Source organism: Peromyscus leucopus, chromosome 3 (assembly GCF_004664715.2).
Source record: "Peromyscus leucopus breed LL Stock chromosome 3, UCI_PerLeu_2.1, whole genome shotgun sequence".
Taxonomy (NCBI): Eukaryota; Metazoa; Chordata; class Mammalia; order Rodentia; family Cricetidae; genus Peromyscus; species Peromyscus leucopus.
In genome coordinates this window covers 66051782-66195960 of record NC_051065.1, presented here as the reverse complement: position 1 = coordinate 66195960, position 144179 = coordinate 66051782, and the positions used below count along the sequence as shown (strand labels likewise).

Below are 144179 nucleotides of genomic sequence, written 5' to 3'. Positions count from 1 at the left end.
TGGTCTATAGAGCGAGATCCAGGAAAGGCGCAAAGCTACACAGAGAAACCCTGTCTCGAAAAAAAACAAAAACAAACAAACAAACAAACAAAAAGACAAGGTTTCTCTGTGTAGCCCTGGCTGTCCTGGAACTCACCCTGTACACCAGGCTGGTCTTGAACTAGGAGATCTGCCTGCCTTTGCCTCCCCAGTGCTGGGATTAAAGGCATGGGCCACCATGCCAGGCAGCCCTGCATCCTTAATTTTTTTCTCAGCTGGGCAGTGGTGGAGCAGGCCTTTAATCCCAGCACTTGGGAGGCAGAGATAAGTGGATCTTTGTGAGTTCAAGGCCAGCCTGGTCTACAGAGCAAATACCAGGACAGGCTCCAAAGCTACAGAGGAACCCTGTCTCAGGGGGGAATAAAAGTTTCTTCTCCTAGAGGAGGTTCCCTGGAAGATTTCTGAGCTGGACTGAGGGTCAGTCAGGACCGGTGCTTATGTGAAGAGGTATCACACACAGCTGTGAAACATGAGCTACAGACAGAGTGCTAGGCAAGAAGGGAACTTGTTTTCCTTTGCTCAGCAGCCCCTCCCCCACCCCCCACAACCCACTTGGCCTTGATGTAGTGCACTTAGAATATGGTATGTGTGTGCATGCATGCACGCACGTACGTATGCGTGCGTGTTGGGGGCAGACAAACGGTTGATCAGAGCTAGCAGGCTCGAGGACCTACAATCTCTGAGAAAAGAGCCAACCTCGAGGCCCTGGGCCTTCCTGGAAGAAGTGAGCCACTCTTTATGGTCATCTTGGCTGATGTCAGTCTAGGCAAATACCCCGAGGCACCTCAGTCAGCCTGGGATGGCTTTGTGGGCTGGGGCTGGGAATCCCCATGGGCAGCCACACCCTGCCTGCCTGTGAAGGCTGAGTCAGAGCAGAAGCCTGCACAGCCTCCAGCCTGCACCAGCCCTGCACCAGACAAGGCAACTTCCTGAACTCTCACAGCCCCAGAGAGCTACAGGCTCTGTCCCCAGCAGCCATCCTAGGCTTTAAGCACTTCCTCATGACCTTGCTGTCTCTGCTGTCACAGACCCTTTTCTGAGGACACCTGGAAAGACAGGTGATTGACCTAAACCAGGACTTGTGAACCTCCTGCCCCTCTGAGACCTGCAAATGGCTTTCCCAAGTGTGGACTGGTCAGCTGTGCTGTAGAGAGCCCTGTGGACCTACAGCAGGACATACATGTGCATACTCATTTTACTGTCATGCCTGTGTGCACACGTATGCACGCGCGCGCGCGCGCGCACACACACACACACACACTGTACACACTCATGTCTCCACACTCATGCTTATACACACCCACCCACTGACATGCTCACATATAAGAAATCCCAAATACGAGTCTTTTCTATCAAAAACTATAAAACCTGTGTTTAAGACAAGGAATCAAATCTTTAAAATCTCCTCCACCTACTAAGACTTTGGTGCAAACATTTACATCCCCCTCCCTAGTAAACCCTTTGTTTACCCAGGGGCCCCAGCTATAGCTCAGGAATTTGTGGGCCTGGAGCCGTGGGCCCTTCCCCTTCCGCCGCTGTCATTTCCTGTGCTCACATTCTTTTCAAACTAGCCAGGTGGTTCTCTGAGTTCAAGGCCAGCCTGGTCTACAAAGTAAGCCAGGACAGCCAGGGCTACACGGAGAAACCTTGTCTAGGATAAACAAAAAAAATTGAAATTAAAATTGAAAACAACAACAAAAAAAGCATGTCCTTCAAGCTGGCTCAGTGGATAGAGGCAGTTGACACCAAGCCTGAGCCGGTTTGATCCCTGGAACCCAAATGGGAGGGAAGAACTCCTATAAGTTGTCCTCTGACCTACACACACGCCACGCACGGGCGGGCGGGCACACACACACACACACACGCACGCACGCACGCACGCACGCACGCACGCACGCACGCACTGGCATGAGCATAAACCCACATAAAATGTTTCAAATTTTTACTGTAGGGACTGGAGAGATGGCTCAGAGGTGAAGAGCACTGCTTGTTCTTCCAGAGGTCCTGAGTTCAATTCCCAGCAACCACGTGGTGGCTCACAACCTCTGTAATGAGATCTGGTGCCCTCTTCTGGCGTGAAGACATACATGCAGGCAGAACACTGTATACATAAATAAATCTTAAAAAAAGGAAAACGATTCTATTAATTTTTTTATTGTAACTAAACATGTCCTGAGGTTTTAGGGTATAGAATAGTAACAGATTTCTCCCCCCAAAACCAGGCTATCCTCAAACTCACAGAGATCCTCCTGCCTCTGCCTCCTAATTGCTGGGATTAAAGGGCCACCACCTGCTGGCTGTCAGATCTTTTTCTTAATGTGTATGAAACCCTGGTAGAGTCTAACATGCAATCCTGAAAAACACACCAAATGGAGACAACACCACTCCTAAGGGACGAGGGTGAGAACCAGAAGGGATCTCCAGGCTGGAGGTTGGCACACTTGGCAAATGAGGAGAGGAGAGGAGGGCCAGGGTTCTGACACAGGGGAGCACACCCGTGCAGCCCGTGCTCAGGAACAAATGGAGCCCTTGGGACTAGTGCTCAGCCTGTTCTGTACAAACAGGTGGAATGCAGCCCGTGCTCAAAGGGGCACATTTGATCCAAAGCCACTCAACTAAGCCACAGTTCTGTCTCCAGAGTCCATTCCCGTCACTTTGCCCACCACGTCTACCCTGGCACTGGGACACAAGCCCCGTGTTCTGGGGGTAGCTGTGAGGGAAGACTGGGCCCTGTCAACATCTACTTCAGGCAGAACAAGTGGAGGGACCATCACCTTCCGCACGGGAAGCAGACAGGTGTCACGTGAAATGGCTGCATTAGTCTGGCATGCTCCATGAAAAGATCCATTTGTGTGTGCGTGCGTGCATGCGTGTGTATGTGTGTGTGCACCTGTGCGTGTGTGTGTGTGTGTGTGTGTGTGTTGGGGGGTGCTTCTGACAGATGAGGCATGGGCAGCAGCTGCCCTAGGGAAGGACAGCTTCTTTAGCTTGTTGAGCTCGTACTGTGGGCTTGTTATTGGCCCAATCAGAAAACTTTTTAAGATAGTCTCAGGGTGTAGCCCTGCCTGGCCTGGAACTCACAGAGCTCCTCCTTCCTCTGCCTCCTGCCCGGCCCCATCAGCCCTCTTCTCCGTCCTCTGGTGGAGTGCGGTGGGTGCTCAGGGAGGACTCCAGCACGGGAGCAGTGTTGTGAATGTGTACACGGGCGCATGTACACACACAGGCATATGTGTCTGCGTGTGTCCGGGAGAAAGAAGTCCAGGCCCCAAAGAAAGAGAGCACCACTCCAGCTGGAGGTCTGGACGAGGAAAGAGGGCGTGCTTAGGAGAGAACAGCACCGGAAAGTGCATTTGGTTTTAACTCAGGTGGTAACGTCTCTTTTCCTACAGTCTCACTCACCTGTGCAGCCCAGGCTGTCCTCAAATTCTTCTTGCTTTCACTTCCTAGGCTTAGGTCTCATACTTAAGACAAACGGCTGCCTGAGGTACCTATTTAACACATCAAAGTGGATTCTGGCCACTAGCTCTCAGTACCTGTTACAAAGTCATCCTGCTTGGCATATGCCAGCCCTTATCCTAAACTCTCCAGTCCAGGGATTGGGCTGGATCTCTTTCCCCAGCTTCTCTCTCTCTCTCTCTCTCTCTCTCTCTCTCTCTCTCTCTCTCTCTATATATATATATATATATATATATATATATACATATACATATACATATACATATACATATATATACATATACATATACATATATACACACACACATATAATTATATATAATATATACATATATATTCCCTATATAACCCAGCCATTTTGGCTACACTGCTCTCTTGGTCTCCTGGCCTCTTGGCTCCTGGTCCCCTCTCCTGCCCTCTGTCCTGTCCTGTGGTCCTCACCCCCACCCCCACCCCACCCCCCTCCTAACCAGCTTCATGGCATGCCTCTGGTGGTTCTTTCCCTCATATCTACAATCAACCTTTCTCCTCAACCATACCCTGGGGCGGTCATGGCCTCATTTTTTTCATTTATCTGGTGACAAAACCACGGGAATAGCATGAATGAGTTCACTTCCCAGACACTGGCTGCTCCAACCCAAGCTGCTGAGTTGACTCTCCTAATGTATGGACGGATCATTTGTTTCTGGTGGCTTTTGCCACCCCCGACCCCCCCAATTAGACTCCAAATCCTAGAGTCTGCCTCCTCAGCTACTTCTCCACTCCATCTGCCCTAACCACTCCTCTCCCCGTCCACTAAGCGTATCTTTAGCTCCCAGCGCCTTGTAAGCCCTCAGGGTACCTGCCTGGGTGATCATCTGGCATCTTTTTGTTCTGGCCTGCTACACCCATCTGGGTATCTCTCATCACCCACATGGGCACATCTTTCTACTAAAGATTACTAAAGACACTTACTGTCTCCCTTTTCCCAGAAGCCTCAGCTGCTCCCTCCTCTCTCTCTACTGGGTAAGTGTCACCCGGAAGAGACTAGTATTATAGGCATGAGATACCATAACTGGCAATAAAATTATGGTCTTAACTTTTCCCCAAGCTCCTCTAGGACCTGTCCTCTCTTTCTGACTCACTGCACTGTCGTCCTGCGGGGTCCTCCAGACCTATCTGTGTGTAAACTGACGACATGACGGCTCATGTAGTTAAGGGGAAGGTTTTTATTGTAGATGTGAGAGAGAACAGCCAGAGGCATCTGGAAGAGTCCAGAGCAGAGAGAGAAATTAGTACATTGAACATGGCCGGGACTATCTGTGAGAAAGGGGAGCATAACAGGGCAGAGAGAATAGGGAAGATAATCCAGGAGAAAATATAGTGAAAGAAGAGGCAGAGAGAGGGAGGGAGGGAGGGAGGGAGGGAGGGAGGAAGGAAGAGAGAGAGCATAGTGAGAATAGCAGGGTGACGAGGAGAATGAGTAGCTGAGGGGAGGGAAGCCTGTGAGCTGGAGGGAGTTTAGGGTAGGGGTGGAGGTGAGAAGGGCTGGGAAGCTAGCATTGATTTTGAAATGTGTAACAGGTACATGTGGTACTGAAGGAACCTGGAGGCCAGCACGAGCTTTGACATGCTAATAGGCACCACAGGCACGTCTCCCTTCAGCCAGAGGTAAGGGAAATGACTCTTTTTGGTTATGAGGAACCATCTTCATAATTCCTGAGGAATTCTGGCTTTTATCCAACTGCCAGAAATCTTCCTATGGTCCAAGGTGAGCCCATTTCTGGATATTTGGACTGTCTTTGGGGATTTAGGGAACTGGAGTTTCCTTTGGACTTGACACACTGCAGACAGCCTGCTCAGAATGTTGTTCCTCAGCAAGGCTAGGTGACCGGGAAGTCTGTTTCCATTCTGTTCTCCCCAGCCATTTTTCTGGGATGTCACCTCTGGGCTGTGAGGGAGAAGGAACTGACCAACCCTATGATGAAGTCATGTACCCGCCACCAAGAGGGCTGTCCTGAGGGTTGTGAAATGCTTACTAACTACTCACTTCATAGCATCCTTGGCTCAGAGCAGTAGGTCAAGGTCCTTGCTGTTGGCTCCCAGGGGCCACGATGGTCGCATCCTCTCTCTCCCCCTGTTTGCCTTGCTCTGCCCCCGCTGTAGCGGGTGGTATGTCCTCTTTCTCCACCCTCCTGCTTCTGGTGGTGGCCTCTCTGCAGGCCTTCTCTGGTCATAGGCGTTTCCGATGAGCCACATGGCCTGTGCACCCCCCTGGAAGGGGACACTTTCTCCTTTGATGCGGAATGTAGTGTGCTGTGTGGATATTTTCAGACACTGGCTGACAGATGAGGGACTGGCTAGGACAGAAGCCCTTTCTGGCAGGTAGTAAGGTTTGGCCTCCAAGGCTATTCAACCACCTGTTCCTGGGGCCTGCCTCCCAGCACAGCCAGGCCGACCTGACCTGTCTGCTCTACCCACCTGTGACTCATTCCCACCCACACTCCTCCACCTCCAGACTTACATTGCTGGAGAGCCCCTAATTCCTCCCATCCACTCCTCTGGGACAAGCCGGGACTGGGCAGCAGCCTCCGCCCTGTGCCACCCTTAAGAAACATTCCCCGAATAACCCTGAGAAAGTCCTCCTGCTGCTCCTGATGATCGTGGGCTTCTTGGGTCCTCCTCTGCTCTGGGCAGCCTAGTCATTCAGTCAATTTGCATGATAGCCAGAACAAGCTGACCCTGCCATCTCACAGACAGAGGGCCTTTCAGGGGAGAAGTAAGTTCATGCTTCAGAGAGGATCTGGGTGTTTCCAGGAAAGCAGGTCTGGGCAGGGCACCCAGACCGGAGCCCTGAGGTTTTCCAGGGCAATGCCTGGAGGTGCTGCTGTCCCCAGGTACACAACCTTCCACAGGAAGCCCCAAACCCCCAGACTGACTCAGTCCTGCCTGGGAACTGCTCTTTTCAGGGTTTGGACCAGTCAGCAGGGACATTTTGTTTTTTTGGTTTTTTTGTTTGTTTGTTTGTTTTGTTTTGTTTTTTGGAGACAGGGTTTCTCTGCGTAGCTTTGGAGCCTGTCCTGGATCTCACTCTGTAGACCAGGCTGGCCTTGAACTCCCAGAGATCTGCCTGGCTCTGCCTCCTGAGTGCTGGGATTAAAGGCATGCGCCACCACCGCCCCGCGACATTTTGTTTCTTATTCCAAGGCTGTTAGGTGGCAGCTTGCGGGCAGGTAGGGCCATTTGTCGCTTTGCTGAGTCCTCCTTCCTGCATCCTCTGTCTTGCATCTCGTGTTCTGTGTTCTTCATCTTCCATCCAACCTCCTGTGTCCTTCATCCTGGGCTCTTCATCCTCCATCTTGAAGCTTCCCCGTGTCCTGTATCCTGCATCCTGTTCCATCTACTCTGCATCTTGCCTCTTGTATCCTGCATCCCCCTTTTTCCACCCTGTGTCTTGTGCCCTGTATCCTCCATCGTGGATCCTGTATCCCTCATCCTCCACGCTGCAGTCTCCATTCCCCATCCCGTGTCCCGTAGCAGAAGTGCTTGGGGCGCATCCTTTCAGCCATGCTGTGGGCCTTGAAGCTGGCAGATCCTCGTCTTGAGCCGTTGCCAACCACCTGGCTTCCGCTTACCAGATGCCCCAGTGTACACCCTTACCCAGCTGTCTCCAGACATGGCCAGTAGCCCCTGGAGAGAGAAGAGTGGGCAGTGGGTTGATTATAGTGCCTAGGAAGGGAAACACAAAAAGTCATTCCCCTGGGTTGGGAGCTCTACCTCAGAGGGAAGGACCTTCGCTGCTTACAGCTCCTGGGTCCTCCCTGTATGAGAACATTGACTGACGGGGCTGCGCCATGTCATTTGGCCTGGGTGGGGCTGGCAGCTGAGCTAACCCTGAGCGGCGGTGTGGAAACAGTTCCCATCCTTGGGTGCTTTGAATTCCTTGAAGGTAGGAGTAGCCTGGCCAGCTGCTCCGCTCTGCTCATCTGTCCACACTGAACCGAGTAGTCCCTGCCTCGCGGGGCTGGGCTGCCTGAGTCACTCCTGTTACACCCAGAGCTTGGCCTCGGACCGCCATGCCCTGGGGGTGGGGTGGGGGGTGGACCTCCTGTTGTCACTCGACACCTCTCCCCTCTTCCAGCCTGCACTGTAAACGCACACCTCATCACCTCATCGAGGAAGCTCGACCCCTCTCCCAGCCCGTCAGTAGCTCTCAGGCCTCCCTGAAGAATTCCCAGAAGTGGCCCCAGCTGGTCCATAGGCAGTGGCAGCATTAGGAGGTGTGGTCTTGTTGGCGTGGATAGGGCTTTGTTGGAGGAAGTGCGTCACTAGGGGGCGGGCTTTGAGGCCTGAGTAAATGTGGCCCCAGCTGGTCCATATGCAGTGGCAGCATTAGGAGGTGTAGTCTTGTTGGCGTGGATAGGGCTTTGTTGGAGGAAGTGCGTCACTAGGGGGGGCGGGCTTTGAGGCCTGAGAAGCCCAAGCCAGGCCTGGTGGCACTTCCACTTCTTGCTGTCTATGGATCCAGATGTAGAACTCTCAACTACCTCTCCAGTACCATGTCTGCCTGCATGCCACCATGCTTCCAGCCATGACAATAATGGATGGACTAAACCTCTGACTATAAGCCAGCCCCAGTTAAATGTTTTCCTTAAAGCCAGGTGGTGGTGTATGCTTTTTTTTTTTTTGTTTTTTGTTTTTTTGAGACAGGGTTTCTCTATGTAGCTTTGCGCCATCGCTTTGGAGACCAGGCTGGCCTTGAACTCACAGAGATCCACCTGCCTCTGCCTCCCAAGTGCTGGGATTAAAGGTGTGTGCCACCACTGCCCGGCGGTGCATGCTTTTAATCCCAGCACTTGGGAAGCAGAGGCTAACCTGGTCTGTAGAGTTAGTTCCTAGACAGCCAGAGCTGCTATACAGAGAAACTCTGTCTTGAAAAACCAGACCAGGGCTGGAGAGATGAATCAGACCTCTTCCAGAGGTCCTGAGTTCAATTCCCAGCACCACATGGTGGCTCACAACCATCTATAGTGGGATCTGATGCCCTCTTCTGGTATAAAGTCAATAGAACACACACACACACACACACACACACACACACACACACACATATATATATATATAAAATAAATAAATAAATCTTAAAAAAAAACAAAACCAGACACCCCCCCCCAAAAAAAAACCCCAAAACCCAAAACCAAAAAACAAACAGGATTCACCAGCCAGATGCAGAGGAAATCGGACATATGCTATTGAGGAGAGACTAGGTCTTGCCATATACATGCTGACCTTGAACTTGGGATCTTCCTGTATCAGCTAGGACCACAGCTTTTAGGCTTTTGAGCAGCAGTTCAGCTGAGATCCATTCAGATGAGGACATAGAGGCTTCTGGTTTGAGGAAACAGGATCAGCTGAGGAATTGGTGTGGTGAGGAAGTCCTCCTATCTGCTTTGACTGGGCCCCAAGAAAAGAGCTAGGTCTGCAAGAAACCTGAAGCTGGGGACACTTCACCAAACCCCACAAGCCACACCTCCTCATCCTATGGTGATATTTTCTTTGTGCTGAAATGTGATTTTATTTGTATGTTAATAAAGTTGCTTGGGGGTCAGAGCTAATAGCAAGCCATAGCAGAAGTCTGGCAGTGGTAGTACACGCCCTTAATTCCAGTCACATGACAGGCAGATCTCGTGTGTTCAAGGACACCACCAGCATGGAGACACACGCCTTTACTCAATACCAACCATAGAAGACCTGGAGGTCTGTATAGATGGGCAGTGATGAAGAGGTCATGTGGTTGGGTTTACAACCAATGAGACAGCAGAACTGAAAGTCAATAAAAAACCAGACACACAGGAAGTAGGTCTCTTGCAGTAAGTCTCTTGTGTGAGCAAAACGGGACCTGTTAACACAAGAGAAGGAGCTGTCCAGCCACCAGATCACCAGAATCATAAGCCCACCCTACACCGACTGGGAACAGGGAAGGCCCCGTCTCCGGACTGGCAGACCGGCTCTCTAGCCTCTAGGCCCCAGCCGTCGGAGCCCCAGAGACCAGGCAGCTACCTTCCCCTGCTCCCTCAAAAAAAAAAAACAGCCCCTGTGAATCTGTGAACCCAACAACCACTGGAGCCATAAGCCCACCCTTCACCAACTGGGAACAACTGCTCCCTGAGACGGAACCCACTAACATTGATTGGACTAAACTGCACCCAGAGAAACAGAGCCCAACAGCACCGATTTGACCAAGAACTCCTAGCGGACCAAGACTATCAATCAGAACAAGAGAGGCACCCTCAGACACAGACACCGCCTGCACAGAGCAGAGGAAGAGATGAGTAGACGCCAGTGCAAAAATACAGGCAACGACATAAAGACCTACATGACAACATCAGAACCTAGCGATTCTACACCTGCAAGACCTGAACATACCAAGGCAGAAGAAGCAGAAGAAATCATTCCTAAAAATGAGTTTAAGAAGATGATAGAGGCCCTTAAAGAGGAAATGAAAAACTCCATTAAGGAGGAAATGAAAAACTCCATTAAAGAGGAAATGAAAAACTCCCTTAAAGAGGAAATAAAAAATTCCCTTAAAGAAATGAGAGAAAAAACAAACAAAAAATTGGAAGAAATCAAAGAAAGCCAAGTAAAAGTAATTAAGCAGATGAAGGAAACAATTCAAGATTTGAAGATTGAAATCGACACAATAAAAAAGACACAAACTGAGGGAATGATGGAAATAGAAACTCTGACTAAACGAACAGGAACTACAGATGCAAGCATAACCGAATGCAAGAGATGGAACAGAGAAAAAACAACAACAACAAAAAAAAAGACAAAAAAGAGTTGCCATGGTCATGGTGTCTCTTCACAGCAATAAAACTCTGAGTCGGCCACCTTTACCTGGGCTTTCCTCTTCTTTCACGTGGCTAAGCCTATGCTCGCCAGTCTCCTCCCTTTGGGTGCTCACTAAATGAGGTAGAGCTGCACTTGACTTCCCTTATGGAATCCTGAGCTTGTGAAGAGGCTCAGCATTAGAATATGTCCTCTTGGTTTTTCGAGACAGGGCTTCTCTGTGTAGCTTTGTGCCTTTCCAGGAACTCGCTTTGGAGACCAGGCTGGCCTCGAACTCACAGAGATCCGCCTGCCTCTGCCTCCCGAGTGCTGGGATTAAAGGTGTGCGCCACCACCGCCCAGCAGAATATGTCCTCTTATAGGACTCAGGTTTAGTAAATATCTGCTGGATGACACACAAATGTGGAAATAACATCAAACCATCATGCAGGTCAAGGCTCAGACACAGATGGCCAGTGTAAACAGCTGGTGCATAGCATATACCAACTATATGTCTGTAGGGTCTGTGGTCATTGACCCTGTCAGGATCTGGAAGCCAAGCAATAGCCTTGTGAGTTTCAGAGCAAGTCGCAGGCCTGATGGGAACCGGGAGCTGATGAGGAAGCTTACTCTTAAAGGGAAAGCAGACCCTGGGAGGCTGCCAGGGTCACCCTACATTCAAGGGATCAAGGAACAGGTAGTCTGTTCAAAGCCACATGGGGTGTGTTTTATTCTTTGGAGTCCTCCCTGTCTGTCTGAAGTTTCGGCCTGGGCAGGAGCCCAAATTCCCAGTGTTACCTGTGGTGGCCTCCGGGAACATGGGAGCAGCAAGGCTGATTGTGATAATAAGCTGTGAGGACCATGGGCTGGGATTGTGGAGTCTTGCCCCCTCCTGTCTCATCAACTCGAGCAGAGAGGAGAGGTAAGGAGCCTCAGAAAGGAAGTGTGAGGGCTCCAATACAGAGACACGAGGGAGGCCAACAGGGCCAGCCCCACATTTTCTGAGGAGACTCGGTATGAAGAGGCACAAAGCAGAACAAGATGAACAGGTCTGGAGGCAGGGGCAGCTCGGCACTATTGAATGGCTTCCAGGCAACCTAGTTCCTTTTCCTCGGAACCCTGCCGTGTGGCAGGGCCCTGGATACCAAGACTGCCAGGAACTTTGCCAGAAGCTCTGCCCGGACACAGCTTTCTTGTTCTCCTTGCCTGGAACCAGGTGAAGAAATGCAAGGTGGGGCTGCTGCTGGCCTTCCCCTTTCCCTCTGGCCTCTCTCTATTTCCTCTTACCTCTGGGGCAAGCATGGCTAATTCTTCTCTTTTGAGACAGAGTCTCTCTGTGTAGCCTTAGCTGCCCACTAACTCCCTAGAGAGATCCGCCTGCCTCTACCTCAGCAGCACTGGGGTTAAAAAGGTGTGTATCGCCGGGCAGCCGTGGTGGCGCACGCCTTTAATCCCAGCACTCGGGAGGCAGAGTCAGACGGATCTCTGTGAGTTCGAGGCCAGCCTGGGCTACCAAGTGAGCTCAACAAAACAAAACAAAAAAGGTGTGTGTCATTGTGGCTGTCTTATCTTTTAATTCTTTTGTTTTCTCTTTTTTGTTTGTATGTTTTTGTTTTTCTAGACAGGGTTTCTCTGTGTAGCCTTGATTGACCTGGAACTCACTCTGTAGACCAGGCTGGTATTAAACTCACAGAGATCTACCTGCCTCTGCCTTCAAGGATTAAAGGTGTGCACCACCACCACCACCACCACCACCACCACCACCACTGGATTTTGGCTTTATCACTGGTTTTTTATTTTTTGTTTTTCGAGACGGTTTCTCTGCATAGCTTTTGTGCTTTTCCTGATCTCATTCTGTAGCCCAGGCTGGCCTCGAACTCATAGAGATCCACCTGGCTCTGCCTCCCGAGTGCTGGGATTAAAGGCGTGTACTAGCTGATCTTACAGAAGACCCAGGTTCAGTTCCCAGCACCCATATAGTAGCTCACAGCCATCTGTTGTGAGCTCATCTCTGGTTCTTGAGAGGCCTGTGTAGTTGTCTCCTGACCCTGGCTCTGCTGAGGCCCCGCCCAGCATGGACCACAGCCTCAACCCCTCGTCCACCATCACTCTCTTTCATCTTTTAAAATTTCAGCTGTTCTTAAATTTACGAAGAGTATTGTGGGCAGACAAGGTGACTGAGGGAGAAAACACACCTGTTGCCAAGACTGATGTCCTGAGTTTGATCTTCGGAACCTGTATAAACCAATAAAATGACCACTCCATGGTGTGGTTAAGGGGAAGTTGTCGGGTTTTTTTTTTTTTTTTTTTTTGAGTGTGTGTGTGTGTGTGTGTGTGTGTGTGTGTGTGTGTGTGTGTGCTACGTGCATGCAAAAGCCCACGGAGGTCAGAAGAGGGCATCACATACCTGGAACTGGTGGAGAAACAGATGGCTGTGAGCTACTATATGGGTGCTGGGAACTGAACCTGGGTCCTCTGTAAGATCAGCTAGTGCTCTCAACCGCTGAGCTATACCTTCAGCCCTAAGGGGAAGGGTTTTATTGTAGATATGAGAGAGAGAACAGTCAGAGGCATCTATCTGGAAGAGTCCAGAGCACAGAGAGAAAGAAGCAGGCTGAACACAGCCAGCAGACAATCTGGCCAGGGTCTGTGAGAGGGGAGAAGAGCAGAGACTAGAGAAAGCAGAGAAGCAGAGCAGAGAGAACACAGCTAGATGAGCAGGGCTATAAGGAGAATGAGTCGCTGGCGGAGGGAGACCTGTGAGCTGGAGGGAGTTTAAGGAAGGGGAGGAGGTGAGAAGAACCAGGATGCTAGCTCTTGGACTTTTTTTTTTTTTTTTTTTTAAGATTTATTTATTTATTATATATACAGTGTTCTGTGTGCATGTACACCCGCAGACCAGAAGAGGGCAACAGATCTCATTACAGATGGTTGTGAGCCACCATGTGGTTGCTGGGAATTGAACTCAGGACCTCTGGAAGAACAAGCAGTGCTCTTAACCTCCAGCCCTCTTCACAGACTTTGAAATGTGTAACAGGCACTTGTAATACTAGAATGTACTTTGATGTGTTGATAGGTGCCATAGGTAGCAAGTCGTATGTTCCTTCTGCCAGAGGTAAGGGAAATGACTACTTTTGGCGGAGGGAAACTAGTTTTCCAACATCCTGACTGCTGGCTTTTATCTAACCACCAGAAATCCTCCTGTACTCCAGGCTGAGCTCATTTCTGGATATTTGGACTGCCTTTTGGGGTTTGAGGAATTGGAGTTGCCTTTGGGTCTGACAGAACCCACATGGTAGAAGGAAAGAACTGACTCTGAAAGTTGTCCTCTGACCTCCATACATGTACAATGTGTAAGAATGATAAGCGGCGCTAGTTACCATGTGGAAAGGTCATGGTCACGACAAAACCCAGTATCAGTATCAGAGCTTTATTAGGAGGAAGAGGAGTAGTGGGGAACAAGAGAACCAGGCTTGGGGAAGGAGCATGTGCAGAGGGAGAGAGGAAGATGGTGGGGGGAAGAGAGAACAGGACAGAGAAGGTGGGGGTCTGTGTCTGGCTCTTTAAGGCACAGGTAGGCTTATGGAGCTACGCCACGAATGCGCAGATTGTGTGACCATGCTGTGTGTATGTGACGTAAGATGAAAGACCCCTTGTCTAGCTCCTAAACTGTGCATATGCAGTCATGCAGCTGGAGCGCTGCAGAATCCCAACACAATGTGCACACACACATTATATATTTAAGTAATTACATGGCTGGAGTGAGCGGCCTCCCCATTTCCGGTGTGACAGCCTTCACAACCCTACATGGCAACCCTCTACTCTTGCCCAGCTCTGAGCCTAAGCCTCAGAGAACCCCAGCCCACTGAGGGGGTGAGGGAAGTGCTGATGTCCTCTCCTGAGTCTGCTGAGAAGGCAGAGCTGGGTTCTTGGGATCTTATTCCTGCCACTCAGGATACATGAACAAGTGAGGTCTGGCTGGCCACCCATCATCATCCCTCTCAGCCTCACTGATAAGGGCTACCTTCTCTGACCATCGACCTAGGCTGTGGCCTTAGGGAAGTGCCCGTGAGTCCTGAGACTGGACAGAAGGGTAGGGAAAAACTTGGCGACATTAGAAGAGAAGCCCTTCACCAGAAGCTGAGCAAGAATTCCAGCACAATTGATGATTGTTCTAGGCCCTTCTTTCTTCTAGCTGCAAACCTGCAAGTTTCTAGGGCTGTCGCCAGAAACCTAGTGGCTTCTGTTAACAGATTATAATTCCATCTGAAGCATGTTGGGGAAGGGAAAAGGAAAGGAAGGGGGGTAAAAAGGAGGAAGAGGAGGAGGAGGAGAGAAGAAATTCCTTAGCAACCTCCTGAGATGTAACCTGAGAGTCATCATCAGAAGGGTGGGTGTGTGACTGATGCATAAGACAATCCGCAGCTTGCTGTGTTCAGGAGTCCAGGCCTACACCTGGGTACACTTATCCCTCTAAAATCTCTTGGAAAGCACTTGATGCTACCACGGGGCATCTTACTTTCCCCTGTGTGCCTGCTTGTGTTAGTTAGTCCTCATGTTTGAGACTACATTAAAATACCTCTAACAAAACTTAGCTTGGCACCACTGACTAGCTAGTGTAGGGGGATTTGCCATCAATGCTGGTTGGTCCTGCGTCGAAATTCCTAAAAGCTTGGTTCCTACTGCTCTTGGTTAGATGTGTATGATGTGGACACCCCTGCCCTCACCCCTGACAAGATCTAATTATGTCTTTACCCCAAGTACCTTTGTATCTGTTTTATCATATGTCAGGGTCTGATGTAGCCTGGGCTGGCCTGAAACATACTATGTAGCTCAGGATGACCTTGAGCTCTGCTGATCCTCCCTTCCTCTGTTTTCCAAGCACGGATGGGTGTGCACCACCGTGATGACATTTGAGACATCTTTTAAAAACCATAGACATGGACTGAAGAGATGGCTCAGGGGTTAAGAGCCCTGGTTGCTCTTCCACAGGTCCAGAGTTCAATTCCCAGCAACCACATGGTGGCTTACAGCCATCTGTAATGAGATCTGGTGCCCTCTTCTGACCTGCAGGGATACATGCAGGCAGAACACTGAGTACATAATAAATAAATAAATCTTAAAAAAAAAAAAAAGACAAAAAAAAAAAAGACATAAACATGGTGGTGCATGCCTTTGTTTGTTTTTGTTTTTTTGAGACAAGATTTCTCTGTGTAGACCTGGCTGTCCTGAAACTCACAAGGATCTGCCTACCTCTGCTTCCAGAGTGCTGGTATTAAAGGCGTGCACCACCACCACCACCACTACCACCACCACCACCACCACCGCCTGGCTAATCCAAAAAAAAAAAAAATAATAATAATAATAATTAAAGGGCTGCCAAGTATGTATATGGATACTTTGTTTGCATATACGTCCATATACCAGAAGATGGCACCCAACAGTTGTGAGCTGCCATGTGGGTGTTGGGAACTGAATTCAGGACCTTCCAAAGAGCCATGAATACTCTTAACTACTGAGCCATCACTCCAGTCCTAAGACCCTGTCTTTTTTTTTTTTTTTTTTAAGATTTATTTATTTATTATGTACACAGAAGAGGGCACCAGATCTCATTAAAGATGGTTGTCGTGAGCCACCATGTGGTTGCTGGGAATTGAACTCAGGACCTCTGGAAGAGCAGTCAGTGCTCTTAACCTCTGAGCCATCTCTGCAGCCCTAAGACCCTGTCTTAAAACAAAACAAAATTTAAGGATGAGATGGTGAGATGGCTCACTGCTGAAGGTGCTGGCCACAGGGACTGGCGGCCGGGGTTGGGTCCCTGGAGCCCACATGGTGGAAGGAGAGCGCTGTCTCCATAAGTCGTCCTTTGACCTCCACAGGTACAACACCTTCCCTTGTCCCCACAAGTCAACATAAATCAGTTCAAAATAAAAAGTCAATAATTTTTGCGTTTGGTATGTTTACACGATTGCACAAACAGCATCACTACCCAATTGCAGTCACTTCCTGACATGTTGTCACTCCTGGTCACTCTCCCCCAGCCCTGAAACCTCCTAGCCACATCAAGCCCCCTACCTTCATCATCTCCATGTGTCTGCCACCCTGCACATCTCACTGAAGGATTTGTTGGCTGGCACTATTGCTTTCTACTCGGTGCTATCCTCATGGCTCACCTGGGTGCAACCCTTGGCTAATGTGACGAAGGCTGAGGATACCGGTGTGCTATCATGTGTGGACACAGGTTCCCACATCTTGCCTAAGTGGAACTGCTGGCCAGGAAAGCTGCTCTGGCAGTACTTTTAGGCACCAGAAAAGGAGGGCTTGCATTCCTACCATCTGGTGGTCACCTCGTGATGGAGAGATACAAGGGGGACAAGTCTGCTCAGCCTGTAACTAGATTAAAATGCCATGACTTGTCAGCTGCTGCCAGCAGTAGCTGGTAGGGGGCTGCAGGGACCTCTTGTTTTGTTTTGTTTTTTTCCAAGACAGAGTTTCTCTGTGTAACACTTCTGGAACTTTCTTTATAGACCAGACTGGCCTCAAACTCACAGAGATCCATCTGCTTCCCAAATGCTGGGATTAAATGTGTGAACCACCACGGCCCAGCAGCCGGGACCTCTTTTGGAGAGTGGGTATTGTGCCTTTCCGGCTGCAGACTTTCATTGGCCACTAGGTGGCGCACGCTCCTTGTTGAGGCTGAGCCTGAATGACCTTGGCCACTAGGTGGTACCATCTCCCTGTTTAGACAGCCCTTGCAAGTGGCAGTTGGTTTAGGAAGGACCCCTGTGGCATGCAACCACTTCCTGCATTCATCAGTGCAGGCCAGCACCAGAGGCACGCTCTTGGGGCTGGGTAGAAAACAGCACCATCAGTGAGAATAAGAACACATGTAGGTCTTAACTTGAAATGAGCTCAACAAAGCCTTTCCTTAAACCTAGTGTGTAGTTGTGTATGTGCAGGTGTGCGTGTGCCATGATTAGCACATGGAGGTCAGAGAACATTCTCAGAAGTTGATTCTCTTCTGCCACCTTGTGGGATCCAGGAATCCAACTCAGGTGGGAAGATCTGCACACAGACAGCACCTGAGCCATTTAGAAGGCCCAGCAAAGCCTTTCTTCTTTGAGCAGATCCATCACTCACCAAATATTTCTGAGCACCTACAGTGCACTAGGTATTACTCCAGGTGCTGAGAACTTGGCAATATATTAAACAGATACAGTAATGGAACAACATTTGTGGGCCCAGTTTATGTAGTGAGTTCTAGAATAGCTAGGACTAGGTATTGAGACCTTGTCTCACACATGTACACCTCAGTTCTGGATGAGACAGAAGACATCAAGAGGACTTCTCAAGCCGACTGGTGATGGCACTCACCTTTAGTCCCAGCACTTGGGAAGCAAAGGCAGGTGAATAGCCTGGTCTACTGAGCAAGTTCCAGGACAGCCAAAGCTACACAGAGAAATCCTGTCTCACGGGGAGAGGACTTCCCAGGGTAGATGGGGGCAAAGGCAGGGCACAGAACCCTTTGCCTCTTGCAGTCCTAGGTTAGGAGACAGGAGATGGCAGGGAACAGGGCCCTCAAGGTGGTTAAAGCATAGTAACATAATGATCTGGAACTGAAGAATGTGATGGTGAAGACTGGAGTGTGACTCTGGATTAGTGGAGTACAACTTTGTTTGTGAGGATGTTTCAGGAGCCAGTTAGATGCAGGGCTCTGACCCGTGAATGGATTAATACTTGGATGGACTCCTAACATTATTGAGAATGGGGAAAATGAGGTGGGGTCCAGTTCAAGGAAGCAGTCATTGGGAGCATGTCCTTGGGGGCAATCCTGTCCTGGCCCCTTGCTGCCATTCCTGGGATGAGTTCTTCATGGCTGTATATTCTACAATGATGGTCTGCTCACATGCATGGGGCAAGTGATCATAAACTGAACTCTTCAAAAACAGGAGCCAAACCAAATCCTTCTTCCCTTTGATTCTGGCAGGGATTTGGTCACAGCAATGAGAAAGGGAACTTAGATGGAAGGCAAAGATGGCCCAAGGATGAGCAGCTGCCTCGAAAACCAGGAGGGCTGGGCAGGCATCCGTGTTTGCTGGCAGGGTGCAGCTCAGGCCACGACGTGAGAGCCTGCACCCTGCTAACCTCCAGGACCCTGGAGGGTATCTGAGCTGGGAGGTGACTGACAACAACCTATTCTAGTCCTTCAGTTTGGGACACTTTGCAGCTCTACCTTAGAATGTTGTAGCAGTGACTTTTTTTTTTTTCTTTCTTTTTAAGATGTAGTCTTGCCATGTTGCCCAGGTTGGGTTCAAACTTCTAGACACAAATAGTTCTGCTTCAGTCTCCCCAGAAGCTGGGATAATAGGTATGTACCATCACACCCAGCTTAGAAAGAAATATGTTTTCCAGAAATTACCTGGGTAGGGTTATCGAGGACACTGGAAACTATGAGCTGGGAAACTCTCCCTTGGACTCACCTTTTCTTTTTGGCTCCTTTGCTTTGCTCCAGGCCAAATGGACAATTCCAAGCTTGGGACCAAACTTTCAGATCCCAGGTGCCACTTGCTTTGATTTTCAGATGAAGTTTAAGGCCACCTCATACCATAGCAGGAAATACTTGGGGGCCTGAATGGTGTCCACCTATGGGACCCCACATCTTAAGCCCAATAAAGGAGGCTTTGTTTGGTGGAAGGATCTTTGTATATGTAACTGAAGACCTTGAGATGAGATAATTCTGGATTATAATTTTGTGGGAGGGCTAATTCTAGTAGATGCCTATTTTCTTAAGAGAGGCCAGGCATGGAGGTGCATGTTTATGGGAAGAAAAGGCAGGTGAAGGAGGAGGTCACACACACACACACACACACACACACACACACACACCCCACACTGACAGAGGCCGTGGAGGCAGGTATTGGGGTGACGTGGCCTCAAGTCAAGGGATACAGTACCTACTAGAAGCTAACAAAATGTGGACTCTTTCCAGCGTCACAGAGGGAGTGTAGCCCACAGACACCTAAGCCTCACATTTGTCTCTAAAAGCATGAGAGAATAGCTTTTTTTGCTTTCTTTCTTTTGAGACAGACTCTCATATAGCTTAGGCTAACTTTGAACTCACTCTGTGGCTGAGCATGGCCTAGTGACTTCTGGTGTGTTGGCCTCTAGCACCAGGTCTACTTGGTGCATTATACTATGGTCTTCTGTTTGCCCAGCCTGGCGGGTTGGTATGGATCAGGCAGGTGGGGCAGGAGCTCTTTTCTGAGGAGGCTCACACCATTATTAGATTTAAACTTCCTGGATGATGGACATTTGTCAGTCACTGATCAGCTGAGGATTATCAATTCTATAGGCCCTGCCACCCATGACATCTGGAAGTAGTCAGGTGATGTATGTCCAGACCTGGGGAGTCATCTATGAACCACAATGTGTATTACCCTTTTAAGAATGAATGAATGATCCAAGCGTCCCTGCATAAGCCCTAGGTTTCAAACAGCTAACTCATGCAATGAGCACAGGACCTGGTACCACTGCCTAGATGCCTCCCAAACAGATCAAGCCAATCGACTGTCTCACCTATTCAGAGGGCCTGATCCAGTTGGGGGCCCCTCAGTCTTTGGTTCATAGTTCATGTGTTTCCATCCGTTTGGCTATTTGTCCCTGTGCTTTATCCAACCTTGGTTTCAACAATTCTCGCTCATATAAACCCTCCTCTTTCTCGCTAATTAGACTCCCAGAGCTCCACTCAGGGCCTAGCCGTGGATCTCTGCATCCAGATTCCTCAGTCCTTGGATGGGGTTTCTGGCACGACTATTAGGGTGTTTGGTCATCCCATCACCAGAGTATGTCAGTTCCGGCTGTCTCTCAACCATTGCCAGCAGTCTATTGTGGGGGTATCTTTGTGGATTTCTGTGGGCTTGGCTCAGTCTGGGAGGAGGGGACTGGACCTGCCTGGACTGAATCTACCAGGTTGATCTCAGTCCTCGGGGGAGGCTTTGCCCTGGAGGAGGTGGGGAAGGGGGGGGGGTGGGCTCGGGGGAAAGGGAGGGGGCAGGAGGGGGAGAACAAGGGAATCCGTGGCTGATATGTAGAACTGAATGGTATTGTAAAACAAAATAAAAGGAAAAAAAAGAATGAATGAATGAATAAATAAATAAACAAATGGGGGCTGGAAGGATGGCTCAGTGGTTAAAGAGCACTGGCTGATCCTCTAAAGGTCCTGAGTTCAATTCCCAGCAACCACATGGTGGCTCACAACCATCTATAATTGTTGCGGGCCGCAGGAATATATCATAAGAACTCAGCTGGTTATGGCAAAGTCACTACCTGGAGGAATCAGGGAAATCCTCCAGAGGAAGCCAAATCCCAAGGAGTTTTTGGTGTTACTTGGCTTGTTATATATCAGCTGTATTCTGTTATGAAAATCATGTGTGCCTTCACAGCTTTCCCAATTGACTTTTCCCTAAAAAGGGCTAACAGTATAGACTGATCACTCTCTGGACATACACATTCCAGGTATTTGGAGAACAGCCTCAGGAAAGGCTTTCTCTGGAATCAGATTATCTCCCTTGGCCACTTTCAAGGACTACAGGAAACACCACCCAGGTGGGCGCCCATTGTTAGTCCTAGGTGGACTAACAATGATAACAGCCCACATGCAAGTCTCCTGACTTACGGTAAATTCCACAAGGAGACACCGCCTAGGAGAGGTGGACGTTAAGTAATAGCTTTACACAATTTAGCTCGGACCCTCCCTTTATATACCGGGACTTCCAGGGCACAAAAAAAGAGAAGAGAAAAGAGAATGGAAGAACTAGATGGGTAAGAACTTGAGAGGAACGAACTGAGATGGGGAAGAACTAGATTGAAGAGCTAAAAGAGAGGACTAGAGGAACGAGATGGAAGATGAGGAAGAGCCAGATGGGGAAGAACAAGATGAGGAAGAGCCAGATGAGAGAGAAGGAGACGGGAGAGGAGCTGATAGGGGAAAGAACTAGATAGATGAGAACCTAGAAGGGACAGAACTAGATGAAGGAATTAAGATAGAACTTAGAGGGGATCACAGACAAGTGTAGAGAGAAATCAGGCTAAAGATGACCTAAATATGAGAGCAGAATATAAGCTTATAACTGTCACAGAATAATAAAGTATATGGACTAAGGAGTTTCGTGTACATAGATTCATTTCATTTCATCAAAGATTAATTATCAGCTGGTTGATAGATCTTTCCGCGGACCCTGGAAAGGAGACTATTAGGGGCTGGACCCCAATAGTCCCCAACATATAATGAGATCTGGTGCCCTCTTCTGGCCTGCAGGTAGACCACCTTAAATAATTAAACCTTAAAAAATTTTTGAAAAACAAACAAATAAAAAAACAAAAACAGGTGCTGGGAGGTGGTGGTGCATGCCTTTAATCCAAGCACATGGAAATTTCAAGGTCAGCCTGGTCTACAGAATGAGTTCCAGGATAGCCAGAACTGCTGTTACACAGAATAATCCTGTCTCAAAACAAAACAAAACAACAAAAAACAGAACAAAAACAGGCAAGATGGCTTAGTGGGTAAATACACTTGCTGCCAAGCCTGACAACCTAAATTCAATCTCTGGGACCTCCATAGTAGAGGACTGATTTCTGCAAGTTGTCCTCTGACCTCCACACATGGTTGTGGCACATGTGCTCACACACTTATACAGAAAATAAATGAGCAGAATGACAAAAATACTCAGGCATGGTAGTTACACGTATATACACAGCTCATGAGATGCTAAGGTAGGAGGATTGTGAGTCTGGGGCCAGCCGGGCTACACAGTGGAACTTTCAAATTAGAAAGGGCTGGAGGTATAGATAGCTCAACGGTAGAATTTGGGGCAACCTAAATCTGTGTCCCCAGGCTATGGTCACTCAAAATGGCTCCAGAATAAAGCATCTCCATATTTCCTTTAGGATAAGATCTGTTTTGTTTGTACCAACAATCTCATTCCTAAGGCCTTAGACATTCCTCTGGCCAGGATGTGGCTGGTGTGGTCTACCCTGCTCAGACTTTCTCTTCATCAAGGCCCTGCTGTCTTCTCTTTGCACATGTCAGAGCAGCAGATCAGCCCTTCAGGAGCTTTCCTCCAGTTGCAGCTCGGCTAATGCACAGGAGGCCTTGCTTTCAGCCTGAGTTTTCTTTTTTCTTTGAGACATGGTTTGGGTAGGTAGCCCTAGCTAGCCTGATACTACACCATCTATACTAGTCTTGGACTTGTAGCATTTTGCTCTCAGTACCCCAGTACTGAGATGATAGGTGTGTAAAACCACACTTGACCCTCACTGTAATGTTTAACATATCTTCACTAAGTCTTCACATTTCTTGTGTTTGCTGTTTTTAAGTCGCTGAGGTACAAATACAGGTTCTCACTCATGTGAGACAGTGCTCTTCCGCTGTGGCATATCCCTGTCTCTCTGGTGAAAGCAGCATGCAGCTCTTCCTTTTACTTTATATGCAAAGGCTACTGTAGACTTACTAACTGGACTGACATCGACATGGTTGTATTTGTGGGAACAGAGACACTTAATGAGGGACATGGAGATGACTGTTAGTAGCCAGAATGATATTTATACATAAAGTTTACTATCTTATCTGGGTTCAGCCTGTGATGTTACAGTTTTCTTTTTTTAAGATTTTTTTTTATTATGGATACAGAGGAGGGAGCCAGATCTCATTACAGATGGTTGTGAGCCACCATGTGGTTGCTGGGAATTGAACTCAGGACCTCTGGAAGAGCATTCAGTGCTCTTAACCTCTGAGCTATCTCTCCAGCCCATAGTTTTCTTTTTTTTCCTTTTTCCAAGACAGGATCTGTGTAGCTCTGGTTGTCCTGGAACTTGTTCTGTAGACCAGGATGGCCTTGAACTCACAGAGATCCAACTACTTATGCCTCCAGAGTGCTGGGATTAATGGTGCTCACCATAACTGCTTGCCTCCTCTTTCTTCTTCTTCTTCTTCTTCTTCTTCTTCTTCTTCTTCTTCTTCTTCTTCTTCTTCTTCTTCTTCTTCTTCTTCTTTTCTTCTTCTCCTCCTCTTCCTCCTCCTCCTCCCTTCTTTCTTCTTCTTCCTTTTCTTCTTCTCCCTCCCCCCCCTCATCTCCCCGACAGGGTTTCTCTGTGAAGTCCTGGCAGTCCAGGGTGCTGTAGACCAGGCTGACCTCAAACTGGGATTAAAGTAATGCATCACCACCGGCCCAAAGCAAAAGTTTCTTACAGGAGTAACAAAACTGTTGATCACAGACAATCATTACAGAGTAACAATGGTACAGTAAGTTTGAAATGTTACAGCTGTTAAACCTGCAACACAGACATCCAGAGCCCACATTCACGGACTTGCTATGGAGAGCCTGCAGGAAGTGTGGCACCTATGAAGTGCGCTCAGTAGAAGTATGCTGGAACCCGGAGTCACCCAACCCTTTCTTTCTGGAACAGAGGCTTCCATGTGTTCAGTGATCTTTTGCACTGGACTTCTGGGCCCCCAGTCTGTTTAGGTCACTATCCAACACCAAAACTTGAGGCCAGCCAGGCCTGCTCAATTGCAGTGATGTTTGTGGTACCACGGGGGTCTTCTTTCTGGAGGCCTGCGGCCCTTGGGGTGGGTGGGTGATAAGCATGCCCTGGAGGTACTGACACTAGTGTACAATAGACAGTTTGTTTCCTGTAGCACATCTGGATAGATGTGAGTGAAAGAGCAGTAGGCTTTGCCCCCCACCCCAGACAGGGTTTCTTTGTGTAACAGCTCTGGTTGTTTTAAAACTCGGCTTTGTACACCAAGTTGGCCTCGAATTAACAGAGATCCGCCTGTCTCTGCCTTCTGAGTGCTGGGATTAAAGGTGTGCACCACTGCCACCCGGCTTTCTTAATTTCCATTTGAGTAATTATCAAGTTTTAAGCTTATGAACTTTTGCAAGGATTAACTCTACAACAAGCACTCTCGAGCATGCACAAACACCAGCATCTCAGTGCACTACAGCTCACGCTAGGTGATTCCACCTACCTGTGCCCACTTAGTGACAGCACACACCTGGCGCTTATGATTTGATGGGAGAACACTTATGTGGTGAGTCCACCCACAGACACCAAAGCAAAGTTCTCTGAGCATGTAAGAGCCTGTGAGAAACACCTATAATAACCAACTACCAGCCCAATGTTTAAATCTCAGAAAAAAGTCACCCCAAGTAAGCAAAATAGGACCAAACACAAAGGCATCTAACAGGTTGGGGATTTAGCTCAGTGGTAGAGCACTTGCCTAGCAAGTGCAAGGCCAGCTGGGGGAGGGGACGAGGGACAAAGGCACCTACAACAATGAGGACATGAGAATCTTCCTTTAGGGAGATTTTTTTTTCCTCAGCAATTTAATATAAGACCCATTGAGAACGGGTACCTGGTACTCCTAATGGATATTCCAGGGCTGATGCTGGCCCCAAATGGCTGAATGCAAGGGATCACAGGCTTCATGGCTTTCTATATTGCACACATATGTGACCTGTCTACTGCAGCAGAACACAACTGACCAGTGACCTGGGGTAGCACTCCAACACAATCTTGGGGGAAAAGATTTAATGTAAATATTTACCCATTAGGATGTACAAATAAATAAATAGGCTCAGAAGAGCCGACAGAAAAAAAAAAACACAAATATGTTAACTGCCAATTTATCTCCAATCTCAGATACTTCACTTCTAAAATACTAATACACAAATTAACTAATAAAAAGATAATAGGACATTCAACATAAACATCCCCAAACAAAAAATAAAATCAAGGATAAATGCTATTTCTTCCTATGTATCAAGACTACAAATAGCATTTAAACACTTTATTATTCAAATTAAGAAATTATACATTTTGTCTGATAATGGTCATTGTCTTAAAAGTGTCATTCAGTTTTCCCACATTTCAAAGTATATTGCTAATTCTGGTCACCTAACCCAACAGCACAAAGAGCCTCCAGGCGCAAAGATGCTGGACTTGGCAGAGACGCGGGGTCTGGAGTCCTCAACCAGCTCCATGTTGGTCCTTGCATGCTGGCCTCCTAGATGCTCCCCTGCTTCCTGTTTGCAGAGGCTGTGGTCACCTGGCAACAAGTTGGACCCTGAAAAAAGTGCCTAAGTGAGAATCACCTGGCCTGATGTTCTTCCCTGACACACACTCCAGGGACGCTGTCTTCTTATCAAAGCACCAGCAGGAAGCAGAGGTGCTAAGGCCTGGCAAGTCCCCCTGAAGATGCCTAAGATGATGGGCAGTACTGCCGGGCCAGGAGGGCGCGTGGATCACGGAGAGACGCAGCCCGCCACTTTGGTTCAAATGACTTTAATAAAAGCTGCAGTGCTCACATCCCCCAGTCGCCAACTCACTGTAGGTGACACAGTACCTCAGGAAGTGCAGGGACCCTCCTCCTCCGCCTCCCCGGAAAGCTCTCCAGGTACAGAGCAGAGACAGGAAAAGAGCAATGAAGGCAGCAGCCACCTCACACCCACACAGCCATGTCCAAACCTCATGATGCAGGTCAGTAGGAGTCTGAAGACAAGCATGCGAGTCCCACCTGGGGGACATGGCTTACAAAGCACAAATAAAATAATACTAGCGTTATCCATTTTCCAAACCTAATCACTTTGGGAAAAGGCAGCAGGAAAAATGCCTTCAGTTTTTACAATTAGGCTTGTAAACAATCAACCACATGAGAAGCAGTGGCTCAGGGCTCTGCGTATCAGCCCCAGATTCCGTCTGCAGATATGGTGCCTGACCCAGAGGGGATATGAACTAGGTCAGCAAGGCCAAAGCTTCATCTTTGGTTAATTTCACTGAGTTACCACTAGTCTAAAACCTGTGCTCTTCTTGGCAAAAATTACTAAACCAGCCACACGGCACATAACAGTGGTTAAGTTATGTGAAAAGCAATGTCCATCTATGTAAGTGACTGTGTCACAATAAAATTATCTTAAAAAAATCAGAAAGGGAGGAATGCCAGAAAGAAGGCCTGAGGAGAGCCGCGGGTCCCGCCTGAGTGCTCTCGGGGGGTTTGGCAGGTGCTGGCTGCCTTTGGGTCAGATCAAGTTCCCTGGGCTCAACTCAGCTCAGCTCAAAGCCAGCAGCACACTCGATGGCATAAAGCAGTTTGCTTCGCAGCAGGGCTTCATCATAAAATTCTGGGAGCTTCAGCAGATTCATGCAGGTGCTGGCTGTAGGTAGCCGCTCAAGGTCCGAGCCTCCATTGTGAATGCAAAACGCAGGGTACAGCTCCTGGAAGACAGGGCACAGGACATGGTTAGAGGCCTCAGGCATAGCCTGAGCTTGCTCTGCCAGAGAGGTACTGTTGCTCTAGCATCTGCCTTTCTCAAAAGTAGTTATTCTTTCTTTTAAAAAAGGTTTAATTTTAAATTATGTATGTGCATGTACTTGTGTCTGTGCATGCTAAGTGCAGGCACCCAGAAGCCAGAGGTGTTGGCAATACTCTTGAAGCTCAGTTACGGGTGGTTGGAAACTGTTTGCCATGGGTGTTGAGAACTTAACTTGGGTCCTCTACAAGAGCAGCATGGGCTCTTAACCAACAAGCTACTTCTCTAAACCCTTGCCTTTCTTTATGATACTTTTTGTTTTTGTGTTTCAAGACAGGGTTTCTCTGTGCAACAGTCCTGACTGTCCTGGAACTTGCTCCGTAGACCAGGCTGACCTCAAACTCAGAGATCTGCCTGCTCCTGCCTCCTGAGTGCTGGGATTAAAGACGTGTGCCAGCAGCCTGGCTACCCACCCCCCTTAAAAAAGATTTAAAAAAAAATCCATTTATTTTTGTTTTATGTGTATGAGCATTTTGCCTGCATGTATGTATGTGAACCATATGTGTACCTGAGGCCTAAAGAGGTCAGAAGGGGGCATCAGATCACCAGAACTATAGTTATAGACAGTTGTAAGGTACCACGTGGGTATTCTTTAAGAACACTCATTGCTAACAACAACAACAACAACAACAAAAGGTATGGTGGCACACACCTTTAATCTCAGCACTTAGGCGGATCTCTGTGAGTTCGAGGCCAGCCTGGTCTACAGAGCGAGATCCAGGACAGGCACCAAAACCACATGTAGAAACCCTGCCTTGGAAACAAACAAACAAACAAACAAACAAGCAAATAAAAACACTCACTGATCTTAACCAGTGAGTCATTTCTACAGGCCCTGGTCCACATCTATCAAATACGGAGGAAACTAAAGCAGGACTAGGACTGGATTATGAGCTGATGTCAGGTCATGCTACAGAGAAGAAGGGAAGGGGGGGGGCAGAGAACGTGCATACTGAAGAGGGAGAAAACTTACAGGAGAGGGCAGGGGTCAGGTGGACACTTCAAATGAGCTGCGGTATACACACTGAATTTAGAAGCCATGCAGATGTGTCAACAACACACATCAACAGGAAACATGATAGAAATGGGAGCAAAGTGCAATGTCTACACAGACAGCAAGTAACTATTCACTGGAGGTGAGCCACATAGCCAGCATGATTTCAAGTCATTAAAAAAACTGAAATTGAGCTGAGCAGTGGTGGTAGCACATGCTTCTAATACCAGCACTTGGGAGGCAGAGCCAGGAGGATCTCTGTGAACTCAAGGCCAGCCTGGTCTACACACAGTGAGTTCCAGGACAGCCAAGGCTACAAAGAGAAACTCTGTCTTGAAGAAAAATAAAAAACAACAAAAATTACACTGAATTAATGTGTGTGCACATGCAAACACACCATGACATGCATATGAAGGTCAGAAGACAACTTGCAGGAATTAGTTCCTGCTTTCAATTATGTGGGATCTAGGAATCAAACTCAGGTCATCAGGCTTGGTGGCAGGTACCTGCTTGAGCCATCTCACCAGCCCCACAAATTTTTTATTTTGCTTTGAACTGGCAAGACCAATCTGCACGTGTGTGATGAAGGACAAGAGTGGATGGCTTCCAGGTATTAATGACCAATACATGGTCCCTTCAGAGATGGTACTCAATGAAAGGGATAGCTCTGAGAACTTGAGCTTTTTTCGTACAAATCATTTCTGGGTGTAACCTAACAGCTGACCAGAAAAGTTCTTTCTAGAAACTTTCAGTTGGTGATAAAATGATATATACTTAAAAAAAAAATTATTTATTATGCATACAATGTTCTGCCTGCATGCCAGAATAGGGCGCTAGATCTCATTATAAATGGTTGTAAGCCATCATGTAGTTGCTGGGAATTGAACTCAGGACCTCTGGAAGAGCAGCCAGTGCTCTTAACCACTGAGCCATCTCTCAGCCCAAGATATGTACTTTGAACATGGTCATAGTCACAGGTGGCTACTAGCATCAGTTAGAGGTGACTCAAGTGCTAGACCCAGCACAGGGACGAGTCTCCCACCTTGCCTACAAACAGATCTGAGGAAATGGTTACATCTGTGCAGTGCTGCTGCCGAAAAGGGAAAATTCAAACCTAAAAACTGAGCAAATCTGTTGTTTCTAATGTCTCCCATTTTATCATGTTACAGACAGGAACATAAAGATGAGCCAAGAGCATGCAGCTTGTTTATAGCAGTATTAAGTACATGCTAACAGGTATATGGACAGGATGGTGCCAATGAATGCTATTTAAAGACGTGACTGTGCATGCTGGTTATTATTATTTTTAAAGATTCATTTATTTTTATCTTAAATGCATGAATGTTTGCCTGCCTGCATGTATATGTACCAAATGCATATGTGGTACCCACAGAGGCCAAAGGGAGTCGGATCCTCTGGAACTGGAGTTAAACGATGGCTGTGAGGTATTACGTGAGTGTTGGGAACAGAAACCAGGTCCTTTGAGTCATCTTTCCAGCTCCATGTTGGTTATTTATTTATTTATTTACTTATTGATTGATTGATTGATTGACTTTTTTGAGACAGGGTTTCTCTGTGTAGCTTTGCGCCTTTCCTGGATCTTGCTCTGTAGACCAGGCTGGCCTTGAACTCACATATATCCGCCTGGCTCTGCCTCCCAAGTGCTGGGATTAAAGGCGTGCACCACCACCGCTGGCAGTTATTTTACTATTATTATTACTTTGGTTTTTCCAGACAGGGTTTTTCTGTGTAGTCCTGGCTGTCCTGGAACTCACTCTGTAAATCAGGTTGGCCTCTAGCTCAAAGAGATCCGCCTGCCTCTGCCTCCTGAGTCTTGGGATTAAAGGCGTGGCCACCATTGCCAGGTGGTTATTTTTAATGTACAACACAGAAGCCCTCATTTGTATGTGCAGGTACCCAGACTCTTTAGGTGTGTCCACAGACATTTAATACAAAGAAGAAAGTATGTTTTCTTCTCTCATTCTGTATCAGCACGTCATAGCCACTACTCTGTGCCTTTTTTTTTTTTTTTTTTGTTACCATGTCTTACACTGAGTAGCACAGTGTTCCCACTGCATAGGAGCACACAAACTGCTGAGAGGCACACATGCAGTTTCAACACTGCATAAATAACAAGACCGTGAAAACTACTTGTTTGCTTGAGACTCATTTGTATATTCTGGGCTGACCCTGAACTATGTAGTAAAGGATGACTTAATTCCTGCTTCTCCTGCCTCTACCACCCAGGAGCTAGGATGGATGACAGGTGTATCTCTACATTTAGCAAGAATTGTGTGATTAAGTTCACAATTATACTTGTCTGTAGGCTAAATATATCTGTCAGATGCTGATGGTAACTGCAGACCAGTACATGAGATCTAAAGAAAGAAAGTGAAGATAGTACAAGTAACTAACAGCGACACCTCATTTTTACCCATGAGCACCATCAGGTACCATCTCATACCTGAGATGTGACTGTGCTCTTCTCCAACACAGAACAAAGTAGAGACTGCCCTGAACTGGCTTACTCTCTCAACTAACTGGTACAGATTTCAGATGCCTACCTAGCTCACCCGTCATGGCAATTGTCAACAAGATGAGGCCCTGGGGAGCAAAATGGTACCTGTACATATGGCTGGTGACTGGGTTTTGGAGGTCTACTTTTCAGGTGCTGTGTCTGGAATGAAGGCAAATTATTTAAGGTCACATGATGGGACACTATGATGTTCACTGAAAGTATTTCAAGCTGTGCCTGTCATCCTGTCATCCCAGTACTTGAAAAGCCTTAGCCTTCTGTGCTAAGTTTTATGTCAACTGACACAAAGCTAGAGTCAGCAGAGAGGAGGGAGCCTCGGTTGAGGAAAAAGTCTCCATAAAATCAGATTGTTCTTAATCTGTGGGTTACGACCCATTCACAGGGGTCACCTAAGAACACTGGAAACATATTTACATTATGGTTCATAAAGTAGTGTTGCATGAATCCTAAATGGTCTTATAGCCAAAAGGCTCTCTTGAGTTCCTGTCTTCTGAGGCCTCATATGCCTTTCTCCGTCTAGCCATTTCACTTCCTATCTCATCCTTCTTAGTGCTAGGATTAATGGTGTGTGTGCTTTTCAAATACTGGGGTTAAGGATGTGTGCCACCACTTTCTGGCTCTGTTTCTCTCCTAGACTGGATCAATCTCATGTAGCCCAGCGTGGCCTTGAACTCAGAGAGATTCAGATGGAATCTCTGCCTCCAGAGTGCTAGGATTAAAGGTGTGTGACACCATTGCCTGACCTCTATGTTTAACTCTGTGGCTCTGATCTTCAGGCAAACTTTATTTCTTAGATAATTCTGTCCAAAAGTCACAATTATATGCCATTCGGATGGTATTAATGAATTTTACGAAAACTCTTAACATAAGTTACTGACTCTTAGTATGCAGAAAGAGTTGTTTTACACACTGAAACTGCTTAATTTATCCCTGATGAGTTAGAATTAACTTTATTTATTCAGTTACAAGAAATAATCAGGAATAGGAATCATTCCTTATATATAACACACAACTGATCCCATATGGGTCTGCCAGGCTCTCTAGCGCAAGGTAATGACGAGATTGATCAACTATTGATAGGAGATGTGTTGGAGGCCTCAGAATTTCATAAAAAACATCATGTCAATAGTAAGGGTTTGAAAAAGAATTTGTCCATAACCTGGCAACAAGTCAAGGAAATTCTAAGTAAATGTCCTACTTGCTCTTTTCTTTTTAATTTTTTTATGTTTTATTTTTTTCCTCCGAGACAGGATTTCCCTGTGTAGTTTTGGTGCCTGTCCTGGATCTTGCTCTGTAGACCAGGCTGGCCTCGAACTCAGAGATCTGCCTGGCTCTGCCTCCCAAGTGCGGAAATTAAAGGTGTACACCACCACTGCATGGCCTACTTGCTCTTTATACAATCAAACTCCACTACCTGCAGGAAGTAACCCAAAGAGTACTCAAAGGAATGAAATATGACAGATGGATGTGTTTTATTTTGTAGAATTTGGAAAATTAAAATATGACACCATACTACTGATACCCATTCAGGATTTCAATGGGCAACTGCTCTGAGTTCTGAAAAGGCTGATTCTGTAATCACGCATTTGCTGGAAGTTATGGCCATCATGGGTATACCTGTACAAATTAAGACTGACAATGCTCCAAGCATATGTCTCTGGTAAAATGAAACAGTTTTATTGCTTATTACAATATAAAGCACATTACAGGTATACCACACAATCCTACAGGCCAAAGATCAAACAGAACTCTAAAGGATATGATAAATAAACAGTAAGGAGTAACAAAACCCCCTAGAAATAGATTTTATAATGCTTTATTAACTTTGAATTTTTTTCAATGCTAATGAGAAAGGAACAACAGCTGTGAGAGACATTGGATGATAGAAAAAACTACAGAATTAAAACAGCCTATATACTTTAAGGATGTGTTGACCTCAGAATGGAAACCAGGATATGTGTTACTTTGGGGACGAGGTTTTGCTTTTGTTTTTACAGGAGAAGAAAAGTTATGGATACTATCAAATTTGATAAAGGTTTGATTTGAACAAGAGAGATCTCTTAATTAGAAGAGGTGAAAGTTCATCAACCAGTGTGACCATTCAATTTAAATTAACTTATATGACTAACAAATGCTTTTCATTTGATCAGATATAACTTGCCAAAAGGGAACCTCCTCAAAGTTAGGGTTGGGGAAGGGTTTTGTTTTTGTCTTTCAGGACAATGAAGGCTAAGGAATCTGAAGAACACTGGACAAATCATCCAGAAAAAACGTTGCATGAAAAAAATTTTCTGCAGTGAACCATGACCATGCCTTACAGCGACCTTTGAAGTCTCCAAAAGGATGATGGGGCCCAACAATGACGATTCTATCAGGATAATAATGCCATTAAGCTAACAAACACCACCCAGAGATCAGTTTTGGACTACAAACTACTTAGGACAATTTCAAGACGGCTAGCTGAGATAATCCAATCTCACAGACTATTCTATCCAGGAATTGAGACAAACCCTGCATTTTCCCATTATGCAGAGACTGGATATCAAATAATACAGCTACCTCTCCCAGGACTTAACAATTAACCCAAAATTTTTCTTTTCAGGATCCCCTAAAGGTGCCTTTGCCCCCCAGACAGCAGAAAGTAATTTTAAGAACACATCGCCCATATTCCCAAGAGATGTGGTGGGTGGTTTTTGGTCATTCAATGAATTGTGGATATTTGTCATTGTTTTGGTGGATATTTGTCATTACAAGTTGTCATTGGTAATGGTCAGGAAAAAAGCTGAACAAAGGAAATTAGATTCAGGTCGGTCTCTCTCTCTCTCTCTCTCTCTCTCTCTCTCTCTCTCTCTCTCTCTCTCTCTCTCTCTCTCTAAGACAGGGTTTCTCTGTAGTTTTGGAGCTTGTCCTGGAACTTGCTCTGTAGATCAGGCTGGTCTCAAACTCACAGAGATCTGTCTGGCTCTGCCTTCTGAGTGCTGGAATTAAAGACATATACCACCACCACCACCACCACCCTGGCTTAGATTCAGGGTTCTTGTTTAGAAAAAAAAAAAGAAAAAGAAAAAGAAAAAAAGAGGATATAGATATGATAAGCTAAATGGTAGATTATTGAACCTACTCTGGAAAAAAAAAAGAGATATATAGAATGATAGGATAAAAAGGATAAATTACTGAATCTACTCTGAAAAGAAAAAAGGGGCCAGGTGGTGGTGGTGGGGCACACCTTTAATCCTAGCACTCGGGAGTCAGAGCCAGGCGGATCTCTGTGAGTTTGAGGCCAGCCTGGTCTCCAAAGTGAGTTCCAGGAAAGGCGCAAAGCTACACAGAGAAACCCTGTCTCTCGAAAAACAAAAACAAAAACAAAAACAAAGGGCGAATATGAATATAAGATAAAAAAAAGGTAGATTATTGAATCTACTTTTAAAAAGCAACTACTAGCTTTGAATATTTTACATTGGATTGGATTTTTGTATATCGTATACAAATTGTGTATAGATACAAAGTTGATATTTTTTTTGTTGGAACATACTGTACATATATTTCTACTCTTGTTCAAGGTATTGCACCTACACAGCTCACTTAACAATGTAATACAATTTGCTAGTCCTTGAAAGTTATTATTACAAACTAATTAGGATATAAACAAATGCAGGGTTGGGGGATTTTGCTCAGTGGTAGAGAGCTTGCCTAGCCCTGGGTTTAGTTCTCAGCTCCAGAAAAAAACCAAAACCAAAACCAAAACCAAACAAACAAACAAAGAGACAAACAAACAATAGTTCAGATTCCCAGAACCCATGTTTGAACTAGGGAGATGGCTCAGAGGTTAAGAGCAACCACATGATGGCTCACAAACATCTGTAGTGAGATCTGGTGCCCTCTTCTGGTCTGTAGGCATACATGCAGGTAGAACACTATATATATATATATATATATATATATATATATATATATAATTAAAAAAAAAAAAAGAAAAAAAAAGAAATGCAGGTTAGTTGATAGTCACCTATTACAATGGAACATGTCAGGTTAGGTATGTTTTCAAGGTCAAAGAGATATATTTAAAATAGACAAGTTGTCTTCAAACACTTCAGAGAGCTACAGAATATGGCATTTAAGATGTTTTAGCCGGGCAGTGGTGGCACATGCCTTTAATCCCAGCACTTGGGAGGTAGAGCCAGGTGGATCTCTGTGAGTTCAAGGCCAGCCTGGTCTACAAAGTGAGTTCCAGGAAAGGTGCAAAGCTACACAGAGAAACCCTGTCTCAAAACAAAAACAAAAACAAAAACAAACAAACAACAACAAAAAAAGAAGTTCAAGATGTTTTAATAACATAGGTTCTTTTTTTAATGACAATGAGACATGTCTGCAATATTCTTCAGAGAAGATAGGCATCGAAGAAACTCCACATGGAGCTTACTTTCTTTGTGACAAATTAGCCACTGGGCAAGAAAATGCCCTTGCCTCAACTGCTGACAGTATGCTGTCCAAAACGGAAAAGCAAGACACAAAAGAAAGGACTGCTGAATTTTGCCAAGACAAAGTAGGAAGAACCTTCATAATAGCCTGCTTCACAGATAAGTATGTTAGATATGCCAGGCCTGTAAGCAGAAGATGGATGCCCCAATGCTGCAGAGAAACCTAGGGTGACTGTCCAGGCAGCCAGCTGTTTCTGTCATTTCTCACATTTTTTAGAAGTCTCTTGCCTGCACTTCCTGTTTACTTAGGTAATATTATTTCCTTCTCAGGTCTCTGAGGGAGTGGAAGACTAGTTAGTCATAGTTATAATTTTCCTTGTTAACAAATTCAGAAAAAAAAACTCACTAAAGGGGTATAAAGTGAATAACTCTGTCTCACCCCCCCCCCCCCCCCCAAAAAAAAAAAAGAAAATGAATTAGGTACAACACTTTGGACTCAACAAAATATGATAAATAATGGAGTATTTTCTCTGAATTTGTCAAATGTTAATAGACTGGATATTGTTAATGTAATTCTTGACTGTATATATTGTACATAGTTATTGTACTTATTGTATACAGTTTTTTTATATTAGTTATAACCTTTTATTATTTTAGACAAAAAAGGGGACATGTGGTGGTATTTATAATCTAAGAAATAAAGGTTGCCTGAAGATCAGAGCCAGCCACAAAGTTACGAGGTCAGGCAGTGGTGGTACACACCTTTAATCCTAGCACTCAGGAGGCAGAGATCCATCTGAATCTCTGTGAGTTCAAGACCACACTGGGCTACATGAGACTGATCCAGTCTAGGAGAGAAACAGAGCCAGGCAGTGATGGCACACATCCTTAACCCCAGTATTTGGGGAGCACACACGCCCTTAATCTTAGCAGTAGGAAGGTTGAGATAGAAGTGAAATGGCTGGGTGGAGACAGGAACTAGAGCTTTTTCAGCTGAGGACTCAGAGGCATTTAGTCTAAGGATTTGTGGAGACAGGATTGTTGAGGAGTTGGTGAGGTGAGAAGTGGCAGTGGCTTGTTTCCTCTGATCTTTTAGCATTCACCACAATATTTGGCTCTGGGTTTTTTTTTGTTTGTTTGTTTTTGTTTTTCGAGACAGGGTTTCTCTGTGTAGCTTTGCGCCTTTTCCTGAAACTCACTTGGTAGCCCAGGCTGGCCTCGAACTCACAGAGATCCGCCTGGCTCTACCTCCCGAGTGCTGGGATTAAAGACGTGCGCCACCAACGCCCGGCTTTTTTTTGTTTTTTGAGGTGGTACTTGAGATCTAAGTCAGGTCTTGGACATGCTAAGTAAGTGCCTTACACATAAACTGTATCTCCAGCCCAAGATAATGCTGAATAAAAGCAGCAGCTATGACAGTGAATGAACAAAACGTAACAGTGGCCCAAATGGGAAAGAACAGATTTTTTTTTTCTTCTACCTAACCACTGCTTCCCATTTGCTATACTGAAAACACAGATTTTGTTAGAAGGAAAAACAAATCCAACAATGTAAGAAATAGTAGTTTCCTTACAGCCATTACAGCAGAACAGAGAATAAAATTTAAACAAGATCCCCATTTTAACAGTGGCCACTGCAGGAACCAGGCCCAAGGCATAAGACACTCAGTTGTCTTGAACTGCCACTTCAGCAGACTGCTGCATGTTCCTCTTGAACTCAATGTGTTTTATGTTTTCTTCACTGAAAGAACACAACCTGAAAAGGGCCAGGTGTGGTGGTACATGTCTTTAGTCCAAGCACTTGAGAGGCTGAGCTACATAATAGAGATCCTGTCTCAAACAAACAAGACCTAGGGGTTGGGGATTTAGCTCAGTGGTAGAGCGCTTGCCTAGGAAGTGCAAGGCCCTGGGTTCGGTCCTCAGCTCTAGAAAAAAAAAAAAAAAATAAGACCTAGATGAACTATGTTTGGCATATACTGTGCTAAACCCTTATTGGGGTGAGTGTGGGGCTGCACACCTGCAAATTCCAGCACTTGGAAGGCTGAGTCAGGAGGTCTGATGGGAATCCTAGGCCAGCCTGGACAACTTGAAGTTCTGTTTCAGTGAAACAGAAGCTGGCTGACATATAGCAGCAATACCCTGTCTCAAAAACAAACCACAAACAAGAACAAAGCACTCTCTTCTTATCCCTAATTACAGCATATTGTGCCACTCTGAATCTCTCATGAGGAATAGGAAACAAAGGAGAGCCAAGCAGCATTACAGTCCATATGCAGTTCTGAGCACACAGGGGCAGCCAGCTTCTCATGCACATTAAGAAACAAAAATAAAAGCACCAAAAACTTGCTGGTTGGTGCTGGCACACGCCTTTAATCCAAGGACTAGGGAGGCAGAGGCAGAAGCAGGAGGATCTCAGTGAGTACCAGGACAGTTAAGACTGTTACACAGAGAAACCCTGTCTTGACAAAAACCAACCAAACAAACAAAAAACCAACCAACCCATCAACCAACCAACCCAAACCAAAGCAACAACAACAACAAAAAAAACAAACCTACCACCACCAAGATAGAAAGATCTGATGGCAGGGTCAGCAGTTTCTTTGTAAATGGAAGCTCTAGATACACTCCACAGTGAAACACTGTAAACACTGTGTTTTTGTTTTCTTTCTTTCTTTTATGGTTTCTGGAGACAGGGTTTTTCTGTGTAGCCCTGGCTGTCCTGGAATTCACTAAGTAGCCAGGCTGGTCTCACATTCAGAGATCTGACTGCCTCTGCCTCCTTAGTGCTGGGATTAAAGGTGTGCACCACCACTGCCAAGCAAATTCCATATTTTATTATTTCTTTCATAATGCTAATTGAGTTTCCTACCTAAGAGTCTTAAAAGTGAAAAAATGAAGTTCTTTATTGAAATTTGAGTCAAGGGCACCACTTTATACATAATTAAATACATTACAATGGAAATTTGCATTAATTCAGAGAGAAAAAAAAATCAATTTAAGGTGTGGCCTGATGGTAACTTAACAATTTTTCTACAGCATTTAATGATTTTTTTTTTTTTGGTCTGCAACAATCCCATTTATTAAACATACCAAGTTCTAATTAGCTTTAGATGATGCTTTAGCTTTAGCCGATGCTGTTCTTCTCCAATAACTGGGCACAGAGGTGTTCTGTGAGGTTCTTGCTATCTGTAGCACATTAGATCTATGCTCTTCTTCCCTCTCTGTGCTCTGGAGCACTCACTCACAGGCACCTCTGAGAAGCCACAAGGTCAATGTGCTTTTTTAACTCTGGTGTCTGACATGACAACTGTAAAAACTAATATGGAACTCTTTTCTTTTTTTGGAAGACAGGGTCTTGCTATGTATTATGGAATGGCATGGAACTACTAGTTCTGCCTCAGCTTTACAAAGTGCTGAATTACAGGCATGTGTTACCATATGGCTTTTCTTTTCATAGTTGAGTTCAGTTCAGCCTTGGTACATTCTTTACTAAACAGTTCAAGTTTTTCTTGTTTTTAAGATTTTCTACCTCATGATTCTTGTTGTTTTGTTTTTGTTTTTTTGAGACAGGGTTTCTCTGTGTAGTTTTGGTGCCTGTGCTGGATCTCGCTCTGTAGACCAGACTGGCCTCAAACTCACAGAGATCTGCCTGCCTCTGCCTCCAGCGCCACCACTGCCAGGCTTACATTGTGATTCTTGACAACATTTTTGTAGTTGTTTTTTGACACAATGTTTCTGTGTGTAACCCAGGCTGTCCTGGAACTCACTCTGAAAACCATGCTAACCTCCAATCTTGACATTTAAAAAAAAAAAAAGATTTGGGACTGGAGAGATGGCTTAGTGGCTAAGACCATCTGGCTGCTTTTCCAGAGGTCCTGAGTTCAATTCCCAGCAACCACGTGGTGGCTCACAACCACCTGTAATCAGATCTGGCACCCTCTTCCGGCCTGCAGGCAAAACATGCAGACAGAACACTATACATAATAAATAAATAATTAAAAAAGATTTATTTTAATTTTAGGTGTGTAGGTGTCTTATCTGCATTATGTTTGTGCACCACATTGCCTGGTGCCTGCAGAGGCGAGAAGACGATCCTTTGGAACTAGAGTTACACAGATGGTTGTGAGTTGTCCCAAGAGTGGCTAGTGCTCTTAACTGCTGAACCACCTCTCCAGCTCACTTGACATTATCTTTACTCTCTATTCCTGCCAATATAACTGGTTGTTTACCTTACTCAGTAACTTGGAAGATTCTCATGATTACTGGTCTACTTGTTTCATGAATACACCTTTCTTTCTTTTTATTTTCAAGAGTTTCTCTGTGTAGCCCTGGCTGTTCTGAAACTCATTCTGTAGACCAGGCTGTCCTCAAACTCAGAGATCCACCTGGCTCTGGCTCTTGAGTGCTGGGATTAAAGGCATGCGCTGAACAGATCTTTCTTATTACTCACTCACCCCAAACCCAGCAGTGGACAGCTGCTTCCTGTGAAAAACCAGCTCCTGGCAGTTGTGCAGATCCTCCTCTAATCTTTACCCAAGTACTGAGAGGCTTTATTAACCTACCACTGTCCATTTTTTAAAAAACAGCTTAAATGGCTGGGCGGTGGTGGTGCATGCCTTTAATCCCAGCACTTGGGAGGCAGAGGCAGGAGGATCTCTGTGAGTTCAAGCCTGGGATACAGAGTGAGTTCCAGGACAGGCTCCAAAGCTACACAGAGAAACACTGTCTTGAAAAAAAAAAAAAAAAAAAAAAAAAAAAAAAAAAACCAAAACCCCACCAGCTTAGTAAACTCTAATTGGCCTATTTTAGGAGTTAGCCATTACATTTATGATTCAGTAATCCAGCAATAGCTAGATTTGTGCCACTATCCCCACTACCCTCAATGGGTTCTTCCTTCTGCTTTCAGCCCTACACCTACTTTTAGAGCTGTGTCTTTAAGGGTATTATTTCATGTGGTAGAAGTCACAGCAAGATGTCAATTCTTACACTTTGTTTCATACTACAGTAATTTGCTTCTTTTAAATTTCTGAGTATCTCCAGTTCATGGTGTCCATTACCAGATGACCCTTGGCCTTCTTCCAGGTTGGGCCATCATAACCAATGCTGTCATCTGTCCCGAGGACACTTCTTGAGATCATACCCCAGAACACTCTCAAAAGAATCTGCTTATACCTATCCAAACTGTCCAGGACACATAGATGTAAAGAAACTAAAGAACATACCTAACCTAGTAAGGTAACACAGGCCCCAAATCCCAGCACTCAAGAGACCAAAGCAGCAGGACTAAAGAGTTTGAAGCCAGCCTAGGCTGAATAGTGAATTCAAGGGAAGCCGGAACTAGAGAGCCACAGAGCAGTATTGTCTGAAAATAAAACAAAAAGCAAAAATCATGCCCATGCATATCCTGTATGGAGCACACTGGATCCTTCCCTAGAAGACAAATTCTACAGGGACATTAAGGGACAAGTGACATCACTTCACCAAGCCTCAGATATCTGGAACAGGTTAAAACATGGCTGCCTAGCTCCACACAGCAGTATGAGGCAGCTGGTCCCAAGGGCCTACAAATGTCTGTTTCTAACAAGCTCTCCAATGTTGCTAGAGCTGTAGATCAAACAGTCAGACTCTAACCACAGTGTCAGTACACCATGGGCAAATGCCTCTATTGTTGATCACTGAATTGTGGTGACTTACAGGAATATCTCTATTTTAGGGAAATATGAATTACAATATCCAATTAGAGGGAAAAAGAAATGCCCTAACCTGCTTTGAAATGACTCAGAACTATGGAGTAAACATGGCCAGGTCAGTGGTTAAAGTGGGCAAAGAAAGCCTTCCAGTTTTGCCCCAGCCCATGTGTGGGGGCAGACGACAGCCTCGGGTGTTAGTTCTAGCCTTCTACCTTGTTTGAAATCAGGGTTTCTCTTTTGTTCATTAAGTATACTACTTTTTAAAATTACCTCACTCACTCACTCACTCACTCACCCACCCACTCATTCAATGAGCACAAATGTGGAAGTCTGAGGACAACAAAGTTTCTCCTTTCTCCATGTGGGTCCTAGGGGTTGAACTCAGTCTGCCAGACTTAGCAGTAGTTTAACCACTGAGTAATTCTGCTGGTTCCACATATGTAGGTATACACACACACACACACACACACACACACACACACACACACACACACACACACACACACACACACAGCCATCTTTGTTTTTGAAACAGGATCTCACCATATAACTCTGGCTGGCCTGGAAATTGACCTGCCCCTGCCTCCTCAAATACTGTGATCAAAGGTGCACACCACCATGTCCATCTAAAATCTTCATTACTCTTATTTATTGTGTGTTTGCATGATATATGTGTGTGAGCAAGGGTGTGGAGGTCAGAGGATAATTTTCAGGAGTTTGTTCTTTTCCTTCCATCACATGGGTTTTGGGGATTGAGCACAGGGTGTCAGTTTTGGCAGCAAGCGCCTTTTCTCAGTGAGTTATCTCATCAGTCCCTGCTGGGACATCTTGCTGGCTCCACTATGTATATTCTTTAAGTATGAATGCTGCTTCATTTTATTTTATAATGAATATAGGAAATATCATTAAATGTCTCTCAAGCATTTTTTTTGTGTATGGTATGTTTGTGTGGGTGGGTATGAGTGTGTATGTGGAAGCAAGAGGTTGGGTGACTTCCTCAATTGTCTTCTACCTGATTTAAAAAAATATATATGTCGTTTGTGTGTGTAGTATAGTGTATAATGAGGTCGCAGGACAACTTTAAGGAGTACATTTTCTCCTTTCTTTCAAAGCAGAATGCCTCATTTCTGTTGCATTGCATAATCCAGGCTAGCTACCTGGGAGCTTCCAGTCTGCAATTCCCAACGTACTATGGGAGTGTTGGCATTCCTGATGCACGGTATTGAACCAGGATTGGACTCAGGTAGTCAAACTGGCAGGGAAGGCGACTTCACCTGCTAAGCCATCTTGCTGACCCTTCACTCATGTTTTGAGGCAGGTCTTCCACTCAACTTCAAGCTTGCTAATTCAGCTTGACTGGCTGGCCAGCAGGCTCCAAAAATTCTCCCATCTCCACTTTTCTAGTGCTGGGATTACAGGCCCAATATTTTTCAACTGAGTACTGGGTATCTGTTTGTTTGTTTTGGAGACAGCAGGGTCTCACTGGCTTTGACTGGCTTGGAATTCAATATGTAGACCAGACTGGCCTCCAACCCACAGATATCAGAGTCCTGTCCATCTGAGTGCTGGGATTGAAGGCATGCAACACCTTGCCTGGTAGGTAATAATAATGAATTTAGCTCCTCCTGCTTGCTTGGCAAGTATTTACTAGTTATCTGAACTATTCCCCCAAACCCCCAATAACTTTAATTACTAAAAATGACAGGTAGGCCAAGTTATATGAGTTTAATACTAATTTTCAGAAGTAATCAAACAAGGCTAGGATAATGTTAAACAAGTGGTAATAACAACCATTACCAAAAATCTACTGCTGCTCATCTCCACTGCACCAACATTTTTAGGTTGTGTGTTCTTCAATTTTGAGTGGAAAAGGATCACCATGGACTGAGGCTGATTTCAACTCCAGGCAGCCTATCTGGACACAGGCTCTTTAGCTACCACAAGCCGAAATACAATTATCACAGCACTTAGAACTCAGAATAGGACAAAAACAAACATGTAGTGGCCAGGTCTGTATGGTTTAAAATAAATGGCATGAAAGATGCATACCTTGAACCCCAGGAGAGGGGGGCGAGAACAACTTGTTACAAACTTGAGTAACTTGCGCTTTTCTTCATCAGTGAAACCTTCTACAACTCTCCAAAAGATTTTAATGACAGGATGATCGGCAGAATAGCCCCCTATAACAAAATGAACACATTATGCATTAAAAATAAAACCAAATGCAGAAGCAGGAGCAACAAACTTGGGAGTACGACACCCATGTTTTAAGGGCCTGTCAGAGGGGAGTGGGTTTTCTAAGAGCCAAACTAGAAGATACTTGCTGCGGTAGTTTGAATGTAATTGGCCCCCATAATCGCAGGGAGTGGTACTATTAGGAGGTGTGGCTTTGTTGGAGTGGGTATGGCCTTGTTGGAGGAAGTGTATGACTGTGGGGGCGGGCTTTGAGGTTTCCTATGCTTGGAGTACCGCCCAGTGTGTCAGTCCACTTCCTGTTCCCTGTAGGCCAAGATGCAGCCAGAAGAGCATGCTGTCATCCATGCTCCGGGCCATGATGATAATGAACTGAACCTCTGAAACTGTAAGCAAGCCACTCCAATTAAATGTTTCCTTTATAAGAGTTGCCATGGTCATGGTATCTCTTCACAGCAATAGAAACCCAAACTAAGACACCTGCCTCTGGTCCTTGGCGGAAGGCAGATGTGACCATCCATAATGCAGCAACTCATCAGTGAAACCTTCTACAAGTCTCAGAGTCAGAAGGCATGAGGACATGAAATGATGCCTAGCAAATGCTAGAAAGAACAACAGGTGGAATAGACCCTTCTTGAGTAGGAACTGACACTTGGCTACATATCTAAAATGGTAGACACATCTTATGTCTCAGAGAGCTAGGCATTTGGCCAATGTGATCTCCTTGTCTTAATAATTTTATTGCCTCTCCTTCTGATAATAAGGTTCTGACTACGGCTGACAACCAGCCCTGCCTGTGATTAGGCACAATTCTAAAATGTACTATCTGCTACTTACAGCTTTTAATCTCATTAAGTGCTTCCTAAAACTAAAATAATTGCTATATATTGTTCCCTCATTGTTAATCCACTACAGAAATAACATCAATAAGATATCTTAAGTGCATTAATTGGCACCAAAATGACTATGGTAATATTTTAAATCTATTTACTGGAATAGCTGAGATCCTTAAAGGTATAAGCTCTCAGTGCAAGTCAAGGAAGGTCAAACAACCTAGGGCAAGTTCTTGGCAAAGAAAGGTCAGAATAATGGCATTTTCTTAAACATATGACTTGAGAGTGCAGACACTGACTTTTGGCATTATTTGCTTTTATGTGAGATTAAAGTTCAGGTTTAAAGCAACAGCAACTACAGAAGAAAAAATGCACATAAATAAATATATATGCAAATTTAAATGATTTTTAGTAACTTTAGAATCACCAACACATCTAGATTTAGTACACTTCCATTTTCTCACAAAGATCCTACAGCCATCTCTGACCTCTAACTCCACAGATGGTGTATACAAAATGCCATTTAACAGAACAAAGGAACCCAAGTTGGGTTTTTCTTTTCCTCCTTTCCTTTCTCTTCCCTTTCTACCTGCCAATTTCTGTTTTTGAGAAAGAGTCTCACTTTGTAGCTCAGATTTGCCTTAAATCAGAGCTACACAGAAATCATCTTGCCTCAGCCTCCTAAGGACTACACCTAGCTTGGATTTCTTAATTTAAATGTCATATTTACATATTTACTTTTTTTTTTTTTTAAAGATTTATTTATTTATTTATTATGTATACAGCATGTATGACTGCACGCCAGAAGAGGGCATCAGATCTCATTACAGATGGTTGTGAACCACCATGTGGTTGCTGGGAATTGAACTCAGGACCTCTGGAAGAGCAGTCAGTGCTCTTAACCTCTGAGCCATCTCTCCAGCCCCATATTTACTTATTTTTGAAAAGATTTATTTATTATGTATAGTGTTTTGCCTGCAGGTGTGCTTGCAGGCCAGAAGAGGGCACCAGATCTCATTACAGATGGTTGTGAGCCACCATGTAGTTGCTGGGAATTGAACTCAGGACCTCTGAAGTACAAGCAGCGCTCTTAACTGCTGAGTCATTCCTCCAGCTCTCCTGTATATTTATTAGTATGCTGTCTGTGGTTCTGTTTCTACCATGTGGATCCCTGGGGCCAAAATCAGGTTCTCAGGCCTGGCAGCAAGAACATTTCACCCACTGAGTCATCCTTCTAGCCCTAGATTTTTAAATTTAATTTTTGTTTTTGTGATAAAACATACAACATAAAATTCACCACTTAAACCACTTTTATGTGACAGTTCAAGGGTATTGATTACATTCACCTTTCCATGCAGCTATCACTTTCATCTCTTACAGGACCCCTATCCTATCTCCTTCTCATTAGTTATCTCAAGTTCAGTCTCCTTTATGTGTCTGTAAGGCTTTTTTTTTTTTTTTTTTTGGTTTTTCGAGACAGGGTTTCTCTGTGTAGCTTTGCGCCTTTCCTGGAGCTCACTTGGTAGCCCAGGCTGGCCTCGAACTCAGAATCCGCCTGGCTCTGCCTCCCGAGTGCTGGGATTAAAGGCGTGCGCCACCACCGCCCGGCCTTTTTTTTTTTTTGTACTCCTTTTTTAGGTGCCTTATAAAGTAGAATCATTGCCGGGCAGTGGTGGTGGTGGTGGTGGTGGTGGTGGTGGTGGACGCCTTTAATCCCAGCATTTGGAAGGCAGAGCCAGGAGGATCTCTATGAGTTCGAAGCCATCCTGGTTTACAGAGCGAGATTCAGGACAGGTTCGAAAACTACACAGAGAAACCCTGTCTCAAAAACAAAACAAAAGTGGAATCATCCAGTATCTGTCCTTCTGGTCTGGTCTCTTTCACGTAGCACCATGAGCTCAAGATTCATTCCTGTTGGGGCCTGTACGTTAGCTTAGTGGGTCTAGGCACTTACCAGCAAACCTGATGATCTGAGTTTGATTCCTGGGTCCCACATATTAGACACACACACACACACACACACACACACACACACACACACACACACACACACACACTCACACATGCGCGCACCATAAAAATTTTTAAGAGGGGGCTGGAGAGATGGTATAGCAATTAAGAGCACTAGCTACTCCTCCAGAGGACCCTGGTTGGATTCTTAGCATCCTTCATGGCTGTTTAAAACTGCCTATAACTCCTGTTCCAGGGGATATGATACTAAGTGGTGCACATAAAACTTATTGAGACAGTGTTTCTGTGTAGCTGTGACTGACTTCAAACTCACAGAGATCTACCTGCCTCTGGCACCTAATTGCTGGGATTAAAGGCATGTGCTATCACTGTCTGGTTACTTCATTTTCTTAACAGTATCTTCACCAAAGATTGCAACTTTGAGTTAGTCCAATCTATCCAGTTTCTTGTGTTCTAACTGAAACTTTGACTAGTCCAAATACATGAAGACTTTGTCCTTCTTGTTCATTTTAAGTTTCACAGATTTTACTCATACCCATAGGCATTCTATTCTGTGTTACTACTGGGAAATGGTGTAAAGTCAGCTCATTTACCCTAATGACAAGATACCCCCAAGCCATCTGAACTGTCTTGGTGCTTGTTGGGAAAGTAGACAACCTTGAACACCAGTATGTGTTGTGAACTCTGGTTAGTGAGTGTATGTCTCCACGCCAACTGACTCACTGCCACTGTGGCATTTCCTAATTTTTAAATCAGGCAAACTATTTTCTTCTTTAAAACTGTTTTGGGAACTGAACAGTGAGAGCACTGGCTGCTCTTGCAGAGGACCCAGATTTGGTTCCCAGCGCCCACATGGTGGCTCACAACAGCTGGTAACTCTATTTGATGTATATGAATGCTTTGCTTATAGGTATGTCAACATACCATGTGCATACAGTGCCCATGGATACCAGAAGGGGGAATCCTGGAACTGGAGTTACAGTTGTGAGCTGCCAGTTGTGTGCTGGGAAATGAACCCATGACTTCTGGAAGAGCAGTCAGTGTTCTTAGCCACCAAGCCATCTCTCCAGCCCAACAGTTGATAACTCTCGCTCCAGGGAATCTAATGCTTTTGGCTTCTGTGAGCACCAGGGATGCACATGATGCAGACATAAATTGCAAGCAAAACAGACACATAAAATAATACAATTAGATTGAATTTATAGGTCAATTTGGAGATAATTACCATTTTAACAATATAAGTTTTCCAGTCAAAGAAAATAGTTTCTCCATTTATTTAGATATTATTCCTTTAATCCACCCCCCCACCCCCGTTTTGTTTTAGTTCCTTTGTGTAGCCCTGGCTATCCTAGAACTCAGTAGACCAGGCTGGCGGTGAACTCAGTTTAGAGATCCACCTACCTCTGCCTTCTGAGTGCTGGGTTTGAAAGTGTGCTCTGCTAGATCTCCCTTAGTTTCTTATAACTCTTTTTGCAGTTTTCTTTATATGCCCTGTGCTTACTTACATTACTGGGTTCATTTGTGGTCTATATTTTTTGATGCTGTCCGTGGAATGATCAATTCCTTTTTTCCCTCGAGACAGGTTTTCTTGGGTAACAGCCCTGGCTGTCCGGGAACTCACTAACTATATAGACCAGGCTGGTCTAGTGCTCACAGAAGTCCCCCTGCTTATGCCTCTTAAGTGCTGAGATTAAAGGCATGCACTACCATTCCCAGCACATCATCCCCTTTAAAAGCAAAACTGGAAGCAACCAAATGTCTATGAGTAGAAATAAAAAAAGGTAGGTCATAAAGAAAATACACAATGTACAGAACAGTATAAAAATTAGAACAGGCTCACACTTGTACTTGCTGGTAGCTCTGCAAATGACTGAGAAGAGTTTTTTTTTTTTTTTTTCCCTCTGAGACAGGGTTTCTTTGTGTAACTTTGGAGCCTGTCCTGGAACTCGCTCTGTAGACCAGGTTGGTTGGCCTTGAACTCACAGAGATCTGCCTGCCTCTGTCTCCCAAGTGCTGGGATTAAAGGCATGTACCTTTACTACCACCGCCCGGCCCTGAGAAGAGTTCTTAACAGTAAGGTGGACAGATAGGGATGGAGCAGTGTCATGTGTCTCTCAGCACACTACCCATATAAGAGGTTACGGTGACAGCTGACCTATGGGGAAGGTACACTCGAATGTGGTGTCACATACCTGAATAGTTTGTAAAGGATTTTAGGTCCTCCAGACTTACGGGAACTTGTGCACCAGAAATTAATACCTGTGGGGGGGAAAAGGTTAAATTGTAAACTCGAAGGGAGAGTTCTCAGAAAGTGTTTTACTTCCCGAGACAATGGTCTTTGAAAGTAGTAGCCATGGCACCTGAATTTCCTGCTGGTCAAACATTCGGAGCCACTCTAGGCTAACAACGTTGGCCAGGCCCTGGCGGAAAGCTAGGCAGTGCGGTCGGATCTGCTTGTTCAGCCGGTAGTCAGCCACCAAGTGGATGTAGGCAATGCGGTTGGCCCCAGTTACTGGGATATCTTTCCCTCCAAACTTTAGTTCCACCACCTGTGAACAGAGAGCACAGAGTTCGAGAGGTGTGACAATGGGGAAACCAAAGTTCCAGGCACAGGAGTCCAACATACAACAGCAGCACCAGCTCACAGGACAGCCCCGGCAACAGGCAGCACCTCTGCCTTTCTCCTCACGAAGCATCCTGTCCGCTCCCAGCACTAAGGAATCATGCAGTAATGAAATTACAACAACCTCATCTAAAAAAATTAGAGTCATTAAGGGCAAACTTATAATCAGAAGATCATTTTAGTCCCAGAGAGAACAAGGTACTCCTTCTGGATAATAAATACTCATCATACTTCCCCTCACATCTTTAGAATGTTGTCTCTACTAAAAAATGTTTGATTTAAGGACAGTGGTAAATAATTTTTGAGGGGGAAGGGAATAAGATATACTGACATGCCTATAATCCCATCACTTGGAAGGCTGAGGCAGGAAAATTTCTGGTCTGAGTTATACAGTGAAAGCTCTGTTAAAAACAAAATTTAAAACAAACCAAAAAAATAAAGAAAAAGACAAAACAAAATGCACCCCCCTTCCCCCCCACAGCTACACCATGTCTCTAAGTTTAGAATGACTGAGGAACAGCTCTGGAATTGTCATGGCAGGGCCATTATGAAAGTAGTGCAGTGAGAATGCAGCTCTCGCCCGCCTCCAAGTGAGTCCTCAGCAGTAGGTGCTGAGACCGTGTGAACTTTCACATATAGAAAAGACCACCACAGGTCACCAGAGATGCAGTACCATCAGCTACAAGAGCATGCTCTGAAATGCCTTGTTTATAACAACATAAAAGAAATGCATTTTGGGGTCAGTGGAAGTTACCTATGCCATGGACAAAGCACATACAATAAAATAGTCAAGTGTAGGGCTGCACACATAATCCCAGCACTTGGAAAGCCAAAGGCTAATTCAAGGCCATCCTGGGCCACATACTGGCAGTGCAGGGGTGTAGGCACACAACAAAAGAGCAAAAGCATTTTTGTGTATCCATATTAGCAAGGGCACTTCTGCTAGTGAACTAAGAGTGATGGTTTAAAATGGGCTCAGTGTCTGGGGAAGCAGGCGGCAAGCTTTGGCTATAGGGTGCTTATAATGTAGATCACAGACCTACTAGCACCACCACCACCCCAGCTCTACTTTTTTTCATGGCTCCTTTAAGTCTCCAGCATAACAAGAACATACTATGAGCTGAGTAGTGGCTTTTATACCCCCGAGTTTACATAAAGGGTATTTCAGTGTGAGGTGAAGAACTTTTACTTAAATCAACCTGTATCTGGTACTTACTGGAGGGCAGGCAGGGTAGTCTGCTAATTCCCATTTTATGAAAGTTATGCAGCTTTAAACTTGAGTGCTAAACTTGGCTGATTCCTTCCTGCAATATTTCACATTTTAGACATTCAATCTCTCTTACTAATTTGCTTTCTCAGTTTGGGACCCATCAAATCTCACAATGGGCTTTCAAGCCATTGTCTCTGGGCTGAGTGAGGACTGCTCATTACCTTAATTCCTCTGCTTGTACTCAGCTGACAGTTCATCTGTTAACCAGGCCTCCTGAGGCTGGCTATTATATTTCCATATATAAAAACACTGCTTCCTTTAAATGGATTAAGGGAGGTAATAGATGATGTGATTGTATGATGTGAAGACAAAGAAACAATCAAGTTTTCAGTTAAAGGTACTTCCAAGATCACCAATTATCTTGCCTAATAAGACAACAGTGGAATTTCTAGTAACTTAATAAAATGGTGATACTACCTTTAATTTAAAATCCCCTCTTAGACTAAATCTAAATATCAATGCTTATTTAAAAGTCACCCAAATGTGCCACAATTCTAGGTTTGACAGGCACATTAAGACACCCTTTGAAGACTGAACAGGAAGGTTCTGGGCATAGCTTAGTGGTAGAGGAAATGATCAGCATCACGAGACCCTGGGTTCCACCCCCAGCAGTATAATAAAAAGACAGCACAAGGAAGCTGTCCTTGTAGGTTATTTCCCTCTGGCACTTAAGCTCATTAGTGTACTAACAAACAGGCATATTGCTCAAATAAAAGGAATACTCTGGGACTAGAACTGCTATTTTACAGAGGAAGAGTAGTGGCACACGGCACAGAGGGCTGCCTGTTTCTATCTACTTCTGCAGAAGTCCCTTAAATCTGTACTTCCGTATTCTTCTAATCAGATCCTTGGTTAGTAATTTCTACATGACCATTTATCACTTCTTAACTCAGTGGAAAATTCTATGCCACCATCAGCTGCCTCAGGGAGAACCTCACAGTACTAATCAAGTGTGCCAACTAGTTTTTATATCAGCTTGACACAGGATAGTCATCTGGAAAGAGGGAACCTCAATTGAGAAAATGTTCCCATCAGACAGGCTTGTAAGGTATTTTCTTTTTTGAAAGGTTTATTATGTATAAGGTGTTCTGTCTGCATATTTGCCTGCATGCCAGAAGAGGGCCTCAGATCTCATTCTAGATCTATATAAGTGGTTGCTGGGAATTGAACTCAGGACCTTTGGAAGAGGTTAATGCTGTTAACCTCTGAGCCATCTCTCTAGCCCTATAAGGTATTTTCTTAATTAGTGATTGATATGAGAGGGTCTAAAACACTAGGTGGGGTCGTCCCTGGGCTGGTGGTCCTGTGTTTTATAAGAAAGCAGGCTTAGTAATCCACAAGAAGCAAGCCAGGAAGCAGCACGCCTCTACTGCCTCTGCATCAGCTCCTGCCTCCAGGTTCTTTACTTGAGTTCCTGTTCTGACTTCCCTAGATGATAGACTACAAGATATAAGATGAATAAATCTGTTCCTCCCTAAGTTGCTTTTGGTCAGTGTTTTATCACAGCAACAGAAACCTTAACTAAGAGATCATGCTACCAAGATACAGGGCAGCAGTAACATACACACTGGCTGTACAGTGAAAACATTTTATTTTATTTTTTTGGAGCTGAGGACCGAACCTAGGGCCTTAGCACGAGCTCTACCACTGAGCTAAATCCCAACCCCCTTTTAAAAAATATATATTTAGATTTATTTATTTATTATGTAAACAGTGTTCTGCCTGCAGTCCAGAAGAGGACACTGGATTTCATTATAGTTGGTTGTGAGCCACCATGTGGTTGGTTACTGGAAATTGAATTCAGGACCTCTAGTAGAGCAGCCAGTGCTCTTAACCTCTAAGGCATCTTTCCAGCCCAAAAACATTTTTATGATGGTACAAACCTCAATTTCCAGCCAACCCTGCCCCTTGCCCTCTTTGTGCTGGGATTACAGCTTATTCCCTAGGTGTGATTGGTTGGTGAATTCTGGAACCCTGGCACAGAACACACTCAGGATGTTTCCAGGTCACAACACTTGGCTTTCTAAGTGGGCAATGGGGTCCTCATTATTGAGCAGCAGACATTTTATGAACTGAAATTTCTCCCCAACCCTCTAAATTTATTTTTCATCTGATACATAAAAACAAAAACTGTATGCATTTATGGGTTCCTATGTGATGTGATGTCATGATGTATGCTGCATTATATTTAAATCAGGTTAAACACATATCCACTAACATTTATCATTTTTTTCAATGATAAAAGCAAATGAATTCCTTTCTTCTAGATGTTTAAAATACATAGTGACTAATTCTCTACAGTCACCTTACTATGTGAATATACTCCAGAACTTTACTTGTATTTCATACACTGATGACCTTTGAAAATCTACATTAGAAACAGGTAACAATGTAAATTTAAAAAAAAAATTGCTATGTGTAGTCGCGTATGCCTTTGATCCCAGCACTTAGGAGACAGAGACAGGTGGATCCCTGAGTTTGAGGCCAGCCTGGTCTACATAGTGAGTTCTAGGACAGCAAGAGCTACATAGTGAGACCCTGTCTTGAAAAAACAAAACAACAACAACAAAAAAAGAAAAACAAAATTTAAAGTCGCTACTAACCTAATTACTGAATTCAGAAAAAGATTTCTGCTGTACACCAAGGGTTAACAATGCTGTTTGGAGGCACAGTGTCTGCCTAGCACATGCCTGGGTTCCAGTTCTAACTTTTCCACCTACAACTTATAAGTCACGCTTGTTAATACTTCATACTTTATAATCTGTGTTTTAGCTCACAATTGGTTTGGGGGCTAGTAATGATCCACTCATGAAGATGACATATTTTTCTGCTCTTTGTTGAGACAAATTCTGGATATAGCCCAGCTTGTCTTAGAACTTGTTATTCTGCTGCCTTAGTGTCTCAGATGCTGGGATTACTGGACTCATCAGTAATGTACAGCTTTGCAAGCATTTTAAGGAGTTTTCTAAGTTCTGGAAACATTTTAACACATACCACAAAAGACAGGATAGTACGCTGTTATGCCAAGATTGGGCAGAAAACAATTCTGTTTCTTCCTAGGAAAACATAATATCCTGCAAATGGCTACAGTGATGCCTACTAACTCTTAATCTACTTACTCCAAGGGAATGAGTTTCATGAAATGTGACTTCTATAATGATAGAGCTGGTATCAAGAAAACTAGTTTGGATGCCAGGTGGTGACTGTGGCTCCTGCCTTTAATCCCAGTATTTGGGAGGCAGAGGCAGGTAGATCTAAGTTTAAGGCCAGCCTAGTTTACATAATGATTTCCAGAGCTACATTGTAAGTTCCTGTCTGGTCTACAGAGTGAGTTCTAGGACAGCCAGGGCTAGGGCTACACAGATAAACCTTGTCTCAAAAAACTAAAAAACAAAACAAAAAACTGGTCTAGAGCTAGATGTGATGGTTTATGACTTCACGTCTAGCACTCGACAAACAGAAGCTGGTGGATCCAAGGTAGAGGCCACCCTGGTTTACGTAATGATGTCCAGGACACGTAGAGCTATGCAGTGAGATCCTGTCTCACCACTACTCTGCCAAAAAAGGAAAGAAAAGAAAAAGTGAGTTTGGACCAGGCATGAGGTGGCACATCTTTAATCCCAGCACTTAGGAGACAGAAGTAGGCAGATCTGTGTGTTTGAGACCAGGCAGCTTCATCTATATAGCAAAACTCTGTCTCATAAAAAATACATATGCACACAAAAGTATACACACACACCAAACAACAAAAGCCCAACAAACCAAAAACAACATCAAAACCTAGGATGACACTAATTTAGGCCTTTTTTTCCCCCAATAGGATGAAAGCAGCAGGAGCAACTGGCAGATGTGAGGGAAGGAAGGTTTGGCAGTCACTCCCCAGCATGGAAATGAGAAGTTCCGGCTTCAGCACAGCTAGAAGGTACAATTCAGACAGGGAAGGACTGCCAGGCAGGGCATGCTGTCCCTGCAAAGATGTTGAGAACAGGAGTGAGCCGAACGCTTGAGTTGCTGTGGCTGCCAAGTCCCCACCAAAAGTCTTTTCCAACTGAGGACACTGCCATGGTGACGGCAGTAGGAGGAACACCGTCCCACAGACGGGATGAAATGAGCCCCAGCTCACCTGTGCTTCCCCCAGGTCATTGTTCACAACGGTAAAGTTCAGTCCCAGCTCCTCCACATCTTCTTCGTAGCTCTTGAGGAAAAGCAGGTTCTTGTAGACTTCAGGATCTAACGAGGCCAGATGGTGGATATCCACATCTGCACTGGTTCCCAGTAGCTTAGACAGGAAAAAGCCAGCAAAGGGTAGCTCCACCAGCATGTTTTCATACAGAGCCTTCAGACAGACCAGAGGGCAGACAGGGATTAACATTCAACATTATTCTCATGCTTCCTATAACCAGAACTTAGGCTGATTCAGCGGTGACAGAGGTCCTGAGAAGTAGATTCTGTCTCCATGATAATGAGACAATCTAAGTGAGGCCAATGCATTTACCACATGCCAGGCCAGTGCTGAAACCTGAGTGCTAATACCAAATGGGATTTCTAAGAGCCAAGTCCTTTATGCCACAATAAACAGGTCAGTAAATATTTTCCATAAAGAGCCAGACATGAGCGCTCTAGGGTTTGTAGTATGTTAGGCACCAAATGACCACAAACAGGAAACTCAAACACAGCAGAGTACTGTCTCACAACTCTACAGATGGATCCTTCAAGCTCCTGGCAGCTCTGGACACCCTTACCAGCCATGGCTTCAGTAGCATCTCTCTACTTCCTGCCTCTGCACCTGCTGTCTTCACTGTCTGTCTTCTTTGTGTTACATCTTTCCTTTATCTTTGAAAGATACTGGTCATTGGATTTTGGGACTTCTTCTAATTCAGCATGACTTCAAATTTTAACTTGACTATGTATTTCCAAATGAGGGCACATTCACAGACAAGGAGTACTAAAGCCTGAATACAGCTCTCTGGAGGTTACAGACCTGGTCACATCAGCCACAGCTGCTCACTCTATTTCTGTAGTTCAGAAGACTGCTGTTCTTCCAGAGGACCTGAGTTCAATTCCCAGCACCCACATCAGATGGCTCACATCTACCTGTAACTTAGGCTCCAGAAGATCTAATATACTCTTCTGGTTTCTGTGAGCTTTTGAATACACATGGCATATGTTCACATAGATACACACATATACATTCCTAAAAAGGAAAAAAGAGAAATAAGAAATATGTCTTCTCTGCTTTGTACTGGGGTATAATTGATAGACAAACCTTGCACGACTATTTGATAAATTTCTTACTTGGTTATACCTAAGTAACTTTAGGGGACCCCCTCCACAGATCTACCCTTAGTCTGCTCTCTCCTACAGTGAGTTTCACCAAATCTAAGACTTCTTATAAGATAGCACATATCAGGTTTTGGAGATTCTTTCATTTACTGAGGCGTGATAGGTTCACCTATTTACTTGGTGAGGACATATGTGGTGTTTTCATTTCTGAACTTTCATGAACATATACTTAGGTGTTGCTCGAATCTTAGATAGTCTTTTAATAAAAAACCTAGAGCCAGGTACCAGGGTGTAAGCTGAAAGATCAGCCAACCATTAGTTCTTACCTCTACAACATCCTCAGCCTAAAGAGAGTGAGTTCCTGTTTCTTCACGATTTATATACCTTTCTCTGCCCTGCCATATCACTTCCCAGGATTAAAGGATGTGTTCCACCACTGCCTGGCTCTATTTTTCTCTTAGACTGGATCAATCTCATGTAGCCTAGTGTGGCCTTGAACTCATAGAGATCTAGACAGATCTCTGCCTCCCAAGTGCTAGGATTAAAGATGTGTGTCACCACTGCCTGACCTCTATGTCTAATCTAGTGGCTCGCTCTGTCTTCTGATCCTCAGGCGTACACAATACATCACCACACTTAGGCGCAGAAAACAGCATAGAGGTGGCTAGCACAAGGAAGACATTGCCCCAAGAATTCTAAAATGCTAGCACTTTTCCTCTACCAGTGATGTGTGAGGACTCCTGCTGGCCCTCATGCTTCCACCTGTCAGTACTGCCAGCTTTCTAATCTTGGCCCTGGTGGTTGAGGCAATGGAGCATTTCACCATGGCTGGAAGCTGAAAACTATTGGATTAATTAGTGTTAGTTACTATGTAGATCTCCAGAGATTCCCTAGCAGAGATGGAAAGTAAAATTATGTAAAGGTTTCCAATATCAGGTCAGAGATTCATGCCATACAGTAAATATTCCAATAGCCCACAGTTGTAAAATGCAATAAGGACTCAGAAATGTGTGGTCAGATTTAAAAGAACATTTTTCAAGTTGGTGGCAAGGTAGCTCAGAGGGTGAAAGCTCTTGCTGCCAAGCCTGATCTTTGGGATCACATGGTAGAATGAGAGAACTTTAGCTCTACCTCCACATGGCAGATGAGCACACACAAAAGCACAAAAATAAAATTAAAACAAAAAACAAACAAACAAACATACAAAACACCCCCCCCCCATATTCTTAGTGTCTTATTCTGACAGGCAAACTTGGAAACTGTAATCTTTGTCAAGTCTTCTAGTAAAAAACTTGGCTGCTGCTCTTAAACACTATTTTCCCCCACCGAGACAGGGTTTCTCTGTGTAGTTTCTTGGTGCCTGTCCTGAATCTCACACTGTAGACCAGGCTGGCCTCGAACTCAGAGATCCGCCTGGCTCTGTCTCCCGAGTGCTGGGATTAAAGACGTGCACCACACCAGCTCCCAGCCTACTCTTAAACACCTGTAAAAACTCAAGCATCACATTGAGCAGGCCATGACCGACTCATTTCCTCAAGACCTAACGTGCTAAGAAGCCGACTCCTGTCGGGCGGTGGTGGCACACCTTTAATCCCAGCACTTGGGAGGCAGAGGCAGGTGGATCTCTGTGAATTCGAGGCCAGCCTGGGATAGAGAGTGAGTTCCAGGAAAGATGCCAAAGCTACACAGAGAAACCCTGTTTTGAAAAACCAAAACCAAAAAAACAAAAACAAAGAAAAAGAAACTGACTCCTATGGAGCCACAGAAATCTGAGTTCCTTCACATGCTTTTTCTATTGGGATATGTCTAACCCAGAGATCAGTGTTCATGGTGAGTCTGTGCTCTTTCCCCACCTCCCAGGGCAGTTGCATGTCCAGGCAATGCCCAAATAAAAAACAATTTCCAGGGGTTGGGGATTTAGCTCAGTGGTAGAGTGCTTGCCTAGAAAGCACAAGGCCCTGGGTTCAGTCCTCAGCTGGGGGAGAGGGGGCGCGCGCGCGGGGGCAGGGGCGGGGACGACACAACAAAAACAAAGAACAATTTCCTTCATGGGCAATTATGTTCTACAGCAATCCCCTACCCAGCTCTCCTAGCCAAGGGGCCATCACCAGCCACATCATACACTTCATATGAGACCCAATAGTAAGACATTAAGAGGTAAGTCATCCTTCACCCACTCTCAGTTCCCCATATAGCCACAGCCTTCATACACCTGTTTCATACTGTGCTCTATGATGTCATTAGCTCTCAAACATACATTGTGAAGCCTAGATACAGAGTGTGCTCAGATATTGGGAGAGGATCACAATTTGAAAATTCACTAGCTCAGAGGATTGAAAGACTCTAGAAAATGGTTGGAAACATCTCTCCCAAAGTAAACAGTTTGAATATCACCGGTGTTTTGCTTCAGAAGGCTACTACCAGACAGTCTAAAATGCACCTCTCCAGAGGTGAGGTCTTCCCTAGAAAGACCTTGTCAACCTTAGCTAGGGAAAACAAGGTACATGCCCTAGTGATATATAGCCAATCTGAAGATGAATCATTTCCCAATCAATTTTTAAAAAGTTGACAACACAGAACATGAGAGAATGAATAATAAAACTGCAACTACCCACATAGTATTTACTGATAATATAAAGAAGTTGTTCCAAAAAGTCACAGCTCACTCAAGAATGGTTAATACATGGGCAGTGGTAGGACACACCTTTAATCTTAGCACTTGGAGACAGAGACAGGTGGATCTCTGAGTTTGAAGCTAGCCTGGTCTACAGAGCGAGTGCCAGGGCAGCCAGGGCTACACAGAGAAACCCTGCCAAAGAAAAGAAAAAAGAAAAACAACAACAACAACAACAACAAACAACCCAACAGAATCTTTTTGAGTTCAAGGCTAATCTGACCTACATAGTGAGTTCCAGGACAGACAGAGCCACATAGTGAGACCCTGTCTCAAACAAACAAACACCCCCAACAACAAAAACAAACAAAAAAACCCAACCAACAACAACAACAACAACAACAACAACAAAAAAAAAACGGTTAATACAATTAACCTGGAGTACTTATAAGCACCATTACTTCTACATGAAAGATGAGTTCAAAGCCAAGGAGAGCATTCTGCATAAAGCTTCATGATTGATCCCAGGTGTTGAGAAAAAGCCCTCATTTATACAGTGGACTTTGAAAGTAAGCTGGAATGTAAATCATTGGATGTTCAATATGGAAGGTCATTGTTTGCCATTTCTGCATTAGTAACAATAAACCAGAGAAATTCGTTAAATATATCAGGGCTACCTGAATTTTAAGCAGAAATCCCACTGTGACTCATAAAATGTAAATGCATAGGTATAATTTTTTACATAAGGCAGGTTTAAACCTTTAGAGCATTTAATATACAAGCACTAATAAATGATAGCACTGAAAACTATGACTGCATCAGCTAAATGGATTATAAATTAAATTTCCATAATGTATGCAACTAAGATACAAATGTAAGCATAAATCAAGGTATTTTCTAAATACAGGTTAGTTATACTACTCTAAAACTGTCTATTTTTTATGCAAAATAATCCACTTAGCATTTTCCAGCCCATTGCACCACACTTGTTCCTAGAAACGTATCAATAACTACCTGTCACAGGAAAAAAAGATAGGTATACAGAAAACCCTGTGCTGTGTTTTCCAGCTATCTGTCCTTTATGAGTGTTTATAGCCAGAAATTGTGCCAAAACGGTTTGAAATGAAAAGGATTAATTATAGTAGAAGCCTTTTAATATAAGTGAGTGCAGTCTCAATGTAATTAATGCAAATTGTGGCTCTATCAGGAGAAAAAATGTGAGCCATAGCACAGGCCACTTCTGTTTGCTGCCAAATAACTTTGGTAATTTACTACATTAAGAATCAATAAAAAAAATAATGCTTTTCAAATGCATCTCTATCAATCTTCAGGTAGTTCTAAAGTGAACATTTATAACTTAATCTAAAAACTATAGGAGATGATGTCTTGCTTTAAAGTCATCCTAAATGAGCAAGCAGATAATAATTTTAATTATTTCCAATCATGCTAACCACATAGTTTGAAAAACAAAACAGAGCTCTGAGTTAAGTACGCATACCCAGAGTAACACACCCTAGAACTGAGCTTTGGAAGTAGGAACTGGACTGGCCAGCCCATAAGGATCTGGAGCCATAAGCTCCTACTCTGCAGGACATACACCTTGTCTCTGATATAGGGGCCCAAGTAGAACCAATATCAACATCCATTAAAACACTTATTAGTTGCCAACTATGTCAGACAACATTTTACAGCCAGGGCTGCTTCTATGAGCTTGGTTGTAAAACCACTTGTCCTTTTTTGACCCTTTCAGGTTACCTACAATTGTGCATGCCACCAAGACTCATTTAAGCCGGCAGTGGTGGCATACGCCATTGATCCCAGCACTTGGGAGGCAGAGGCAGGCGGATCTCTGTTGAGTCCCAGGCCAGTCTGGTCTACAGAGAGAGTTCCAGGGCAGCCAAGGCCATACAAAGAAACCCTGTCTCGAAAAACAAAAAACAAAATAAAACAACAATGAAAAGATTCATTTAAAATCTTTGGTTTTCAGGGTTGGGGATTTAGCTCAGTGGTAGAGCACTTGCCTAAGGCCCTGGGTTCAGTCCTCAGCTCTGGAAAACAACAACAACAACAACAACAAAAAACTTTGGTTTTCAGTCATAGCCAACTCCTGTAGCATTTAGGCCCACACAGTTACCTGACACTAAATTAGAGCTGGGACTGGGTCCCCAGCCATGTCTCATCCACCAGAGTCCTGTTTTATTGCCTGTATGAATGTTAGCTTCAATGAGTGCAATTGCTCAGTAGTGACCCAGTAGAGGTGTAACTAGAGAAGCAACTAACACAGCCTGGCTGTTCTGTTACTCAAACAGAACAGTTTGAGATCTTTACTGATATTCTTAGAGGTACAACTGCTTTAAGTTTTGATTAAATCAAATGATTAAAAAAAATTAATCTACTCAGGTCTTGTGTAGATGCGTGTATCTAAGAGTATGGGTTTGTGCATGTGAGTTCAGTACTCTAGGAGGCCCAAACAGGGCACAAACCTCCCACCTCAATGTAGTTACAGGGGTTTGTCAGCTACCTGATAGGGGTGCTGGTAACTGCAAGAGCAGTAAGCACTCTTAAACCACTGTACACTCTTAACCACTGCATTGTCTCTCCAGGCCTGATTTTTTTCTTTTGTGGACTGTTCTGGTTTCACATCTAAGGTTCAAGGATCACTGGGGATTCTGATGCACATCCAGTGCTGGTCGTTGTCGTCTTTTTTTTTTTTCTTCCGAGAGATGGTTTCTCTGTGTAGCTTTGCGCCTTTCTTGGATCTCACTCTGTAGACCAGGCTGGCCTCGAACTCACAGAGATCCGCCTGCCTCTGCCTCCCAAGTGCTGGGATTAAAGGCGTGTACCACTACTGCCCAGCTAAGTGCTGGTCTTCTTAGCAGTGGACAGCTTGGGCTGCACTGCCCTGACGTCTCTCTCACATCTCAAGGCCTGAGGTCAGATCTGAGGCAGTTGTCCCTTTGGCACTGCTGCCTGCAGAGCACATTCTCCTTGGGATGGCTGCACTGGGCCAGGCCCATGGCACCTTGCCAGCACTGTCAGGCCCTCTTTAATTCAAGATTTTCACTCCTAGGCTCAGCATGTAAAAGTGAATCCTATGCAAGCCTGAGAACCCAAGACCCACTTCCAAAACCTGTAGTGGAAAGAACTGACTTTCACAGTTGGCCTCTGACCTCCAAAAGTGCACTGTGGCACATGTCCACCTTCTCATTATACGTAACAAAAATAACAAGGATGATAAAATGAAAAAGCAAAAACTTTTTACTCCAACAGTCTTGTGACAACCTGTGGTGACTTCAGTGACCCAGATGGCCGTGATCTAACATTCTAGCTACTCAGTTCTTGCCACCTTCACTAGTTTACCATGACCACCTGGTCTTTAAGTCTATTCCACCGTGTACTGACTCTCACCCAGAGCCGCCTCACCCTCTGGGTTTGACAGCCCAGGCTAATTAATCCCTGTCCGACTCCCTATCTTACCCTAACGCTGGCCCCTTTTCTCCTTTTCACCTGTTCTTCCCTTCTGGTCTCCACTCACAGACTGATTTCCTTCCTTCCTTCCTTCATGTCTTATTTTTTAACATGTCTAAGTGTTTTGCCTGAATGTGTGTACCACATGCATGCCTGGTGCTTTTAGATGTCAGAAGGAGGAGTCAGATCCCCCAGAACTGGAGTTATAGATAGTTATGAACCACCATGTGGGTGCTGAGAATCAAACCTAGGTCCTCTGCAAGAGCAGTATGTGCTCTTAACTGCTGAACCATCTCTCTAGCCTCCTGATTTCCTTTCTAAACAGTCCAGACTTTAGAATGGGATCTTGTAATCATTGTCTGTGCTTTTAATTTGTTTGCACCCAGTTCATTTCTTTCTCTTTAGTTTCTTTTCTTTTTCTTTTTTTTTTATGTTGGAGCTGAGGACCGAACCCAGGACCTTGTGCTTGGTAGGCAAGCGCTCTACCACTGAGCTAAATCCCCAACCCCAAGAATCTTGTGCTGGCTAGTTTTTTTGTTTTTTTTTTTTTGTTTGTTTGTTTTTGGAGACAGAGTTTCTCTGTGTAGCTTTGGAGCCTGACTGGAACTCACTCTGTAACCCAGGCTAGCCTCGAACTCACAGAGAACCGCCTGCCTCTGCCTCCAGAGTGCTGGGATTAAAGGCGTGTGCTGCCACCGCCTGGCTTCTTTAGTTTCTTGACACAGAGTCTCATATAGCCCAGACTGCCTTGAACTCCCAATTCTTCTGCCTCTACCTCTCAAATGCTTGAGTTACAGGTGATGCCACATCTGGCCCAGCTCACCCTTTCTTGCCTCCCTATAGTTAGTGGCCACTTTGGCTCACTCTCAGACCTCAGTTAACTGACAACCCATGTTTCTCTGGGAAGTTACTCTCATGGTCAGTCCAGAAAATGTTGTGAGGACTGGCAGAATGCAGCTGACAGGCTGGCTGGCTAGCTATCTATCAAGTCCCAGGTAAAGCTGCTATTCCTGGGTCATCCTTGGAGAATACCAGCCTCTTTCCCATATAGGCTCTATTCACTCATCTTAGCACCCTTTGAAGCATACATCCCACAACTTCACTGAGGTTTTTCTGCTTGTACATGTGAACACACTCTGGAAGAAGCATTGAGACTCATTAGCACCCTGGCTGTCCTTCTGTTTCTTCCAGCCACAGACCTCCAGTCATGCTCGCAAATAGCACTTAGCTCTACCTGAACTAAATACACCTCAATGGGATCCTGCAGAGAACACTTTCCTCAAAGCATCAGGTCTGTGCTTCAGGCAGAGAATAAGAGGAGCAGTTTACTTGTCTATCGCTTATGAAAATGTCCTTCATTTTACTGCTTGTTAGCTGAATGACCATAACAGTTCTCAGATGACAGTCACAGGTGCAGAGCACAGAATGTACCTTAGCTGCAGTGATGCTACTGTCCTTGACCATCTGCTAAGGCTTTGCTTCTATTCCAAAATGATGTCCACAATGAGAAGTAATAAGGCCACCTCATCAGTAACATTACATAGTAATTATCCTTCTTTCCCAAGACAGTCTTTATCAGGCTTCTGAGACACTGAACACTCCTTGTTTTTTCTTTCCTTTGTGGAATTCTGCTGCTCCATGGACCTTGGCTCCCAAGTTCCAACCTCTGTGTGGATCCCCTCTAGCTTGCAGTCCAGACCTTGTTCTTGAATACAGTGCCCACCTAAAGTACCTAGGCATGTCTCAGGTATCTAAACTGAATAACTGGTTATCCTGATCTAACCTTCTTCCCTAGCTTAGCCAATACCACTTCCACCCTTCTGTTCTCCTCTTCCTTTTACCCCTGATTCATCAATAACGCCCTTGCACAAACTCCTTTTCAGCTCTACATTACCAGGGCTGAAATCCACTGTCACCAATCTCTACCGTGACTTCCTATTTGAGTGCTTGCTCTACCTATTTATAACATCAAAGCTAAAGACATTTCAGGTCATGCAATCAAGATCAGGAGTTCCTTACCTGGTCTAATTCACCCCAGAGATTGGCCTCACCTACTTATCACTGCCTTCGAAGCTGATCTTGTTTAAGAACAAAACACATGTGCATCTAGTCATGGTCATTAAATTGTTGTTGTTGTTTTTCAAACAGGGTCTCACTATTTAGTCCTGGCTGTTCTGGAACTTGCTTATGTAGACCAGACTAGCTTTCAACTCAGAGATCCTCCTGCTTCTGCCTCCCCAGTTCTGGGGTTAAAGGTATGCACAATCATGTCTGGCAGTCACTAAATTTCAATGAGTATTTGTGTAAAAGGCTTTGTCTCAGTTTTAGGAAGCATGTGCTACTTCTGTCAAGACCACAAGTCTAAGGAAGATAAGAGCCTTGGTCTGATGGCAATGGGTGAGGCAGGGAACACCATGTACTAAGCTTAGGGCTCAAAGATGACTGCAGAGGAGAGGAGCTATGTCATGTGAAGGATGAGGCAAGTAAGGGTCCTAATGTTTATCTCAAGCTTTACAGATTTAAACCTCGGAACCCAGAGAGCATTTTCAAAAGGGACACTAATGACATATAAGAATAAATTCTTTCAGCTTCCAGAAAGGTCAAGATCAACTGCTAACTGTCAACATCACACTTTATGATACATTAACTGCATACTTACTCCACTGAAATACACAATTATAAAGCATGCTGAAGTTATACAATCTGCTAATTAAAATTTTCAAATATATGACCATGGTATTAACAAATAATCTGATTTATAGGCATTCTGTTCCAATTAAATCAATATTCTGAATCAAGGGGAAAAATTTCAAGTAGGATTCAAATACGATAAAGGATTTGTTCCAATAAATATTCTGAACTTAATTGGCTTAAATGGACTAAGGTGCTTCTGTCTGTAAAAAAGTCCAACATGACATGACCACATCCCAGCCTGTTTACTTATCCCTGTCTAGAGCCTGATTTACAGGCAACAAAGTGCAGCCATGACCCACAGCCCAGGCAGGAACCATCTGCTAATGGAACTTTTAACTGAGAAGTGACCAGTGACGGGAGGTAATTCTTCCTGTGCAAAGCTGCTCTGAAGACCTTTGTGCACTTTATCACAGTAAACAATCACTAACATATGCATTAAGAAAATTTAAATATATTATGACCCAATAAATACCATAATCAATCAATAGATAGTTTTCTTCTCTTGCAGATTTAATGTTCAGGTGCACACTATTAGTGCTGTATGGGTACATTCATCTGGATGCAGACATGCTGATGCAAAGTTAACCACTTAAAATCAGATGGTAAACAGATAATTCAGAAACCCCTTAGGAATTCCCATGCAGAAAACTCTGTGGAACTAAATCAACCACTATTCTCAAGGAGGTAGCTTTAAAAATAATTTAATTAATTCACTTCTATTTCTGCAGTCTTGGGGGTTAAACAATGTGTACAAGCACTCTATCACTGAGCCATGTGCCCAGTCCTTGCTTTTTGAGACAAGATCTTGTTCAGGTTGGCCTTGAACTCACAATCTTCTTGCCTTAGCCTCCTAGGTGCTGAAATTAAAGCATGTGATATCACACTCTAAAATGAATGGGGTTCAGAGTGTGAACATTTCTACACATATCCTCTTTTCTTCCCAACCTCTATTCATCATGACTCTACATTTGGGACAATTCGATTTTAGCTTTCACATATCAGAGTGCACATGTGGTATTTGTCTTTCTGTGTGTCAACTACTTCACTCACCTTGAACTCACAGAGATCCAAATGCCTCTGTCTCCCAAATGCTGGGATTAAAGGAGTTCCATTTATTTTGCTGAAAATGGCAAGACTTCATTCTTTACAGCTGAATATTATTCCATCATGTACATATACTACAATTTCTTTATCTGTTCCTCTGTTGAGCACCTAGGCAAATTTCACATCTTAGCTATTATGATTAGTGCAGCTATGAATATGGGCAACAAGGACTTGACATGCTGACTTCATTTTTTCTGGAAATATATTAGGCTTTATAAGACTGAGCTTCCAGATCTAAGGGCTCTACTTATTCTTTGAGAAACTATGCTAGAGCCCATTTACACATCTTCACTAACTAGGTATCAAAATTCTTTTTCTCCTTCTCTCATAAACATTTCACCCAACCACAGCCCAGGCTAGGGGTAATTTAAAATAATTGTCTTGCATTCCAAATACTGGGATTATAGGCATGAGCCACCATGTCTGCCAATGTCTTTTAATAGTAGCTATTCTAACTGGGGGAGATGGTATTTTTTAAAAATTTGCATTTGTCTGACAGATAAAGTACTAGAGTTTTACACATTCACCTTTTATTACATTTATTTATTTAGGGAGGAGGCACACACCATGGCATGCATATGGAAGTTAGGGGACAATTTATTGGAGTTGGTTTTCTTCTTTTACCATGTCGATTACAAAGATCAAACTCAAGTCATCAGGCTTGGTGATAAGTGTCATTAGTGGGTATGTTGTGTGTACACTGTAATGTTACTTTATATTACCAAATATGCTACATCTCTCTTCTATATTTTAAAACCCATAACTCAGGCAGGGCATGATGGCTCATGTCTTTGATCCCAGCACTTAGGAGTTAGAAGCAGGCAGGTCTCTGTGAGTTTGAGGTCAAGTCTATGGTCTACACAGTGAGCTCCAAGACACCAAGGCAAGGTAGAGGGACCCTGTCTCCAAAAAAAAGGGAAAGGCCTGGGGGCCTAACTTAAACTGAAAGTGGGCCAGAAGAAGAGGGAGGGCAGATGAACCACCTCTCCCTCAGCTATGTTGCGTCCTCAGCTGCCCTGCTACAACTGGCTGGGTACTCTGTCTGTATCTTCATTCCTCAAGCTACAAGGACTCAAAATGGGTTTCTGAGCAAGAGGTTGGTGTAAACTCTTTCCTATATCATACTAATTAGAACTGAGTAGTTAAGAGCCTGAAGGCAGGGCTAGAGAGATGGCTCAGTGATAAAGAGAAGCATGCTGTTTTTACAGAGGACCTGAGTTCAGTTCACAGTCCCCACGTCAGTCAGCTCACAACTGTCTGTAACTCCAGCTTCCAAGGGATCCAATGCCTCTGGCCTCCAAGGGCACCTGCACTCACATACATATATCCATACAGAGACACATAATTAAAAATAAAAATAAATCTTGAAAAAAATATTGAACCTCGTAGCAGAGATCCATTGTACATACCTCAGATGCACCATGCCTTCCACTACAAAACTGCATGTCTTTGGGATCAAATTAAAGCTCAAATATACACTCATTTAGGACACAATAGGCCTGAATTTCAGCTCCTGATTTTACTTGAAACAGCCTGCTAGACACATTCTTCCATAATTAGCAGTAACCAACATTTTTACTTAAAATGCAAATAAGCAAACAAAATAAATGTAATCTAGAAATATATGCTTGTATGCAAAAGCTCCACATTTAAAAACATTAGTAAGGGGTTGGGGATTTAGCTCAGTGGTAGAGCACTTGCCTAGCAAGCACAAGGCCCTGGGTTTGGTCCTCAGCTCTAAAAAAATAAATAAATAAAAACTAAAAACTAAAAACATTAGTAACCAGTAAATATTACAACTACATTTTGTTGGTTACTTATGGAAAGCAATTACAATGTAGATCCCCAGGGCCCACTGTACCCTTGTCTTGTTTATGACTGGAATGAGAGGGAACACTTTGCACATTTCACCACTAAACCTTAAGTCTGCATTCAGGTCCATATTCCCCTTTCATGTAACATGTCTAAACCACACTGAACAAACTGAAAATCGTTACTTTTGGGGCTAGGGTGATGGCTAAGTAGATGGAGTGCATGCCATGCAAACAGAAGGAGTTCCCTTCCTAGCATACACATTAACAAACAAAATCATAAACAGCCAGGCATGGCAGCATGCATCTATTTCCAGTGCTGGGGCGGAGGGGAAAGCTGAGGCCTGGTGATCAGTTAACAGAACCAACTAGCTCTAGGTTCAGCTAGAGACCCTATCTCAAAGAGTAAGAAAGATAGGAAGCACACGAGGAAGACACCCAATGTCAAACTATGGCCATGTACACACACAGAAATCAAACAAAAATAAATATAGGTAGCTACTAGAAAACCTTTTATAGTACTTTTTTAAAATAGTACTTTCTGGTTTTGTACTATACCAATTACTTTTTTAGTCTAACTACTGCCCATGCAATATATGATGATGAACTGTAGTTGCTATATAAATAAGTACTAGCTAGGTATCACCAAAATGACTTTTAACAATTTTGAATAATAATAATCAATGAAATTTAGACCATAATTCTATAAAAACAGTGAAATGACATCTTTTGTTTTGAGCCTTATTTTTATATAAAGTTTACCTTTCCAAGCATTCTGCCAAGGAAGTAGTAATGCCTTGCAAAAGAATCTCCCACAAGCATCTGAGCAGCTGGGTTGGGGTAGAGAAGCCCTTCATTAGTAGTTTTAAAGAACCCCTGGTTGGGGTTAAATCCGGATTTCAGTAGTTCATTTAAAAACTCTCTGAAAATACCACCACCATCGATGCCAGCTTCATCCAGGCCATGGGCATTGAGCAAGTGCACACGAATCCGTTTTTTCAAATCAGGTTCTGTTAAAAAAAAAGAGCAATAAAATAAACAGTATTACAGGAAGCATTATGTAAAGGCACCAAGATTATCAATCAGGGGCATTTAACATTTATAGTTCAACAAAGCGGCAATACTAAAGAGACAATGACATCAAAGTTACTTAAAATGCAAATCAACAAAATACACATAACCTAGAAATACCAATTTTTATGTAGAAAGTCCCATTAAAAATATTAGCAACCAATAAAACTGATGGGAATTTTCCCAGAGCCTACAAGGAAAGCCTTTTTCTGTAGATATATCACACAGGAGATGGTTGGTTAGTGGGTCAGTAGGAGAAAGATTCTAAGTCAGAACAACCTATTATCTTTGAAGAGGAAACTTAGGCAACTGAACTAGATGCCCATGTTGGATAGGGGGAAAAAGATATAGGTTTGTGGGGACAAGACTAATAGGTAATAAATAGTGAATAGTCCTAACAACCTTGTCATAGAGCTCATCACTGAAATGATTCACAAAGCAGTTCCAATCAAAGACAAGCCTGAATACAAGCTAAAGATATTGTCCTTTTTTCTCTGTATAGCTCTGGAGCCTGTCCTGGAACTTGCTCTAGACCAGGCTGGCCCACTAACAAGAGATCTGCCTGCCTCTGCCTCCCAAGTGCTGGGATTAAAGGCACGTGCCAACACTGCCTGGCTTTAAGATACCGTCTTACTTATCTGAAAGGACACAAACCAGTTTTCTAGAGTTCAATATTTACTATGAATGAAGACTCACAACAAGCTAGAAAAGTATCTGAAGAAGGAAGCAAACTACTGATATCTTTTGTTCCACCCTGTTTCGTCTGTGGTGGAAATACATACATAGCTGTTTATTTTCTATATCAATATCCTGACTTCTAATCATGTAAGTGCAAAATAAAAAAACGTTTACTTCCATGCTTTCAGTCTGGGAATGAGTCGAGCCTTTCACTGCCCACCTTTGCTGGGATTTAGTCACCACAAGGACACAGTGCACACTAGGCAGCTCTGTGAAACCCAAGTGTGTTTATGGCTCTGACAGCTGAAACATTCACTTCATAAAGTTTGCAGGCAACAGTGGCCTTGAGAGATTCTCTAAGGAGTGAACTGGTTTGTGACACAGGAAACTGTAAGTTGTGTTAAGAATGTTTCTGTCATACAAGAGAATCATACTCTGAGATGACAAGTGTCTCTTTTCAAAAGAACTAAATTTCATGTCACTACTTCTGTGTTGAAAGTTTTTAATTAAAAAAAAAAAAGTACTTGTTGCTGGGTGTGGTGACATATGTCTTTAATCCCAGAACTCGGGAGGCAGAGGTAGGATGAGCTCAATGAGTTCAAGGCTAGTCTGGTCTACATAGAGTTCCTAAACAGCCAGGTCTATACAAAGAGACCATATCTCAAAAAAACAAAACAAAAAATTATTTGTTAAGTTTCAGGAAACCTCATTTCCCTGATCAAAATGTCTGAAAAACAAGCTGGGCATGGTGATACATGCCTTTAACTCCAGCACTCAGGAGGCAGAGGTTAGATATAGCCCTATACCCCATGTGTCAACTTTTCCCAAACATTCTGGTTTCAGTTCCACCTCTTCAGAAAGTCCTCCAATCATTCACACTTCTCATGTTGTCCTATCTAATCATATATTTTTCCCCCAGGGTTCAGCTACAACTTCAACAGGCACTGCCTGAACATCTGCTGAGTGCATTTAGCAAAGGGTACATCTTGTAAATGGGAGAGACAAGCATGGAATTGGATAATAAAGTACGAATGAGGCCTGACTTATGAGCTGCTATAGGATTCCAAAGACAAGACACTTAGGTTTTGGAGAGCATGCTTCTCTAGACTCTAGGTACCTAATCTCCCTAATCCACAATATGTGGAAACAAATCCTGAGGCAAGAGAAACCTATCCTGGTGTGGATTTCACAGTCTGACTCAGACCTGAACTGCAACAGTTCAGCACACAAGGCTTGAGAGAGCACTGCATTGCTCAGATGACAAATATCAGTTATGCAAAACCACATCTCCAGCTGGCACCAGTTTTCTTCTACTATCACCATATTGACAACATTTACTCTTCAACTGGGCAGTGAAAATTATTACAAGCTGAAGGCTTAGTTTTCCTTAGAAAAATTAAATAGCTCCCTCAAAGAGAAGCAAGTATGACTTCTCATCAAATTCTCTACCATGGACCGAAGGTGACAGAGCTTTTATTCTGAGTACACTGTACTGATTGAACACTGATTGTATGTAGAAACACAGGCATGATATACTAGAGTTTATATTGTTCGTATTACAGTATTTAACACTGACTGTCTAAGTATTAAAACAAGATAAAACGTATCACTGGCCTTCAGATAGCTGAAGTGCAATTTTCTTTGCAGTATTGTTACTGAAGCACTTCTTAAAAAAAATACAAATTGCAGCATTTATTTATTATAATGAGACTTACAATTGGTCACACATTTATATAAAAATTACAGAATGTAAAGCAATTATTGCAGCACTTAGGAAGCTGAAGCAGGAGGATTATGAATCCCAAGACAAGCCTGACTACATAGGGAGATCCTGTCTCAAGAACAACAAAACCAACATAATGAAATGAGTGCCACCTGCAGTTTGGAATTATAGGCAGCAATATGAACAAGATACAATATATAACATGGTAATGAGGGCAAAGGGTTATCTTTAACAAAAATTGGTAATCTAAAATGCTTGTGGGGTACCTATCAATTTTAGTAATATTATTTGGTAGTTCACATTTACTAAATTTTATCTACATTTCAGTTTTAAAAAAACATACAGAGGGGTGGGAGTCCAGCCCAGTGGTAAAACACTTACCTGGGTTCCCTCCTTAGTACAAAATGAACAAACAAACAAATAACGTCATAATAAATTATGAACAGGAAAAAAAAAACAACCTTCCTCCCAGGGAACTGAAACTAGGCTCTCACTCATGCTAGTCTGTTAGTCAAGTAGTCTACTACTGATTATATATATCCCTATGTAGCCCTGGCTCCTAGTGCTAGGGTTAAAGACATGTACCATCACACCCTGCACCAGCTCAACAGAATTGTTTTTTACTATTTCCTTTATCTGTTTTTTTGAGAGAGGGTCTCACTATATACTCCTGGATGTCTTGGAACTCAATATGTAGACCAGTGTGACCTCAAACTCACAGAGATCCACCTGCCTTTCCTCTCCAGTACTAGTACCAGGTTAAGGGTGTGCATCACTATGCCCAGCAATAATTTTTTCTATAGTAATTCCCCACTTCTCCCTGATAAATGCAGGCACACAGAGAACACTATATATACAGTGTACACACACACATACACATACCATTTTCTGGAGAAAGTTTGTCATAAGCATCTTCATAAATATAATTTCTTCTTATTGTGACATTGATCCCATCCAGAAATGGTCCATCGCCTTGAACTTCCTGTTTATCTGCATAAATCAACCTTTGAAAGATCTAAAAGGTAAAGTTGTAAAGGTTATTAGAAACAACAGATTTGCTGTTATAAGCACAAACAATCTAAACAAAACTGTTACATGTTTTAACTTTGTATCTCTATAAATTCTGGCATCAGTTTTTATATATACAAGGTAGCAAATATTAACTTTTTCAAGAAATGAGTATCTCTAAAGCTGTTTCCTCTGCATTTACAGTCTTTTGAACGACCCATGCCATGGTATGTATTCATTTATTGAGTACTTCTTAAAATTCAGAGAGACAGGGGTATTAAAATGACCCAGTGGGTAATACACTTTCTGTTAAGAGTCATGACCTGCTGGGTGGTGGTGGCGCACACCTTTAATTCCAGCACTTGGGAAACAGAACCAGGTGGATCTCTGTGAGTTCGAGGCCAGCCTGGTCTACAGAGTGAGTTCCAGGATAGGCTCCAAAATCTACACAGAGAAACTCTGTCTCAAAAAACCAAAAAGAGTTATGACCTGAGTTTGATCTGGGACCTGAATGATAGAAAGAGATAACAGATTCCTAAAAGTTGTTCCCCAGCCTCCACATGGACTCTATAGAATGCACACGCACATACACTCACTGTTGAAATATTATTTAGGAGGGAAGTGAAGCTCTTAAAGCAGTATGCTAATCATAGACTATTTTCCCCAAGAATGAAATTCAAATGTCTATGATGCGGAGACACCAGCAGAGGGAGCTCAGGAGTGGGATGCTAAAGTATGTTGGCATTTTTATGAACACTTGCAGCAGCAGTTCCCAACCTGGGGAGTCATGACCCCTTTGGCAAACCTGTGTCACCAAAAACATTTACATTAAGATTCATAACAGTAGCAAAATTACAGTTATGAAGTAGCAATGAAAATAATTTTATGGTTGAGGGTCACCACAACATGAGGACCTGTATTAAAGGGTCACTGACCGAGAGCCTCTAGGTTGGTCAGTCCATTTTTCTTTTGCTTATCCTGGACAAAAAAATGTAGGCCTGAAAAATATCAAGGACCTACCAATTTCTAGAAAATTTCTAATATAAAAAAAGTCTAAGCTGGGAGGTGGTGGCGTATACCTTTAATCCCAGCACTCGGGAGGCAGAGTCAAGCAGATCTCTATAAGTTTGAGGCCAGCCTGGTGTACAGAAGGAGATCCAGGACAGGCACCAAAGCTACACAGAGAAACTCTGTCTCAAAAACAAACAAACAGTCCAAATTAAATTGGAAATATATATGCAATCTTTTATACATTTGTCAAAATCATCTGGCAAGGAGCTAATTTTTTCAATGCAGTGATGGTCATAGTAACTTTTAAACGAAGGTACACAAAGCACCTTTACAAAAAAAAATTGGCATTTTTAGTAACAATGCAAACTTTTGACAGTTTAAACAACCTTCTGTAGCCCAACTATGAGAAATCTCTAGTCTAACAAGCTGCTCAGCTAACTACAAGAAGTATCTGGCTGAATTTAAGTATGAACTTGGAGATTTTTACTTGTGGTGTTAACTTTTTAACTGTGGTAAGTTAGCATCACAGGGTCAGAATGGCATACCTTCACTCGCTCCTCAAATGGAACCACAAAAGGTAGTTCTGTCAGAATGGCAAGCTGTCGCTCCTCAGACACAGACAGGGGTGGGGACTCCAGACCCACTGCAATACATGTTAAACTCATTAGTCCGCTTGTGTTTTCCTTTCCATTCACTGCCAGCTACTAAAATCAGGATTTATAAAATCATTTTAAGACTCTAAAACAAACTAGTGATTCCATCTCTTTCTAGTTCCACACACTGCAGGCCCAATCTGCAATCTCTGAGGTTCTTCCAGCCAGGTGAGTGACACAGGCACCATCTTCATCTGTCTGCTCACCCTACGAACACATCCAGCACTCACGGAGTGAGGCTCGGGATGCCAGTGCTAAAGAGGGAGGTCCCTGTACCTAGGAGAAGGTTGTGCATCAGTGGGCCTGTACTGGTACTTCACTAGAAAACTTGGACCCTGCCTGTTCTTTCCCAACAGAGAGAAAACAGCCTGGCACAATGAAAATCTTTCAAACTCATTTGAATGAGAATAAAAATGTGGATAACTTTTAACTTGGGAGGCAGAGGCGTCTCTAAGTTGGAGGTAAGTCTAGTCTACATAGTGAGTCCCAGGACAGCCAGGACTACAAAGAGAGACCCTGTTTCAAAAAAAAAAAAAAAAAGACAAACAGAAAAAAATTATATCTATAACATATTTTAAAGCCTACAAATGCAAAATAAATAAATAAATAAATAAATAAATAAATAAATAAATAAATAAATAAATAAATAAAACCACCAAACACCTGAAAATACACTCAATACCATTAGGCAGTTGGGAAATGAAGATTAAAATCACAATGAAATACCACTGTATTACTCACTCTTTGGTGGAGCTAAGAATGAAATGTAGGGTTTGATCCAGGTTAAGTAAGTGTTCTACCATTGTGCCACATCTCTAGTCTAACACATACTTTTAAATGGCTAATTTTAATTTCTTTAAAAGAAGTCTTGACAATTTCACACATGTACACAATATATGATTATATTCATAGCCCAATATCCTCTCCTATCCTCCTCCCACTCCTGCTGACCACTTGCCTCACGACTAGTCTCCCAATTCTCATCTTTTCTGGAGCACGGGCAACCTATCATGGGCTATGTTACTAAAGAAAATGACTCCCACTCTCTTACCAAACATTAAGTGCTAACAGCTCCTCAGGAAGTTGTGAAGCCCCATGAGTTCCTCTCTCATCAACGCCAGTATGCTGAAGGGCCAGGCAACCACAGCTACTATTCATTACTGAAATGGCCAGCCATACCCATAAGATAATGGTCTTTTTAAAATGACAATCCCAGGAGGACATGGTGGAGTACATCTTTAATCCCAGTATTCGGGAGATCTCTAGACCAGCTAAGACTACATAGTGAGACTCTGTGTCAAAGAAGCAAAAACCAACCAAAACAAAACATGACAATCCCAAGTACTGACTGGAATGACAAAGTACCTGTGCATAAATCATACATCTCTGGTCTGAATGTAAGGTCATATAGTTACTGCAGAAAACAGTTCTGCAGTTTCTTATAAAGTTAAGCACATGCTTGCAGTGACTTAGGATTCTTCCAGTATTTATGTTCACACAAATACTTGTATACTGATAATAATAGCAGCTATATTCATAACCACCAAACTGGCCAAATAACAAAATATCTTCTTTATGGCATAACTACTAATGAAATTCTGTGGAGTGATCAAAAGAAACAGCTATGATCCACTTAACCCTACTGTTTCTTGCTGCTTGCCCTGCAGTTCCACCTTTCAGGGTATATCAGCTAATTTTTATTGAGATGATGGCAATACTGTGTGGTGTTCAGCAAAAATCACAGAGCTAACAGTAGAAGGAGTGAATGTTGCAGTATATTCAGCCTTGTGCAAAGAAGTTCCAACTGAGGAGAACTTACCCTCCAGGGTGGACTGCAGCGGGCCAATCCTGCCCATCCTCCGGAACCGCCACACATGTCTAGATGCAGGGACGTAGAGCTGGGTGACCTGTGGAACCAACTGCCGTCAGCATTTGCCTTTGCCCCAGTACTGTCTAAACAGAAGCGTGACCTACAGTGCCTTCGGGAGCGGGCTGTCGATCCCTAGCCAATGCAGCGTGCCTCTCATGTCCTCAGAGTCTAGCCTTGAATACTTTTTTTTTTCCCCCCAAAAGATTTATTTATTATGTGTACAGTATTCTGTCGGCCATGTATGTTTGTATGCCAGAAGAGGGCACCATATCTTATTACAGAGGTTGTGAGCCACCATGTGGCTGCTGGGAATTGAACTCAGGACCTCTAGAAGAGCAGTCAGTGCTCTTAACCTCTGAGCCATCTCTCCAGCCCGTAGCCTCAAGTACTTTAAAAGTAAATTGATAAATATCTGGGCAGAGTAAATTAACACAATGATATAATTACAAAACAAAGCATATCACATGCTATTTTCTCTTAAGTTTTGCTTTAATCTATAAGTTTTTCTCATCCTGTAGTTTTGGTCTTTGTAATTTTTTTTTTTTTTTTTTTTTTTTGGGTTAAATGAAGGTACAAGCTTCTGCTTTTAGTCCGGATCATACTCTCTACTTACGGAGGTACCTGAAGAAGCTTAGAGCAGCGGGCCCAGTATGTGTGGTGGCATGTTACACCCCTCCCTGAACCTACAAGACAGGATACCCATTATCTGGAAGACATACCACAGGAAGGCATCAATGCTATCGGCATAGTCTTAGAGAGGCAGGTCAAATGTTTACTATTTCTTTCTTTCCAGAACAGTCTACAAAATAATGAGATGGTTCCTTCACACTTGATAAAACTGATGGATGGCGGTCTTTTCCTCTTTAGTGCCACTGTGAATTTGTGGAGTTGCTATATGAGACCAGTCCATGCAGCTATTTTCAGTGTTACTCAGAGTTCCCAGGACAGTTTCTAAGTCTGGGAGGAGGGACTCTCAGGAGTCCCTGACTTTTCCTCACGCCCCAGCAGCCTCTACTGTGACAGGTTACCACACCTCAAATCTAGAACTACTACTGGGCTAAAACCTTTTGTGTTGGTGGGAAAAGTTCCTTAGGGTCACCTACCTGGGCCTTGGAGCTGTTCACTTTGCAAGATCTGCCCATCTGCAGACTCTGCCAATGGGCAGAGCTGGAGGCCTCAGGCTCAACTTGAAGATAGCTTTTCTCGTCATACCTCCACTGTCCTGCCACATTCCTCTGATGGTTTCTTGCTGCACTCGTATCCCTGTTTCTCCTCTAGCTCTCCACTCTCAATGACTCTAAAATGCTTGAGTGGTGACTTTCTCTGGGAGCACCTGATGCCCTCTGCTATATACTCTCTTCCTGATGGTCTGGAAGATTTGGTCTGCTTTAGGTTACAATCTTAGCAACGTTCTATTGCATCTGCCCCCTTAGAAAACCTAGGATAAAGCCCATCTCTTTTAACTAATGAAAATACTTTTTCATTACTAAAAATTACTCATTTAGTAGCATTACTAAAAGTGAAATTGTTTTAAACTAACAATTATTGGGCTTCAATCCAACCAGAGGCAAAAAACAAAACAAAACAAAAAAACCAATCAGATAAAGATAATCAGCAGTGGTCTAGGCCAATGCTGTTGCTACATATCTTTCCCTCTGACCAAGAGTTAGCATTACAGACAACACTGATACCTATTCAGAAGTTAAGTGAAGAATTAAACAATTTTAAAAGACTTACTCTCCCCAGAAATACAAAAGCTGAGAAACCACCTTTAATGAAAACTATTAGGGAGATTTTACACTAACTTTATCTGCTTTGATATCCTCTTGTTCTGACAGCCAGTGGTTTGGAGGACAGAAATTTCTCCTCGTGTCTCTGGACTTCAGCATTTTCACTAGGTTGGTGATAACCTGAAGAGGAAGAACAGGGCATTGTCATACAAACAACTCAGTGACAGAGCAGGCAGCACCACCAACCAGATGCCAGAAGACACTGGCACAGGTGCTTTCCTACTTGATAAAATGGAAGTGGACTTCCCAAGCTTACAAAAAGCCTCCTTCAGGGGCCATAAGAGCATGCTGGAGGAGTAAACCAGTTGTCTGCCAAACAGAAAAGCAGCACAAGGGCACACACAAAGTGCTCTTTAAAAATGAGGCCGGGGAGCCGGGCGGTGGTGGTGCGCACCTTTAATCCCAGCACTCGGGAGGCAGAGCCAGGCGGATCTCTGTGAGTTCGAGGCCAGCCTGGGCTACCAAGTGAGTTTCAGGAAAGGCACAAAGCTACACAGAGAAACCCTGTCTCGAAAAACAAAAAACATACAAACAAAAAAGAGGCCAGGGGATTGAAGAGATGAGATGGTTCCATTATTGAGAATGGCTTCCCTGTCTTGTAAAGGATCCAAGTTCAGTTCACAGCACTATTTCAGGTGGCTCACAAACACATGTAATTCTAGCTCCAAGGGATCTAGACCTTTTACACACATTTCTCTCTCTCTCTCTCTCTCTCTCTCTCTCTCTCTCTCTCTCTCTCTCTCTCTCTCTCTCTCTCTCACACACACACACACACACTTTAAATGCCCCCCCCCCATGAAGTGGGTAAAATTGCTATTTTTTTTTCTTTTTGCAAAAAAGGTCTCATACAGCTCAGTCTACATCCTCTTGAATTCCAAATCCTCCTGCTTCTAATTCCCAAGTGCCAGTGATTACAGGCATTGCATCACCACACTTTGTTTGGAATTCTTTTCTTTAACAGCACTCCCTTTAGATTTATTTTATGTGTATAAGTGTTCTGCCTGCATGTATGTATGTGCACCATGTGTGTACCTAGTGCCCTTGGAAGTCAAGAGAGCACTGCATCTCCTGAAACTAGAGTTCTAGGTGTGTGTGAATCACCATGTGGGTCCTAGAAACCTGGGTCCTTTGCAAGAGGAACAAGTGCTCATAACTACTGAGTCATCTCTTCATCCCCTTGGCTAGAATTTTTTTTTTTGAGACAGTATAGCCCTGACTGTCCTGGAACTCACTCTGTAGACCAGGCTGGCCTAAAACTCACAAAGATTCACCTGCTTCTGCCTCCTGAGTGCTGGGATTAAAGAAGTGTACCACCTCTTGGTTAGAGCTTTTAAGACACAACTCTGGCAGTGCAATAGCTACCTGGCTGTAATGAAGCTCATTTCCACCACTATGCAGATTTTTTTTTTTTTTAGTTTAGTTTTTCTGAGAAATATCACATGAGGGATGTGGGTGAAATAGTATCCTAAATCTTTATTTTCCCCACACACCTTGCCTGTGCCTCTGATCAATTTTCTAGTCTTTTATCTTGGTATAATTCCCAAGCTGGTCATACTGCCCAACTGCAACATCACATCTATGTGTCCTTTGCATGTTCTTGGCGCAATAGCTCTGTTTTGGCTATGCTATGAGCTCCTTGAGAAGAGAGCCCAACAAATTATCTAGGCACCTAGTAGTTTTCAGTTACTAATCTGGGATCAAAAGTTATTTGATATGATTAAAGAAATCTAGCAATACTATCTAAAAAAGATCTACTCTCTACACTACATAGAAATATAGTTTGTAGAACTGGCAAAACTGCTCAGTGAATAAAGATGGTTTGTGGTGATATATTGTGTACCCTAATAAACTTACATGAGGATCAGAGGACAGAGCCAGTCACGATTAGACATAGGAGGACAGACAGTGGCAGCACACACCCTTAATCCTATCACTGGGGAGGCAGATTCGTCTGGATCTCTGTGAGTTCAAGGCCACACTGGAAACAGCCAGGCAGTGGTGGCACACACCTTTAATCCCAGTACTGGGAAGCACACATGACTTTAATCCCAGGAAGTGTCAGCAGGGCAGAGATAGGTATATAAGGCATGAGGAAACAGGAACTAAAGCAGTTCAGCTGAGATCTTTTCGGGTCCTCAGAGGCTTTCAGTCTGAGGAAACAGGATCAGCTGAGGAGTTGGTGAGGTGAGGTTGGCTGTGGCTTGCTCTGCTTCTGTGATCTTTCAGCTTTCACCCCATTATCTAGTTCCGGGTTTTTGTTTTTTCATTAAAAGACCATCTAAGATTCGAACAACAATGCTTACTACCAATACTGACAACAAAGTTTAAATCCCCAGGAACCACATGATGAAGAGAACCGATTCCCCCAGGTTGTATAATAACCTTCATATATACACTGTAGCATGTACATCCCCCAAATAAATAATATGTTGTAAACATATATTATCTATAAAATCTTCTAGTGCCAATTTCTTATTTTAAAAACATAAGTAGAGGGGCTGGAGAGATAGCTCATCAGTTAAGACTGCATACTGTTCTTCCAAAGGACCTGAGTTCAGTTCTTAACATCCACACTAGTGGGATGACTCATAGCTGCCTGTTACTCCAGCTCCAAGGGATCTAACATCTTGTTCTCTACTTCTGATGTAACATGCACTCATGTGCACATATCCACAGAAACTTAGACATAATTAAAAATAAAATCTTGCCGGGCGGTGGTGGCGCATGCCTTTAATCCCAGCACTCGGGAGGCAGAGCCAGGCGGATCTCTGTGAGTTCGAGGCCAGCCTGGGCTACCAAGTGAGCTCCAGGAAAGGCGCAAAGCTACGCAGAGAAACCCTGTCTCGAAAAACCAAAAGAAAAAAAAAAAAAAAAAATTCTTGGGGAAAAAATGTAAGTAGAATTAGTTTGTCCAAAATTTTAAGAGGCAAACTTACCTTTTATTAAAGTATTTGCGATTTAGCCGAAATTCAAATGAACCAGATAATCTGTATTTTTATCTGGCACAACTTGTGTTAAACACTCCTCTATAGAAACTACTTTTCTTCTGAGACTTAAAGAAAAATATAAATTTTATGAAACCATGAAAATATGACTGGATTCATTCTCACATTCCTTCTGTCCACACTCTCATCCATTAAACATTCAACTGCAATGGAACCTTTAGCAAAAAGGAAGAAGTCTGCAAAGGTAGGCATTAGAAAGCATGTGCTGGGTGATGGTGCACGCCTTTAATCCTGGCACTCAGGAGGCAGAGGCAGGCAGATCTCTGCGAGTTCAAGGACAGCCTGGTCTACAGAGTGAGTTCTAGGACAGCCAAAGCTATGCACACATATACATACACAAAAGCAGCAGTAGCAGCAGAACAAAGGAAGAGGGGTGGGTTTCGGCTTTCAGTTTGAGGGGCTACAGGATACCATGACAAAAAGAACACTGGCTTGGAGTCAGAAGAGAATATAGTAAATGAGCTATGTCATAGCACTTCAGCCAAGGATGACTTTCTCCTACAATGGGGTCCTCCTGGAAATCTGTAATACATCAAGGAGTGAGGCAGCCTGTACCATCTAGGCTTGTGTAAACACATTCCACGAGGTTTGCACAGAAACAAACTGAAATACACATTTCTCACTGTGACTCCATCTTTAAGGAAAAGGTACCGCTTGTTGCAATCTTCTTTCTACTAACCATGGAAACCTTGACAATTCTCTCCAATTCTCAATGTCAGCTCTCTCGTCTGTTACACCAATGCTGCCAATTCATAGAAAGGTGTGGAGACAACTGGTGTGATGTGTGCTTAGGAATATTTATTCTGGGAGACACCCTTTATATTAGCACTGAATTGCTAATGGGACTGTCGGGGAAGTACAGAAGATGCTGAAATACCCCACTTTTTGTTTGGATTTTTGTTGTTGCTGTTGATTGTTTTTAAGAGTATCCCAACATCAGGAACTTGGTGTAGTAGTGTACACCTTTAATTCCAGCACTTGGGGAGGCAGAGGCAGGAAGACCTCTGTGAGTTTGAGGACAGCCTGGTCTACAGAGTGAGTTCCTGGACAGTCAGGACAGTACACTGAGAAACCCTGTCTCGAAAAACTAAAAAATAAATAAGAGGGTGTGTGTGTAGCCTATTTTGAAAAACAACTGCAAGATGAAACCATAATTATTAATTAAAACCAAACAGCACAGCTAATTCGTTTTTTGGTGATGGAATTTAATCTAGAGCCTCATGCTTTCTAGATAAGGGCTGTATCACTGAACTACATTCCCAGTTCTCTTTGTACTTTTTGAAACAGGGTCTCAGTAAGTTGCCTAGGAGGATCTTAACTCTCTTAGTAGTCTAGCAACAAAAAACTTCTAGGTACTGAAGGGGGCAAATGTGCAATGTTGATAAACACATGACAGGAGAACTTCTTAAAGATTTTATTTTCAAATTAAGAACATATTCACAGGAATGTGAGAAAACCAGTGGCAGGCAGCTACAGGAGCATCACCAGATAGACGAGGTTCTCCTACAGGGAATGAGAAGAGCAACACATCACAGGAGTTTACTGAAAGCCATCACTACACAATGATACTCCCAGGGCCCAGCCTGAGTTCATCTTTTGTTCTCTGGCACAGGGCAGTCAGCATGGTGTTTCTTAAGGGATCAATGGTGAAGGCTTGGAATGCTAGGTGTGAGCTGCCCTCAGCTATCACTTGTTAAAGATGGTGTATTTTGAGAGTCACAACTTTGTTACATGTCTGAAATACCACAAAATTGTTTCCTTAAGTATTCATTTCAATTAGCCACCAAGCCAACCCTCAATAATAAGAACAGGCCTAGCTTTGAAAGAACAGGACACAGGTCTACCACTCTGGGACTCCTGGTGAAAAATGCACATCAGGATTGCAGCCAGGACACTGCGTTGCATCCATTTACTTGGTTAAAAATTTGGGTTGTTGTTTTTTCTGTCTTTTTTCTTTGGTAATGGGGACAGAACCAAAGCTTGTCCATGCTAGACCAACAGTCTACTTACTAAGCCACATCTTCATAATGTTTCTGAAATTAGTATGCATTAATTCAAATAAAGCTGGGGTGTTGGGTTTTGTTTGTTTTTTTCGAGAAAGGGTTTCTCTGTGTAGCTTTGGAGCCTGTCCTGGAACTCTCTTTGTAGACCAGGCTGGCCTTGAACTCACGGAGATCCACCTGCCTCTGCATCTCTAGTGCTGGGATTAAAGGCTTGCACCACCATGCCCAGCAAAACTGGTTTTTTTTTTTGAGGCAGGGTTTCTCTGTGTAGTTTTGGTGCCTGTCCTGGATCTCGCTCTATAAACCAGGCTGGCCTCGAACTCACAGAGATCCGTCTGGCCCTGCCTCCAGAGTGCTGGGATTAAAGGTGTGTGCCACTATTGCCTTGCTAAAACTGAGTTTTATTTATGACATTTCATAATACACATAATACTTCAAGCACATTCATCTCCTCCTTAGTCTCCCCCACCCCAATTCCTTTTCCTTATCCCTACTCCTTTCACATCTTCTCAAGTGAGCATCCTAGTTGTGCAGGGGGGCGGGGCAAACAGCCTGACCACACAGCTGCCATGACAGGCTTAGAGGCCCAGACACAGCTTCTGGCAGGCATCACCTGGACCTAGGAAAAGCCATAAGCTGACCCCACCCAGTGGGGCCTGCATCTAAGAGGAAATACCTGACATTCCAAACATTCCCTATACCCTAGACAAATGTCAGCCAATCAGGGAGGGTCATGAACCCTGGAAATCCCCTCACTCAACCTCTGCTATGATAAAAAGCCCACCCTACCTGGGCTCTGGGCTCTCTGCTCACTGCTGTGTCGGACAGAGAGTCCAAGCTCCGAGCTTGAAAATAAAGGCTCTTTGCTTTTACACACAGGATTCGATCTCCATGGTCATCTTTTGGGGGTCCCCATGATCTGGGCATAATACCAATAAGATCTGTTATAGTTATTATCAGGAGCACAGGTGAGTTTGATTACAGAATCCTGAGCACCTTCTCAGTGGCTGTATTATTGAAGAAAATTTCTGCTACTCTCTCATTACCTGCACATCTTAAATCTTATCTCCTTGAATTTCAATGACATGCTACTGAAGGATCTAACACTGTAAGGTTAGCTGCTGTGAGTTCAAGAGTGCAGCAGACATATCATGCCAGAAGTCAGTATTCCACACCTATTCCCTTCCTCTAATTCTTGTATTCTTTCTGACCATTCTTCCATTATGTTCCATAGCCTTGGATATTGTAGTGATCTGAATAAAAATAGGCCCATAGGGAGTGGCACTATTAGGAGGTATAGCCTTATTGGAGGGAGTGTGTCACTATGGGCAGGCTTTGAGGCTTCAGATGCTCAAGCCAGGCCCAGTGTCAACCTCTTTTCCCACCGCATTCAGATCTGGACATAGAACTCTCAGTTACTTCTTCAGCACCATGTCACATGCTTACATGCTGCCATGCTTCCCACCATGATGATAATGGACTGATTAAACCTCTGAACTATAAGTCAGGCCCCAATTAAATGGTTTCCTTTATAAGAGACGCTGTGGTCATAGTATCTCTTCACAGCAATACAATCACTAAGACAGATATGGATGTCCCATTTATGGGTCATTTATTCTCAGTAATTTGGCCAGTTGTCAGTCTCTGCAGTAATCGCTCATCACTGCAAAGAGAAGTTTTTCTGACCAAAGCTGACAGCAGCACTATTCTATAGGCATATATTTAGAAGGTAACATGATAGGTACATCATGTTCAGTTAGCAAAGAACAACAGTAGCTTTTCCACTATGGCATAAGATTTCCTTAGACATGGGCTTTTGACTAGGTCTACAGTATGAGGACTAGTCAGCAGAAAGGAAGCTAACAGCCAAGTTTCAGCTTTGTTTTTCTATGTCCTATGAGCAAGCCAGCCTTCTCTCCCGGTACTGGGATGTACCAGGCTTACCACCACACCCAGTGTAGTTTTTTCTTTCAAGTGGAAAATACAAACTGACAATCAAGAGAGAATCATCTACCACAGCACTCTCTGCTTTTTGTGGCAATGCATACAGATGTGTGCCTACCTCCCAGATACACTGCCTTTGATAAGGCTCATTAAATGTGGTAGCCAGATACAAAGACATATCAAGCAGAATTACTGCCTTTTCTCAGGGTCAAAGTGATTATAACCATAAATTACACTTCAAAAAGAAGTTTACATAAAGTTGATAAATGCATGATCTGTTTTAACAATGTTGAAGCAGAACTTGGGAACCAACCTCAATTCCTACAGTGACAAGTAAAGATGACTCTAAGCACTTAAATTCTATGTTCTGTGACCAGCCAACAGAGCCTCTCACTCAAATTAATTCAAGAGGATCATCTCTGACTGAAGAATGAAAATGGCTGCACTGAAGGACAAAGCCAGGTCTCAGTGCTTGCAACTCTGTCAGTCAACAGAGAGCCAAAAATCAATGGCAAATGCTTTCACCTCCTTTGGTTGGTTTTATTACGAATATTTCTACTCTAATTTGATATAGTAATATACATAAATGGTGCTGACATTTTATTTTGGTACTTTCAGGAGAACATGGCTGGCTCTGTAAAGGGACAACATTTAACATCTCCCACACAGAATCAATACCATGACAACTCCCTATTTAATTCCATTTAAGGCCAAAGGTCGTTGTTAAAACACAATTTCAAACCTAAACCAATCCCATATCAAAAAGAAAAGCAAACTATTAAGATTTTGTATGTAGCTTTGTATGTAGCATGTACAAAGCCCTGGGTTCAATCTCTCTTTCACTTACACATACATCAAGAAAGCAAAATCATCTACCACAGCACTCTCTGCTCTCTTTGCGGCAATGCATACAGATGTGCCTACCTCCCTGACACACTGCCTTTGATAAGGCCCATTAAATGTGGTAGCCAGATACAAAGACATATCAAGCACGATTTTGTTTCTCTTCACTGGGTTAGGTTCAAGTACACAGAGTGAACACCGACCTAAATTTGAGAGGAGTGTGTTTGAGACAGGGTCTTGCTTAATTCACCTTGGACTCAATATAACCCAGGCTGGCCCCTGTTTGTAATCATTCTGCCTCAACAACTTGAGATCTGGGATTACTAGCATGCATCACTACACTTGGCTCCACAAAATTTTTATTTAATGTTTAAGCAGAACAAAATAGGGTCAGAGTGAAAAATATCTCATGGAGCATTATTAAATTCAGATATTCCTAAACCCCAAAGATAAGACTATCATATGAAATTATAAAACACCCAGTAGAAACTGTGAAACAGTGAAGTTATCTTCCAGTGTACACAAAACCCGGTGTCCCACAGAAGGGTTACTAGCAAAGATCCCAGAGCTTAATTAATTACATAGACAAGAAAACATACATGCTACCATATGGCCTAAATCCATGAACGCTCATACAAGCATTCCAAGTTTGAAGTAGGTGAGATAGCTTATTTATAACCTAGAAAAGGTACAAAATACCCCACCTTCAAGGAAGGGCACAGCAGGCAACTTTTAAAGTTTACTTACAAATGCACAGAGACGTGATTAAAATAAATTGTGCAAACATGTATTACATCAATCTGCACAAATTATTAATTCAATGATGCATTAGCCCTGTATTCACGCAATCAAAACATTATCAGTTACTTTCACTGCTGCTAATGCTTATGCTTCTAAGTGAAATGTGTTGTAAAATCAGGCAGAATGGGCTACAGAGAGACTCTCATGGACTTGTAGGATGAATAAGCAGTCCTTAATTAGCCCATCAGGTTAAGTGCAAGCATTAATGGGTCTTTCCTAAAGTCTAGCTTGACATCTTTCTCCAAACATGGCCAAGAAGAAAGTTCCATTAGCAATATTAATACAAGCTTAGTTGATCATTTTCATTCAATTAACTTCTTTCAATTAAATAGATAGCTTGACAAAAGCAGTGATAAAAGACCTGAAGGGACAGCTGATGACTCTCATGGAACATTAGTGTGCGAGAGGTCGCTGGTACTAAAGGGCCTGTAAATCTAGCATTCAATTTGGAAGATGCATTTCTTCTGCTCTCACTCCTTTAACGAGCCATTTTAGCTGACTAGATGTGTTTGCAGCAGAAATTGCATGGGGGTCAGAGTCAAGCACCCTTTTCCTGCTCTTTTTTTCCCCACTCCAAGTCAGTAGTGGTCTCCTGCCAGCATGCCATCCATGGTACCCCAGAACTTCTTTTTCTCCATGGTGAGAAATGAACACATTCTAGAGTAATTTATACATAGTATGCATCAAGAACTAAGACGAATTCTACCTTTATGATTCCATTTTACAAAAGATATTCAAAAAAATTATTCAAAAATAATTTTTACTACCAAAAAGATCTTTTAGTGAAAAATAAAAGTGGAAATATTTAAAATTTCTTATTACTACTTCAGCCTGTCAAAGAAAGTCTTAAGACATTTTACACATGTATTAACTGTGAAAGCAAGGTTTTTACTTATCTTTTTTTCCATTTTCCTCTTTAAAATTTTATTTAAATAACAATTTTTTCATTTATTTTTACATACCAACTGCAGTTTCCCCTCCCTCCTGTCTTCTCCCTCCCTCCTCCCCCTTTTTCATCTTGTGCTGTAGCACTTATGTGTAAGGTAGAAGACAATGCTTGGGAGTCAGTGCCCTCTTTTTACTGTGTGTGATTCAGGACTCAGCTCAGGTCTCAAGGCTTGACAGAAAGCCTTTACCTACTGGGCCACTTCACCAGCCCAAAAGCCGTTATAAAATAAAGATACGGCTTTTCTTTACAAGTTTTGTAGGTTAAAATTATGTCTGAAATCAACCTCCACGTTTCTACTCTTCTGAAAGGAACTAAGCAGAAACAAGTCTGTGCTGGACTCATTCTCCCACACGCCACATACCTTGAACAACTGAACCCATCGCTTCTGCTCCATTTGTATGCACTGTTGCATCTCAGAATTAGTAGTGACCCCAATACTCTGAAATGCGGTGACATATTCTTCCCGAACTTCGGGCTTTGTTTCCGGATATGCTAGCTTGATGATCCCCAAGCAGGCATCCCGAAGGCATCGAGACAGCAGGATTAGCTCCTCCAGAGTGAAAGGCATCATGGATGATTGTCTCTGACCTACAACTGAAACAACCCAATTTTCCACCAGGTTCTTTTTTTTTTTTTTTTTTTTAATCAATATACACAGCAAGGGAGAAAAAAAAAAAAAGCCTCTTTCAAACTGACAGGCACTGACACCAGCAGCAAACCCATTTTTCAAAACTCTCACCGGGGCTGGAGAGATGGCTCAGAGGTTAAGAGCACTGGCTGCTCTTCCAGAGGTCCTGAGTTCAATTCCCAGCAACCACATGGTGGCTCACAACCACCTGTAATGAGATCTGGTGCCCTCTTCTGGCATGCAGTCATACATGGTATATACATAATAAATAATAAATAAATCTTTAAAAAACAAAAAAACCCTCTCACCTTCTATGGGATCACCAAAAAATTCATTGTCATGTATGGAAATCAGTGAATGACTGAACAAGGAGCTGAAGAGATAGAAGAGTGGGATGATCCGACTAGAGTCTTCAAAAGACATGGGTGAACCCCTTGATATCACCTGAAGCAACGGCACCATAGATCTAAAGCAGGGGAAGCAGAAACAAAATGGTATTTCAAGGTAAGTTTTAGCTTAGGAATTAAGATACAGATAAATATATTCAGTGAAAATAAATTTACATCAACAATCAAACTACTTAAAGGAAAGAAAGGTCCCTCCCTGAGACAACACAAGTTAGTAACTGGCACCAAAAATGACAAGAGTCCACCAGATGAACATGTTTGATGGGTCCCTGTTTCTGCCACCCACAGGACTAGGCAGCTACTGAGAGCAGACATAATCCCAAGCCAAAGTCCTGGAGAGTTTTGGTTGAAGATTGGGTTCCTGCATGGAGAACTACCCTCTCTTCCCAAACTTCCATTTAACAAAGGCCAATGTCTGTGGCAGCACAGAACATTTTACCTCCTCCCCTGCTTTCAGGAAGGGTTATAACAGTTCTACATTGAAGCTGAATTAGAACCTTCAGGAATCACAGCTTCCAGTCCTCTCGGTACCTTGTTTCTCCTGTCCATGTTTATAAGTGGCTTCCTTGCCTGTCACAGGATTGGGTCTGTAGAAAACTCTGTGTCTCTACTACCTATCATAAGCTATGATCTGTTCCTTTTTTTCTAACAGAAGTCTGTCATATGGAAACATGGCTAGTTCTTTCGAAACAAAGAAACATCATGTCCCTTCTATAATGGAGACTTTCGAGTCACCTCATGGGATTACATTACACCTTCTTGCCTCTCTGGGGATCTTTTTCACAAAAGTTTTTTTTTGTTTGTTTTTCAAGACAGGGTTTCTCTGTGTGACAACCCCTGATAGTACTGGAACTCACTTTGTAGACTAGGATGGCCTCAAACTCACTGATATTCACCTGCCTCTGGCTCCGGAGTGCTGGGATCAAAGCTGTGCCCCACCATGCCCAGCTCCTAAAAGTTACATTTTAAAGACAGGAGCAGGAGTGAAGACCAAGAAACTGACACCACACAAGCATGATGGAAGAGTAGAAGCCTTCTAGTTCTTACAGGGGGTGGGGTTGGAGGTATGTATCTTGGGGGGTGAGGGAGATGAAGATGGGACTCTGAATTTGCATGGTACTGCCTTCAGGGGATCTAGAATGAGAACAGGAACTCTATGCAGGTCACAATAATCTCGTTAACTCTAGTCACAGGGGATCTGATGCCCTCTTCCAGCCTCCTTGGGCATTGCACCCATGCAGACAGATATATTGTCCTACTTCACTACCAGTCAGGAAAGTTGGGGGCTGACTTAAACACGCACAATAGTGGTTTCTTCCCCTGCCCAGTCCCATGAGAACAGGTCTTAGCCTCCACTTTCCGAGAGAGTCCTTATTGTGCCACAAGGCCACCCACAAAAATTTTCCTGGCACACACAAAAGTAATTAATTCACTGCCATTTATTTTGTTGATACTAGTAAAGATAATGGTCAGTACCCTTTAGCTCACTAGCCCATCAATGCAGAGCCACAAAAATCACATCAAACCAAGGAGCATATACTTTTGAAGGGAACACGGCCCAGCAAGTGTTAACAGTTGCTGAGTAGCCAGTGTTTCCTACATTTAAGCAGTGCTGAGCCAGCACTGAAGAATCACTCCAACTGTGAATCCTGGTCCTTACATTACCATAAGCAACTGCAGGATCCCTCAGGTAGATGACTAAGGCTGCTAACCAATATTAACTTATTTGTTTTCTCCTTAATTCCCTGAGGTGAGCAAAAGAAGTTAATCACTCTCACCTGAATGATGGAAAATGGAACTTGGAAGTAAGAGTCACCAGTGCACCAGTGGACTCTCAGGCCAGGGACAAATGAAAAACAGGCCATTCTTACTGTTATAAACACAGACTCAATTATCCTTCTGAAATTAGGTCAATCTCAAGAGACATGGAAGCAAATATAAAAAGTCTATAATTTAATGTGACGGGTAGGACATCAAAAGCTGGTTGGATTACAGACTTCAGATGAATCCCTGCCATCTGTATCCACCCTCAGAATAAGGATTTGCACCTCTCTGTGGAGACTACTCCCTCCCTCCATTGAAGAGTTTTCAACTTTTCCTGCTGAATGGGCTCCTGTCTAAGGATGCCCTGGGGGGCCTCTGTGGACAGTGCAGTGACCACAAGAAAAGTAGTCATTGGTAGAGGTGCTATTTGCTGGCTGTCGGTTGCTTTAGCTTCAGTAAGTCAGAAACTAAACTGTCTCATTTCGATGGGAAATACTGGAAAGAACACACTTGAATCAAAACAAGTCTTGAGACAAGTGGTGGTGCACACCTTTAATCCCAGCACTTGGGAGGCAGAGGCAGGTGGATCTCTGAGTTCAAGGCCAGCCTGGGCTACAAAGTGACTTCCAGGACAGCCAAGGCTACACAGAGAAACCCTGTCTCGAGAAAAAAAAAAAAAAACACCTAAGCCTTGGTGGGGTACAGGCTGCATCTCAGTTGGGCCTGGAACCTCTTGGTTACCTGATGAGACAATGAGACAGGCTCCCAGGTCTGACCCAGGTCTCCCTGCTGACCTATTCTCCAACTAAATTCACTGTTACTTTCAGAAAAATTAGGTGTTTCATTTTTAATTTTATTCCCAAAAGTAGTATGATGAGATGTGAAGTAGGACTATATTAATACATTGTTTATGTTCCTGGAATTTAATAAAATAAACAAGTAACAAGAAACTCCAAAATCTCAACTACCTTTAAAATTGTTTTTAAAAAACCCATATAGCTTTATCCACTGTAAAATAGTATTAGTAATTTAATATAATTAACATTATCATTTTTCTTTCACACATCATGACTCCATTTCCTCACCAAAAGACAAATGTCATAAACAAACAGGCAATTTATCAGGCAGACCAGAATTATCTATGTTGCTAAGCTGGGGTACTTACAGGTCAATGGTAATTTCCTGTCCTAATGATCTCCAATCAACTCTTGCCTTAAGTAAACTGTTGCTCTTGAAAGTCAAGGTCACATCAGGGTATTAAAATGCATCCAAACCTTTTATATTCAATTTTCTAAGTATGAATCTAATCTAGGTGTCTCTCATATGTTGATTTCAGATAAATCACTCGGCCTTCATGACAGTCATCAATCACAGTGGGCTGAGAAAAACTCTCTATTCATGTAAGAATCATTAAGACTCAATGAAAAACATCCAAGTAGTTCAGAGTGTAATGCTACACATGAAAGGAAGTTTCCCTACCACTAAGAAGAGGTTTTCTGGATGTACTCCAGAAGCTGAGGCAGGACTGGTAAATTCCAAGCCAGGCTAGCTGCACAGTGAGACTTGGTTAGTTTTTTGCTTTATTAAAACAAAATAAAACAAAACAAAACAAAAAACCAAAAACAGGAGCAGAGCAGGAATTGAAGAGATGGTTCAGCAGTTAAGAGCACTGGCTGCTCTTCCAGAGAACTAGGGTTCGATTCCCAGCACCCACATGGCAGCTCACAACCACTAGTCCAGTCTCAGGGGATTCAACACCCTCTTCTGACCTCCACAGGCACCAACCACACATGTATTATACAGATATACATGCAGGTAAAACATCCCCACACATAAAAATGAAATACAATTTTCAGAGAAAAACCCCAATGTCTGAGATCTTAAAAACAAATTTCCCTTAGGATAAAGCCACATTCTAATAAAGTTTACAAATAAGGTAATTGAAATAAGGTAATTGTAAAAATTAGGCACTAATTTCTCTCTCTCTCTCTCTCTCTCTCTCTCTCTCTCTCTCTCTCTCTCTGTGTGTGTGTAACTGAGGCCATTCAGAATACAATTTTCTAACATGACAGAACAAGTGTAAGCAGTAATTTAAAATACTCTTACAACACTTTCTTTAAGCTGCCACTTTCCATGCCCTTAGGCTCAATCTGTAAACCTGTGTAGCACATACCCTGTAATCATCTGTGTTGTCATTGAAGAGATGAGAAACCAAAGGTGCCTCAAAAATCTGGCGTTAAAGGCTAAACTGTAGAGAAGCCTGCAGAGAAACAGAAAAAGTAAGAAATTATTCACTCAAATCATAACTTAAAAAAACAAAGCTATACAACTATGCAGTAGACAGTACACAAACTCACTCTGCTCTGCTCCCCGCCTCCCACCATCTTTCTCTCTCTCCAGGCCTGGCTCTCCTCTTTGCCCTCCCTCCCTTCCCCTCCTAATAAAGCTCTGAAAACTAAAGACAGTATACAATTTAGAACACTCATATTAATACTACAAAGGCTCATGTCTGACACAGGACCCTTGGTAAAGAAACTGAAAAAAACCATGTGCCCCAGCTGCAGGAAGGTCTGGCTCTCATCTACTGTTACTGCCCTGAGACTGAGTCCTAGAACCATCAGCCCCAAGGATTCATGGCTGCTTTCACTTAAGCTTAGGCTGCCCTCCCCACAATAAGGCTTACTAAAATACAATAATATTAATTATATTAATTTAAATTTGCTCAATGCAGTGGCATATACTTTTATGCCAGTAGTTAGGAAACAGAAAAAGGAAGACCAAATGTCTAAGGCCAGCCAAGTGTTTAAGGCCAGTCTTGGCTACATAACATATGTTCAAGATCAGCCTGGGCTATATGAGGCCTTGTCTCAGAAACAAAAACAAAACAAAACAAAACAAAACAAAAAACCAAGAATTTAAACCTGAAAAAAAAAAATCAACCCCCTGTATGTGAGATGAAACCAACAAAAACACAAGCTAATGATGATGGACAAAACAGGAATGTGATTTACTAGACACACTTTAAAACAAAGTAGGAAAACACCAATTGGTTAAGTAAATGCAACTAAATAACAACTTTCACAATGGAATAGGGATACATTAGGAATGATCATGAGATAAAAATCTAAAAGCAGTTTCAGCACAAGGGAAGACTATCTTAATTAGCCATTAATCACATATCCTTTTTATGACACCTCTGTTCCCGTCATTCACTGAGCCTAACATACAAAGCAAGGGGCACAGAATCCAAATAACTAGCATACACATCAGCTTGTGGCAGAGCAAGCCCAGAGTTAATTCTACCTGGAATGTCTCAGAACCAAACCACTGGCCCACACACTTTTCAGATGCCTCTTGTTTCTCCCATGGAAAGAGCAGTGAGGGCGAGTAAAAACACTAGGTAGTGAGTGAGTACCACAACTTACAATATTGAAAGATGTTTTAATTGACTACATTTTGCAAGAAGAGTGTTAATTTAAAAGCCCATAGGAGGAAATAAATAATAAGGCTTGGATATACAAGGCATCTCAACATAAAAATCCCAAGTAGATGAGCTAATTTCCTGCATTTAATCCAGTATTTCATACATACTACTCGGTATTAGCACTTTCTGAGTACACAATCAGAACTATGAATACTATCTTTAAATTTTTATTTTTAAATAAGGGATGGCCCTAAGAGGGGCTAGAGAGCTATTCAGCAATTAAGAACATTTGGCTGTTTTTGCAGAGGACTGATGTTCAATTCCTAGCACCCACATAGCAGTTCACAATCACCTGTAAATCCAGTTCCAGGGAATCTAATACCCTCTTCTGTCCTCAGGCACAAGGCACATATGTGGCACACATACATTCAAAAAGGCACTCATACATAAAATAAATAAATGGAAAGAAAGGAAGAACGAAAGAAAGGGAGAGAGAGAAAAAAAATGAGATTTAAGAGAACAATCATTAAGAAAAAGGGAGGGCAGAATCAACTAACCTGGGCTTAAAGGGTTCTCAGAGTCTGAACTGACAACCAGAGTATGCATGGGACTGACCTAGGGCCTCTGCATATATGTTACAGTTGTGTAGCTTGGTCTTCTTGTGGGACTCCTAACAACAAGAGCAGAGGCTCCCACCGTTGCCTGCTTTTAGGACCCTTTCCTCCTACTGGGTTGCCTTGGCCAGCCCTAATAGGAGAGGAGGTGCCTAGTCTCATTGCAATTTGATATACCGTGGCTGGCTGATATCCATGGGAGGCCTGCCCTTTTCCCAAGAGAAACAGAGGAGGAGGAGTGGATTGGGGGGAGGGAGGCCTTGGAGGAGAGGAAGGAGGGGAAACAGCAGTCAGGATGTAATAACAAATAATACAAAAATAAAACAAGACAAAAACAAAGAAAAGAAAAAAATAAAACTGGGGTCAGGTGTGGTGGTAGCACAAGCATTTAATCCCATCATTTGGGAGGCAAAGGCAGGCAGTTCTCTATGAGTTCAAGACTAACCTGGTTTACATAGCAAGTTTTAGGTCAGCTTAGGCTAGTAAGAACCTAGCTACAGGCAGCTCACAACTGTCTGTAATTTCTTTTCCAGGGGATTCGACAACCTCACACAGACATATACGTAGGCAAACATCAATGTACATGAAATACAAATAAATTATTTGAAAAAAAACAAAAAAACAACACCTGAAACCAGAGCTGGTTAGAAGGCTCAGTGGTTAAATGTGCTTGCTGTACAAGGCTGGTAACCAAGTCCAATGCCTGTAACTTATTATAAAGGTAGAATGAGAAACAAAGTTTCTCCTTGAACTGTCCTCTGGCATCCACACTCTACTGTAGCACATGTACTCTACTGTACACACTATGCACACACATACAATCAAAAAAAATTTCATTAAGAAAAACAATTAGTGAAACCAGGTAGGGTAGTGTCACACACTTTTCTGTGTGTGTGTGTGTGTGTGAGACACACTTTTTATCCCAGCAACCTGGGATGCAGAGGCAGGTGGATCTCTCAGTTTGAGGCCAGCCTGGTCTACAGAGAAAGTTTGTGGCCAACCCCAACTCAAAAAAAAAAAAAAAAAAAAAAGAAAGAAAGAAAGAAAGAAAAAAGAAAAAAGTGAAACCAGGGAAAAGTGTTACATTTACACAGAAACATGAAATCATTTTCTGTTTGTTTTGATATAGGGTTTGACAATGTAGCCTAGCCTGGGATTAAGAACTCATGGTTGGCCAGGCCGTGGTGGCGAAGGCTTTTAATCCCAGCACTCAGGAACCAGAGACAGGCAGATCTCTGTGAGTTCGAGGCCAGCCTGGACTACAGAGGGAGTTCCAGGAAAGGTGCAAAGCTACACAGAGAACCCAGTCTCGAAAAACCAAAAAATCTGCTGGGCTGGAGAGATGGCTCAGAGGTTAAGAGCACTGGCTGCTCTTCCAGAGGACCTGGGTTCAATTCCCAACACGCACACGGCAGCTCACAACTGTTTGTAATTTCTTTTCCAGGGGATTCGACAACCTCACATAGACATATACGTAGGCAAACATCAATGTACACAAAACACAAGTAAATTATTTGAAAAAAAAAAAAACCAAAAAAACAACAGAACTCATGATCTCCTACCTCAACTGCCTAAGAATCAGGATCTCAAGCCTGTGTACCCACACAGAGCAATCATAAAATCTTGAATTGGCAAGGCTCTAGTAATATTATTTTGCAGGCTGGAGAGATGACTCAGTGGTTAAAAGCACTGGCTGCTCTTCCAGAGGACCTGGGTTCAATTCCCAACACCCACATGGTGGCTCACAATCATCTGCAGCTGTAGTCTCATGGGATTCGATGTCCTCTTCTGGTATGCAGATGTATATGCAGACAAAACACCCATATAAATATAAAGTAAATAAATAAATAAATATTTAAAAAAAGATTATTTTGTACAACTGCCCTTCACAATCTGCTTGTATCAGAAAGGGAACTCTTACCCATCTCAAAAGTATTATAAACATAAAAATGTCTGTCAAAGGTTCATGATGAAGTGGTATCAACATTGAAATTCCACATTGAAACACAACTGGATGAGACTCAAAATTATACTGGGAACCTTTAAAGAATCCTAGGGAAGCAAGGAAAAATACTAAAAATGTGTATGTTGCTAGGCATGGCAGTGCATTCTTTTAATCCCAAAACTTGAGAGGCAGAAGCAAGTGGGTCTCTGTAAGTTTGAGGCCAGCCTGGTCTATACAGTTTTAGGCCAGCTAGGGCTACATAGTGAGAACCTGTCTCAAAACAAAATAAAAATTTGAAAAAACCCATGAGACCAATTAAGCCTTTAAGCACACGGGCTCCTGGCATGATTACCCATGAAAAGCTACTTCAGAAAGACTATACCAAGCAGAAAAAGACAATTTTAAAAAAGGGTTGGGTTTGGTGGCTCACGTCTATAATCTAACACTGGGGCAGAAGGCTTGTCATCAAGTTTGATACCAGTTTAGGCTTCACAATGAGCTCTAAGCCAGCCTGAGCTACAGTACTACCTTCAAAAAAAAAGGGGGAGCATGTCATTCTGTTGAAAATTAGAGCTATACATATACCTTGTATCTGAGATGTTTAAAAACACAAGAGTGTTATTCCTTAAATGGGTAACGAGATGGCTCAATAGATAAAAGAACTTGCCAACCAAGCCTGACAAACTGAGTTTAAACCCTAGGACCCACATGGTGGAAGGAGAGATCTGATTCTCTGACAAAGGTTTTCTGTCTTCTGACTTCCACAAGCACTCCATGGTACACAAATGCTACTTCCCGCAAATAAATACATACATACATAAATAAATAAATAAATAAATAAATAAATAAATAAACAAACAAACAAACAAACAAAAGAAAAACCCCACAAACTTTCTACATGAAAACATCCTAATAGTCCATATCTGCTTGTTTTATTTCTCATCAATCAAGAAATTAAATTTAAAAAATGTATAGTAATTTTATGTTTTCAAAATGCATGTTTCTTTTGAGCTTTTATCTGAAATTGCAAAGTCTAAACAGAACAAGGAAAAAGCAGTATTTCACTTCATCCATTCAGAAATAATCAGAGCTAATAATCTTCTCTAATATATACCCTTGTGTATACTTCATACTAGATGTTCTTCTCAAAAAACATCTTATGGCAATTCTCTAAGATTAACATCTTTCTGGAACATCTTTTTTTTGTTGTTGTTGTTTTTCAAAAAAGGGTTTCTCTGTGTAGCCCTGGCTGTCCTGGAACTCTGTTTGTAGACCAGGCTGGCATCAAACACAAACTCAGAGAGATCTGCCTTAAAGGTGTACTCCACCACACTCAGCTCTGAAACACCATTTTATTTTATTTTATTTTATTTATTTTTTTAAAGATTTATTTATTTATTTATTATGTACACAGCATGTATGACTGCAGGCCAGAAGAGGGCGCCAGATCTCATTACAGATGGTTGTGAGCCACCATGTGGTTGCTGGGAATTGAACTCAGGACCTCTGGAAGAGTAGTTAGTGCTCTTAACCTCTGAGCCATCTCTCCAGCCCAAATAAATAATTCTTTTTTTTTTTTTTTTTTTTTTTTTTTTTTGGTTTTTCGAGACAGGGTTTCTCTGTGTAGCTTTGCGCCTTTCCTGGAACTCACTCTGTAGACCAGGCTAGTCTCGAACTCATAGAGATCCGCCTGGCTCTACCTCCCGAGTGCTGGGATTAAAGGCGTGTGCCACGACCACCTGAAACACCATTTTAATAGCTACATAGTTCAAGTTATATTTAAGGCTAATTTTGAAATACTTGTATTTATTCAATGGGCAATAATAAAACAAATTATTAGACCTTTTAATTAAATTACTAAAGGTAATTTAGTTTGGGGTTCTATTTCCAAGAGGTAAAGAAGTGACTTGTCCTTCCCTATACTGAGATAGATTAAAAGCACTCATACTTTATTCACTGTAACAACCCTCTAAGTTAATTAGGGAAGGAATGACTTTATAAACTCAGGCCAGTGCTTCTGGGGCATATGAAGGCACGGAGGTGAACACAGTGGAGACATGGCTCATACCCAAGACATCCCTGGCCTCCTGAGACCCTCTGTGGGTAGCCTTACAGTTTTAGAAACATAGCTAGACATCTGCAATCCTTCTAGCATGTAGGTAGAAATGCCACACTTTGCATTTTGCTGCTGAAGGTATCACTTCTTGGCAAAGAAGTATTAAAATAAGATATGTAACAATTCACTTCTGAGATATGCAAGATTAAAAATAAATCCCAAATGTCCTAAGAGATAATAAAAAATTTAAAATATAGTTCATTTTGAGTAAGTTACTGAAAAACCTTCACGGATAAACTAGAAGTATAAACAAAAATCTCTTTTTCGAGACAGGGTTTCTCTGTGAAAGTCCTGGCTGGCCTCGAATTGAACTCACAGAGATCCATCTGCCTCTGCCTCCAGAGTGCTGGGATTAAGGGCAAGCGCCACCATTGCCCTATGAAGAAAATCTTTAAATACATAGCTGGGTTAAATTGACAACTCAATATCAAAACTACAACCGGTTTGAACAGTTTGCCTTTGGAACTAATTGGCTTTTTATTAGAGTAGACTCTAAAAACACACTAAATGTGGCATCTCACATTGGAGTACTTGGAAAAGAGTATTATTGGAAGTTCCAGGCCAACCTGGGCTACATGGGAATCTGCAAGCCTGTGTTGAGAGCAAAACCTAAGGGCTAGAAAGATAGCTCAGAGGTTAAAAGCACTTGCAGAGAACCTAAGTTCAGATCCTAGCAGGTACACTGAGAGAGAGAGAGAGAGAGAGAGAGAGAGAGAGAGAGAGAGAGGGAGGGAGGGAGGGAGGGAGGGAGGGAGGGAGGGAGGGAGGGAGGGAGAGAGAGAGAGAGAGAGAGAGAGAGAGAGAGAGAGAGAGAGAGAGAGAGAGAGAACGAGAACGCACACCCCTTCCTCAGTTTTAAGCAGTCATGTACCCAGAAAAACCACGCCTCTATTGGGCCAGATACCCCAGTTTCATTGGTAAAGTGAATTCTCACAATTAAGTTGGCTCAGTCTGTTAGTTTTTAGAGAAAAATTAAGTTTATGTTGAGACAGAACTAACTTGGATGCCTCATAGACATTTTAAATGTTAAAACTACAGGCAACCTTATTGACTACTACACACATCCAAAACTTTACTCCTAGCTTTTGAGCTCAGTCAAGAGAGCAAAAAGCCAAGTCTCCAAGAGCATGAAGAGCATGCTAGCCCCATTTAAGGTAGAAAAGAAGAAGGAAGAGGAATTCAGAGATCAGGTGCACAGAGTACCAGGATCAAAAAAAGAAAGCAAGTGATTAAGGGTGTTTAGGCAAAAGCATTCTGTAGCCAAAAGTAAAGGTAGAAGTGTAACTGATAATGCTTGAAGAGATGACCCTGTAAGGCAACAATGCAAAGAATATGAAATTGTTCTGAAAGCAAAGGGGATCCACAGATGAGCCTTCAGATTATGAAACTATTTCTGGTTTTGATAAGCCATCTATCAATCTGTCAAAACATGGCCTGAAGAATGAAGCTCTGACAAAGTATGCTGACTCAACATGCATGGGGCTCATTGAGGAAGATAGATCCAGCTTAAACTGTGTCCAATGGACTTCCTATAAGGAAAGGCTTTTTTAATCTGCTGTCTATGCAGTGATCCCCAACCACACTGACTAATGTGACTGAGGATTTGAGTATATTTATAATACTTATACCGTGTAGGGGATAGTAGTAGTTCAATGTCAGGGCTCAGAGAAGTAAAAGATGAGCCCATTTTTACTGGGATGAAGAAGGAAGTAAGTTTCTGGGAGATGGAGGATTCCTGGTGGACAGCATGGTTAAGTCCCACATGACATGGCTCTAGCAGTTCAACAAGAGTCTGGAACTCCAGGAAGTTATTAAATGAACGACAAAATTTAAGAGCCAGAGTACTGCTGGGCAGAGGTGGTGCACGCCTTTAATCCCAGCACTCGGGAGGCAGATGCAGGTGGATCTTTGTGAGTTCGAGGCCAGCTTGGGCTACAGAGTGAGTCAGGAAAGGCGCAAAGCTACACAGAGAAACCCTGTTTTGAAAACCACTCCCCTCAAAAAGGGGGGGACGGGACACAAGAGTACTACCAGATGAAAGAGAAGAACTATAAAGGTAAATAGAAAAAGAAATGAAGTTAAGTAAAAACAGAGACAAAAAAAGAACCCATGAGGGAAACTAAGCAAGAGAAGCCCACAGTATTTTAAAAAACTACCACCAGCCACCACCAAAAAGAATGAAAATATAGTTCTCTATGAAAGGGAGCCCATAAAAGAGGTCAGGACAACGTAGTGGGAACAGTCTTGTGAGTTCCAGTAAAAGCAATGCTGTTTTGTAGGAGGCCACTGTTCAGTTGTTTCACACACTGAGACTATGAGCCAGACTGCAGAAGAATAAAAACAAACCTCCCAATGCTAGACAGCCCTCACTGAGACCTTTAATGAACTTACTAAGAATAAGGATAACCTCATAACAGCATGTAACTCTTCTAAATCTGGTTTGTTTCTGCTCTCTGGTAGGTGGTACTTAAACGTCAGGCTCTATAAACGAGCATGGGTTGGGCTTGTAACTAGTGAACGTAGCTGCCTGAATGCTGTCCACAGCTGTGTAGGCCTTCCCTAATCAGCTCATTTACTCATCAGGTTAGCCTGGTTAGAGTAATTTCCTAATTTACGAGCACTAGCCTGATTCAGAAGCAGACAGATACTTCCTATATGTATAGACATATACACTAACTAGGCCCATCAAAAATGGTACAGTTTGTTGAGTAAGGCAGCAAAACTGGGAGTGAGCTAATGGGGCCCTGGTTGGCTATCTGGATACATCAAGAGAAGCAGCTATGCAGACTGGGTAGGCCAACAGTGCAGCACATGTGCAAACTTGCACAGATCCACTCAGTGCTGCTAGAAATGGAAGGCTGGAACACCTCATGTTTCTGCTGATACTCCCTCCCAACTTCAGATCTCTGGACACAACGGTACTTCTGCCACCCTTATAATTTAATCAGATGATTTAGGTGACTTGATGGCAAACTCAACATAAAACAGCAGTTAAAAGAGTTCTCCCCATCTCTGGAACATTCCAGCTAGCTAATACTTTTCTGAGTTTTTGTAGATGCAACCAATTTTTCTTTATACAACCACAGAATAATACACTATCATCCTTTTCTCCAATTTTATGCAGAACTGTATCCCTGCATATAGAGTTCTCTCTTTTCTGCACACCCATGCTTTTCTCAGAAATCTCTATTGTATAAAAATGACTACCACGCCCTTTATAATTCTGACAGTCAACGCTAAAGAGAAACTAAAAACCCACCAATCACAGCTCTGAAAATAGAAAATACTCAAAAAACAAAACCAAAAAAACAGACTGAAAGCAGTTAAAGCCTTAAGTCCATTTGCTGTTTCATGAGCTGCAAAAAAACAAAAAACAAAAAACAGCCTAAATTTTAAAACCTACTATATTTAGAACATAAATAAAAATCCTGGATAAGTTGCTCTGAGACGGAACAGGGCTGTACTCATAAAATTAAGGCAACACAGAAAGCTGCTTTATTTTTTAAACACCTTTGGAATCAGCACAAGCAAGGCAGCAATGCTCGTATGTCCAAAACTCATCATCCAAAGCAAGGGAATCCTATTACAGATCACGTGTCCCCATCAAGGTGAAGAGCCTTCGGGTCTCACACCTGCTCAACTGCAACTGACTACAAGGAATGAATGGCTCACTAGAGCAGAGAGCCCAGGTGACAGGTTGCATTTAAAAATGTGCACATTTTGTTTTGTCCCAAAAGTCAGTTTGTTTCTTCCCTTCCTTCATTCCTTCCTTCCTGTTTTTGAGACAGGGTTCCTCTGTGTAGCCTTGGTTGTACTGGAACTTGGCCAGACTGGCCTCAAACTTAAGATATCTGCTTCCCAAGCACTGGGATTAAAGGTGTGCACCACCATCGCTGGGTTAAAAGTTTTTTCATAGCTTACATTTCCATCTATCTATCTATCTATCTATCTATCTATCTATCTATCTATCTATCTATCTATCTATCCGTTCTCTCTCTCTCTCATTCATTTATTCATTAATTCACTCATTCCTTTTTGCTGACCACAATTACAGATCCATCTGCCTCCCAAGTGCTGGGATTAAAGGTGTGCTGCTGCACCACCACCACCACCACCACCACCACCACCACCACCACCACCACCACCACCACCACCACCACCACCCGGTTAAAAGGTGGCTTTCTTTCATGGCTTACATTTCCCTTCCTTCCTTCCTTCCTTCCTTCCTTCCTTCCTTCCTTCCTTCCATTCATTCATTCATTCATTCATTTTTACTGACTACAGGTAACATAACTAAAAGGCACCATGAGCCAGGCGGCAGTGGTACACGCCTTTAATCCCAGCACTCGGGAGGCAGAGCCAGGAGAATCTCTGTGAGTTCAAGGCCAGCCTGGTCTACAGAGTGAGATCCAGAACAGGCACCAAGAGCTACACAGAGAAACCCTGTCTCAAAAAAAAAAAAAAAAAAACAAAAAAAAAAACCCAAAAAACCCAAAACAAAACAAAACAAAAAGGCACCATGAAGAAAACCTAAAAAGAAATTCGGCATACTGGCACATAGCTATAAGTCAAAATTTTAAAAATGTATGTTGAGGCCTAAACATTCATATGTAAGACACTCATACGCAAGACATATGCAAGCAAAGCTAGCTGAATGAATTTGTTACTATACCACACTCAGGGCCAGGAAGGATACATAATAATAAATGGTTCCAAAAAGGAAAACAGACTTTCATTTTTTAGAAATGGTTTGGTGAATCCAGTATCCTTTGTCCTCTTTTATCAGAAAACAGACAAACAGGTCACAGTTCACACTCCATGATTCACAGGGAGATGGCACACTCCCCCACCTGTGCACACCGACCCCAAGAGACCTGCCTGACTTTGGGCACCATCATACGGTGCTGCACCATCAGGGTGTGGCAGATGGAAGCCATCCTGGTGAAGACCTCCTCACTGGCTGAGTCCCTCCACACCAGGTTCAACAGGGTGTTGGTCTGCTGCTTCGTATCCAGCTTTCTCAGACATTCTTCAGTTATGTATGGGGCTGAGACCCTGCCATCTTCCTAAATACAACAGAGAAATGAGTTGGAGTGAGTGGAGTGCAATCACTTTACATCTTTCTGAAGAGGAAACACAAGCCTTCCCTAACAACGAGCCACGTCCCATTACCTCCCAATAGCGTTTCTAACGTACCCATTGAGGTAATCTAACTCCTCGAGTAACACAGTCACCATCAGGCATTCCACTTTGTTCTCTACAGTAACACAGCAACTATGAATACCTACAGCATTTATTTTGGCATTTATATCTTAAGAAAAATTCATTCCATGTATCATTGTTCTTAGTTGTACTAAGACACAAACCCAATGAGACTATTATCTCATGACACTTCTACTTTAGATTATGAGACAACAAAAAATTCAAAGGATATGTAAAATACATAATAAATTTGGTATTTTCTCTAGGTTTAATTTACTGAATAAAACCTATGCTATGTGGTTTACTAATTTAGAGTATTAAGTGAAGATATATGTTTTCTGATGTATGTACATGAAAACTTGTGTGTGTGTGTGTGTGTGTGTGTGTGTGTGTGTGTGTGTGTAAATGAGCATCTGTGACAGTACTGCCAACTATCTGAAAACTTGAATATTCAAATTATAGTAATTTACCAAATCTAACACTCTCTTAGAGTAAAAGCCTTAAATTCCAGCCATTAAACTTGAACCTTGAGAACATTCTGCTAATCCTGCTGTTTTTGATACATATAATTTTGCAGTCTAAAAGTCAAAAAGAGTTGAGGGTGAATGTTTTTGGTGAGGAGGTTTGTGACATAGTCTTCCTATATATATAGTTCATGCTGCCCTCAAACTCAATAGGTAGCTCAAGGTGGTCTTGAGCTCAAGTTTAAGATCCTCTTGCCTCAGTTTTCCATTATTTTAGTAGTGAGCTTATAGATCAACTTTGACCTTAGAAAGGTCTCCTACAATCAAATTAAGTTCTACTTAATTAATTATCAGATATCAGAGGAAGAGAAAAGGTAGTAATATAAACAAGATTAGTGACAAATTGTCCGAAGTTAGCCCTCAGTAAAAAGATATCGTATATATCCCTACTCCAGGGTGGGGTCGTCCCGTCCCGTCCCCCCCCGCCCCGCAAGAGGAGACACTAGGAATGAAACCCAGGGCCTGGAGCATGCTAGGCAAGAGAGCAGTCTACCACTGTACCACTGAACTACATCCTCAGTTCCACTGCCATCATGTCTTTTTTTTTTTCCTTGAGACAGGGTTTTTTTTTTGTGTAACTCTGGCTATCCTAGAACTGGTTCTATTTGGTTTTTTGATTTTTTCCAGACAGAGTTTCTCTGTGTAGTTTTGGTACCTGTCCTGGATCTCGCTCTATAAACCAGGCTGGCCTCGAACTCACAGCACTCAGAAGGCAGAATCAGAGATCTCTATGAGTCTGGAGCCAACCAGGGCTATACAGTGAAACTTTGTACAACCCCCCCCCCCAAAGAGTTATGTGTGGTGGTCCCCACCTGTCATCCTAGCACTTAGTAGGCAGAGGCAGGAGAATGACTGTAAGTGTAAGGTCAACTTGGGCTATATAGTGTTCTAGGTCAGCTAGAGCCACATAAGATCCTGTCTTTAAAAATCTGAAAAGAGGGACTGGAGGAGAGATGGCTCAGTTGTTAAGAGCACAAGTTGCTCTTTCAGAGGACCTGGGTTCAATCACCAATACCCACATGGTGGCTCACAAATAGCTCTAGCCCCGAGGGGATGTACACCCTCTTCTGACCTCTGAAGGAGCTGCATGCATGTGGTATACAGATAGACATGCAGGCAAAACAACCCATACACATGTAGGGGGTGCAGAACAAAAGATCTGGCCCAGAAATGAGTAGTTCTTGGCTTATTTATAATTGGATAATTAGTTCTCACCCTAAAGAAGAATAATCTCCAAGGCAGAAGAAAGAGGAATTAAAACACAAAACTGTGTAAGAGATCCCCTAAAACAATTATGAACAATGGGAAGGGGATGACTGCAAGTGGACTAATATTTTCTATAGATGGAAGCAGTAATCAAAGGTCATCAGGCAGGGGGCTAATACATGCTTCTGTTCCTAAATCAGCTCTGCTCACAGGAAGGAAGAGCTTTCTATAACAAAGCCTATACCACATCTTAGCATAGATAGGAAACAGACTGTATACAACTTACTTCCCCAGCCTCTCTCAGAGGGAGCTGAAAGTGCTCAGGCAATGCTGAGGAAGCTGCTTGAGCCATAAGCACAGCATTTACTTTTTTCATTTCTATTGGCAACTTGAGACATCAACTTGATTCTGGGGTTGGGATTACTTTAAATAAGGGCATACAGACAAGACTGACCAGTTTATCTTAATAGAGCTGCCTGCTCCCCTGGCTGTAGAACTGAAGGTGAGAAGCTAGAAGAATACTTCTAGTATAGTGGCTTACAGGGCTGGTAGGCTGGTCAGTCTCCTCATTATCATCCTCAGAGTCGCTGGTGGAATCAGGACGGCCTGTACCAGTGGGTGAAGCAGGTAGCTGAGAGAGGAAGGTTTGGAGCACTCGTAGATAAATCAGCAGGCCATCCTCAGAGAGTGCTCCTTTGAGAGACAATCAGCACATGAGTTACTGAGAGTTTCTTCAGACACTTGGGCATCACTATCTTCTTCCAGAGAGGTACTTCTGAACGGGCCTTACTGTTTTAATTAAATTCAAACTGCCACACATTATGCAATGTATTTGGTTTTTGTCTCAGGGAACCTAAGACCGGAGCACCAGCAAGGTCAGTCACTCCTGTAAGCCCCTTCTGGCCACACCCACCGAGTCTTACTGAAGGCTTAAACAGCCTAAAGGTATGCTAATACCTAGACAGGTAAAGTGATAAGTAGGCTAGAGTTTTAATTTTAAACCCAATCCCAGCTTCTAAGGAGAAGCAATCAGGAGAAGGGCTACTGAAACTGGAACAAGGTTCTGAGCCCCTGAACATACCAGATAAAGCCCCATACCCTCCCCACAGACCTTGACCAGTCTATTGGCTGCTCAGTTGTAACCATTATAATACAATAGTCAACATGATTCTCAGACTCTTAGTAAACTATGAGGTTCAAGGAAGGGGTTGCAGTAACCCCAATTTTTATTACTTGGTCAGAAGCAAAGGTAACACCACATTTTGTGCAACGGGGTCTGAAGTACAGGCAGGTTCATGGGACTAAGCCTGACTTGTGGGGTCTGACCTTCTCTTCAAGTAGCCAGTATGAGAACTAAAGTACTGAGGGTTGGGGGGAAGCCCATATCTTGCATCAAGGTCCAAGATGTGGCATGTAGACTAGGAAAACAGCCTGGATTTCCAGATTTCTAACGATTTGTGAAATTCATGCTAAAATGTCACTGCAGTCTTCTCCTGACTCATCTGCCCAGCTACCTATACAGGAGTTAGAAAAAATACATCTTGTATTTCATACCCAAATAGTTCTCGCCAACAGTTAAAACAAAATAGAAGAGCCATGGCACTCCGCTACTCCGTTTTGAACTTCGACTCTCTAATAACAATAATGCATTCAGAAAGGGCTCATAAGGGAACACGGTTTGTGCATCTGCTAACGCCGGAATGACGAAATGAAATATTTGATCAGTAAAAGGTGCTGCCAGAAACTCCTCTGTGAAGGCTGAGAAAACTTGATGTCTGGAAAGGAAAAGGAATTTAAAGAGAATCAAAACATCCTACCCATCAAGTCACAGAATAAAATCACTTCCCCAAATGTCCTCCTAAGTAAATAATCTATATTCTAAAGTAGAGACTAGAATTTGATTTTTATCTTTTCTATTAAGATAATTTTTTTTCAATACTAAAGAGCAGGAAATAAATAGCCAGATCATCAGAATTTCAGATTTATGTTAGGCACAGGCAAGACAGAGAAAAGTACACTGTACACTTCCCTGTGAGCCATGACATACTAGTACAGAAAACATGTGACTGCCCAGTCTCCATTCACCCACCTTGCACCTTCAGGACAGGAGCTGTACGTAAAGTGCAATGGTTTTAGGACATTCTCCAGCAAAATTTTTGCTATAGGAACTCGCGATAAATCGGAATATTCAATACTTGATGGAAGCTTGCTATTAATCAACAAGTAGAGAGATCTATAGTACCCTAAAAAAAGGGGGGAAAATACATTTATATTTAGTGCCCTTTTTTACTACAATGGAGAAATACTTTAAAATTTTTTTTAAATACATTTATTTTGGGAACTTCCAGAGGACAACTTGGAGGAATCTGTTCTCTTCTTCTACCTTGATGAACCCAGGAATTGAACTCAGATCATCAAGTTTTCGGCAGAAAGTGCCCTTAGTCACTGAGCTATCTCACCTGCCATCATCAATTTTTAAACGTCTTTATAAAGCTATATGGGTGGAAAGGGGAAGAAGAGAGTCTCACTCTATAGTTCAGTCTGGCACCAAACTCACAGCAATCCTTCTTCCTCAGTCTCCCAAGAGCTGTGGTAGCAGGTGAGCCATGACATCCAGTTACATTCATTTGGCTAAGACCTGAATAGCACATAGACTCACACATCCAGTGCTTAGCTAGCATCAACAATGCCTACTATGCCAGTCTTGACCCACTGCTACCCACTCATTCAGAAGCAAACCTAAGACATAATTACTTCAGTATATCATGAAAAGATAAAGATTAATTTTTTTTCAAGACAGGGATTCTTTATGTAACAGTTCTGACTGGCCTGAACTCGATTTGTAGACCAGGTTAGCCTTGAACTCAGAGTTCCGCCTGCCTCTGCCTCTGAGTACTGGGATTATAGGCGTGCGCCACCACATACTGGCAAGATTAAATATTTTAAGAGGACCATTATCAAAGCTAAAAGTGAATTAATACTTCTTAATATCACAAATAGCTACTAAGTAATCAAGTTGCCAACTGTCTGGTATTATTAATTTTATTTAATCAACATGCTTAACTCCTAGTCCCATAATCCCAGTAAGGTCCATAATGTGACCTTCTGATCCCTTTCCCAAACACCTCAGTATGGAATTAATGTTGTGGGCTCCCTTAGTGTTACCATGAATTCATGGGTCCAGACACATTCATATGCTTCAGTCGACAGTAGTTGTTATCCTCAAGACCTTCATGCTACCCAGTGGCTGCTGGTGGCAGTTTGCTCTGATGGAGGAAATGTCTCCTGTCTCACTTTGCTAGCCTGACCATGACTTGCTTGTCTGTAGGGGCTTCCGAATTTCTTTTAGAGGAAACAACATACTTAAAGACTACAGCCTGGACTCAGTGACCTGAAGACAGGTTATACATACAGCAGTAATGCCACGAAATAATTCATTAAAACAAGTGAAAAATAGCTGTGCCACTGCAGACAACAGAAGCAGCAATTTTGATGGAAGATTTTCAATCATTTTTTATTTTTAGAAACAGTTCAAAGAAGGCACAGCTCATGATTATCTTCCTAACAGTTTTAGAAAACGAGAAAAATAAAATTCTCATCAAACACTTAGCCTGAATTGGGTATATATAGTACACCAGTTCACTCAAGTTCACTGCCATCATGAATCTATTTCTTAGAAGATCAAACTCTGTAAATTTCACTGTGATTTTTAACTAAGTCAGTACTTTTCTGAGATTTTTAACAAACGAAGTTTTAAGTTGTTTACACTTAATCAGCTCTACAAACAGTGCAAATGCATGAGACATTAATTTTTGTGGCTTTAACCTATTATCAGCTAGAGTTAATCTATATAGGTTAATACTTTAATAAAACAAGCAAGCTCTTTAACTTATGAATTTCAAGAACAACCAACAATCAGCTCCTTTTTTTGTTTTTTTGTTTTTCAAGACAGGGTTTCTCTAACAACTCTGGTTGTCTTGGAACTCTTTGTAGCCCAGGCTGGCCTTAAACTCACAGAAATCCAGCTGCCTCTGCCTCCCAAGTGCTGGGATTAAAGGAGTGCATCACCATTAACCAGAGGAACTTGGTTTTTTTTTTTTTTAATAAAACAATGAATAATCAAGTACAGACAGTGAAAAGCTTCTGCATTTCCAGAGGCTAGTAACAACACTAGACTCAGTGGCTGCTATCACGTTCCCAGAAGGCACACACAGCTTCTACTCTCAAGATCATAGTGTGTTGTTCAGAGCAGTACCATCCCCTTCAATAGCACACAAGCCAATGCATGCCTCTACAACAATGCTCACCTCCACAGGTCTGCCCCAGCCACTTACCATTATGAACCATGTAGTGCAAAACTTGTTCAATCACTGACACCACATAGCTGGAATCTTGTAAAACAGGCAAGTATGTATTCTCAGATGAAAACACCTCAAGCATTCGCATTGGAAGTGCAACATTCAAACTGTCATCACTACAGTTTTGCAGCAACCTGTAAAAACAAATTCACACACTTATTAAAAAACCAGGGCTGCCAGTTTCCCTGACTTCTCCAGTTCCTGTGATGAGCATGTGAGCCACTGCACCACTGCCAGCGTCTCTGAAAACAGGCAGGGCTCAAGCAACAATGTTCAGACTTCCTGAGTCTTTTATTATGTGTTAACAGTATCCTTTTATCAGGTAGACATGAAAAATATACAATCTCAGAGGGAGAGACAGTCGAGGACCAAAGATTGCAAACAGTGACAGAAAATCATAACTCATGGATTGTTGCAAGAGAGGTTGCATTTTTTCATCTGGGTAAGGCTTTCTAGAAAAAGTGCCTCTGCGACCACTGACATCGGGTCTGTTCAGATCTGTAGGTTCCCAACAGTACTGACTACAGTATGTTCTCTTTGGTTCGGCACTATCTTGACTGAAGCCTCCCCTCTTGCTACTACTGTCTCCCATGTGAAAATGTTGTATCTGGGGTTGGGAAATTGTGTCTCAGAGTGAGGCTGGTACTGGTATTTAAGGATAAGCTCCAGTGTATACTATGCCTCATCTCTTTTGGGTATTTTTCTTTTTTTTTTTTTTTCAGAGCTGAGGACCAAACCCAGGGCCTTGCACTTGCTAAGCAAGCGCTCTACCACTGAGCTAAATCCCCAACCCCAGGGTATTTCCTACGGAGAGAACTACTGGATCTTAAATGGGTCTAAATTGCACGTGAAGCCACCAGGTTCCCACAGACACTGTGAGAGGGAGTCCCCACTGCACCACATCCTAGCACTTGGTGGGAAGCATTAGAATTCAGCAACTCTGAGTCTATGAGTGTGTATCACAACATGGATTTCTGTTTCTCCAACTAATACTGATAGTACTTTCAAGTGTGTGCTGATCCAACTCAGAGGTTTTGTTTTCAAAGTTGGGCTCACAACTGTTGCCTATTTCTCACTGTTTGCCTCTTGACAGTATGGATAAACTGCCTTTTCACCTTTCCAAGGACGTATGTCATGCATAGCCCTGGAGCTATAGAATATTCTTTTTTCTTAATTCGGGAATTCTTCCTTCTGTACCATCAAGGCTAACTCCTCAAAAGACCAAGTATGATTTTTTTTCCCAACTACTACCCTCAATCCGTTCCTCATCATTTCTCTCTGCGGATGCTTCTGCCACTCCACATTGCGCTGCTGTATCAGACCAAGGGTACTGCTGAAGGAAAAATGAATAACTGAAATAGCTCCAAACAGGTTCCTGAGCATCTTGCCCAGCTCATACAGGTTGCTTCTTTACTTGGCAGATGCCTGAGAACAGAGCCATAGCTCCCACCAAGAACTAAATAGGCTGCACAAAGCAAAGGTTTCATTCAGGAAAAGAAAGCATATTTGAGTTGACTACAGCATCAACCAGCCTAACATTAAAACACGAAGACCTGACTCATACTCATCTGAGAATTGGGCTTTAACCTCATTGGGGCTCAGATGAAAGTATTCATTTTGACCTATCCCTCCTCTCCACCTCAGTTTCAATCAGCTGGTTCCTTCTGCTCTTTTCAGCAGTCCCCAAAGGACCAGTCTTTTTGTTATCTTTCACACTATCCAATCCATTGAGTCCTATCCAGTTTGATGTTCCTGTAGTCTCTAAAACCCTTCACTTCAAATAGCTCCACTGAAAATTCACATGTATCTTGAACTCACCTTCATTAAAGCCCCAGGCTTCACTACTGCCTGTTCTGGCTATATTCTGTAGCCCATACCCATCAGATTCAGTTATCACTACTCTCCAGTCATTTCCAACACATTTCTGAAGCATAACCTGGAGGAACGTGTTGGAGGGTGCAGGTCTGGATACAGGTATCAATGGTATTATGTAATCACAGATTCCATCTGTGATGATAACTCAGGAACCTGAGAATGGACTGAGCATTTTACCCAATGCCTATTGCTGAGTGAAAGCAGCTGTTACAAATGGGCCTCTCTGCGTTCAGGCAACATCTCAAATAATTTTCAGACTGATCATGATATTGGGGCTTGTAGAAGGACTTTTCTTTCTTTTTTTTTTTTTTTTTTTTTTTTGGTTTTTCGAGACAAGCTTTCTCTGTGTAGCTTTGCGCCTTTCCTGGGACTCACTTGGTAGCCCAGGATGGCCTCGAACTCACAGAGATCCGCCTGCCTCTGCCTCCCGAGTGCTGGGATTAAAGGCGTGCGCCACCACCGCCCGGTGGACTTTTCTTTCTAGAACTGGATGTGGAAGTATCTGGGGAGTAGAGTGCCACTATGAGAAAGAAATTACGCCGGGCGGTGGTGGCTCACGCCTTTAATCCCAGCACTCGGGAGGCAGAGCCAGGCGGATCTCTGTGAGTTTGAGGCCAGCCTGGACTACAGAGTGAGTTCCAGGAAAGGTGCAAAGCTACACAGAGAAACCCTGTCTCAAAAAAAAAAAAAAAAAAAAAAAAAAAAAAAAAGAAAGAAAGAAAGAAATTACAATGGTTCAGCAAAACATTCAACTGGTTGACTGCAGTACAGACTCCATGCTGGGTGTGGTGGTGTACACCTTAGTTAATCCCAAGGACAGCCTAGTCTACATAGTCAGTCTCAAACAAACAAACAAACAAGCAAACAGGTAAACAAAAAGGAACTGCTGACTCAAGACGGTAGGCAATGAGCACTTGAGGCATCATTTTTTTATTCTTTTAGGTTGAAAATTTTAGGAGAAAATTCAGGCTGTGTGACCCTGGACAAAACTTTCCTTTGGCTCCCTACTTGCTCATACAAAGCCAAGATGCACTGGCTCTCCCCTACAGGCTGATTCTGACCTAGCACATCAAGAACCATCCCCACCTCTAACTGATCTCATCACAAAGACCTCCCCACTAGGTACCTCATATCCTCTCTTTTCCTTTTTAATCCCCCCAGTACTTACTAACATCTATGTCTTCCTCTAAAGGTATCTATATTTTACTACAGCTCTTGAGAGGCCAAAGCAGGGAAGACTGCTTTTGATTCAAGGCCAGTATGGGCTGAAAAACAAGATCTTATCTTTTTTTTTTTTTTGGTTTTTCGAGACAGGGTTTCTCTATGTAGCTTTGCGCCTTTCCTGGAACTCACTTGGTAGCCCAGGCTGGCCTCGAACTCACAGAGATCCGCCTGGCTCTGCCTCCCGAGTGCTAGGATTAAAGGCGTGCGCCACCACCGCCCGGCAAGATCCTATCTTAAAACAAACAAACAAACAAAACAAAACAAAACAAAACCCCCAGAAAACCATAGGGCTGGAGAGATGTCTCAGTGGTTAAGAGTGCTGGATGCTCTTCCAGAGGACTGGAAGTATGGTTCCAAGTACCATAAAGTAGTTCACCTCTGTAAATCCTGGTCCAGGGGATCTCACACCCTTTTCTAGTCTCTATATGGTGAATAGACATATACATAGTAAAACTGCAAAATATTATTTTAAGATGTGTTACTTTTGTTTATGATGCATTTGTTTAACTCTGTGAAGCTGTGTTTCTGTGCCTGTCTAAAACACCTGATGGTCTAATAAAGCACTGAATGGCCAATAGAGAGGCAGAAGAAAAGATAGATAGGGCTGGCAGGCAGAGAGAATAAACAGAAGGAGAAATCTGGGAGAAAGAAAAAAAGAGCAAGAGAACAAGGAGCCGAGGATGCTACGGGCCAGCCACCCAGCACACAGCCAGCCGTGGAGGAAGAGTAAAAGTAAGAATACAGAAGTAAAAGAAAGGTAAAAGCTCAGAGGCAAAAGGTAGATGGGATAATTTAAGGCAAGCTGGCAAGAAACATGCCAAGCTAAGGCCAGGCATTTATATGTAATAATAAGCCTCCAGGTGATTTATTTGCTGGGTGGCAGGTCCCCCAAAAGAGCAAAAACAAGCAACTACACAAAACATCCGTACACATCAAAAAAAAAAAAAAAATCAGTAAACCAATAAAACAAAACAAAGCTGCTTCCCAAATCACTTAGCCCCTAAAGATACCTCACACATTTTTTAAGTTTTCAACTATGACAAAAACTTACCTGCAACAGAGGCTCATCAACCTCTTTATTTGAAATAAGCATGTCAGTCTCTCTGATCCATCCAACTGCTTGACAAACAGAGAGCTGTGTTTAATTAAGTTCTGATACAGCCATATCTGTTAAGAGTGAAACATAAAAATACAATGTTTAATCCATAAAACTTGCTTGCTTATTTAGATAATACTAAAAGTCTTTACATGGTTTCCACACTTTAATCAAAACTTGATAAAGAGTAAGGCTTTTAAGTCAGGATTTTCTTAACAAGACTTGTATTCTCCATTTTGATAACATCAATGTTAATTTACATTACTACATTAGTCTCTAAGCAAAGAATACATAAAACTCATTCTACTTGAAACAACAATTCATAAGCAAAAGGAACCAATATACCAGAACATCACACAGGAAGTAGAGTACCACCCTCAAGTTGCATGAACAACTCTTTGCCCTTCTTGTGTTCAGGTGTGCAGTCTCCTTCAGCATCCTTTCTTTCTGTTTCCTTTCCCTAACTCCATGCACCATTTAAGGGTTTTCTGTTGTTGTTTTTGTTTTTATGTTACACACAGAGATTTACTAAAGAGATATTTCTCTCACACACTCCTCACAGGAAGGCAATCACATGGCTCCCAGGCCAAGGACAATCACATAACTGGGCTGGTCAGAGGAGTCCACTCTTTTGGTGCCGACACAATGATGATTAGCCTGTGAGCTTAGTAAAGTGGAATGTCAGAGTCTGTCCTTTGTGTTCACAAGGCTTGGTCATAAACACTATGTATGTGACTGATTCTGAATTGACTCTTCCAATACCTAACAAGAACTCTCTTCTATTTTCTCCACTATATTTTTATGAAATAGACTCATATTCTGCTTTCAGATCATAAGGCCTATTTAATACTGTCTAAAAGTAGAACATCGCTCTGATCTGGGGCCACACTGTCCATTTTCATGGGAACCAACATGATATAAACTTTTTATACTACCTGACATGGGGCTTATCTTAAATTTTGTGGCTCCTATTAACAAAAATAAGACATACAAAAACTATAAATGATAAAAAGCTAGAGGACAGTTGTAGGAACTCCAAGAATAAAGTTTTACTTTATTAACCAAGTATTTGAAGTGAATTTAAAAATCTTAAAGTAAGAATACTATACTATCTTCAACACCTTCTGAATTAGTTTCTGTTCTACATTTGGCAATCTTTTCTAAAATTCTTTCCTTTAATTTTTATTTATGTGTTGTATGTATGTGAGTATATACCATGGCATGTGTATAATACAGTTTAGAATGACCTGCAGGAGTCAGTTCTTTCCTTCTACCATGTGGGCCCTAAGAATCCAACTCAGGTCATCAGGCTTGGGCACAAGTACCTTTAACCTGCTAAGCCATTTTGCCATACCCTGAATTTGACAAGTGACAGATGCACCATTACTATCTAAAAAACTACACTAAGTAAACATTTGTTTTGCTTAATATTTATTTACTAAAGGCACATGAGTATTTAATACTATTTTGCTTTTTTGTTTGTGTTTGCTTCTGTAGTGCTGGCTAGTTTTTATGCTAGTAATCTGAGACAGAACCTCAATTGAGAAAATGCCCCCAAAAGATCCTGCAGGTAAGCCTATAGGGTATTTCCTTAATTAGTGATTAATGTGGGATGGCCCAGACCATTGTGGGTAGGGTCATCCCTGGGCTGGTAGTCCTGGGTTCTATAAGAAAGCAGGGTGAGCAAATCATAAAGAGCAAGCCAATTAGCAGCACCTCTTCATGGCCTCTGCATCATTTCCTGCTTCCAGGTTCCTGCCTTGTTTGAATTCCTGACTTGACTTCCTTTAATGATGAACTGTGATATGGAAGTATAATTGAAATAAACTCTTTCCTCCCAAGATGTTTCATCAGAACAACAGAAATCCTAAGACAGAATGGTCTCACACATTCGAGGTAAGTACTCTACCAATTCAGAGCCCCATATTGTCCTTACATATCTTGTCTTAAGAGTCAACCAAGGGTGAATGAATATCAGTAACATAAAAAAACAAAACAAAGCAAAACAAAAACAAGAAGAATAGAAAGACATAGAGAAATCAGGAAAAGCAAAACAAAAGCTTTCCCAGGATAACAGCAGGCCTAGAGAGTGCTAGGAAGAATAGCATGAAGCCAGGAACAGCCCAAGTCTTATGAAAAGTTGCACCAAAATGGAGCATAGAACTGTTGCCAGGCGGAAGAGATTAAGAGATTCAAAGGAAATCACTTAATTAAAAAGTGAGGCAAGTATTAACTTAAGAAAAGTTAAAAGTAAGCTACATACAGGAAAAAAATGCAGTCATAGCATATTATTGTCTTGACCGAGGACCATATTAAAGTCATAGTAAGAAATATAGTTGTGCTGCAGTTGTGGTGTATACCTTTTTAATCTCAGTGCTTGGGAGGCAGAGGCAGGTGGATCTCAGACAGAGGCCAGCCTAGGCTAGTCCACAGACCAAGTTCCAGGACAGCCAGAGCTACAAACCCTATCTTTGGAGCATGCCAAGAGACAGAGACAGGGAGAGGGAGAGGGAGAGATAGATAAAGGGGTAAGGGTAGATGTAAACATTAACTCTGAATTTAGTACCACTAAAAAATTATACAAGGAGGTATCTTGCTTGTTTCTAAGTGGGAATGAGAAACTAATTAGTTGACTTTTGCCACAGGAAAACTTCTTGCACTTTTGTTACCAAATTAAAAATATTCACGATCTCTTCTAAACTTCCTTATTTATTTATTTTTGATAAAGAGTCTCAGTTGTAACTCAGTTAGTCAGAACTTGTCACAATCCCTAGTGTTGTGATCATAGGCATTCACCATCACATCTGGTTTAAACTCATTTTTCTTTCTTTTTAAATTGCAGGTTTTTTAAAAAAAATTTATTTCATTTTATGTGCATTGGTGTTTTGCCATGTGTGTCAGGTCCCCTGGAATTGGAGTTACAGACCATTGTGAGCCGCCATGTGGATGCTGGGAATTGAACCCAGGTTCTCTGGAAGAGCAGCCAGTGCTCTTAATCACTGAGCTATCTCTCCATTCCCTAAACTCTCTTTTCTTATATGAACTGTGTTTGATGACATTTTGCTCTACTTAGGATTTCACAATCTGCACATGAACTATTTGCTTTGCATGTGCCGGGGGCTGGGGTCAAAGCCTCCACTTCACCCCAAGGTCCAGCTTCTGAAACACATCTGTGCATGCCTCTTTAGAACCAGATCACAAATGAGCTCTCATACACCAAGGTGCTCTGGAGACACACAACACCTACATGTTTTCTGCTCCTTGGTAATTTTTCCATATCCAAGAATAGGGAGCCCTAAGTCAAGTCTAGTCTGTTGAGAAGAAAAGTTAGATGCCTGCTACTGTGCCTTTTATTCCTCTTCTTCTGGACTTCAGACAGGATTCCAAACAGCTGCCCAGAAGCAAAGTCCAGAATGGTGGACTACTGTGCCCCCCCAGCCCCCATTTTATTTATTTATTTTATGTGTATATACGCCTTTAATCCCAGCTCTGGGCTGTGGAGGCAAAGGCAGGCAGATTTCTGTGAATCCAAGGCCAAGGCTAGCCTGGTGTGTCTACAAAGTGAGTTCCAGGACAGCCACGGTGGTTACACAGAGAAACCCTGTCTCAAGAAACTAAAGAAAAGAATAAATATCAATTAAAAATGTACATTGACTTTCTTTTTCTTTTTTCTTTTTTTGGTTTTTCGAGACAGGGTTTCTCTGTGTAGTTTTGGTGCCTGTCCTGGATCTCACTCTGTAGACCAGGCTGGCTTCGAACTCACAGAGATCTGCCTGGCTTTCCCTCCCTAGTGCTGGGATTAAAGGCATGCACCACCACTGCCCAGCTTGTACCTAGATTTAAAAAAAAAAAGGGGGGGGTTATCTGGCTTCCTGATCAGACATGTACCACTTTCACACATCCCCCCAAAAAAGGAGATGGAAAAATAGGTATACAAAGTTAAGTGAAAATGTGTCTATACTCACCAAACGTTTGGAGTCTTCACTCTGTTTGTAAAAGAATAGAAGCTGCCTTACCAAGAGGGTAAGGTTGGGACCGTCAGCAAGGCAGAAGGTGCCACCAGGCTGAGCTGAGTCGGCATATCGGTCAAATGCACTTCTTTGGATGGAATACTGTAAGTACAGGAAGCCATGTATCAACATACTGCCCCATAGTTCTCATGATGAAAATAAGCACTGAGTGTTTTATAGGTATGGTGATCAACAACTAAGAAATAGTTACTGGACCATCAGTTAAAGATTAAAAAAAAAACAAAAAACCCACTATTAGGATAAGAATTTGTACCGTATCAAGCTGATGAAAGGATATGCTGGCTGTACTTCCAGGAGGGGAGGCTAAATCTTTTTAGATTATGGATTAGCCTATAGAAAAATGTCTGCCATAAATCAAACAGTGAAGTGGAAGATGAATAGGAATCTCACTTACACAACTTATGTAAAACATAAGTCTCTGAACAGATGAAGATAGGTTTCTTCTGTATCCCAGAATTTAATCAATATTTATATGTATAATTCAGCTATTATTTGGCTTAAAAGGGCTTATTGGGAAATGTTATCATTTTTACTATTTTCTACAGAGGAAATATTTTCCAGTTTCAAATAACTCTGGACTTTGGAATTACAATCTATTTTTATGTTCAAGCTATCTATATATTATTTCTCCTGCAGTTGTACATAAAATCTCTTTACATTTTAAAAAAAAGGACATATACTATACAATTGCATTACATGAAATATATAGAATATACAAATTCATAGAGACAGAAAGATTAGACTCAAGTTATCTCAAGATGGAGAAGAAAGGAATATAGAGCAATGATTTCGTAAGTACAGACTTTCTGTTTTGTGTGATAGAAAAGCCCCACAAATGGACAGCAGTATCAGGACATAATATCATGAATGTAATAAATCAATATAATTAATGAATATCATAAATATAGTTATTGAATGAATACTGTGAATGTAATCAATGATGTGAATCAATCAATTACAAATGTAATTAATATGAGTATAATTAATATCTTAAATGTAATTCATGCCACTGAATTGTGAACTTAAAAATGGTTACAATTGCAAATATTATGTTCATTTAAAAAAAAATAAGGTAGAGGGTTGGGGATTTAGCTCAGTGGTACAGCACTTGCCTAGCAAGCGCCAAGCCCTGGGTTCAGACCTCAGGTCCAAAAAAAAAAAAAAAAAAAAAAAAGTGGAATGTAATCACCATACATTATATGTGTATATGAAATTGAAGACAGTGATGTTCTAAAATAAAATAAAAAATAATTCAGAAACAAAATTTCCTAACTTGGGATGCAGAGGAAATCTAAAATGTCTAATAACAGGACTACCCACTCCTTTCTTCTCTGTAATTACCAGTTGTCTTACTTAAAATTTCCCAAAAATTCACCTATTCATAAATCTTCAAGTAAAACAAATACAATTATTTATTAAGAAAAATACTATTTATTAACACTAAATTTTATAAAGTGGGCATGCAAAATTCATATAAGACAGATGCTACATTTTTGTTTGTGGCTTTGTTTGTTTGTTTGTTTTTTGAGACACGGTTTCTCTGCATAAGTTCTAGAACTTGCACTGTAGACCAGGCTGGCCTCGAACTCACAGAGATCCTACTGGACAGATGCTACTTATACAAACAATACTATATCTAAATTAACTTCTCATACAGCCTTCTATTTCCCTCTCAGTTTTTTTCTTCTTCTTCAAATAAATCCTGTTTCTTCTTCTTTTTTTTGTTTGTTCATCTGTTGTTGTTTTGAGACAGGGTCTCTACATAGCCCTGGCTGTCCTGGAACTCACTATGTATGCCAGGATAGACTTGAACTCACAGAGATCTGCCTGCCTCTGCCTCTTCAATGCTGAGACTAGAGGTGTGCACCACACCTGGTTCATTTTTCTTTTTTTTCTTAAGGGTATGTTTGCATACATTTGTATGTATTCTTTTAAAAATTTGCTGGGGCGGTGGTGGCACACACCTTTAATCCCAGCACTCGGGAGGCAGAAGCAGGTGAATCTCTGTGAGTTCGAGGCCAGCCTGGTCTACAAAATGAGTTCCAGAACAGGCTCCAAAAGCTACACACAGAAACCCTGTCTCGAAGGGAAAAAAAATGTATTTGTTTATTAAGTATGCAGTGTTCTGCCTGCATGTATCCCTGCATGCCAGAAGAGGACACTAGATCTCTTTATAGATGGATGTGAGCCACCATGTGGTTGCTGAAACTGAACTCAGGACCTCTGGAAGAGCAGCCAGTGCTCTTAACCTCTGAGACATCTCTCCAGCCCTGGTTCATTTTTCTTAATTTTTATATTTATTGATTTTATGTATATGTGTGGGTATGCTTGTGATGACATGTTATGTGGAGGTTGAAGCAGCTGGTTGTCTCCTACCATGTGAGTTGTGGAGATTGAACTCAGGTTGTCAGGCTGGGCCACAGGTGCCCACCTCTGTTTTAAGAACAAACTTACTTGTTGTTTTCTGTCTCTATAGCCTCGAATAAATGACTGGATTATTATTGCGTTTTTCAATCTTCGCCTTTCTTCCTGAATGGAGGAAGGAAAGAAGTAACAATTGGTTAGAACTGGTGAAAATGACATTTAGTAAAGTTTTTTTTTTGGATAATTAGCTATATGATCCAAAAACCATATAATTCATTCTTTTAAATGTACTACTCTCTGAACATATATTTTAATGATTCATTTTTATTATTATTTTTGTTTTGTTTTTAATAATTCATTTTATTATTACTTTTGTTGTTTTTGTTTTTTGAGACAGGGTCTCTTTATGTCCTCAAACTCACAGAAATCATCCTGCCTTTGCCTCCCAAGTGCTAGGATTAAAGGTGTATGTCACCACTCCCAGAATTTTTATTACTTTAAGTTACTGTCTGTGCCTGTGTGGGGGTATATGCATGTGAGTGCAGGTGCCCCCTGGAGGCCAGAAGCATTGGATCCCTTGGAGTTGTGGTTATAAGTGGTTGTAAGTTGCCCAACATGGCTACTGGTATTGAACTTGGGTCCTCTGTAAGAGTACTATGTGTTCTTGGACGCTGAGCCATCATTCCAATCCCATCACTGAACATATTTCTAATGTGCTGAGTATTATGTAGCCATTATCATTTTTTTTTTTTTTGAGACAGGTTTCTCTGTGTAGCCCTGGCTGTTCTGAAACTCTGTAGACCAGGCTGGCCTTCAACTCAAGAGATCTTCCAGCCTCTGCCTTCTGAGTGCTGGGATTAAAGACATGTGCCATCATCTTATTTGAGAGCATTTTATCATTCCCAAAAAGAAACCCCTTACCTATTTTAAGGGGCACTCCTCATTCCTTGGCCGGACCTCCAAGCCATTACTCATACACTTTTCTCAATGTATTTTCCTAGCCTGAGCAGCTAATACAATAGAATCACTCAATCTATAGTCTCAATCTCTGGCCTTTTTCACTTGGCATGGTGTTTTCAAGGTTTATACACACTGTAGCATGTGTTAGTACATCATTCCCTTTTACGGACAAATAAAATTTCACCATATACATATCTCATATTCTGTTTATCTGTACATTAGCTGGTCAGCAATTGGGTCCTCTGTAGGAAACAGTAGCCCTGTTTCCACTGTGGACTATCATGAACAATCCTGCTATAAAAATTCATGTCCACCTTTTTTGAAGGAGCTTGTATTTCTTGACGATAAACCTAGGAGTGAATTAACATTTCTGTGACCAGGTTTTCTATAATGCCATCATAGATATATGAAAGAATAAACCCAGAGAAAAGGACACACTAGAGAACTTCCTCAGACAGTGAAGAACACCAACAAGTAAACACCTTTCTTTACTGAGCATTTGAATCTCAACTGAGGGCTACTTTACCTGTGTAACCTGTGATCTGTCCTAACTGGAGGGAAGAAATGCTGCTGTGACGGCAGTCCTCATAACTGAATATCCTAGCCAGAAATGTCAACAGTGATGAGGCTGGAAATTAGTTTCTGCTATTGTTATGTCCCCTTACTAGGAATGCATACAGAAAGGCTTTATCTTTTAAAAATGCTAGGAATTTCCATAAAATTTTAAGATGAATCAGTTCTAGTAATTCAGTTAACCAAAAAAGATGTTAGCTTTCACTGTCAACTTGACACAACTAGAATCACCCGGGAAGAATCTTAATGACGAATTATGTAGATCAGGTTGGTCTGTGGGTATGTTGTGTAGATGGAGAAAGACCCATTCCATGTGGGTGGCGCCATTCCCCAGGCAGGAGATCCTGAACAGCAGCCTCCTCTAGACCTTCAGTATCACCCACTCTGCCTTTTTCTCAGGAACCTACCTCCAGTGCCCATCTATCTCAGCCTCCTCAGTGAGTAGCCATGATTCTCCTGTCTTAACAGCTCGCAATACCATCTTAGTCCTTGGCTGTTACCCATGAGTAACCACCACAGAGCAGGGTCCTTATCTGTTTTGTTGACCATTTGTATCTCCAGCCAGCACAACAGTACCTGACAAAACCACAAGCTCCCAGACATCTATTAAATACAGCAATGAGTTGTTGAAATAACAAGACCTGTGGGAGACCAGCTCCCACATTTTTCCCCAAGGTACTCTTGAGGATTGAGTGATAAGAGATTTAAATAGAAATATAGAGGGAAGAGAGACAGTTAGAAACACAGAATAGCCTTGGGAGGGCCTGGATCATTATCCACCAGCCCCTTCTGTCTGTGCTAAAGGGCTTTTTTATAAGAATGTCAAGGAGCGGAGCAAAGACCTCCCCCTGGCACAGTCAAGTGCAAACCCTTCCAATCACCTAGTAACCATACACATGATCAAGTAATCCTCTAATGCAGCTCTGATGGGTGAAGCAAGCTCAGATCTCACTAGGAAACCTTTGTGGGCCTCTACAAAGACCCAGGGTAGTGGTGTAGACAGGTGGACCTAGGAATTCGAGGCCAGCCTGATATACACAGCAAGTTCCAGGACAGCCAGGGCTACACAGAAATAACAAGACCCATGCTAGGACTACATAGAGAGACCCTGTTTCAAAAAACCAAATAATAAACAAACAAATGGGTAGTGGTGGCACACGCCTTTAATCCGAGCCCTGGGGAGGCAGAGCTAGGGGGATCTCTGTGAGTTTGAGGCCAGCCTGGTCTACAGAGTGAGATCCAGGACAGGCACCAAAACTACAAAGAGAAACCCTGTCTCAAAAAAACAAACAAACAAAAAAAACCAATAAATAAATAAATAATAAGCAAACAAACAAGTAAAATAACAAGACCCAAAATTCTTATCTAGAAAAGCAGACCTCATGTTATGATAAAACCACCAAAATTGTTGGAAGTAACTATCCCCAAAAGGTGTAACATCAAAGCCAGATATAATAGCACACAACTGCAATTCCAGCAATCCAGGAGACAGGAAAATGGAGTTTGAAACCATTCTGGCATAGCTAGGCTGGCACGAAATCGGCATTTAAAAAAAAAAAGGAACAAAATGGCATTAGCTTCTTTTATCTTTTTATAAGCAGCTAAGACAAATACCTTAAAGTTGAGTTTCCTCCTTATGTGGAGAAATACAAACACTATACAAATAAGCAAAAAAGGCAACTAAAACCCCACATTCCTCTCTAGCTAGAACTCAACCTTTAAGTCTATCTTATCTTTTCCTACAGTGGTTCCAGAATGAAAAGCTTACTGTAAAATTTAACACAATCCAAAACTGTTAAACACATAACATACATACATGCACTTTTAAAGCAAAGCTTTAAAAAAAAAAAAAAAGGCTGCAGAAAAAGGTTTGTAAAGAGTAAGTAATCTATAGACAAGTCAAAACCATTACCTCTCTCTTCCGTCTTTCTTCCTGAGTCCGATGTAAAAGAGAAGCCTTTTCTTCCTAAATCCAAAGAGACACAAGATTAGGATTATAATTTCAGGCCTGAAAACATCATACAAAGATTACAGAATGTTTTGGCCCAAAAGGGATTCCCAAAAATCTACTTAAAGTTAACACTCCCAGCTTTTTCTGACACATGAAGAATCACATATACAAATGAGTACTGTGAAATCAGCATATACACTGACATGAAACACATAATATATAGAACCAAGTTTCTCCACCAATATGCAAAGCTAAAGAAAACCTACAGTTTCGTCATGGATAACTTCAAATAAAAGCCTTTATCTAACATTATGTCCAAAGGACACACAATTTGCTTTAAACTTATTAAAGGATTCCCCATTGTCACTAAAAGTTGTTCTCAAAATTGGCCTTTTCAACTCCTTAGACAAAGAAAAGCTACAAAAGCGATCAAAATTGTCCTTTTTCAAATTGAGCTTCCCTTGTCTGTATATTCCTTCTCTGCTTCCCTACACGACCAGACTATCAACAGGAAACTAACACAGGTACATCATTAGCTATACAGGTTTCCTACTAATGGACTTTACCTGCTCCCAAAGCCCACTCAGCATCCCACAAGCACTTAATAGCCCACCCCCACCCCCACACTCATTCATAACAGTTCCTGTCTTGAATTTATGTCTTGACCCTGTCTACCTGCTTTGGTTTCCAACATTCTCTCATGATTCAAGTGACATTATACAATAATGAGTTATTATGTTTTAATCCATAGGATCAGGTCTATCTCCATGTCTCCATACTTACACAAATAACTGAATAAATACAGGGGGAACAAATCTCATCCTTACCAGGCAGTGATGGCACACACCTTTAATCCCAACACTCGGGAAGGCAGAGGCAGATGGATCTCTGTGAGTTCAAGGCCAGCCTGGTCTACAGAGCAAGTTCTAGGACATTCAGGGTTACACAGATAAACCATGTCTCAAAAAACAAAAACAAAAACAAACCAAACAAAAAAACCCAAACAAACCAATCTCATCCTCACTACAACTAGTCAATAAACAGTCTTAAGCACCAGGCAGTAACCGCTGCAGCTAAGATCCACTGAAGCATGCTAATACCAGTGACCCAAAGCTTAAGAACAAGGGTTTCCCTGGCCTCAATCTCATGATATTCATAATTACCAAGGGAAAGATGGCAAATCACAATGAAGAAATGTGGGGGCCCACAGAGGTTTCCTAGTTAGATCTGAGCTTGCTTTACCCAGTAGGGCTGTATAAGGGGATGGATTGACCATGTGCATGGTACCATGTGTGTAAGGGTCTGCACTTGGGCTGTGCGGTATGCTTTGATCTAGCAAGGGGGAGGTTTTTTGCCCTGCCCCTTGGCATTGTTATAAAAAGCCCTTTTGAAAAAACAGAAGGGACCGGTGGATTTTGATTCAGGTCCTCCCGAAGCTATCCTGTGTTTCTGTCTGTCTCATCTCCGCTATCTTTCTATCTACAAATTCCTTATTCCTCTCTCCTCTTCATAGGAACCATGTAAAAGGTGGGAGCAGGCCTCCCACAAAGAAACCTTGTGAACACCAACCCAGGAGTCAGAGAAACATTACAGAAATAAAACCTGAGGCCATCAACTCCAGCTTAGAACAGAGGACACAATGTGACTATTCTTATAATCTTACAAAAACCAAGCATATGCATTTATTTGAAGAAAAGATCTTACATATCTATGGTGGAAAATGTACAACACTTGTAGTAAACACATGAACAAAATACATTACCTTTAAAATTACATTTTAAACCAAAGGCCCATAATCCCAGCTATTTAGGAGGGTGAGTTCAAGAGCAGCCTGGGTAACTTAGTGAGATCTTAAAAAAAAAAGGTTTGATGAGTGCAGCTGGAGAGATATATCTTAGTGCCGTTCTAGTCTGTACGAAGCCTCCAATTCAAACCCTAGTACTACCAAAAGCAACTTAGATATTTATTTATTTATTTATCTATTTATTTTTATTGGCTTTTTGAAGCAGGGGTTCCCTCTATGTAGCCCTGGCTGACCTCCAACTCACAGAGATTCACCTTCTTCTGCTTCCTGAGTGCTGGGATCAAAGGTACACGTCACCACATTTTGCAAAATAATTTTAAAATTATTATTATTGGGGGAAGAGTGTTTCAAGACAAGGCTTCTCTGTGTATCCCTGGCTGTCCTGGAACTCACTCTGTAGACAAGCCTGACTTTGAACTCTAAGATTGACCTGCCTCTGCCTCCCAAGTGCTGTCATAAAAGGCATGCACCATCACAGCGGGACAATTTTTAAATTTAATTTTCAGGGTTGTATAAAGTGTCATTGCACACGAGCTGTCCACCTTGGGGTTTTCATTTGTTTCCTTGTTTTGTTTTGAGACAGGGTCTCACTATGTAGACCAGGGTAGCCTTGAATTCACAGCATCTGTCTGCCTCTGTAGATTAAAGGTCTCCCACTAGGACCTGGAGCCCCTTGATTTGGCTAAACTGTCTGGCCAGCGGGTCCACCTCCCCAGCACTAGGACTGCAAGTTCATTCTTTGCTACCATGACTGAGGATTACATTCAGACCCTCATTCTTACATGAGAAGCACTTTACCAACTAAGCTGTTTCTTCCCACTCCAGCTCCCAAATGATTTTTTTTAAAATAAAGAACTGTAATACCAGCACTTTGGAGAGAGACGAAGGATTAGGAATAAAACTAAAACAAACCCCCAAACAAACAAAAAACAAATCAGACAAACCCTACACTCCAGAAATCTGGCATCTTCCTGGACAAAGAAGGGTTCTGACAGCTTCCAGTGTGAGAGAGAAACAGGTGCCTGTCTTCACAAGTCTGGAGCTGTCATCTGCATTTAACCAGAGTGGACACTCCATGCATGCACTGGCACTGTTATAATTTAAAATGTTCCTGCACATCAAGATCAGGAATGCTGCCTACAGAAGGAAGCAGATTTGGTTTTGGATAGTTTCCAGTACTGGAGCAAACCAGACCATGCCCTCTAGTTTAGCCAACACACAGCATGCTCTGGTCATGCGTCATCAATAGACTGAAAAGGATTTCCTCTAGTTTAGGGATTAGAAAAGTCTTCACAGCTGTGGTTATTCAGTAAAGGAGCCATTGATCCAGCTTATCACAGGCTGCTCCTTCCCAGAGAACAGATCAACTGTCTGCGTTGAAGAACAGTGGCTCCACAATTTGGTTCTGTCTATCACATAGACGGCAACTGTGTCATCAGAGAGGAATCTCACTGGCCATCTTATTTGCTTTGTCACTAGTCATCACTTCCAATCCTAACTTAGGCAGCAGGCTACCCATTTAGCAATTTTGCAGCCATTACCTTTACAGCTCAGTAGGATCCAACAGAGGTTTTGAAATGGCTGCACAATAAAACCTATGAAGGTGGCCTCTGCTGGAATTGGGGTACATAATAGGACAAGTACATTCTATCATTCACCACACACACATACACACACACACACACAAAAAAAAACCCAAAACACTCAAAAAGCTCAATCTACTTGTTGACTTGTGTTTTTTCTTGTAGATGGCAAGTTTACAACAAAGACTAAAAGATGCTTCCAAAGAGTCAGAAATGTGATAGAGATACACAACCATCCTAGTCATAATCAATACCTGTGTTTACATAACCATCTTCACCTTCAAACTTTAAAAAGATCTATTTTCCTGTAATATCTAACTAGTATCAGTTTCAGCAGTCTATGGGAATGAAAAGCACAGGCATGACCCTAATTTCCAATATGACTCATACTAGTAAGTGCAATTTCACCATGTTGCTGAAAATGAACCAGCCTGAAACAAGGCAGACAGAAATTCCAATCAGAATCCACAAAGTAACATGGGCTATGCAGCTCCATCCTGTGGCTGCATCACCAAACCACTGCCACTGAATGTTAAAAATCTCAATATGGAGGATAACATTTTCTAAAACAGCTGCAAAGCTTAGCTTTGAATGGTAAATCTGATCACAGAATTCATATCTTTCACAAAGCAAACCATAACCAAAATTCAAGACAAGTGACAAAATAGGAACAAGTATTTGTAACAGCACAAACATGACTCACTCAGAAATAACATGAAAAGCAATAACCAAAGACAGAAATCAGCAAAAAGTATATGCACAAAACAGAAAGTAAATCTTTTGTTGTTGTTGTTTTTTGGGACAGGACTTCTCTATGTAACAGCCCTGGCTGTCCTGGAACTCGCTCAGTAGACCAGGCTGGCACCAATATCAGAGATGCACCTGCCTCTGCTCCCGAGTGCTGGGATTAAGGTGTGTGTCACCATGACCCATTGAAAATTTTAAGCATAAGAACTTCAACTTCACTTATTTTAAGAAAAAAAGTGAAAAATTATAAAGAAATAAGGATTTTTTTTTTTTTTTTTTTTTTCGAGACAGGGTTTCTCTGTGTAGCTTTGCGCCTTTCCTGGGACTCACTTGGTAGCCCAGGCTGGCCTCGAACTCACAGAGATCCGCCTGCCTCTGCCTCCCGAGTGCTGGGATTAAAGGCGTGCGCCACCACCGCCCGGCAAGAAATAAGGATTTTTAACCTATATGTGTAAGAAATATCAAATATGGGTCTTTTCTAAACTATAAAACTTTTGTCTCCATTGCCTCCCCATCCAGTAAAACCTGTTTATTCAAAGGCCCACTGCTCCATTCTAGGAATTTGATGGCCTGGAGCAGTGATCCTTTTCTCCTAGGAGAAATGACTCCTTTCCCCCTTCCTCCATTTCCTATGCACCAATTCTTTTCAGACTAGCCCACTGAACAAGATAGTGAGGTCAGACTTTAGCCAACTGGGAAAAGGCACAGTGACCACCTTCTTTAGTATAAAAACCAAATGCACTCCCTGTCTTGGTGTATGTTTGCTCTCCCAGAGAGCAGGAGTAAAGTCTGTCTCTTTTTTTAAGATTTATTTATCACGTATACAGTGTTATGTGTGTATGTATATCTGCACACCAGAAGAGGACACCAGATCTCATTATGGATGGTTGTAATGGTTGTAATGAATTGAACTCAGGACCTCTTAATCCCTGAGCCATCTGTCCAGCCTAGCGGTCTCTTTCTTTTGGATCCTGAACTTATTTCTAACATGTGTTTGGGATTATATAAAGTTAACTAATGCAATGTGCAGGGCAGATAGGAAGAACAGCTCTTTTATACACTGACATAACTTCCCGTTTGTTTGAGGCAGGGCCTCTCATTGAACACTGAACTTAGAAACACCTATTCAATGCAAAGCCTTGTACTTAGAAGTTTCACTTCAAGGAATTTAGTCTCAGACAGTAATGACAATCACAAGAATATTCCTTGAGATGTTATTTGAATTAGAGAGAAGATGAAAAATTCTGCCAGGTATGGTAGTACATGCCTATAATGTCAGCATTTAAAAAGCAGTGACAGGAGGGTGGCTACAAATTTCAGACAATCTGGGTCTATACACAGCAAGTTTGACTAGTCAATAATTAAAATACACACACACACACACACACACACACACACACACACACACACACACACCTAAACTAATCAATCTTGAAAGCAACTTTAATGGCCATTTAAACCATCAACAGTGGGAACATTCACTGCAGCCAGTCCCAGAGCCACTCAGAAGAATGCAGTGGACCTGCCTGCCTTGCCTTTCCCAGTTGGATTAGGTGGAAGAGATAGGCAGATCGGCTCAAGGAGCTTCAGACTGTTGTAAAAAAGGGATGTGGATACATGATTAAACACACAGAGCACAACACTGGGAGGCTGTGGAAAGTCTAGAAGTCAAGTCTAAAATAAATAGCTGGGAGGGAAGGGGAGGACAGAATAAAAAGATAAGCAGACTATTTTATTTCCCACCGTTTGAATTATTGCCCATGTAAACTAGTTATTTTCTTACTTTTTAATTTTTTAATTGAACTTATTTATTTATTTTTTAACCAAGACAAAGTTTCTCTGTGTAACACTGGCTGTCCTGGAACTCACTCTGTAGAGCAAGCTGGCCTCAAGCTCACAGAGATCCGCCTCTATTTATTATTTTAACTCACAGAAATAGTCTTGCCTTTACCAAGTGCTTGCTGTCTGTCATGCACCACCATACCTAGCCTTCACTACTCTCTTCAATTTGTTATTATCTTTGTTTCCAACAGAACCACTTTCTAAAAGATGTCCTCTGAACTGCTCAAAAATACCACAACATGCACACACTCACACACTTCGAAGACTACTGACTAGAAATTGGAAATGTGTATATATTGTATTTGTGAACATGAATGCAAATGTACTCTCCTGTGCATGCACATGTGGAGGCCAGATCTTTGGGTACCTTCCTCTACCACTATCTTTTTTGTTTTTTGTTTTTGTTTGTTTGTTTGTTTGTTTGAGGCAGGGCCTCTCACTGAACAAAGAGCTTCCTGCTTTGATAGACTGGCTAGCCAGCAAGTCCTGTGGATTCATCTGTCCCTTCTCCCCCCATTATTAGGGTTAGTTATAGGCATGCTGTAAGGAACGTAATTTTAAAGACATTTTGTGTGGCTTGGTAATGGTCTCTGGCCTTCTCTAGCCTCTGTACTGATACCTATCAGCATGAGGACTTGAGACCCTGTGAGTGGCCCTAGCCTCAGTGACCACTGAGCTTCTGGCACTGTGGCCGGGCCCACACAGGACTTCTACCTGTGCCACCCTCTCAGCTTGCTACAGCTGGAGGATTTTCAGAGGACATGCATCCAGCCTGCAAGTTTCCGAAGCACTCTCACCAGAAAAGATTCTCCAGTGGGACCCTGCAGCAGCATTTCTACCCAAACAACTGTCCCCACTTGATGTCTGTTTAACTTTTATATTAGCATGATATCACAAGAAATGTTTGGGCTGGAGAGATGGCTCAGGGGTTAAGAGTGCTGACTCTTATTCCAGAGGACTTGAGTTCAATTCCCAGCACCCACATGGCAGCTCACTCCAGTTTCAGGAGACCCCGACACCCATGGCAAAAGCACAAATGCACATAAAAATAAATTTAAAAAAAAAAGAGAAATGTTTGTGTGAATAGACTGAGCATATTCAAAAGACAAATCTCATGTGGACATCCCAATTGCTAAGCGCCTTACAGTTATAGGTCCATGTTCTCCACACATATACCACCACACGAAATTTTAACATTGGTTCTGAGGATCCAAACTCAGGTTTTCAAACTTGTACAGCAGGTACTTTACCTACTACTACCTGAGCCATCTCCTTAGCCCTGGAAATGTTTAATTAAAACAAGGAAAGCTCGCTTCCTCATTATCAAAAATTACAGTTTCAGGGACTAGAGAAAAGGCTCAGCGGTTAAGAGTACTGGTTACTCTTCCAGAGGACCCTGGTTCAATTCTCAGCACCCACACAACATCTCATAATAATCTGTAACTCCAGTTTCAGGGGATCTGACATTCTCTTCTTGGCACCAGGCACACATGTGGTAAACAGACATACACAAGTGAAACATTCAGTCACATAAAATAAAGTAGAATGTAAAATTTATATTGTCATGCCAGGCATGGCAATTTAGGTCTTCAGATCAGCACTTGGGAGACAGAGGCAGGCCTGGTAAGTAAGAAGTTCCAGATCAGCCAGGGTTACATAGTGAGACTGTCTCAAACAAACAAACAAGCACACAACTAAGCCACAGACCAGTTCCCAGGGTACTTTTGACAGTTTCATCCTTTGTAATAAATAGTTCTACAACACATAAATGACACAGGCACCAAGCTATTTGCCAGACTTAAGGAAATCATACTCCGACAGATTTAGAGCCAAACATTCCTTTCTCATGTCCTGAACATCCAACCAACCACAGGTACAGCAGTGCCCACAGCAAGGAAGCTGCACAGTACAGTCCCAGAGTGGACTGAGAGCAGACCAGGGCTCAAGCATCCCAGTTTACAGCAGGTTCTGCTTAATTACCCTTAATTGCTTCCTCTATAGGACACTAACAGCTCTGCTTCACAGAAGAGTCAATGAAAGGGAGCACCCAGCAGAAGGGACAACTGAGGGCAACAGTTGTCTAGTGCAATATACAAGGAAACAGAAGCAAGAAGCCTCCAAAGAAAATGCCCTGAGGCTCTCCCAATACTAGGAGATCCAATGCCCTCTTCTGGCTCTGCAGGTACTAAGCATGCACATACGCACAAACATACATGCAGGCACAACATAAATGTAATAAAATTAATAAAAATTAAAAATATAAAAACAGACAATAGTCCTTACAAGAAAGGATACTGAGGCTGGAAAGATACTCAGTGATTAAGAGCACTTGTTCTTGACAGGTGATCCCTCTAAATTTAAGGCCAGCCTAGTCTACAGAGTGGACTCCAGGACAGCCAGGACTACAGAGAAACCTTGTCTTGAAAAAATTAAAAAAGAAAGGAGGCGGGGGAAAGCACTCGGAAGTTCTCAAAGAGGACCCAGGTTTGGTTCTCATTCTCAGCACCTTCTTGTTTCCCAGCCATGCATAACTCCAGTGCCATCGGATCTTCTAACCTCCATAGGCACGAAGCACACACATAATGCACATACAACATACATGCAGGAAAATACTTAAACACATACAATTTTTAAAAGTCTTTTAAAATATAGTGGACAATGCCGGGCGGTGGTGGCTCACGCCTTTAATCCCAGCACTCGGGAGGCAGAGCCAGGCGGATCTCTGTGAGTTTGAGGCCAGCCTGGTCAACAAATCGAGTTCCAGGAAAGGTGCAAAGCTACACAGAGAAACCCTGTCTCGGAAAAAAAATAGTGGACAAACAAGATTATGTAAAACTAAACAAGGGGGCTGGAATACACAGCCCAGTAGCAGAAACAAGAGAGACCCTGCCTCAAACTAAGGTAGATCTCTTCTGATTTCCACACATCCACCATGGTATACACAACAATTCCCCTAAATACACACTCTGTTGTGGGACTTTTCCTGGAGAGACTGAACAAATGTTTATTCACTGCAGACTGGGCACCAACAACAGACCAAAGAAACAATTCCACCGAAGTCTAACTTGATGAACCAATTAGTTTACTTGATTCTTTGTAGAATACGGACAGCTCAAAGACAGCTGTATCACTAAAAAAACCTCATCCCATTATAGACCCTCACAAAAGTAGCATCCCTGGAGCTTTCTGCAGGACATGTTGACCACTCAACAAGTTAGAAAGTCTCCTTACTGTTTATATAAACAGGAAGGGATCTTGTGAATCTTAACAAGGTTCAGAGAGTTGTGAGTTGTTTATTTTCCATGTCTTACTGACCCTCCCTCTAGAACAGAAATATTTTATTTAGGATATTGCTACACAACCCCACACATACACCCAAAATAAACAAATTTTTAAAATAAAATGAAAACAATTCTGTACAGCATAAGAAACCATCAACAAAAAGAGGCAATACCTTACAGAACAGGAAGAAATATCTGACAAAGACTTAAAGTTCAGAATATATACATTCAAACAAACAAACAAACAACAAAACAAAACCAAAATACAATTTTAGGGTTTTTTTTGTTTGTTTGTTTCTTTTGTTTTTCGAGACAGGGTTTCTCTGTATAACAGCCCTGGCTGTCCTGGAACTTACTCTGCAGACCAGACTGGCCTAGATCTCAGAGATCCGCCTGCTTCTGCCTCCGGACAATGACAACAACAACAAAAATCATACAGGCATCCAGGTGTGATGATGCACACTTAGCGCACTTACAATCCTAGCATTTGCTTGTAATTCCAGCACAGAGAAATCAGGAGTTCCAGGCCAGCCTGAGCTATATATCGAGAAGCTGTTTCAAAACACCAGGGGCTGGAGATATGGTTCAGTCGAACAGTCTACCATGCACAAGGCTCTGGGTTTAGTCTCTAACACCTCGGAAAAACAGTAAGAATAAAAAGGGTACTCATTGGTATTTACCCCTATTCAAAACTTATATACACACAAATGTTTATAGTGGCTTTATTCATAATTGCCCAGAATTTGGAAGCAATCATGAGTCATTCAATACAGCTGAGTAAGACAAACTGGTATATATCATGAAATATTAAATAGGAGAAGAGTTATCTAGGTACCAAAGACAAGCAGATTGCTAAGGGCAAGAAGTCGATTTGCAGGGCCAGGTGTGGTGGCTCACATGAGAAGCTTAAAAGAGGAGAACTGCTACAAGTTTTAGGTGAGCCTGGGGCTACATAGGGAGAGCTTGTCTTAAAAACAAAACAAACAAGCCTGGCAGTGGTGGCGCACGCCTTTAAACCCAGCACTCTTGGGAGGCAGAGCCAAGCGGATCTCTGTGAGTTCGAGGCCAGTCTGGTCTACAGAGCAAGATCCAGGACAGGAACCAAAATGACACAGAGAAACCTTGGGGGGGGGAGGGGAGCAAAAACCAAACAAAAAAAACCAAACCAAAACAAACAAAAAAACCCCAGACAATATGCAAAAGTCAAACCATAGAAAATGTTTAATACCAATGACAGAAACAAAAAACTGTAGTAAATAGTAAAAAGTGAGAAGGGATATTTGAGAACTTTATGTTCCCACCCATTTTTCTATAAACCTTAAACCACTCTTAAAAAATATATACTTTATGTATGTGTATAAAATACTATTAATTAATTCAAAATAAAATGCAGGCTGGTGGGACGGCTCAGTGGGTAAAGGTACTTGCTGCTGAACCTAACACCCTGAGTTTGATCTCTGGGACCTACATGTGGAAGGAAAGGACTGATTTCAACAAGATGCCCTCTGACCTCCACAGGAGTTCTATGGTGCTCATAAGCCCACACAAATGCGCATACAGATAAAATAAATATAATTTAAAAATTAAAATAAAATAGCAGGCAAGGCATGAAAAGATATGGAGCAACCTTAAAACACATATAAAAGTGAAAGAAGTCATTCTGAAAGGCTGTGTTTTTTTTTAAAATATGATTCCAACACTGACATTCTGGAAAAGGCAACACTATGTAGACAGGAAAAGATCAGCAGTTGCTAGGAGTACAGAGAGGGAGGGCAGTGGCTATACAGAGAACAATGGGGTTCAAAGGCAATGGGAACTATTCTGTATGATACAGGGTTAGCGTTAGGTTATCACAGTAGTCATCAGAATCAAGATGCACAGTGCAGAGCACTGTGGACTTCAGTTGGCAGTACTACACAGGAAAAAAATTCATCAACACATAGGTACTCTACGACCTGCTCCACTGTCTGTAGCCTAAAGCTGCTCTGAAGGATAAAGCAACAAACATTGAAGGGATTATAATTTTACTACCACTATTAGATTAAGTAGCTATGGAAACTTGCAAAGATAATGTTAAAGTCATTCCTCCCACCTACAACTTTTCTAAATCCACATCTATCCTCATTTTCTTTTTTCTTTTTTGGTTTTTCGAGACAGGGTTTCTCTGTGTAGCTTTGCGCCTGTCCTGGAACTCACTCTGTAGCCCAGGCTGGCCTCGAACTCATGGAGATCCGCCTGTCTCTGCCTCCCAAGTGCTGAAATTAAAGGTGTGCGCCACCACCACCCGGCTTATCCTCATTTTCAATCGGAAAGTAGCTCCCAACTAGATACATCTGGTTTACCCAGGCTTTTCCCTGTGTTTTTATGCCCTACCTCTCCTCTCCTTGCTTTGTCTCATTCTGTAAAACTTGGTCAAATTGCCCTATCACCCAAATCTTCCTTAGACTTCCAATTCTTTTTTCCTGTCATCCAGTCTTGTGGTCTTTTATAGAGAGGCAATGCACCCTTCCCTCCATCTCTCACCAAACTGCAAGTCTGGACTTCAGCTCCTGCTACCCTAAGGGGCACACTCTGCAGTCACCAAGTTTTCCAGTTCCAAGTCTAGATTGTGATGTTATCTGGAAGCACCCATTCAGCCTTCAGCACCTCTGGCCCACTCCTCCTCTTACAAACCCACTCCCCAGACACCAGTCTCCTTAGATCCCCAAGGTGCATCTGTATTCTTTTCTGTCTCAAACTTGAGTCAGCAACTAAGCCACCAGTTCACTGACATCCCCCATACATGCATGTCTACCCAGATTCCTCTGGGCACACAGGCCTGAACCCCACAGGAACTTCAGCATTCATTTCTCAAGCCCTGTTCTGTAGTCTTCTCCTAGCTTGGGCACACACCTAGAATAATCTGTGCTGAAAGACTCCATCTCCTCATGCCTCAGAAGTTGGGACTCAGCTCACAAATGGAAACCATGACCCAGCAAAGCAGATTTCCTCTCCAGAGATTCAGGAATGGAGATCAAGGCACTCAACCAGGAAGTCATACATGGTCACTGGCTGGATAGAATGAAATAAATGAACAGAACCCATATACAGTCAAGCATGCAGCTCAAGGAGAATGGCTGAGCTAAACTACTGTGGTACTGGCAGCAGGAAACTGGCCAGTTTTTGACTTGTACATTCTATGAAATATCATCATGCCTCTCATGGGTTGTTTTGTTTGTTTTTCTGCACTTAGTTTCAGTGTACTTGCAATCAAATGACTGCTAAGATAGTCACACACACACACACACACACACACACACACACACACACACACACCTGCCAAATAAACTGTGCCATCAGGATGTATCCTGATTTCAAAAACACTGACTTGTAGCTGGGAGTGTTGCTACATTCCTGTCTGTGATTTCAGCACTTGGAAGGCAGAGGCAGGAGGATTGTACATAAGCTTGTGGCTGGACTACACAGTGCGTCACATCACGGGCCAGCCAGGGTTACAGTGTGAGGCCCTGTCTCAAATGTAACAAAATATAAGTAGATGGCAGAACTGAAGCAGTGGAATCCAGCACACACCTCCTTCAAACCCCTCCTACTCCTTCCCACCTTTCTAGACCAAGCCAAGAAATTCTGCATTTCTGTATCAGCCTGAGGGAAATAAAAAACCAGTCATTAGTATACGATTCTTTAACTTTTCAAGGTATAAGTCTTATCTCCCCAACAAAACTATTATAAACTCATCAAGTCTTGGATTTTTCCAACATAAAACCCTTTACAGATAATAAGCATAAAAATATTCATTTAACTTCTAAAAAAGGAAAAGACCTATTCAATTAAAAAAAAATCCAATTTTCCACTAAGCTCAAGAAGGGGAAGATTTCAAATAAAATTTTAACATGAAAAAAGTACACCCACCAGAATGGTGAAAATTCCAAAGATTCTCATACCGAATGTTGGCAAGGATGTGAGCCACTGGTGCCCTATGACTGCTGGCTGCAGGGTCGTGGGCACAGCAGCTAGGGAAACAAACAGGCAATGAACACCTGCAGAAAACGTGTGTAAGGTGTGACCCAGCTCACTAGCAACACTCAGCACGACACAGGCAACAAGCACCCATGAAAACCAGCATGGGTTAACTGTGTTGTCCTGGACCTATGGGGACACAGTGGGACAAGAGGATCTATCAAAAACAATACGTAGCTGAAGAAGCAAGGCTGATCAAGCTGCACCCACTTCATTTGACCTCACCTGTACCAAATTCAACAGTTAAAACTGACCTGTGGTTAACAGAAGTCAGAAAAGCAGTCACCTTCAGTAAGAACAACTATGGATAGGAATGCCAGGAATATTCTTTATGAGAAATAGGGGGTGGTCATTTACATATGGGTGTGTCCACATAAAAATTCTTGGAGCTGGAGCAATGGTCCAGCACACTGCTCCTACACAATAATAATAATAAATATTGAAAAGAATTTACATTAAGGGGCTGAGGAGATGGCCAAGCAGTTAAGATCACTTACTGCTCTCACAGAGGACCTGAATTCAGTTCTAGTACCCACATGACAGCTCACAATTGTCCTTAACTCCAGTTCCAGGGGATCCGAAACCCTCTTCTGACCTCTGCTGGAACTAAACAAGCATGTGGTGCACATACATATATGCCAGCAAACATAAAAAATGAGGGGTGTTGGGGGGGGGTGAGACTGGGTTTCTCTGTAGCTTTGGAGCCTGTCCTGGAACTCGTTCTGTAGACCAGGCTGGCCTTGAACTCACAGAGATCCATTTATCTCTGCCTCCCGAGCGCTGGGACTAAAGGCATGCGCTACCACAGCTCGGCCATAAAAGTGTCTTTTAAATAAAACTTTTAAAACTTCCTTTAAAAAAAAAAAATCCTCTTAACTGAACTCTAGGGGTCCTGTCTGGATTCTGGATTCCGGACTCGACCTAGAGCATCGGGGCTGGCTGCCCTGCTGCTTCAGCCTGCCCGGGATGCCAGAAGTGTCATTCCACCTTCCCCGGGGGGCACGTCCAGATGCGGCCGGGCCCCAGGTCTCAGGCAGGCACAACTCCGCAATGCCCTGAGCGGGACAGGCTATAAAGCGAGGCGCTGGCTACGAAGACCTTGTCCTTCCTGCCCCCGTCCACTTCACAGGCACGAGGGACTCTTCCCGAGGCTGTCCTAGGGGACAGGACCCTCTAAGCTTGTGATGAGCGACTATGTCAAGTAAGAGTTCTTACTGAAAGGACGGGGGGTGGGGGGGACGGGACACGGACGGACCCTGTCTCGCACAGCTGGAGAGCTAACCGTGTAACGCCCCGACCGGAGACTGCCGGTGCACGTGTATTTTCCAGGTCAACACTGCGGCCCCCGGACAGGCGCGGCGAGGTCGCGATGAATGACCCTGTCGCTCTCTCCGCGGCTCGACAGCGCTCCCCAGGAGCCTCCTCCGGTCAGGGCTGCGCCCCAGCACCGCCCGGCCCGAGCTCGCTCCGCAGCGGCCTGCCGAGCACACACCACCCGGGTGCTGACAGGCCGGCGTTCGCCTCAGGCCCGGGTTCGGTTAACACCTCGGGCCGCACCGCCTCACCTTCCTGCTCGCGCCACCGAGAGACACCTTGGGCCTCGTCTTGAAGTCGCCTTCGAAGCTGAACATCTTCGCCGCCTATCCCATCTGCGCGGCCCGGCAGGCGGCGGAGCGGCCGGGGGCGGGCCCGGCGGGCTGGGCGGGGCCCGGCAGGGTCGCGGCCTCGCGGTCCGGCGCCGCCCCGCCTGCGGCTCTGCGCTCTCCGCCCTGCCCGCGGGCGCGAGCGCGGCGACGCTGGAGGCCGGCCTGTCCGCGCCGCTTCCTCCGCGGCGCGCCACCGCCGAGCGAGGGGCGCCCCGACTCGCGCCTGCACCGCGCTGCCGTCGGAACCAAGATGGTGACCGCCCGCACTGCGCGCGCGCGCGCGCGCGACCTTGCGAACGTGCGCGGCCCGGTCATCGACAGTGCGGCGCTCTTCCCGGCAGCCCCCGCGAGCGCGAGCGCCGGCGCTGGCCATCAGTAGCGCGGCGCTCTTCCCAGCAGCCTCTGGGCTTGCCTGCGTGCGCGGCTCCGCGGGGGCGAACCACCCTTCCGTACGTGCGTCACGTCGCCGGCCGAGCCCCCCCAAGCGACAACGACGGGGTCGCGCACGCTCCTGGAGACTGAGAGCCCCGCGGAGGAGGCCGCACCAGCTCTTAAGCTAGGTGTGCGGGAGCAGGTTACTAACGCAGAGAATCTGCACCATGACCCAGACAGAGACGAATAATATATGACATAAGAACAAAAGTATTTGTGAACATACACCAGACACATAAATGTACACCATGCACATCCAGATACGCGTAAATGTACACCAACACACGTAAGTTATACCACACCACATATGCATGAATATATAGCTAATATACACGTACACATGTTTAAGATATCATAGTCTCATACAGATACACAAATATACACCATCACACACTATATATATGAATATCTAATATACATAAATGCATGTATAAGCCATCATAGATACTTACATAACACACAAATATACCCTAACATATATCCATACACTTATATACATGAATGTATATCTAATATATGCATGCACATGTATAAAAACACCATAGACTATACACAAACATAACTATGCAATACAGATGAATCTACACCATATACAATATAAAATATACACATACATCATACAAAGCACCATAAATATATATCATGTACACATGCATATATATGTACATATGTATATATACATGCATTAGCATAAAACAATATGCATATACATAGTTTGATAAACACAAGTATATAAATACATGCCATAGCATAGATGAGATATATATCATATCCACGCATATGTCTTATACATGCATAGTATGTATATCATATAGCATATGTTCTGTGTGCATACAAATGTATGTTTGCTGTGGGACGGTCTGTATGTCAAATTGCTCTGATTGGTCAATAAAAAAAATACTGATTGGCCAGTGGCCAGGCAGGAAGTAGGTGGGAGAAGGAGAGAGGAGAATTGTGGGAAGCAGAAGGCTGAGGCAGAGAGACACTGCAGCCGCCGCCATGACCAGCAGCATGTGAAGACGCCAGTAAGCCACCAGCCACGTGGCAAGGTATAGACTTATGGAAATGGATTCATTTAAGCTATAAGAACAGTTAGCAAGAAGCCTGCCACGGCCATACAGTTTGTAAGCAATATAAGTCTCTGTGTTTACTTGGTTGGGTCTGAGCGGCTGTGGGACTGGCGGGTGACAAAGATTTGTCCTGACTGTGGGCAAGGCAGGGAAACTCTAGCTACATATGTTTATTGTGTATACATGACAAATATATAGAATATACACATACATAAATATATCTCATATAATGTATATACCATGTGCACATGATTGAGAATGTTACCTTTTTGGTTTTGGTTTTTTTCTTCAAAAGACTTATTTATGTTATGAGTATTTTGCCTGCATATGTGTCTGCACCACATGTGTGCCTAGTACCAGAAGAGGGCATTGGATCTCCTGAAGCTGGGTTACCATGTGGGTGCTGGGAACTGAACCCAGGTTCTCTGCAACAAGTGCTCTTAACTGATGAGCCTCTAGTCTAGTTTATTTTTTTATTTTTTGTTTTTGTTTTTGAAATAAGGCCTCACTGTACAGCCCTGGCTAGCCTAGAACTCACAGAGATTCTCCTTCCACTGCTTCCCGAGCGCTAGGATTAAAAATGTTCTCAGCATGACAGGCAAGCCCCTTTTTTTAATTAAAAAATAAAGAATTACACTTTTATGTATTTAGAGCCCGTGGGGGGCAGAGGCAGGCACGTGCCATGGGTGCCTGTGGAGGTCAGAGCACAACTTGTCCATGTGGATTCTCCCCTTCCACCATATGGATACCAGGGATCAAACTCAGGTCGTCACTCTTGGTAGCAAGTAGCCTTTACCTTTCACCTCTTGAATCATTTCACCAGCTCCATTTTCTTTACCCACCCACCGTGTGTGTGTGTGTGTGTGTGTGTGTGTGTGTGTGTGTGTGTGTGTGTATACATATGTGAAAGTCAAAGGACAACTGGACAACTTGCGAGAGTCTGCTCTCTACCCTGAGGATTCAAGAGGTTGACTGAGTTCAGTCATCAGGCGTGATATTTCTCACTCAACCGTCTTGCCAGCCTCAAGCTTAGTGCTGTACTGGCAACAGCGCTAAGTAACAGGGCCCCAAATATTGTTTGAATAAATATGTAATGACTAAAAGCCCGCAGGAAGAGGTAGGTCAAAATCTTATAAATACATGCTGCTATTAACCAGATGAAGAGTCACACCACCACATGCGGTGAGGAGCCCATGGAAACAGACCTCTCATTCTCTTGAGAATGCAGAATGAATGCAGAACTGCCTGCAAAAATGCTTTGGCAATTTCTCTAATAACGATTCAAACACGCACTCTCACTGTATGACCCAGCGACTGCTCTCTTACACATTTGTTCAAGAATAAGGAGGGCTACGACTTAAACCACACAGAAAAATGACACTCACAGCAGCTTTGTAATTGCCCAAATCTGGAAACAACCAAAAACGTCAAAAAAAAAAAAAAAAAAAAAAGTAACTATTGCCCAACACCTTGGATGGCCCTTGAGGACAGGATGTCACACTGACCAAAAATCACCAGTCCCCAAAGGTCACACTGGCACTGTGAGATTCCACTTAGAACAGAGCCACGGTGTGAGAGTTGGGAACAGGGCAAAAGAGAACTCAATGGTCTCTGGTGGCAGGAAAGTCTTTGGATGTGATAGTGGTTGCACAAAAATACATATGTGACAAGGTGACCCAAGTATGCTTGGGTGACACACAACTATTGGGGGAGGCATTGCATGTCTTGTTATGTTAGCTGTGGTGGTGATATCATGGGATTTATGTTCAAAATAATAAGTGGGATACACTAAACACAGACAGCTCCCCTTGTCTGTCATATCAGCTACCTACAGTTATGATGTGAAAATATTAAATGGAAAATTCCAGATACAAACAACTCACAAGTTTTAAAATTGTGCACTATCTAAGTAATGAAATCCTGCTGTTCCTCCTATAACCTGAATGATGCCTCATCTGATATACACATTGTATTTGCTATCCTCCTGTTAGATATTTAGTAATCACCTTCATTATCAGTTTTCTTTTTTTTTTTGGTTTTTTCGAGACAGGGTTTCTCTGTGTAGCTCACTTAGTAGCCCAGGCTGACCTCGAGCTCACAGAGATCCACCTGGCTCTGCCTCCTGAGTGCTGGGATTAAAGGCGTGCGCCACCAATCAGTTTTCATAGTATCTTAGTGCTTGTTGTTATTTATTAAGCAGCGCAATGTTATTCATTAAGCGGTTCTGTTTACCGTTTGAGAAAAGCCAAGAGGTACAACAAAACCCATATAAGAGTTTATTGAGGGAATAGAGAGAGGGTGTGCATAGGCCTATGGAATGACCGTGCAGGAAGAGAGAAGGAATAGGGGAACCCTCTTTTATAGCACCCCCCACATGCGCATATGGGCTTATGTAGCTATGCCATGCATGTACATAGATTGCATGATGACGCCACATGCAAATTATGTGACCACACAGCGCACATAGGACGTAAGGCCCTGGCATGACTAAGCATCTTGCCAGCGCCCACTTGGTCATGTAGCTGGGGGAGGAATTCTAACACTTGTGAGGTTGTCAAGTGCCTCCTTCAAGGGAAAAGGTGCAAGTCTATCAAGTATGTGTGGGGAAAACACTATGTATAAGGCTCAGTACTATCCATGCTTTCAGAGTTCCACTGAGGAACTGAGGTATAGCTAGAGTTTTTCTCTCCGGGTCCTGCCAAACCCCGGCAGTCCCATAGCCCACTTATAAAATAAACATACAGATGCTTATATTGTTTAAACTGCTCAGCCATTAGCTCAGGCCTACCATTGTCTAGCTCTTACTCTTATACTCAGGCCAATTCTGTTAATCTATATGTCGCCACATGTTCTGTGGCTTTACCTGCTGCCTTTACATGATGCTCCCTGGATGGCAGGCTGGCGTCTCCTGCAGACTTCCACCTCCCAGCCTCTCTCCTCTCTGTTTGTCCCACCTATCCCATATTTCCTGCCTGGCTACTGGCCAATCAGCATTTTATTTATTCCCAACATACAGGACATCCCACAGCACTAAGGACACAAGAACCACAGCTTGAGAAATTTATACACCAACTGTACAGAAAACAGCCAATAACTATATAAACACAATGTCACCCTGACTTGAATATTGGGCCATGTTGATCTAAAATATAATCACAGTCAGAAACTAATGCAGGATTTCCAACACATCTGTAACATTTTCGTGTTACACATATGTGCACAGGTGTGAATGTGGTGTGTGTGTGTGTGTGTGTGTGTGTCTGTGTGTGTGTGTGTGTGTGTGTGTGTGTGTGTGTGTGTGTATCTAGGACAAGCTTGGCTGTTGTTCCTCCTGCACCTGGACCTTGTCTTTTAAGACGGGGATCTCCTACTAGCTGGAACTAGACTGGCTGCCTCCTCATTCTTCCTCCCCAGAACTGAGATTACAAACTCATCCTACTCAGCTTCTCTGGTTATGCAGCAAGCAATATTCTTGCAATTTGCTGTGAATGTGTATAACTGACTCAAAATAACAAATTTTAAATGCAGCCTAAAATAATAACAACTATCCTGCATGGCAGGTGGTGTGTGTCTAGACTACGGGGATGGTTCATTTTATGTGTCCGGAAGCTAAGGGATGTCCAGATGGCTGGTAAAACATTATTTTCAGTTGTGTCTGTGAGGGCGTTTCCAGGAGAGATTAGCATTTGAACAGGACTGATTAAAGATCTGCTCACTTCTGTGGGCCGGCATCCTCTAGTTACTGCAGTCTGACAAAGGGCTGAGGGAGGGCAGATCCTGTTAGTTCTCAAGCCAGGAAGCCATCTCCTGTCATCCTGTCACCCACATCTTGGAGCTCCAGATTCATGGGTATGGGGGCTGCATCAGCCCCAGCCTCTGGCCAAGGCTGAACCACACCACCTGTCCGGGTCTCTGGATTTCAGATGTCAGGGATGACCTTTACCAGTATCCATAACATAATCACTTTACTGAGATCAGGTTGTGCCCTCCTCTAAGTTACTCCATATTGTGTAAAAGTGGTTTTTGTTTTGTTTTTCAGATGTGCCTTGCCTTTTTACAAACAGCTTTGGACTCTAGATTGAGGGTGGAGGATGAGCATGGTCTGGGTGAATGCACAAACACCACCATCTGCCTGACACCTCCCACAAATCACAGACTGATAAATGAATTATTCCTGGGAGTAGAAAATGTATAGGGGTGCATTGAGACTGTAGGAGCACATGGGTCATTTAAAATCATATCAGAGAAACCAGGCCTAAGAACTTACCCATCATGCCAGACTGCAGAAGGAGTATAACTCCCTCACCCGGACCCTATAAAGTGGTGGACACCCAGCCCCGTGATGGCACAGTTCTGCTGATCTGACTCCTGGTGTGTGGGTCAAAGACCAACAGGCAGAGAACTAACAATTATCCCTGGAGTTTCAGCTTGGCACAGTCCCCCTCTGTCGGTGCAGCCTCATAGCAGGCCCACCTGCTTCCTCATCTGGACCTGAACCCACTGTTCCTGCTCTGGATCTCTGCAGCTGGCTGTACCTTCGCTCTCACCCCTGATTCTCCTGTAGACTGATTTCTAAAGCAACGCCTTCTTTCCTGTGGCTGGTTTAGGTTCCTTATCTACCAATACAGACTCTGTTGCGTTTCTGTCAGCCCACTTTAATCAAGACGTTTTAAACTATTGTAGACCTTTTGTTTTTCAGTTCTGAGAATTGAATTTAGGGCCTGATACATGCTAGATAAGGGACCTATCACAAACTGGGTGTAGTGGTGCACACCTTTAATCCCAGCACTCAGACAGTCTCTGTAAGTTTGAGGCCAATCTGGTCTACTGTGATGATATTTTATTTTTGCTGAAACGTGATATTTTATTTGTATGTTAATAAATAAAGTTTGCCTGGAGACCAGAGGTCACATAGCAAGCCATAAACAGAAGTCAGGCATTGGGTAGCACATCCCCTTAATCCGATCACATGGCAGGCAGAGTCTCTGTGTGGTCAAGGACACAGCCAAGTGACACACGCTTTTAATCCCAGTACCAACCATAGAGACCTGGAGGTCTGTATAGACAGGCAGTGATGAGGAAGAGATGTGGCTGGGCTTAGAGCCAATGAGAAGGCAGAAAAGGAAGGCAATAAAAGTGCAGGTTAGACAGGAAGACGCTCTCTCTGGGGAAGATACTGCGTGTTGGTATACTAAGGCTAGTCGTGGCTATTTGCTATTTCTCTGATCTCTTCAGCTATTACCCCTGTATTTGGCTCTGTGTTTCTTATTTAATAAGACTGTTTAGAAATTTGTCTACATCCTGGCCCCCTTTTTGGGTAGCTGTTGCCTTGCTTGCTGACCTTGACCTTGATATCCTTCCTATGCTAATTTCCTGCCAGGTTCCACCCTCCTGAATGCTTAAGAGAAGTTCCACCGGGCGGCGGTGGTGGCGCACGCCTTTAATCCCAGCACTCGGGAGGCAGAGCCAGGCGGATCTCTGTGAGTTCGAGGCCAGCCTGGGCTACCAAGTGAGTTCCAGGAAAGGCGCAAAGCTACACAGAGAAACCCTGTCTCTTGAAAAACTAAAAAAAAAAAAAAAGAGAGAGAGAGAAGTTCCTTGTCTGTGTATCCTGCATAATGGTCATTAACAACTTAGATGCAAGATTGTAAAACATTGGTATCGAACTTCTGCCTTCCAGGGTTCTCCCATTGTGCTGTAAGCCTGTGTTTAAGACCTCGTTCCTCCTTCAATAAATGGCATTCAGCATTCAAAAGAAAATTTTTTGTTTTTGTTTTTGTTTTTTCGAGACAGGGTTTCTTTGTGTAGCTTTGCGCCTTTCCTGGAACTCACTTGGTAGACCAGGCTGGCCTCGAACTCACAGAGATCCGCCTGGCTCTGCCTCCCAAGTACTGGGATTAAAGGTGTGCGCCACCACCGCCCGGCTTCAAAAAAAATTTTAAAAAATGATAAAAAGAATCAAAAGAAAAAAGA

General features: G+C 42.9%; 1 protein-coding gene and 1 non-coding gene across 2 annotated transcripts; both read right to left on the bottom strand.

The window, feature by feature from the left end:
• Positions 1-24973: 24973 nt before the first annotated feature.
• On the bottom strand, positions 24974-136959 carry Ube3c (ubiquitin protein ligase E3C). The gene is made up of 23 exons (XM_028864189.2): positions 136624-136959; positions 121746-121799; positions 118391-118465; positions 115871-116017; positions 111861-111976; positions 107687-107844; positions 105442-105595; positions 104907-105127; positions 103894-104045; positions 101299-101486; positions 90495-90581; positions 86459-86616; positions 85884-86116; positions 75993-76097; positions 74137-74224; positions 72210-72307; positions 70528-70660; positions 66936-67183; positions 53323-53535; positions 47667-47855; positions 47499-47565; positions 42359-42489; positions 24974-26577 (listed from the first exon to the last, which is right to left on the bottom strand). The coding sequence occupies exons 1-23, from the start codon at positions 136687-136689 to the stop codon at positions 26407-26409; spliced, it is 3252 nt and encodes a 1083-aa protein (XP_028720022.1). The 5' UTR covers positions 136690-136959; the 3' UTR covers positions 24974-26406.
• Positions 60996-61070, bottom strand: Trnag-acc. Its single transcript has one exon. It is a non-coding gene; the product is annotated as a tRNA-Gly (tRNA).
• Positions 136960-144179: the final 7220 nt, after the last annotated feature.

Excerpts from the sequence above, each read along its gene's own strand:
- Ube3c (XM_028864189.2), bottom strand. The coding sequence starts at position 136,689 with ATGTTCAGCTTCGAAGGCGACTTCAAGACGAGGCCCAAGGTGTCTCTC. Across the intron at positions 90,582-101,298 it reads ATGATGGTGCCCAAAGTCAG|GCTTCTCTACAGTTTAGCCT; the intron begins GCAGGTCTCTTG and ends GTTTCTCTGCAG. Across the intron at positions 72,308-74,136 it reads GCTGCAGTCCACCCTGGAGG|TGGGTCTGGAGTCCCCACCC; the intron begins GTAAGTTCTCCT and ends CATGTATTGCAG.